This window comes from Sander vitreus, chromosome 9 (genome assembly GCF_031162955.1).
Source record: "Sander vitreus isolate 19-12246 chromosome 9, sanVit1, whole genome shotgun sequence".
In the NCBI taxonomy this organism is placed as follows: Eukaryota; Metazoa; Chordata; class Actinopteri; order Perciformes; family Percidae; genus Sander; species Sander vitreus.
Window position 1 is genome coordinate 32,400,459 of NC_135863.1, and position 144,179 is coordinate 32,544,637.

The 144,179-nt window shown below is 41.4% G+C and overlaps 5 protein-coding genes across 12 annotated transcripts in view; 4 read left to right on the forward strand and 1 right to left on the reverse strand.

Annotated features, from left to right (window-relative positions):
- Nucleotides 1-1,824: 1,824 nt before the first annotated feature.
- On the forward strand, nt 1,825-34,070 carry reps2 (RALBP1 associated Eps domain containing 2). Of its 2 annotated transcripts, XM_078259778.1 has the most exons (19): nt 1,825-2,250; nt 6,922-7,045; nt 7,559-7,734; nt 10,442-10,550; nt 11,238-11,344; nt 11,439-11,580; nt 11,708-11,771; nt 13,230-13,398; nt 13,518-13,571; nt 14,132-14,209; nt 14,388-14,463; nt 14,919-14,967; nt 15,550-15,686; nt 16,562-16,623; nt 16,789-16,878; nt 24,164-24,250; nt 24,340-24,473; nt 27,937-28,042; nt 32,811-34,070. In XM_078259778.1, exons 1-19 carry the CDS (start codon nt 2,062-2,064, stop codon nt 32,877-32,879), a joined length of 2,022 nt encoding a protein of 673 aa, XP_078115904.1. In that variant the 5' UTR covers nt 1,825-2,061; the 3' UTR covers nt 32,880-34,070. The 2 variants fall into 2 exon arrangements, with proteins under 2 accessions (XP_078115904.1, XP_078115905.1); XM_078259779.1 differs by lacking the exon at nt 13,518-13,571.
- Nucleotides 34,071-39,566: 5,496 nt separating this feature from the next.
- Nucleotides 39,567-100,161, forward strand: nhsa (Nance-Horan syndrome a (congenital cataracts and dental anomalies)). 2 transcript variants are annotated; one of them, XM_078259780.1, is made up of 9 exons: nt 39,567-40,055; nt 85,716-85,868; nt 87,694-87,809; nt 88,598-88,660; nt 90,621-90,813; nt 92,472-92,603; nt 93,138-95,996; nt 96,844-96,967; nt 97,046-100,161. In XM_078259780.1, exons 1-9 carry the CDS (start codon nt 39,776-39,778, stop codon nt 97,677-97,679), a joined length of 4,554 nt encoding a protein of 1,517 aa, XP_078115906.1. In that variant the 5' UTR covers nt 39,567-39,775; the 3' UTR covers nt 97,680-100,161. The 2 variants fall into 2 exon arrangements, with proteins under 2 accessions (XP_078115906.1, XP_078115907.1); XM_078259781.1 differs by lacking the exon at nt 39,567-40,055 and adding an exon at nt 40,137-40,365.
- Nucleotides 100,162-103,891: 3,730 nt separating this feature from the next.
- Nucleotides 103,892-114,301, forward strand: rai2 (retinoic acid induced 2). Of its 3 annotated transcripts, none has more exons than XM_078259783.1 (2): nt 103,892-104,021; nt 112,342-114,301. In XM_078259783.1, the coding sequence occupies exon 2, from the start codon at nt 112,408-112,410 to the stop codon at nt 114,043-114,045; it is 1,638 nt and encodes a 545-aa protein (XP_078115909.1). In that variant the 5' UTR covers nt 103,892-104,021; nt 112,342-112,407; the 3' UTR covers nt 114,046-114,301. The 3 variants fall into 3 exon arrangements, with proteins under 3 accessions (XP_078115909.1, XP_078115911.1, XP_078115910.1); XM_078259785.1 differs by having other exon boundaries at nt 103,892-104,017; XM_078259784.1 differs by having other exon boundaries at nt 104,010-104,098.
- Nucleotides 114,302-118,072: 3,771 nt separating this feature from the next.
- LOC144523857 (sex comb on midleg-like protein 2) lies at nt 118,073-131,207 on the reverse strand. Of its 3 annotated transcripts, none has more exons than XM_078259788.1 (15): nt 131,100-131,207; nt 129,169-129,259; nt 127,598-127,672; nt 126,975-127,045; nt 126,470-126,704; nt 125,767-125,855; nt 124,680-124,923; nt 121,701-121,966; nt 121,505-121,598; nt 121,199-121,402; nt 120,896-121,057; nt 120,639-120,767; nt 120,102-120,314; nt 119,848-120,011; nt 118,073-119,745 (listed from the first exon to the last, which is right to left on the reverse strand). In XM_078259788.1, exons 2-15 carry the CDS (start codon nt 129,188-129,190, stop codon nt 119,620-119,622), a joined length of 2,094 nt encoding a protein of 697 aa, XP_078115914.1. In that variant the 5' UTR covers nt 129,191-129,259; nt 131,100-131,207; the 3' UTR covers nt 118,073-119,619. The 3 variants fall into 3 exon arrangements, with proteins under 3 accessions (XP_078115914.1, XP_078115913.1, XP_078115912.1); XM_078259787.1 differs by having other exon boundaries at nt 119,848-120,008; nt 120,102-120,317; XM_078259786.1 differs by having other exon boundaries at nt 120,102-120,317.
- A 2,745-nt stretch (nt 131,208-133,952) lies between these two features.
- LOC144523858 (cyclin-dependent kinase-like 5) overlaps nt 133,953-144,179 on the forward strand; it is a 40,097-nt gene continuing 29,870 nt past the window's right edge. Inside the window, exons 1-3 of one of the 2 annotated variants that reach the window (XM_078259789.1) lie at nt 133,953-134,048; nt 137,426-137,640; nt 140,376-140,410. In XM_078259789.1, the coding sequence (XP_078115915.1) occupies nt 137,577-137,640; nt 140,376-140,410 (99 nt within the window). In that variant the 5' untranslated portion in view covers nt 133,953-134,048; nt 137,426-137,576. The other variant, XM_078259790.1, reaches the window with a different exon arrangement.

The following is a 144,179-nucleotide window of genomic DNA, read 5'->3' on the forward strand; positions in this document are numbered from 1 at the left end:
AGGACTTGGCCTTAAGAAAGCTAGAATGAATTCTGCCTATTTACTCTAATGATGAGTGACATTCATTATGTTTCTTTCTTTAAAACATCTAACACATGACTAGGAGTAAATTTCTACGTCACTATATTTTAGAGGGAAATATTGTTCTTTTTACTCAACTACATTTGTATGACAGCTGTACTACTAGTTAGGGTTTTTCTTTTCAGATTAAGACTTTTTATTTTTTTTAAAAACACCCTAGGGGGGCCTGGGGAGCTCACCTGGTAGAGCGCGCGCCCATATGCAGAGGCTCATATCCTCGCTGCAGTGGCTGCTGGTTCGGTTCTGACCTGCATCCCTTTGCTGCATGTCACTTCCCCTCCTCGCCCCCTTCGTGTCTAACATGTCATCTCTAATACATGCCAACAAAAAAAAAAATCTTTAAAAACATAACAAACAAAAAACACCCTATACATTACAACATATTGTCAGAGATTAAACCAGTGGTTCCCAACCTTTTTGGCTTATGACGCCTTACAAGAAAGCAGTGTCTGGTTGGGGTCCCTCGACACATTATATACTGTATGTTTAGGAGTTTTTAGCAGTTCTACCTAGGAGTGATTTCCCCTCTGGACTTATCACACAGTTTGAAGCCCAAAAAGGTAAACTATCCAATATTTCCAAGATTATTATAGTATTTGTATAAAGATGTATGTGGAATTTATGCAGCAAAAATCTGTTTTTTCTTCTTCCCTGCCTCATTAATCATCTTATGAACCCTCAGATTTATTTTGTGACCCTTTGGCCTGACCCCTAATTTGGGAAGCACTGGACCAGGGGCCCCGATCTTTGAGGGTTTTCAAAATAACTTCAACTTTGTGTCATTTACTCTCAGTCTCTCTGACTGGACCGGCAAATAAATGGAGCAAAGGTGAGCATCTGTATCTAAAGTGGTTAGAGCAACAACAATAAAATGCTGCTTACACATTGATCGCATCAGTATTAACAATCTAATAATGTAATATCATATAATAATATATCAGTCACAGGGGACATTTTACTGCAGAACGAGGCCTTGACTTTGTTACTTAATGTGGGCTACATTGTGCTGATCATACTTCTGTATCAATATAGGGTTTTGAATGTAGGGCTTTTACCTCCAATGGAGTATTTTTACTTTAACATATTGTTACTTTTTATTTAAATAAAAGAACTGAATACGTCTTCCACCAATGCAGACAAGTGTAAATGAATACAGTGACTTCCAAAACGGGTTCCTGGGCTTCCCTTGGGTCATTCACATATTTAAGGGGTTCCAGCCCAACATCGATTTTTAATTATCTGAATTTGTATTCAATTTACATCATAAAAAAAGAACACAATCACTTAGGCATACACGTTTCAAAATAACTTGTCAGACACACAGGTCCATATCCGTATAAAAACACAACAACACAATCATAAATTGAAGTTGAGATCAAAGTGATTAAAAAACAGACAGACATTTGTTCCAGTGTTTCCAAAAGCAAGAAGTGTACCTTGTGTCACTCTGTTTGGGGTCAGTTAAAGCCATTATAATTACATTTTTTGAATAAGTTAAGCAACACATACATTTGTACATAACATTTCTCAACACAGCATGAAAGGTCTGAACATTACTAGTCACAAAGATATGAGTCATATATTTGTGACTACATCTTGGCAGTTTGAAAAAGATTCTGAATGCATCATTAAATGCCACCTAAGGCTTTCTCATTATTGCCTTACACTATGCGATGGCAGCTTCTTGTTTCTCAGACAATGCCTGCCTCTTCTTCCTGTGCTCTACCGCCGCCCGCAGGCTCAGGCCGGTACTGCTACAACCAGAACCAGCCATGATAGGCAGTAGTGGATGAGCCTGAACCGACGGACCGAGTAGGCACTTTTGTCTGCACAAGGAACGCTCTTCTCGGAGGTGTTACCGCCTTCCTGCGGCCAAACCCCCGCTTCCGACTTGAAACCGGAGCAGAATGTATCGACCTGTTTGGTTGTAGTGCTTCTCCAGCTCCAGCGGATTCTTCATGCGTCAGCCCCCCCGGGGGAATGGATCCGGAATCCGGTGTGGCGTCTGCGGGTGCGGGAGGGAGTTTCATCTCCCTGAACGAACCTGAGCAGAGGTATTACTCAGGTCTCCACAGCCTGTGCCAAGCTGACGCCTCGGGAACCCTGTCGTCCAGCAAAGTGGCAGAGCTGTTCAAGGCTTCTCAGCTGCCCCCCGAATCCCTGCATAAAGTGAGTGTGTGTTCGGTTCTGCGCCCTTGCTTGCTCATCACATGTTAGCGAGTGTGTAGGGGCTGGGGGCTGGGGGCTGGGAGCTGGGAGCTGGGAGCTGCGGCTGCTCATCAGTCAACCTCAGTGGTCTGCAGGAGACACCGAGCAGGCTCTATGGTCTCCGAGGTCTGATAATGAGCCATTATATTTTGCTTTGTGGAGTGTATTTCTGTGTGTGTGTGTGTGTGTGTGTGTGTGTGTGTGTGTGTGTGTGTGTCAGAGAGAGGTTTTACACACCTCTTTTCTTTCCCCTCTCTGTCACACTGAGAGCAGTCCCTTCACTTACTGCATTAGCCTAGCTGTACATTTCTCTGAATGTCTCCTCACTGTATTTGTTGATGCACAAAAAAGAAAAGAAATGTTTCATAGTGAGGTTCAGGATTACAGGCTTTTCATTGTAAGAGTTAAATTAGAGATAGTATCCATTCAATATCCACACAGGTGTCCTGTAGATGTGTGTACTAGTTGTCCACATTATAAATCATTCTTTACTCCGTTCAAACCATATGATGAGCTTGTTTACTACTATGGGCTGCAAGTTGGTGTTGGTGTTGTATTTGCCTACCAGTAAGAGTTAAGGTCTGCTAAATCTCCTATTCAAAGGACCCTACCAGTGGTTTTGCATTTTTAGACCATTGAATGCACAACATGATTAATTCTCGATTAAACGTATTTCCTCAATGAATCCAGTGATCATTTTGTCAATAAAATATTGGAAAATAATGGAAAAAGTCATAGTTCATAATCCTAGTTTCCCAGAGCCCAATGTGACATATTCAGATTGTTTTTGTCTGACCAACAGTCCAAACAGTCTAAGAAATAGGGCTGGGAATCACCAGAGGCCTCACAATACCATGTCATCACAATACCTATGTCACGATACCATATTGCGATTTTAAACAAATTGCAATATTCTGTGATATATTGCAATTTATGCAACCTTTTTTTCCCCAACTTCAAATTTTTCCCAATTTGAAATGATGTCCCCAAAAAGAAACTTTGTCAACATCTGTTTTATCTAAAAAGATACATTTCTCTGTCTGTTCATCTCACTTCAATTGTATTGCTGCAAAATGGTATTGTCCAGCAGACAAACTGACCAACACATATATAATAATAGATCGATACTTGGCGTCTGTGTATTGATACAGTATTGCCACGGAAAATATCCCCCCCACCCATACTAAGAAATGGAATTTACAGTTATTAAAGGTCCAGTGTGTAACGTGTTTAGTTGTTCATTATCAAAATCTGTGTTGCCCGTTCACAAACTTGTCCTTTTTCATGAATATTTACCACCACCATCAATTCCAAGTATTCCTTTTGGCTTGAAATTTTACATTTGCATTCTCATGAACTGGGGTAGACACTCCATATTCATGCTCCATCTTGAAATACGTTAGCCGGTAAGGGACATACAGGACATACTGCTCCGCCTTTCACGTTTTCTCTGTCACATGATAAACTCACAGGTGCTGCTAATGCTGCTAATGGGTGTTGTAGCTTCCTGGCCCCGGCAAGTTTGAAGAAGGAAACATCAAGGACTACACGTGTTCAAAATCCAAATTTCAGGAACAGGAGTCTTCTTCTTCTTCTCCCAGAAAAAGAAAAAGGAGATTGAAAAGAGCAAGAGACCGGCTTTTTGAAGCGTGAAGGCTCCCGTAGCTGTAATACGTACTTTGAACTGCGTGGCGCGAGAGAGTTGATTGTGATATATGATCTCAACGCTAGATGGGAGAAATTCCCACACATTGGACCTTTAAAGCGAGACTATGTAACTTTTGAAGGAAGACATAACACAGTCTAACGGTACAGATCCGTTTGACCGTGCGAGGCTTCTGTTGCGTCGCGCTCCACTCTATTCCTATGGGTGACGTCAAGCGACTTCAACGTGCACGCAAAGCATTCCGGGATGGCGGTGCTGCATTTGAAAAAATGCTGCGCGTCAAAAAGCTGGCCGATGGCCATCTTTATGCAAATGAATCCGTTGAACGCGACGCGACTATCCAGTAGAAGTAGACGAAAATCTTTCAAACTGACCTTTGTCGATCTGAAATGAAGACAGATTCAGTAACTGCACGGCCTTTTTCTCACTTAAAATGTTTTCAGAAACACGTTTCGGTGAACTATTTTCGTAAAATACTAGATCGTATTCTCAACGAGCCGCCATGACAGTCTGTTGAAATTCTCGAGAAGCCAAACCCACGTCAGGCGTTTGTCCAATCAGCTGCCGGTCAAGGGCGTGGAGCATCAACCATGGCTGTATGACGTCGCGACACCACGCTTCAGTCGTGTCGGACAAATGGATCTGTACCGTTACTCTTACCAAAGATAAGTTAAATTCATAAGCAATAAAATTCACCTGTGCTCAGTTCAGTACACTCGGAGGGTTTGGGCTCCAGCCTCACTTGGTCTGGTATGACTAGGCCTTTATGTCGGCTAATGATAGCAAATTTTACAAATATATTCATATACATATATACATATAAAGGACATTATTGAGTGAGTTTTTTGACTTTCTGACTTTTCTCCACTTGTGCTACTTTTACACTACATTTCAGCCTTTGTCATTATTCTGTAATACTGTCGCTTGTGGCCACACTGGCTGCTGTTAAACAAAAGTTACAGTTAGAGTCCCTTAAGTCTGCATTCATTTCTGTCAAAGTTACATTGTTGGTATGAGGTAATACTGTGCAGACTTTTCCAAACTTTTTAAACTGCATTACCTCACAACTATAATGTGACTATGACAAAAATGAGTACAGACTTGATGTTCACTGTGATGGATTACACAACTCATGCAATTGTCAAAAGTGAATTGATTTTCATATAGCACAAAAATGAATGGAAGACAATGGCCTCTAGAAGGAGAAAACATACAACTAAAATATCTAATACTATACTGCATTTGAAAGAAAAATCAACAAAAATGTGTATTATACATGATTTGTAGTTAATGAACTAAAACTTGCAAAAGCACTGGCCCTGGCACTGTTTTTTATTGGCCTCGAGAACTACTGAGTCACAGTCATTTTGCTGACCCATCACAGGCACATAAACATATTTTTCCAGCTCAGATGAACACAGCAGGTTGCAGCCTCCATTCACGCCTCCCACAGTCCCGTGGGGTCAGCTCCCGGTGATCACAGCCCATTGTGTCTCTGCGTGGGTGTCAGGAAGTATGGCATTGAGCTCCGCTTCCTTCCTGTCCAGCCCTGGATCACCGCCACCACCACACGGGGGTGATTGACACACAGCTTTCTGAGCTGTGTTGGGCCCTGCTGCAGGATGCCTGCAGGATCACTCTTGCACTCAGTGCTGACTTCTGGGTCATTGTGTCAAACAGTATCAGAGAATCGTTAATGGTGTGTTTCCTCCGGGATACATGATGACATAGAAGTTGTGTTGTGATTTGAGTTGGTTTTCACAGCTATATGTAATATACTCTCTGCTATTTGTCAAAACAAGTGGAATTTTCCATCATTTTGTCTAGTCATTATTCCACTGGACTGACCAGATTTACAGAGGAAGGATCTGTATGTCTAGCCTGTGTTTACAGCAGATAAGTAGCAAAAGCATGACACTTCTTCTTGCTCAGCTGTCTCATTGCTGTGTGTGTGTGTGTGTGAAGCCGGTAGTCTCTTCTACCTCGAGAAAGGCTCACATTACTCTGCAATGATTTCGTAGACTTAGAGTACAGCAAATGTTTCCCATAACGTTTAATCATCAACATAACAACCCGAGTAGCCATTCAGAGTACATAATGGAAAAGTAAATGTGTAGTTGGATGCCTCCCCTGTGTAAGCAACTCATTACATGTCATTTTAATATAGACTTAAAGTTGTGTGAATTACCCATTAATGTCTCTTCTTGAGTTTGGTTAAAGATGAAGTCTCTGATATGTGTTTGAGTATAGTGACATGTTGAGTTACAAGTAATGCTGTGTTGACAGACATGGCTGTGGAACCTGTCTGGCTGAACAAGGTGTGGCCTTGTTCCAGATATAACTTGAGCTTAGCTGGTTATATCATATCCAGGATATGTACAATACACTAGATCTGAAACTAACCATGCAAATTCTCCAAACGTAGGACATACAGTAAACCGTGTGTGTGTGTGTGTGTGTGTGTGTGTGTGTGTGTGTGTGTGTCTGTTATCAAGGTTGCTTTGTTTCAGTACTGTATTTAAAAGACACATGTACACAGTTAAACTCAGTTATAAACATTCTTACTTTCTAAGAACTTCTCTCTTTTTTCAAAAGAGTTGTATTATGGGGAATTTTTCCTCGATTGTCCTACATAATCCTAATCTATTTTGCTCTCCCAAAGCAGTCATTGTACCTCTAATCAGAAGAGCACTGGAAAAACAGATCCCACTGTGCTGCTGATCCCTTAAATACTGTTTCTTCTAGCTTTATTCTGTTAGTAGTGCCTATAACTTTGCACCACACATTCTTGACCATAGTGTAAAATAATCACATGCTTAAGCTTACTCTGGTCCTGGCTGGATTAGGTTTCTAAAAAGAGTAACACACCGAAGGCAGTATGAAAGATGAGATTAGATGTAATATAATGTTAAAGCCTGTCCATGGTTGTTCTTTAAAAAAGATTTTAAACTTTCCGTCTTTTTCAGGTGACCGAGTTGTGTGGAGCGAAGCGTCTGGGCTACTTTGGTACGCCTCAGTTCTTTGTGGCGCTGAAGCTGCTGGCGGCCGCCCAGTCTGGTCTGCCCATCCACCTGGAGAGTGTAACTGGCAGTAAGTCTGCAGCTCAGAGAGGAGGCGTCTTATGAGAGCAAAAGGGGATCATGAGATTATCTTAACATGGCAGGATTTGGTCTAATCTGGATGAAAGGGGAGTCGCGTGGAAAGGGCTAAATGGGTTTGCCCTTATTACAAGAGTGCACAATCAGTCACACCCCAACCCGAGAGAATGTTTTCCACATAGCTTGATGGATTATTAGAGAAAAGTATGTTTCATATTTGCCGTGGTGTGGTTCAGTAGTAGCTCACCTCATAAGATACTTAAATACGCTCATCCTGATTAATTCCCTCAGTCTAATTCTAGATGTATCAAAGGTCATCATACAGGAAGCTCCCGATCAGAAAAAAGACCGAAAACATTTCTTTATACATTATATACTTTTGCTTTTGACTTATTTCAAAGGAAAAGAAAAAAAGGAAGGGCTGTGTAATACAGAAAGAAAGAAATCTATCTTGTCTAACATGAAATCAAAGAGAATTGAAAATAAGCCTCCTGTCTCCTTTTAGATCTACCTCTGCCCAGATTTGTTGGGCTGAAGAATGAACCAGAGATGCGATACTCAGCCGTCCCTCCAAGCATAGACGGTCAGGGGGCTCAGTGTGTGAGCGCGCCTGGCTCCGTGTGCAGGACTCCAGCAGACAGGAGCACCTTCAGACACCTGGAGGCCAAAGTGGAGAAGAAGGTAAGATGAAGGAAATTTCTGATGTGTGGACTTCTAGTTCACTAAAACATACATTTCTGACAAGTTATTCTGAATAATTGATTAAAAAAGTAAATTTTCAGTTTGGATCAAAACATGGACTAACATGTTTAAGAGCAACATCGAGTGGGTGCTGTACTGAGGAAATGTTTAGAGTTGAGACCAGGAATGGTGGACTGAGCAAAGACATTCCAGCCAGCTATAATCATCAGAGCATAAAGGCCTTGTTATTGAGAGATTAGAGGGACAAGCCTCCTTCAAGGTTCTAGACCGGCCACAAGTATGCAGACACTTAACTGTATATGCAGAGTAGAACACAAGCTTAATGAAATCTTAATGAGGATTCTACAGAGCAGGTTAAACAGACCATGCACATTTACACTGGTTTAGCTAAGAACAAGAAGCTAGAGTGGGCACATGATCACCAAAATTGGAAGACTGAAGCGTGATTTATGGTTCTGAGGAGGCTCCACGCAGAGCTTTCACCGCAGCCTACGTAAGTGGCCTGAAGTTTATACTCGTGCGTTGGTGTGTGCGTCAATCTCTTTAGGAGAATAGCACGGCCCGTGTGTGTGTGTGTGTGTGTGTGTGTGTGTGTGGGGAGTGTGTGGTAGAGTGAGTGAGAGAGTGACAGCGATTAGCTTCGGAGCGAGTAGCGACTCTAGAGTCATAGTGAGAGAAACAAAGTGTCTCTCCTGTTCTTTCTGACCACGGTGAGATCTGGAGCAGGAGAAGTTAACCCTCTCCTTGATGTCATGTTGTTGATGGAGAAGTAGAACCAGGAAATGAGTCGGGGGAAATGCAACCCTACCAAGCCACGGCCAAGCGACGTGCGTCGCCGTGACGTGTAGTTAAATTTTTCGAGAGGTGACGTCATGCTACGGCGTAGTGTCTGGTGTAGGGTCCGTGCCTCCATGTACCTACGTACGTAGCCACGGCGTAGATTTAACGCAGAAGCATAAATCACGCTTGAAGAGTCAACAGTATACTGCTAACAATTTGTTAAGAACTTGCTGATGGCAGCAGGGTCACAATTTGGCAGTAATGGCATTAATTTAGGTTCTTAGTTGCAGTCTAGCACTATTTTAATGCTGCATTATACTTAAAAGATAGGTTCACAATTTTTCAAAATGCTCAATCCACTGAAAAATGCACACAGCCCATATTTTGAAACTGTGCCTTTAAACAAGCCGTCGGGACTTTTGTACATTTGTGATGTTACAACGATACTACATATAGTTAGAAGGTGGCGTTACGGTCAGTCCCCGTCTGCATTGATGATGCAACTGACCAATCAGAGCAGACTGGGTTGTTTTTTTTATGTAGTAGGGCTTAAACGGAGCATTTAAGACAGAGGGTGACACAGGTATATTCAGATGGACAGTATGTGAAAAATAACGTCTTTTTGAACATTAAAGCATGTGAATATGTTCTAATAGAAACCCAACATACGTACGTATAAGTATGAACCTAAAAATGAGTGTAATATGGGACCTTTAAGCAATAGACAGGTATCTTCAGATTAATTTAGAACACAGGAGGAGGACTGTGGATGTTGACCCCTTCTCTCTCCCCTTCCTGTAATCTCTCTACTGTACATCTCTCCATGTAATTAAGGCATTAAATCCCCCTAAAAAATAATACGTTTAAAAAAACATTGTTTTTGAATTAGGATTAAGATGTCTGTATAATTTATCGTAATCCCCTCAAAACTGAAACATGGCGGCATCCTGGTGGCCTCAGTGGTTAAGATGCAAAGGAAGCCACAGAATCGCCCCAATAGTGCATTGTCTTATGAAAGATTGCCTCGTCAAAGATAGTTTATAACAGTGACTTTAGTTTAGTTACATTTGCCTCCAGCCTCACCAGACCGCAATGCAATATAGCCAATGTTAACATGAACTAGTTCAAAGTTCAGTTCACACATTTTAAAATGAACTAGTTCAGTTCATAGTTCATACTTCAAAATTTTGAACTAAGTTCACAGTTCCTTGCTTCCATGTTGCTTCAGTTCAGTGTGCCGTTTCAGGTTTGCTGTGGATGTGATTGAAGCCCGGATTTTCTTTTTGAAAACCGACGGGAAAAGTTTTTTCCCATCCTCACCGACCTTGTCATAAAACTCGTTTAAATGATCATACGACGCCTCCTTGATACTTTGTCGTCTACATGCTGCTGTCGCCTCCATGCTGCTTTTTGTTTTGATGACGCATGCGGCGGTGAGACACTGGTGGCAGGTGTTGCCAGATTGGGTGTTTTTTCCACTACATACTAAGGCCTGTTTATGGTGTGTTTTAGCCAGGATTTCGCCTGGATGGGTCTATAGAAATCTGGCACCCTACTGAACGAAGTTAAAACTTTAAAGTTTAAACTGAGAGAGCGTGCCGTTCACAGACACCAGAATGAACGAGTTCACAGTAACGTTCATCAGGCAGTAATACAGTACGTTCAGTTCACGTTCGCCCAAAATATGGGAATAACACTGAATATAGCACATTTTGGCATGAGTTGGAACTGGCTGTTCATAACATTAATGTGCCACTGGAAATACGTATAACCCAGTCACACTGTCACGTCAGTGGGAGAGTTTCCAGCAACTTGTCAAATCTGTTCTAGGAGTAATAAGCAGTACATGCATAGAGGCTACTTATAGTTCAGTTTATGTGAAATAACAAATATTCTGTCTCTGAAGGAACCTTGGTCCCCGCCGCGATCACCGAGCAGTTCACCGCCTCACTCCCCACTGATCTACCGCGGCTACCCGTACACCAAGAAGAGAAATGGGGCCAACTCACAGATCGGTAAAACAACTTTTAGTCCTATAGCAATTCAATTCAATTTTATTTATAGTGTCAAATCATAACAGGAATTATCTCAGGACACTTTACAGATAGAGTAGGTCTAGACCACACTCTATAATTTACCATAGCAGTGATACACTCTGCAGATCTGATCCGCATCTGTTTGTTTTACTGGTCAGCCCAGAGGATTTCTATTACATCAGGTTTTTTTGTTTTTATTTCAGTTTTCAAGCTTCCACTGTTTGTAGAAACAACTCACCCTTCGCATCTGTTGTTATCACCAGGAAATGTCATTTTTTGTAGCAAAGTGAATAAACTGTAATGCAACATGTTTGGAACATTTTCAGAACATCACACTTGCTTGTAGTCTTCTTTGATGTGGTGCCTTCCCTGTTGATTGCTTCTGTAGGTAACTGAAATGCAGCAGTGGTCTGAAAACTGCAAGAAGTACATGTCTCGCTCTAGTCGTGTGTTATAAATAAGAAATGAATAGAAATGTAAAAGATGAGGTTTTACTGGATCTCTGGCACATGTTCCTGATTTCTCTCGCCTCGCTTTACCCTCTCCTGGTCCCTTTGATCTGTAAATCTCTCATTCTCTCTGATCACATTTTGGAGGGGTGTAATCGTTATGTTAGTCTCAGGTTTCTCCTCCACCAAAGCCATGTTTTTCTCTCCTATCCTTCAGCCTACGAAAGCAAACATTCCTCACGGCCGATCGTTCTGCTAGAGCAGCACTCCTCGCCCAGTAACTACGGGACCAAAGCCTCCGCGGAGCATCTTGCTATGGCTCGGGTAAAGCCAGATTTTGTATAGCTTTATGATCATGTTAATAATTCTTCATTGTTCTTTATGTCTATATTGTGATTTTTATGTATATGTTTCCCAGGCTTCCTCATCAGAAAGGCTGGACCAGCAGGGTGCAGTTGACTATTCTGACGATGACCCCTGGAGGATCACAGAGGAACAGCTCGAGTATTACACTAACCAGTTCAAAACCCTGCAGCCTGACCTGGGGGGTCTCATCCTGGGTATGGACCCCCCTTCACACACACACACACACACACACACACACACACACACACACACACACACACCTATTTATACATCTAAAAATGACATTCAAACTATTTTACCACTTTCTAACTCTTTCTCTAGGAACCATTGCAAAGAACTTCTTCACAAAATCCAAGCTCCCAATACCAGAACTTTCCCACATTTGGTAAGTGCTGACTCATAGTGTTGTCTGTCCTTGTTCTGTATAAGGGTCAGTTGGCTGTTTATCAGCCAAGCGCCTCAGCATGCCCGCTGAGTCACACAGAGGCCTCCTTTTCTTCACTGTCTTCTCATCCTCAAACAAACAAGGATATAGTTTCACCTGCTTTATCATGTAATAGAACAAAGAGGGTGGCTAAAAAAGGAATATGTAATTGGAAAATATAACATTGTGGTCTGTATTGAAATATAAATGAGTTAATAAGATTATACTTACAATCTTAAGGTTATAGTTTGACATGCAGAGAAATAATTAGCTTTCTTTCCAAGAGTTATACCGTATGAGATACCACTCCTATGTCTGTATGGGAAATATGAAGCTACAGCCAAGAGACAGTTAACGTTAGCTTAACACAAAGACTTGAAACAGGGAGGAACAGCTAGCATGTGCAAAGGCAACAAAACCCGACAAGCACAATGTGTCGTTTTACACTTGAATTTCTGTATTTTGTATATATCTATGGACAGAGCCTGGCTAGCTGTTACCCCATGTTTCCAGTCGTTGGGTTAAGCTAACCAACTGCTACTGGTTAGTGTAGCTAACACCAATATCGAACTAGCTTATCCTTTAAATGTAAGTTAGTTAGTTAGTTAGTTAGTTAACTAACATGCTATACATAGTTTGTTAAATCCATCTGAAAACCAAGGTGTAAAAGTGACACACTGGTTTTATGGGGAGGTGCTGCTAGGTGGATTTTTATTACCTTTGGTCAGAGCTAGGCTAGCTGTTTCCCCTGTTTCCAGTCTTTATGCTAAGCTAATTGAGAATGGTATCGATCAGCAAGAAAGTGAATACGCATATTTTTTTCAACACATCGAACTATTCCTTAATGTTGACAACATTGTATTTACTATATCAAAAGTTTTCATGATGTTTCTATGCTATACAATAATACGGTATCATGTTTAAGAGGCTAAAAGTAGTGATAACACTTTATTGTACTGGTTTATGATTTCAGAATAATTTGCTACTCTTCTATAAGGTTTCTGGAAAGAATGTGATTTGGCACAAATTATAGGGAAAATACAAACTGTGTTCAATTCTAATTTTCCAATTTCAAATAATTAATCAACTAGCAATACTTTGCAAGCGTAACTATAGAGTTTTGGTCAGTGCACAGCAGACCAGCTGGACATGGCATCTATAAATTATGAATTAATATTTACTCTTCTCTTCTAATATTTACTCTTCTCATTTTTTTAAAGATGCCCATTTTTTCCTAAGAATTAATACCAAATGAAACAGATTGTTACAAATTGTTAGGAAATTATTCCGTAATTATGGAAAAATAAACCATGACCAAAATTGTTTCTTACACCATCATTACTGATAACTTAAATTGAATAATCAGCTCCACTCATGGGTTTTCCAGATATTTTAAATTTTCTCAATTCATTTTTTAAGGGAGTTGAGTGATGTGGACAGAGATGGAGCTCTCACGTTCCCTGAGTTCTGCACAGCCTTTCACTTGATTGTGGCACGCAAGAACGGTTATCCTCTCCCAGAGAGCCTTCCCCCAACCCTGCAGCCAGGGGTCATGCAGCAGGAAGAGGACATACCGGATACTCCCGAAGTAAGGGAAACAGCCGTGAATGTCTTATCTGGAACACTCATAAACCTTTGAGTCTTTGCTTTAGTTCGCTGGCTACTCTGACTTCCGAATCCAACTCTTTACGCTGTGTTTTTTTGCAGAGTGCAGAGCCTCTTATTGTCTTTGAGGATGCCGAACCAAGGCCTAGTCAGATGGTAAACTAGATACTTTTGTGCCAGTTAAAGCCTCGGAACACCTACACAGGTGATTTCAGTTATTCTGGCTGATTGGATCTGCTCAGGTTGAAGGTGGGCTGGAGCTTAGATTGGAATTTATTAGGTCACAAATCTTTTCTACCAATAAGAATGATAAAGCTGTCATTTGTCCTTCCCTAACAGGGGCAACAAAGCTAACAGGAGACTCAGGAAGATGTCAATCAATTAATATATACACATCCACGCAGTCCTGGGAAGAGGTCCAATCAGCCAGATTAACTGAAAACACCTGTGTGGGTGTTCCGGGCCTTTAAAAAAAAAAAAGAAAAAAAGAAAAAAAAAAGAAAAAGAAGCTTCATGTGGAGTCCCTGTTTGGTGCCTGTAGGAGGCACTAACACGCTGAGCATGAGGCTGCTCCATTGGTCCAAGAGCATTCCCATCAACATGTTACGCTAAGAGCATAGTGCATTTGTACTGCATGTGTAGTGCATGTTAGGACGTATCTTTGCAGGCAGTGATGTGTTGTCCTAATCATATAGCAGATTTATATACAGCATTAGGATCGTAGCATTATAGAGAGGCTCCAGCCAAGCCTGGCCGCAACAAAACAAGATTTGAAAGAGGAATCATGTAAACAAGGTAAAATGAGATTTGTTTGTTTGTTTGAGCAGGTAATCCAAAACATATTATAATTTAAAATCAGATGCACATGCATCTTTTCTACCTTATTTTTAATTTTGAAATCAGAATATGTCAGGCAAGCTACATCTTCATGTAGCCAGTCCTACTGTTGATGTCGGTATCACTGTGTCTGCCGATGTAGGTGTGAAGAGGAGGACAACATCTCAAGAGAAACGGTCTCTGCAACTTGGGGCTTTTCCTGAGAGGCCAGGTGATAACTAAAAGTCCTTTCATTGTGGTGACATTAAAGTGAATACTTTGTTCCTGTACACACACACATATCATGTGTCACAGCTTTGACATGTAGCCCACTACCATCAGTGCTTTTACTGTGTTGGGAATCTTGTCACATTTGGTGAAAATATGTGGTTAGTTCAAAAGTGAATTAGTTTACGGACTTTTCAGCAATTGAAATACACAGATTTCTGTAAGCCCACCGCAGTGTTCAGGTATGTCAGAATGTTTCGATATATTTTGGTAATTTGGTAATCTTAAAAAAAACAAAAACATCTAAATGATGTGTAGTGTTGATTAGGCTTCTTTACTCACATGCAATCACAGTTTGTCACAGTCTACAGGGAAGTAGTTGCTTCTCATATACTACAATTCAGACATGACCAAAAGTTTTGACGTGCCTTTGTTCATTTAACTTGTCCCTCCTCACAGAGGCGCCTCAGGACCTGGACCCACACATGAGGACAAAAACCAGACCGAGGTAAAAAATCACTCCATGAATTACAAGTGTTCTGAACTCCTGCATGGCTCTTTAATGATACTGTTTTTATACTGTATCAGAGATCTTCAACCGAGGGTCTGTGACCCCTAGGGGGTCCTCAGAGTTACTACAGGGGAGCTGCCAAATTATTGTTTGATAGATATTATTTGAAAGGGTTTTTTTTTTTTTTCCAAAAATTAAAATGTCTGAAAATATACATTACCATGAATCCAGCATAGTATAAGCAAAGATGAATTCGTACCAAAAAAGCACATTTAATTTACACAACATTGGTGATACGCTTACTAAGTAAGGTAGCCACTATATACAGTATGCTAGCCAGCCACAGATACAGTTTACCTTAACGCTTAAGGACTCACATTGCCTTCCACATGTACCGTATGTTTAACATTCAAACATGATGTATAAATAATATATGAATGTCCATCCATCCGGCCCAGTTTAATATGCAACTACATTCGTACACGATATATGTAGTTGGGGGTCTCTGCTCTGTCTCTCTTGGCCAAAAAAATCAGTGAAGACCCCTGCTCTATAATACTTTTGTGACCTCACATCCAGGTCCCACTCCAGCACTTCTTTTGAAGATGTGATGAAGAAAGCAGAAGAGCCCCCCACCCCTCCACCTCGCCCCCAGAAAACCCACTCCCGAGCCTCCTCGCTGGACCTCAACAAGCTCTTCCAGCAGGGCGCTCCGGGTACAGCCCTGTCTTCACTCAGCTCTTCTCACAATATGAAGGACTCCTGCACACTGCCTGCAGATTAGAGCGTGCACACTGCCTGCGTGACACGCACGTCTCAGAAAATGCGTGCATGCTAGAAATAGGACCAACGCCTATTTTTCACGCAAGCGTGTTGGAAGCGTTTCCAGGCAAAATAGAATACGAAAAGATGTTTATATGTCATTTTGACACGAATACATTTAATAAATGACATTTTGATGTTTGAAAGTGTCTCGGTTTTGACATAAATGCAGATCTAAATGTAATTTTAAAAAGTAATAATAAATAATATTTGATTTTCAAATATTGCACCTGTCAATACAAAACGAAATATTCTGTAGCCTATTTTGCCGTCAATACTGCCGACGTTGTCTTTGCTGTAATCAGATCAGTATATATTTATGTTTAACATGGTATTTCATTTTATCAATGGGAAACATACATGTGTACAGACAAGGCTAGCAGCAGCAGCAGCGCCACGTCAGACACGTTTCTGGTGTGTAAAGACATAGAAAACGCCACACAGCCGCCACGCAACAGAAACGCCACGCTCACGTCACGCAGGCAGTGTGCAGGAGGCCTAAGTTTTCTAACACGCAGGCTCAGAGCACGAACCGCCCACAGTTATTGTGTTTGTTCTGTTTGTGACAGTTCTCCTTTCATGGGGAATCAAAAGGGGAAATGGAGCTGGGTGGGGTTTAGTGAGGCTCATAACAGTGCGAGTCAGTGTCTGTTTATGAAAATGTGGGTGGTTTATTTGTGTTTTAAAGAGTAAAATGTAACTCCTGAGAGGGCAATGGAAGGTAAGTCACTGTAGTTAAAAGCTCAGTGATATTTTGTTTGGATTTTAGGAATAAAAAGTGGATGGTTTCCGCCTCCTCCAGCCCTCCCTCCTAGACCATTGACTTCACAGGTAAGCCTGGTTTGATTATGGCAGCAATCCATACCAATGTGCTCTTATGTCAAGAGAACAAAGCCTTTGGTGTGCCTCTGAACTCAGACTGTACTTACATCTCATGAATTAATGATGAAAGAAAGCTTTGTTTCATCAGTATTTATCATCATCTCTCTTTGTCAGGTTTCTCATTTTATCAACGTTTCAGAGAAAACTCCACAGAACAAAGTGCAGCAGCCAAACTTTGCTGACTTCAGTCACTTTAGAGAAGAGGTGAGCATGAAGTCTGATTTTCCTTCATTGCTTTGTCTTGTTTGCAAATGTAGCGAGTCGCAACCCACAAAAAAGAGACAAAATGTCTCTGCGAAAGCGGAGGCAAACTCAATTCCTTCCCACAATGTCAGCGTTTTCCCCTCCCCGATTTTCCGCCTTCCATCTCACATGTTGCATCTTAAACGTAAACGTGTCTCTACGGTCATGTCTGTCAAATATACGGGCCCCTATTTCAAGACACAAACTACTCTCAAGGTTATGACGGCGGCGGACATCAAACTCCGCTCTGCTGTGGACTGCAAGCAGACATATCAAGGATTTGTTTATGGCTGACGTGACATGACGCTCATTTAGTCTCTCCATCATTCTCTCTGTCCTTCCTTCTTCCCTGACACTTTTTATGATTTCATTTCAGTATATCCTCGTATCCTGTTACACAACACGACAATTGAGTGCATGTTTAATATTCAACCTCAGTCCATTGCTTGCTTCTGAAACTGTACTGACACATTGTGGTATGCGTTTGTGTCTCCTTCACTCTCAGTTTATAAAGTAAGTTAGTTTTATTTTATTTCTGTGTCGTGCCCAACATTTGGCCCATCCCATATGGGATTACAAGACACCACTATTCAACAGACATCTTCCGGTCTTGCATATACAAATCATGTGGAGAAATACATGAATAGCAGAAAACAAAAAGAAATGAAAAAAATCTAAAATAAAAAAACAAAACGATACACACATATCTACAAATCATCACGTTAAAGAGCTTTTTTTTTCCTTCTCTTGGGCTTTCTCAAGATAACTGGCTACTTTATATGTGAACGGCCATTTCAGTCTTTCAGCATCATCCATATCAACAAAATCAATTTGTGTTTATTAACAAGGCATCACGCTGTTCACTGTGTGAAAAGGTAGAAAAACAAACTGGAACTCCTTTTCTATATCATTCAAACAACACATTGGATACATCTGCTTTTCTTCTACATTAACATATCGTTCTTGGTTTATGGTGCGTTCCATTTAGCTCGAAACTCGGAAGCCAGAGCTGGGAATGACGTCACACCCGAGTTGAATGCATTCCATTTAAACAAGTCAGATTTTCATTTGTGGGGTTAGCTCTAGCCAGGTTAGCCATTGTTAGCAGACCTGCCAACATGTACGCATTTTTCGTACTCGGCACGCATTTTGACCCTTAAGTGCGATGTACGATTCGCTGCTCTCTAGGTACGCATTTTTTTGCATCTTTCATTTCGCCGGTTTCAGTTTCTATGCAATATATATGACGTTGATTCTGCCGCTGAGCCACAGCGTGTAAGTGGAGTGAAAAGCTTTCGGCCAATCAGAGCGCTGCATTTTAACCCTCCGCCCACCTGCCCCTCCTAGCCAAATGCTTCGCACGTTTAATTCAATTCAGTGCCTCAAGCAAGCCAGGCTGGCCGGATAACTGTAGGCTTGTATGCCATGGCTGAACCGCCTCAAAAAAAGGTTCGGAAACCATAGCAATTTCTTGACAGCTGTCGGGAGAGATGGCCTTGCCTCCACATGTCCAGGCTACCTCATCACGCGTTCTGCACCGTGTGCAAGAAGGACATCGATATCAGTCACGAAGGGACAACAGGTAACGAAAACAGCCCCACATTCAAATACTGAGTCGGGTATGGCTGCAGCCTGGAGACCTCCCGTCTCTTGCCTCCCATGCCCGCGAACTTAACCGTGACTTCATTTAGAAAATAATTCACGATTTCGTAGGCTATTCTGAATATCTGAATTTACCGTCGTATTCTGGACATCTGAGTTTACCGTTGGACATGCCCAGGCATGAGACGGGAGGAGCATGAGGCAGGAGGTCTCCAGGCTGCAGCCATACACTCTTGCAAATACTCTCCGCCCACACACCTACCTACCTACACCTACAGCCATTCATCCACTCCATTCCTCTACACGGTAATAATAATTTATTGTAATCTAGGAGGTAGTGATGAGCCAAACAATGTATTGAATATAAATTACATATATCTAGTTTTCCTTTGAAGTGTGTGTGTGTAAGTCATAATATTTGTAACAATATGCAGGAATATGACCTACTCATAGTAGCCTATCATAATCTACCCCCTCTTCACCTACATTTTCAGATTGCAGACGCCATGTGTCTATTATGTATTATGCTGTTAGGTATCTCATAGGTTTCTCACTGGTGGGTGGGCAACCGTGGAGCGTACATTGGCGGCGGGCTGTCGGGCTCACGCGCAGGAGGGGTGGGGGGGTTGTACTCATAAAATGTCTTCAAGGTTAGCAGGTCTGTGTTAGGAATACCAGTTGATAACAACGCATTATGCTGTTTTTTTGCGTAACATGTCCACTGATAGAAGTTGGACAGGACTGTGTATATGACAGTAGACAGAAGTGCTTCTAACTGTATGTTACTACAGCTTTCACTACTGTTGATGCACAGAGCATCCATCCAGTACAAATGGAACGCACTTTGAGTTCCTCTTTACGAATGTTCCATATCAAATCAATCCGTTTAAAAGCTGTGTTTATAAAGCTCTTATTTGTATTTATTTGACCATCCCCCTGTGTTTTCTGTGTTGATGACATCCACCCATCTGACTCCTATTTGACAAATCAGATGTAGTTTTAAAGTCAAAGGGCGCTGCATCTCCCTGACTGGCCTAATGTTTCCTTTCTTATCTTGGCTGTCATATAATCCTCCATGACTGAGTTTGACTTCATTATGCTGTCTTTTTAGTCACTCATGGTCTGTCTTTATTGAATCCAGCAGACATGCCCTCTCACTACTCTTTCTGCTCATATGTCTTGAACTTCTCTCCATTATTGTTGCCTGTGCAGCATCACCATTCCTCAGTCGTCCCACAGGATGTTTTACTTAGTCTTAATTAAAACCAAAAACACTGGGCCATCCCAAAGGTGCCTGTCGCCTGGATGTATATATTTTCCACTTAGTAAGACAAACTGAAACTCATACCAGCCCAAACCCCTCAGAGAGACATGAGTGAACTATAGGCATAGTTAAAAATAGCTTCCCTGACATAAAACATGTCAATCTGAAGTTAGGGGTGAGTATTTGATACCAGCATTTGCAGGGAACCCTCGGGAGCAGTTCAATTTTCAGTTATGGTGAATGGAAAAACAGCTTGCAGACATATATATTTATAAATATACTTTTCATTCTATGTTCATTTCATTCTATTTCTGAAAGAAAACGACCAAGAAGTACATTTTTTTATGTGACTTCTTATTAAGTTAAACTAACTTCACTTGACTTCACTTAACCTAACTTTGTTTGCTTTACTTGGCTTTATGTCACTTTACTTCACTTTCTTAAACTTTAATTTTCCACACTACTGACATTTACTTTACTTACTCTGTACTTTACTCCATTTTAATTTATCTTCAACTCACTTTACTTCATGTCTCTTTGGTTCACGGTCACTTAACTTCTCTTCGCCTCACTTCACTAACCTTCCTTTTTCTTCACTTATCTTCACTTGACTTAAAGTTTCGATGACATGCTGCTTTTTGGATGCTTTTATATAGGCCTTAGTGGTCCCCTAATACTGTATCTGAAGTCTCTTTTATATAGACCTTAGTGGTCCCCTAATACTGTATCTGAAGTCTCTTTTATATAGGCCTTAGTGGTCCCCTAATACTGTATCTGAAGTCTCTTTTATATAGACCTTAGTGGTCCCTAATACTGTATCTGAAGTCTCTTTTATATAGGCCTTAGTGGTCCCCTAATACTGTATCTGAAGTCTCTTTTATATAGGCCTTAGTGGTCCCCTAATACTGTATCTGAAGTCTCTTTTATATAGGCCTTAGTGGTCCCCTAATACTGTATCTGAAGTCTCTTTTATATAGGCCTTAGTGGTCCCCTAATACTGTATCTGAAGTCTCTTTTATATAGACCTTAGTGGTCCCCTAATACTGTCTCTGAAGTCTCTTTTAAATAGACCTTAGTGGTCCCCTAATACTGTATCTGAAGTCTCTTTTATATAGGCCTTAGTTGTCCCCTAATACTGTATCTGAAGTCTCTTTCCCGAAATTCAGCCTTGGTGCAGAATTACAGCCACTAGAGCCAGTCCCACAATGAGCTTTCCTTAGGATGTGCCATTTCTGTGTCTGTAGCTTTAAATGCTATTGAGGAGGAGAGAGGGGGGGCAAGGTGGAGGGTGGGGGTGTGGCCTTGACCAACTGCCATCCTTCGCATGATGTGTCTCTCTCTCTCTCTCTCTCTCTCTCTCTCTCTCTCTCTCTCTCTCTCTCTCATGGGTGAGCCAAATTCTCTGGGCTGGCAAAGCAGAGAATTGGAACTAACTTTGCAAAGGTGTGCCATATTTTTCTCGCAAGCCAATAAAAGCAGACTGGGCTTTATGGGAGGGGGGCTTAAAGAGACAGGCGCTAAAACGGAGCGTTTCAGACAGAGGGTAAATACAGGTATATTCAGACAGACAGTATGAGAAAAATAATATCTTTTTTGAACATTAAAGCATGTAAACATGTTCTAGAAGAACCTCAAAATACAAGTATGAACCTGAACATGAGCATGATATGTCTCCTTTAACTTCGCTTCACTTTGCTACACTTAGTTTTACTTGACTTGGCTTTATTCCACTTCACCTCACTTTTCCAAATTACAAACTTTTCCAGTGACCACAGCAGGCCAGTTGCTGAGACACCGGGTCGACAGCCAGTAACGATGCTACTGCAGTCATGACCTAAATGCCAAATCTTTGGGGGGGGTTTTTCCCAAAGCGCAGCAGAGCTGAATGCACATTACAGTATCTGTCAGTCCACCTACCATCCACGCTCACCAAGGCCCACCGTCTCCTCCAGAGAATGGAGACATTAACAAGTAAACACACTCAGACAGAGACTCAGGCTGTCAAAGTCATCACTCCGCTCTTCCCCCTGTTGTGTTCGCTGGCTACACTCGTTGTGCCACAGGGAGCTTTAGTAACGTATCTATAACTTTATTTCACCTGGTTTGGTTTGCTTTTATTTTCCTCAGTTAAATGAGGCCAGGTGTGTTCATCCGCAGCGCTGGGGAGGAAGGTCTGGCTAGTCCACACAACAGTCCTGGATGGGAGAAAAATGTGCTTATGGTTAATTGGCATTTCTTTAAACCAATCACAACCGGCTTGGACAGCGCTAAGCACTGGACGGAGCCACAGTGCCTCTGCAAAATAGCCTCGGAAAGGAACTTGTTTTGGTGGAACGTGTATGTTTAAAAGTTGTTTAGTTGTTTAACAGAAAACTCTGATTGGACAGATAGCATGTTTTACAGTAACCGCAGCCCAGCTGGTGCGCACATATGTGTCGTCATGAAATCGCTGTGACTATTTATACCCGCGCTGGTGGTCGCAACACTAGTTGCAGTCTTCTCCTGAACAGAGGTGGCGCTAATGAGGAAAGGCTACCGACTTTGCTCTTTTTACGGACTAGAAGATGAAGAAAAAGATAAATAACGGCAGAACTGGCAGCAGCATTGACGTCTATGCTTGGATTTGATTGGATGACCAAGCCTTTCATTCACCATAAAATAACTCATCTTAACCCAGTAAGTTTACAAGAGAGACTTGCAGTCACTCTGAGAGTCCTGGCCTCACGTTGCCCAGAAGCTCGTTCATGCTCTTTGTCACGCGCTGCTGGAAAAAAAAAGAGTGGTGCGCGACCTTGGCTCATGCGCTATAAATCCGCACGCGCCAGCAAGATCTACGTCATTTTGACGTCACGATGGCGTGCGCCAGGTTGAGAACGGCCGGTATAATTCACCTCTTACCCTGCAGAGATCTGAGGAGCAGTTAACCATAGTCCTCAGAAATCCACCAGCGTCTTAGAACGCCAACACAAAGAAAGAGGAAGGTGACGGATATCTGGCCAAAAATGAGGGGCATCCGGCGGAATTTCCGGCGGCACCGCAGCAATCCCATAAATGAAAAAACATTGTTGATATCGACTAGGCCATGTTTGAAGATGGTCTGTGTGACCGTGACAGTATTTCTTCAGCCCTCACATTGCTGGAGTGAAACAGCCGTGACCTGTGGCTGATGTGACCACACACACTGCTGCTGGAGCTCCTGTGGTTTATTGCTGTTGTAATAACTACTACACTACCTTTTTTTTAAATGTTTCCATGCTGTGGTTGTGTTTCCCATCCAGTGGTGCAGTGAATCTCAGGGTCATTATTTCTGTCTGCTTGCATGTCAGTTGCATTGCTCAGCAAAAGGGATTTTTAGCTTTCTTGGGTGCAGTTTAGAGCAGAAGCATTAGCCTGTTTAAACCATCAGGAAAGCCCAGGCATTTCAACTGCCACCGCAGTGGAGACAGCAACCCATAGAAATTAGTGGATCAAATTCACTAAATCCAACATTAACAGATGGGAAATGACATAGTGCAGAAAAGGTACAGAGGGTGCTGCCTAGTAAGAAATGCCTTCCACTTTAGGGCTGCTCGATTGTGGAAAAAATCACAATTATTTTGGTCTTTACTGAAATCACGATTATTTAACACAATAGCTCATTGACTTTTGGAAAGATGCTGCATTTATTGAACTTAAATCAACAGTGAAAACTTTGAACTGTGAAACTACCCTTAATACTTTTCCCGTTGAACTTTTTGAATTCTCCTTAAAATAAAAAATATAAAACATATTTTCAAATGTTGGCTGAGTGAGTTTGGCCTTCAGGAGGTGCAAAAGTCAATCAGAACACAAGACAAAGTAAGAGTTTACTTGCAAACTGTAGTGTGCAAAATAATCGTTTTTCTCGATTACAGTGTTTTTGTGATCCTTAGGAGCCGAAATCACGATAAAAATGTGATTAATCGCACAGGCCTATTAACAATTGATCTTGCTGTGAGCTAAAATGAAGAAATGAACCTTCATGTGTAGGGCCTGTCTTCGCACTCTTGCACTGTTGACCTCTCTGCTGAATTAAAGCAGGTGGGGATACTTTATACATTAAGTCTAGAAGAGAATAATGGCTGAAATGCAGCAAGAAGATGCAATAAAAGCACGTTAATCCATCATGGCTGACCCAGAGCAGGCAGAAAAAAGGCGCGGCAGGAGAGCGCTAGGTCACGGTCCCTGCAGGGAAGGTGCTGATTTATCCCAGGTCAGGGACGACACATTTCATCCTTCCCTCCTATTATTTCACCTCATCCTGACATCAAATATATTTTATCGTAACCGCTTATGGGGTCCATGTCCTTGCAAATCTTTTTGTGCTGTTTAATGTTACTCATGCTTTTTTCTGTGTTGCAGGAGGAGAGCAGTGTGAAGCCTGAGGAACAGGGTCCACGCTCCAGATTTGGTCCAAGTACCGAAGACTTGGCAAATGCATCAAAACAGGTCCCAACTGCTTTCCATAGTCCTGTAAGAGTGTCTGTGTCTCTGTCGGGGTGAGAAGGTTACCTTTTATGTCTGAAACTTTCCTTCAGGACGGGATTGGAGTTTGTCACAGTCAGGCACCGCAGAAGCCGCTCCGCAGGAAATACCACCCAGAGAACCAGAACCTGGAGACGGTACCCCCACCTGCCAAGCCGTTCCCTACCCCCACCAAACCTGCTCACAAGTCAGTTAAACATTCGACTCTGTTATCCTAAAATACACACGTATTTACTTTTTAACTAAATCTGATGGAATTAGATTTTTATTGAGTAGAATTGTCCAAAAAGTAAAAGGTATGTGAGTCAAGAGAGAAAACTGCTCTAATCTATATTTTTTATTATTAAGAATTATAGTCATATCGGCGGCGAACTCCAGCAACCGGCCCTTTGCTGCATGTCATCCCCTCTCTCTCCCCCCTTTCCTGTCTGTCTATACTGTCTTTTTTTATTCATTCAACTATTTATACTCAAGATCATTGAGGGGCGGCCTCATGTACAATGACATTGAGTCAGCCACAAAGACAAGGAAAGGCAAAGCAAAAACTAGAATAAACCAAAAACAACACAGACATAAGAACATAGAAGGACAATAAAACTTTCCGAATTGGAAAAACTGCGTCATAAACACATCAGGACAACCAGGATGTAAACGATATACAATTATGTAAAGCATAGTAATAGCAAATAGCAAAGTTTGGAAGTCCAAAAAAAAAAAGATGTCCAAAAGGCGTTGAAGTGAGTTGAATTTAAGATAGTGTTTGTGTCTAATGGAAGAGTGTGTGTGATCTAATAAAAAGGAAAAGCCCCCCAAAAATTTTTTTTTAAAATAATTCTAGCCATATCAACTTTATAAGGTGAGAATGTGTCAGTGTTGTGTTCACAGCTTTTGCTGCCTCCTAGTGGCTAACAAAAATCAGTTACTGCAGGTTTAAGAACTTTTTCAAAGGTGATTGTTAACCCCTGTAACTCATCCAGGAAGAGCAATTCAGCAGACTTTAAGGAACACTCTAACTCACCGTAATGACTCTAACAGACGTGCTCCTGTCTCCTCATTGACCAGACGGCTCATTGAACATGTCTGTCAGTGCAGTAAAGGTGACCATTAATAACAGAGGGGACTGCTAGCTGTTGGAACGGCTGGTTGATTGATGTTAAACCCCTTTTGATCAGATTTTTTTTGGTGTCCTTTGAGTGCAGCAACCCATTGTTTCGTTCACTTTAACTTAAAGTGCTCATATTATGCTCATTTTCAGGTTCATAATTGTATTTAAAGGTTATATCAGAACAGTTTTACATGGTTTAATTCATCAAAAAACACCATATATTTGTTGTACTGCTCATTGCTGCAGCTCCTCTTTTCACCCTGTGTGTTGAGCTCTCTGTTTTAGCTACAGAGTGAGACCTCTCACTTCTGATCCATCTTTGTTGGGAGTCGCACATGCTCAGTAGCTAGGTAAGGACTACTAGCCAGTCAGAAGCAGAGTATAAGGGCGTGCCCTGACAGTACCTAGGTAAGGACTACTAGCCAGTCAGAAGCAGAGTATGAGGGCGTGCCCTGACAGTACCTAGGTAAGGACTACTAGCCAGTCAGAAGCAGAGTATGAGGGCGTGCCATGACACTACCTAGGTAAGGACTACTAGCCAGTCAGAAGCAGAGTATGAGGGCGTGCCCTGACAGTAGCTAGGTAAGGACTACTAGCCAGTCAGAAGCAGAGTATGAGGGCGTGCCCTGACAGTACCTAGGTAGGACTACTAGCCAGTCAGAAGCAGAGTATGAGGGCGTGCCCTGACAGTAGCTAGGTAAGGACTACTAGCCAGTCAGAAGCAGAGTATGAGGGCGTGCCCTGACAGTAGCTAGGTAAGGACTACTAGCCAGTCAGAAGCAGAGTATGAGGGCGTGCCATGACAGTAGCTAGGTAAGGACTACTAGCCAGTCAGAAGCAGAGTATGAGGGCGTGCCCTGACAGTAGCTAGGTAAGGACTACTAGCCAGTCAGAAGCAGAGTATGAGGGCGTGCCCTGACAGTACCTAGGTCAGGACTACTAGCCAGTCAGAAGCAGAGTATGAGGGCGTGCCCTGACAGTATCTAGATAAGGACTACTAGCCAGTCAGAAGCAGAGTATGAGGGCGTGCTCTGACAGTATCTAGGTAAGGACTACTAGCCAGTCAGAAGCAGCGTATGAGGGCGTGCCCTGACAGTATCTAGATAAGGACTACTAGCCAGTCAGAAGCAGAGTATGAGGGCGTGCCCTGACAGTATCTAGGTAAGGACTACTAGCCAGTCAGAAGCAGAGTATGAGGGCGTGCCCTGACAGTATCTAGATAAGGACTACTAGCCAGTCAGAAGCAGAGTATGAGGGCGTGCCCTGACAGTACCTAGGTAAGGACTACTAGCCAGTCAGAAGCAGAGTATGAGGGCGTGCTCTGACAGTATCTAGGTAAGGACTACTAGCCAGTCAGAAGCAGAGTATGAGGGCGTGCCATGCTAGCAGCTAGGCGAGCATTATAACGTGTGTTCCAAAGTGACCACGTTTGTCTCTGAAGTAAAGGCTGGACTACAATAGAGCTGTTTGGAGCAGTTTGTGAATAGTGTTTTCTGTTGGAGATGGTAAGTCCCTTTGGGGGGGGGGACTTTGGGCTTTTTCACTTTGTAAACCTATAACATGCACAAAAAAGATATATAACACAATAAAGGGTAAGTGGAAAAGCCAAAAAGCATAATATGAGCACTTTAAGGCTGAGATCATCAACAGGGGGTCCCGGACCCCTAGGGTGTCCTCAGAGCTACTGTAGGGGGGCTGCCATATTGTTTTTACAAAATGTATAATGTCTTAACATGAATCCAACATATTATTAGCAAATATAAATGAGCCTATTTGGGGGGGGGCACATTAATGACAAGGTATGTATAAAGGGTTTAGGCCGCCCTACACATTATTGTAGGCCCAGTTTAATATGCAACTTAATTTTATACAACATATATAGTAGGGGGTCCCTGCTCCATCTCTCTTTCAGTTAAGGGGCCCTTGGGCTAAAACACATTGAAGACCCCTGATTTAAGGCATTTAATCCCATCTCCAAACACTGTGTTTAGAGCCAATTAACATGATAGCTCAGGAATTTAGTATACGTTTATTCATGCGTTTCCTGAAGTTGGGCTCTGAACAAAGTCAACTGTGTTATACTACTTTTAGTTATCTAGGAAAACAAAGTTAAACCCTGATAAAGGTAGGGCTGGGTATCGTTCAATATACCAAAACCAGGACTTTGATACCGGTTCCTGAACGATAGTTCTTTCGATACCAATTTTATTAAATCCATTTTAACAAAAATAAATTACAACATTACAGCACAAATCTTTTTATTTATTTCTCAGCTCCTACTACGTGAGCCCCGTCTCTGTGTAACGTAAAGTTTTTTCTGCCTGTCTCTACGACGTGTAACGTTAGACAGCCAATCACAAGCATTGTTAGATCTTGGTTGAAGCATGCTGCATGCTGCATGCTTATTGGCTCACTGACGCTGATGAGATTTACTCCTTAGGTATTGAAATAATACTCGATACTAAGGAGGCCATTCGGTTAGTGCCTAAAAAGTATTGCATTGGGTACCCAGCCCTAGATAAAAGTGGATACATTTCTCTTTCAGGCTGCTGTCCAAACAGAAGAGGGAGATCCAGATGGCGATCCGTAAAAACAAGGAAACCAACGCGGTGTTGACACGCCTCAATAGCGAGCTCCAACAGCAACTCAAGGTCAGCCCTTCTTCTGTTTACTTTAAGTACAACACACTTACATATGCAGCCATACAAGTGTGTGTACAGTATTCTGCTGAGGGAGGTGTGCTTGTCTATGTGAACGGGTGTGGCCACATTAGTGGCTGGCCACGGTGACTTTCTGACATTCCCTGCCATCTGCCTCCCAGTGGTGGAATGTAACTAAGTACATTTACTCAAGTACTGTACTTAAGTACAAATGTAAAGCTACTTGTACTTTACTTGAGTCTTTTCTTTTCATGCCACTTTCTACTGCTACATTTCAGAGAGAAATATTGTACTTTTTACTCCACTACATTCATCTGTTACAGCTTTAGTTACTAGTTACGTTACACATTAGGATTGTTGCACACAAAACATATGTTTATAAAATCTGATGTTTTATCATAAATGAAACTACCCAACAATACAACCGCCTACAAGTCCAGCTGAAATAAACACTTAGTTGATGCACAGAACTGTTTTGGGCATTTCCAGTTTCTAAAATGTGAGGATTTTTCTGCATTAAGTACTTTTACTTCTAATACAGTACATTTTCCTGATTATACTTACATACATTTACTTAAGCAACATTTTCAATGCAAGACTTTTACTTGTAACAGAGTATTTTTTACAGTGTGGTATCACTACTTTTACTAAAGTATGGGATCTGAATACTTCTTCCACCGCTATCGCCTCCTCTGGGACACAAAAAAGGGCTAAATCATAAAGGACAAAAAAAATAAAAGGACTTACACTCTACATTTTCACCACAAGCACGAGAGGACGGTAGCGTTCGTGTTTCTATAGATTTCGATTGTGTGTCAGGAGTTGAATTCTACGCATTCTCAAATGAGTGCGACAAAACAAAATGCTCCCGCTGGTCCGACGTGATGAAAAGCTCTGAGCTCAACAGTCCGCTCCCCCCTACCCATCAGTTATAGCTGAACTAATGGCACTGACTGAGCTGTTTGCATTGGAGATTTGCCTGTGGCACACGCACTCACATTTGGAACACATGCTGCATGCCTGTCATTCTCCTCGTAAATGATCCAGTAGTGAAACCCACACGCTCCCATGCAGCGCTTTCTATAGCCTTAATACAACCGAGACTAAAGAATAAATTAGGCATTTTGTAAGCTTTTATAATGATATTCGTCTTCTATTAGTACTTGGTAATCTAGGATGTCATTTATTCTCTCTAATTCTGCTAGCTCCTCAAAAATCTGCGGAATGTTGCAGAGAAAGGCATATGTGTCTTTATATAGACTCTAGCCTTGTTGAAATCCCAAACAGCCATTGGCATTCACAACTGTCTTCTTGAAAATAGAGCCTGGGCTGCTCAGGCATCCAACTACAACAGGGTGTGTGAGGAAAGAAAGGAGGCCAGATGGAAAGGAGCAGCTCTTCCTTGACTTTTTCTCTAAAGTTGAAGTGACGGCTGAAATAAAGACACAGTTCAAAAAAGATCTTAATGAAAGCACCACGGATCAAAAGCTGTCTTTTTTGCCCTTTAATCCAACCTTGGTTAACTACTTTCGCTTCTAAAGAAGAGCGTTTACTAAACACTTTTCATTTTAGACATTCCACTCTTTGGTAACACTTTACTTGAAGGTATCTACATAAGAGTGACATGACACTGTCATGAACACATGACACTGTCATGAACACATGAACCCTAACTCTTACCCTAACTTGTCATGACAAAAACCTGAATGACACTTACTGACCGAAGCGTTATGTCATAAACGTTTATGACTTGTTTATAATGTTTATGACACGTTCATGACAGTGTCATGTCACTCTTATGTAGATACCTTCAAGTAAAGTGTAACCCACTCTTTTTAGGCTGCCTTCATGCCAAAATGTCATATTATCATGTAAGATACATCCTGATGTAATGATCGATTGCCAGGAATTTTGCTAAACTCTATTGATTAGTGACCTTATGATGTTTTGTTGTATTCCAGTGTTTCCCAATCTGGGGGTTGTGACCCCCAAGGGGTCCCAAAATAAATCGAAGGGGTCACAAGATTATTAAAGAGGGCTTGTTTATAAAATTACAATACCAGTACCCAGTAAAGTGATACCGATACTGACAATACCTTCTTTTTTTCCTCTTTCATTGCATACCCATGATGTCACTGGAAGCGTTCAGCTGTGTTAAATGCCACCACCTCCTTCCCATCCAAATGATTTTTACACATATTCATTTTTGAAAGTGTTTTGAAAGTGCTCTCCTTCACCACACCACAGACTGTATGGGTTGTAGCTGCTGCGGTAGTGGGCCAATCACACGTCGTATTTAAATCGAAACTCTTGCAGTGATTGGCTGTGAGCAAAACTCTACAAATAGACATTGTTTTCTAGATCTGGGTTAAAAAAAATAGAATGCAGTTTCTTTCGTTTGACTGGAGAAGTTTCGATACTACTTCGGTTGATACCGTAAAGGTATTAAGAACCGATACCCAGCCCTACTTTCACCCCCTCAGACCTCCAAAACTCATAGGAAACTATCTACGAAAAACCACAATCAGACAAAAATCACATTTAGCTAAATCCAATACCACGCTCTTCAATTCATGAAGGCTGGGAACCACTGAGGATAGAATCATTTTTCTGTGCTGTTTTGGCGTGTAATGAACATTAGGGAACTTTTCAGGGGATTCATCTTATCGACCATAGTTATCATGGCAAGCATAACAAATAATGAAACAAAGCTTGTGAGCTAGTGAAGGCAGTCAACTTGAGTCTGCTGCTGCACTCACATTTCCATTTTGATGCGGCGTTTTCAAACAAAAATGATCTCCTTTCACACAAATATATAGCTCCGTAGAAGAACTAATCTCCGTCAATTTAAACAGGTCCGACGACGCATGTCACATGACCATTCGCATACACTGGGCATGCGCATGGTGTGAACAGGAAGCAGATTGTCTGACTTTATTCTGTAGTTGAAAATCATGGATGTATACGTTGAAAATACTTTGGAGAAAGAACAAATGGCTTAAAGTAAGACCAGGGATTTATTTGTTTGGACCGACGACGAGGTGGAACTGTTACTGAAAGGTATGTAATCCTACCTAACCGATAAGACTGACTGGGGTGCATCATCGTTTCCAAAGGTCTCCGTTTCTGTCCGTCCAGACTACAAAGCAACCCCGGAATTTTTACATCAAAACAGGGTCAACAGTGTTTCCACATGTCTCTGTTTTAGTGGCTGGGAAACGTCGGAGTAGTCTGGAAGAGTGGCATAAGCGTTTCAGAAGATGTTCATTTTTAAACAACATTGTAGTAGTGTGGATGTAGCCTGAGTCTACAAGGGGTAGGGGGGAGTTAGTAGTTCCATTCCCCACTCCCTGCTGTGCATATCTTGGTGCTTTCTTTGGGGGAGTGACAGGGTCAGAACCAGCAAATATTAACGCTGTACATATTCTGCATTCTCACAATAATCCATTCCATGTGAGTTGACTGATTGAATTGACCTGGTGGACCTCAGTTAGCCCTCCCACTGGTAGAACCCCAGAAGGTCTTGTGCGCCGTTCATTCTGTCCTACACTTTCATATTTTGGGGTGAACATTATGGACCACGTTAGGGGGATTAATCTTGGTGTTGACAGTTGTTACCATGGCAAACAGGCCGCCAATCTTGAGTCTGTCGTTACACTCACATGGCAGACTCTTCCCACTGAGTGTTCGTTCCCCAAGGGATGACGTTATTATAGTCACTCCCTGCTGTGCTGTGCTCTCTTGTGGGGAGTGACGAGTTCAAAACAGATGCCAAATATCAACACTGCACATAGTCTACATTCACATGAGTTGGCTGACTGAATTGACCAGGGCTGTCCTCGACTAAAGACATTCTCAAGTCGACTAACACTCATGCGATTTGGTCAACTAATCAATTAGTTGTTTTAATCGACAGATCTGTCAAACTGAGTTTCTCCAAAAAGATTCATGTAAAGGCACCACTTTAAACAACTTTAAATTTAAAAAAGAATGACTGATCGACTCAAGAAATCTTAGTCAACTAAGACCAAATCAAGCGATTAGCCGATTAATTGACTAAGAGGGGGCAGCCCTAAAATTGACTTTGTCTTTTTTTCCTCTAGTGCCACCCTCAGGACAATTTCTTTACATTTTTATAGCTATTTTTTATTCATTTTTAACTCCTTTTAACTAACTTTTTTTAAATAGGGGGATCTTTGTATGTCCATTCAACAGTTTCATATTTGGAGGTGTAATAAACATTAGGGCCCACTTTAGGGTATTCAACTTGTTCTGGACCAGGGGTCGGCAACCTTTTTATTTATATGAAGTTCCATTTTAAAATGTTTTTGTTAATCAGCGTGTCATATCAACATTAAGCCTGCCATCATCTACTAAGCCCACCGCATCCTGTGAAGAAGGCAACGAGTACTAGCCAATCAGAGACAGAGTAGGGCGGGTCTTCGCGGAATGCGGATGGGAAAAAAGTCAATCAAACTACCGCAAATAACAGACCGTGCTCCTGCCAATGGCTGTAAAAGAGGTCATTTGGCATGCAGATTGGAACATTTCCAAAAAAAACTCTCTTGCACATTTATTGCTAGTGTGCCATTGGTTCAGCTACCGGGTGCCAATGGTGGCACGTGTGCCTAAGGTTGCTCACCCTCTGTTCTAGACCATCATTACCATGGCAAACAAAAGCAATAATGTAATTACTGCCTGAGGTATCTTGTTCAGAGTGCCGTGATCAAAGGTCATGTTTGTCTTTGGTTGGCTGCAGGTGGTTCACCAGGAGAGGGTCACTCTGGAGTCCCAGCTGGAGCTCCTGCGGCCCCTGGCCCCGACGTGACTGATCCTGGAGTCTGGTTAAAGTCACGTTACGTGTGTGTGTGTGTGTGTGTGTGTGTGTGTGTGTGTGACAGAAATACAATAGCGTCTCTATGAAATATGAATGTTTGAGCTGATATGAATACAAAATACAGTTGAAGGGTTGACAATGGGGACAACTCTTGGATTTCTTTTGATGAACAGCTCCAGTCCCACATGCAAATGTTACTCTTACTTTTAATGACGTCTTCGAGGATTAAACCATTTTTTTTATCACTGTATGATATGCACATGACGTTCTAACTTATTTTTTCTCGCTTTTGATTTACTGTCAGGTCTCTCCCATGAATCTTACTTTGCTTACAATACAGCTAACAGTTTGTGCACGTATTTCCGTGCCTCGGATACATGTTTCCTGTATGTTACATGCTCTGTGTTAATGACGGGAACTAAAGTGCCCTCTGTTTTTCTCAGTCTATGTATACAGTGCATTTCATGTGTATCCCCATGTGGTCTAAAGCAAGTAGTGGTGCTACAGATTAGTTTCTGAATCATTACTTTTTCCACTTAAAGTTTAAACAAAAAAAAGCACATTTGCAAGGTTGTACCTTATGTTAGATATGGGTTTTTTATTTACAGATTTCCAGCCTTCTCACAAGATTTGATGGTCTGTTGTCACACTGTAGCACTGGCACACAGGGCCATAAGGACACTGAAGAATGTTGACACTGGATGTGTATGAAATATGGATCATCTACTTGAATATTTGCTCATCATTAATGCAAGCGCTGTCTGACTGTTCATTTTTCTTTAACCCCCTTATGTTTAGTATCATATGAAGAGTTATTTCTGCATTGCAAGTTTGGAAAAATTTGATTTCCAAGACCATAAAAACAAAAACTGGTGTTATCAGTCCAGAAATGAAAAGAGCACAATATTTCGCCAGATAGATTTCAAAACAGCTAATGTTAAAATGTGGTTTTGATTTTATCTATGCAAAGATGTGGTGCTGCTTACACTTGCTTTAGACCATTTACCATCAAGGAGAATAAGGATATTTGGGGAAAAAATGATGTGGTTGAAATACACGATGGCATGCTTGATAATGCATGTTATGCTAAAAATGATGTGAGCATTGGACTGTGAACTGACCTTAAATCATGCACAACTACTGAGCTCTGGGCTGAAGACAATGATCCAACTAATCAATAAAGTTGTCTATTTTTATTGCTTGTGATTATTTTATTACATGTATTGTACAAGAGAAGTTTGCCCTTTTTGTCAATAACTAAAAGAAAAATTGTTTTACTAGTGTGTTAAGCCATAACTTAGGGTTGCTCAGAGCAGAGCCGGCCCTAACCAGTTTGGTGCCCTAGACAAGATTTCAGCTGTTTCTGGCGTTTTTTCTGGCGTTTTTGTCATTTTCAACGTTTTTGTAGGATATTTTTCTATGTTGTTGTTGCTTGTTCCGATTTATTTTTTGGCATTTTCGTGGACCTTTTTTTGAGGGGGGTTGGGGGGGGTTCTTACCCTTTTGGCGCTTTTTTTCAACTTTTTCCATGCTTGTTCGACATTTTTGCCGGGTTTTTTTAAATCACTTTTGCCGTTATTGTGGAATATCTTCAACTGCGCCTTATTCATTTGGACTGCCGGCGCCCCTAGCATTTGCCTATGCTGCCTATGCCACAGGCCGGCCCTGGCTCTGAGCAGCATGAATGTGGAAAACCTGCAAAACTTCTTAATACATTTCTCATATTATGTGTTTCCCGAGAGCAACAACAGAAAACAGCATTGAAATACCAAAATAATTGACTTCTTTTCACTTCTAAGACTCAAAAGAAAGTGACATTGAGGTTGGGATACATTATCAGTGGTATGAGAGCAAAAAGAGATCAAACAGACTGCAGTCATAACCCTCTGGTTCTCACAAAGCAGCTGGGCTTTCTCCGACCCAGACATAACAACCATGGGTCAAGCAGATCGCCACTGATGGCTGTATTCCCAGACCCTCCGCCATGCACTGCTGTCCAAAAATATCCGCTGACACACTTGGCTCCCATTTAGACACCTCACACACTTGATAGGCCTAGTTCTCTGCCAATCACGTTGCGTTCGAAATCCACACTCACTCCATGTCATCCAGAGAGCTGCTTTGATTGCGATTAAGGACTTTGATATTGGTCCAGACATTTTTCCAACTCAGTAACATGTTATATCAACAACCTGCTAACAGCATGGCTCTAGGGATGGCAATGTTGGTCTGTCGATGAGTCTGTCCACCACTTCTTCTTTTTTTATAGTTGAGAAATATCTCAACAACTGAATTTTGTACAGACATTTGTGGTCCCCAGACGATAAATCCTAATGACTTTGGTGATCCACTGACTTTTACACCATGAGGTTGACGTTTGTGTTTTTGAGTGAAATTTCTTGACAACTCAACTCCATGGATTGTTAGGAAGTGTGACACATGCATTCATGTTCCCCCAAAATGAATAGTAATAACTTCAGCAATCCCCTTACTATTTATCTAGCACCATCATCAGGTCAAAATATTAATTTGTTCAATACTTTGGTTAATGACCAAAAACCTACCAAACTAATGACATTACCATCAGCCCCAGAAGTACTTTGTATTGTGTTAATGACCTCACCTTTGGTCTGTCAGCAGGACAGTGGTGGAAGGGTGTAGCAAGGGCCAAGGAAGATCCCATTACATTTTGGATTGAATCCAAATCATACGCGGGTTTTTTTTTACTTTCATTGACATTGTAAGATAGGGCATGGCCTTTCCGATAGTACTACGCTCTCCGAGTGCACTTCTAATTAGCTAATGTTAACATGCTAATTGCTCATTAATAAACATTACTCTATGCTTAGCATTACCATGGTCATGGTGAGCATCTTAGAATGCTAATGTGATCATTTAGTTTAAAGCACTGCTTTGCTTAAGAACAGCCTCACAGATCACACAGTCACAGTTTGCTTGGTTGATATATTTTGCCTCTCATTTTTCCTGGAAATAGCAGCATATAACTCATTTTCAGGATGTGAAATAAGACTCGATTGAGCCGAGCAGAGGACCAAAGACACGTGAATGAGTCTTTGTGGGTGATTGAAATTGACTTTTTTTTTTTTTGACTGAACAAAATGAAAAAGCTGAGCGGTGTTTAAGCCTATCCTAGGGCACTTGGAATAATGCATCGCTCCCACATCTGAAAAAATGAATGAGCTGGAGTGAATGAGTTCAATGTGGGAGACAGACACAGGATGCCAGACGACAACAGGGCGCTCGTAGCTCCACTGTGCCATAACCAATATTTGGCACAGCCCGGCATGTTGGTACCTGCTGCATCGAGGATGTCCTCCTATACTGTAGGTTTTATTTCATCTTATCCATCAGAAGAGGCATGTGTTTATTCATTCAATCAGACAGCTCAACAGGGAGACATTCTCACTGAACTATAAATACCACTTAGAAGTGTTTGGCTTGCATTTCAAGATGACAGCTGCACGTGATGAGGAAACTATATGTGTCAGCCATGTGTTGCCTCTAAGTATATGCTTGTTTGATATAATTGCCATCTAGTTATCTCACAAAGTCAGCAACAGGATTATTATTATCTATGCATGTGGTTATTACTATTGATTTGTCTAGCCGGAGACACAGTGACATTTAGTGATCTCAGACACAAATATACCAAATCCTCAGTGCATAGGCGGAATTTACAGGGTGGATGGGGGCTTACAACTCACCCTAATAATCAAAACTGGCCAGTGCAACCCACCCCAAAAACCTATTTGAATTTCCTTTACATAAATAAAGACATTTGCGTCCTAACTTGATGCAGAAAAGGCACAAATTGTTGCAGAAAAATTCACCAGAATGCAGAAAATGAAGTGTTTGATGACCAAAATTTCAATTTTGCTCAAAAGTGGAGATCTCAACCCCCCTAATGTTGAACCCAAAGTTACACCCTTGCCTCAGTGACAGAATTGAGCCTCTGTAGATGTCACAGAAAGTACATCGTAATGACCAAAAGTTTATTGGAATAAAGCCTAAAGTAAATCAAATGAACTGACAAAGACACGTAGAGTTCTTTTTCAAGTTCAGTGTAAAAACACTGTAAATGTGCGATGGCTTCTTAATAACTTGTATCACCCCCGGCTGGCTTAAAAGTTCAAGCTGACCCGTCTCACAACAAAGATTAGCAGCTTTTGTCTGTTCAAGTTAGCCCCTTTGTTGCAGCACCATTACTCAAAGATGACGGCATACACCGTTTCTCTCGTCTCTCCTTTGTCCTGGGTGTGGGCTTTGCAAAGGTTGCACTTCTGGTGTGTACACGAGTTAGGCCACAGGAAGGGCTTTTAGCCTGTCACCTCTGGCGATTCTGGCCCTGTCAGCTGGTGGGATTTAGTTTAACACTCATTCAGCAAATGTGAATAAAGCTCGACCCAGGCTGTCAGGCCTGCATACGGAGGTGAAAGCAAAGATGAACCTAGACAGGGGAATTATAGAGTATCCTCACAGTTTCATCACAAATTAAGAATGAATGGAGAAAATATTATGTCCTACAAGTTGCAAAAATGGATGTATTTAAAAATCATGTAAACGCTAGCACTTCATAATTATTTTAATCCTACTTAAAGCTTTGTGAAAACACATATTGTGCTGCAGTTTTTGAGGAGAATTCCTAGCCAGACACCCTGCCTGCTTTTGTCTGAGCCACTTGACCTCCCCCTGCTTGGTGTTGAGGGAATGTTGTACACAAAATAATCCTTGTGTGTTTTCTCATGTGAGGCAAAAAGAGGCTGACCTGAGAAGCTGTCCACCCCCTCAATTTTTCAACTGCAATGCCCCCCATAGTACAGCCGAACCACCGCAGTGTAAATGACAGAAGCCTGTCCAGGATGCATTACATAAGCTCTGTGTCATTATTTTACAATTTCTATAAATCTGCCCTTTTTGTTTTTAAAAATCAATGAATCATTTGGTCTGTAAAACGTCAGAAAATAGTTGAAAATGTCCATCACACTTACCCAGAGCCTATGATTATGTATTGAAATGTCTCGTTTTGTGTGACCAACAGTCCAAAACCCAAATACATTCAGTTCATATTATAGAAGACTAGGAAAATCAGCAACTATTTACATTTGTCTGGCATAATAAACTGGCTTACCAGACTGGAGGCAGTGATTTTGCGTGTTTTGCTTCAAAAATGACAAACAATTAATCAGTTATCGAAATTATTACTGATTAATTTACTGTTGCTTTCTTTAATCAGTTCATCAACTAATCATTTCAGTTAAAGTTAGAAGCGACAATATGAAAATACACTGACATGTCCAATAAACAGTCACTACTAGGAGGGTCAGTAATGGATATCCATTATGTAAGATGAACTATTTTTGATGAATTATACTTCATACACAGACCAAGAGGTGCATTCATAGTTAAAACATATTTAAAAAGCAATCAGGTTTTTACACTGTGATTCTGTTCATATAATAATAAGATAATATGAATCTGTTCTTCATAATGTTTTCCATTATGGAAAAAAACGGAACTGAACTCACTTTGTATTTTCCATTCTCCCATTATATGACTTATTCCTTGTCTTGTCTGTCTGTTATGGTTGTGCATGTTCTGTTTCCTGTTTTTCTGTCTTGTCTTGTTTTACTTCCTGTCTTTTGGTTTTCCCACCTTTGTGATTGTTTGCTCCGCCCTGATGTCTTTCACCTGTTCCCTAGCCCTTGTGTCACCTGCCCCTTGTTAACCCTCGTTTACTTGTGTATTTAATCTCTGTGTAATCTGTTGTCTGTGTCAGATCATTGTTTCTGCTCCGTGTATCTCACTTGCTTCTGTCAGTGGGTTGCTTGCCACTGTTTCTCTGTTTTGCCTCTTCCTGTGTTTTGGGATTCTGCCTGTTCCTGCTTTTCTATGTTTGCCTGCTGTTCCAGGACTCCTTTTGTTTGTTTGGACTTTCATTAAAGTAATCCTCGAGCTTACTCGTGTGTCTGCCATCTCTGCATTTGGGTCCGATATTTCCCTTTTCTACGTGACGTGAACTTGTTGAAAACTTGTTTGCTGCTTTTCTCAACTTTCTCACTTATTTTCAATTGATGGTCAATAAACTTAATTTATGACGTTATACCTAATTTTTGAGTTAAAAAAAGCAAAAAGTATGAATTATTCTGACTAATAGTTGAGATCAGAGGATGTTGAGTGAATCACAGAACGTATATGTCAAAGTTTAGACAGGATACTGTATTAAAACTGTATTCATTTTTCTCAAATACTATCAAATTAAATAAAACACCCAAAATTCAATGGAAGTAATCATTAATTTTACCTGGGAAGAATGATACATGGGTTCCATACACAAACGTGCATGCATCTAAGTTACTTTGGGCAATTTGGTTGTAAGAAACCCATATTTCTGATTTAAAAAAAACTTTGAAAACGGGTCACATTTGACCCGAGGACAACACAAGTGTTATAACATGCCCAGAAGACATTTGTTGTGATGTGTATGCAACGTCCCTCCTGTCCTGGAGATTTTTCAGGACCATCATCTTTATTTTTCCTGGGGCCGTGAAGCCAACACGGCAACTTCAACAGCGACAGCTAGGGTGTCCGGATCCAGTCCAGCCTGGAACTCCGCTCCATGTTTCACTGCCGCCATTTTTAAAAACCACCTCTACTTCGGAGCAGTGAAAAACACTCTAGCATTAGGGGCAGCAGATGACCCGGCGAAGCAGCCAGGAGCACAACAGTCCTCTCTAACAAATGAAAGGATGGGGGGCATCAGCAGCAGCTGAATTCGGAGAAACTGGACCAGGGGCCGAGGGGAGAGAACTACTTTCTGCTCACTCTTGGGTCACTTTTATTGGATTTATTCCTCGGTCCACACCAACATGCCATTTGCCAAACGAGTCGTGGAACCTCAGTTACTGTGCAGGCATCAAATCCCAAACGAGGACGCTCTGCTTTTCGAGGACCTGGTCTCCATCAGTAATGTGGCTCTATCTCGGACCTTGCGGCAGCTGTCGGACCTGGCCAAACATGCCTGCTCCATATTCCAGGAGCTGGAAAACGACCTCTCATCCACCAACCTGCGGGTCAGGGGGCTACAGAGTAAGATTAACAAACTCCAGCAGACCTGCTCCGAGCTGGACCCCAAACAGGAGGCAGTGCGTGAGTACTCTCTGTTATTATCTGTTTTATATAGAAGCTACGTGCGCATGTCCCGCGCGCGGCTCTGAAAGAAAACGGCACGGGGAAAACACACGCGATCGAGGAGCAGGCATCTTTTCCACTTTTCACCGTTGACTTCGGACTAAATTTCTACAAGCAAATAATGACGTAGATAAAAAATGTTTAGCTTAGTTTACCACAAGTTGCATAATATTAAGTCGCTACAGAAATGATACCATACTAGTTTAAAAACTCCTTGAAAGTACGAGAAAGTCGCAGTAAAATCATTGTTGACCATCACCAGCGCACGGTAAGCCAGTTCATTAAGCCAGGCAACTATAATTTCTTTACCATTTTTAGTTAATTTTAGTTAGCTTAGTTGTTTTTGTAGACATTCAGTTAGCTTATTAGTTCATATTGGGAGACACGCGCTGCTGTTTTCATCTCTTCCCACGATAAGGGGCGTGTGTCAGCCTGTCTGTACCGAGCTCATGCTACTCTAGCAACGTTAGCCACTTAGCTATTACATTGCTATAGACAGGATTTCTCTCATGGAGTAACTTTACAGTATGCTGGTTATGGCTTTATATAACTAGACTTACAGTTACAGGTAACTTTGTCAATGACGCACATTGGTCCAAGTGGGAAGCAGTTAACCTGTGTGAGTGTTTTTTGCTGTGATTGCGTCACAACGTCGATATTTTTAGATTTAAAAACACCACTGAGTGTCAGTGGCAGTTGATACAGATATAAGCATAAGTTCTGCTGGCCTCTGATATATGTTGAGCCAAAGTGTTTCAAGTTAATGAAACTCCTCACGGTTGTCCTGCTTGTGTGTTGAACTTTGCTTGACCACCAGTGAGAATTCATTACCCTGATAACACAGCATGTGTCCATTGCCTGCCTTTTTTTCTGTGTCCCCCCTGAGTGACTGGGGGGAGGGGGTGTGTGTGTGTGTGTGTGTGTGTGTGTGTGTGTGTGTGTGTGTGTGTGTGTGTGTGTGTTTATGTATAAACCCACTCTCCAGGAAGCACATAGGAAACCTGTGCGCCCCTCTCTATCCCCAGAACAGGTCCTCCAGCTTGGACATATCCCAGTGCATTTACACTGCTTTAGTTTAGAGTTCAGCAAGTCCTTGCATGTTCCCCAGACCATGCTTCCTGTGGTCTGTGAATGGATTAGTTTGCCTGCAGGTATTTATCTGCTGCCTGCTAAACTCAAAACACATACATGACCCCTCTTAAACCTGATTTTAAATTGGGAGACGTCTGCAGAGATTATTTTTGCCAGCGCTTGTAGCTCCTGTTTGAGGCAACATTTGCAGGCTAGTTTTCCTGGCCCTTTGCTGTTTGGTCTTGAAGAGAGCTTGAGCCTGATCTAAAGAGGCTCCATCAGTTCATATTTGCAAGTAGGCTCCTCTCTGAGCTGGGTGGAAGCACATTGTTTTAATGGAGGATTATAAGTGACACAGAATCTAGTTCATTACGAGTTTATCATAGTTTTCTTTTGACTCCAGCTCTCTGTATCTAACCAGACTCCATGTCAATTAATCTGGGAAGCTACTTTGATAAAGGCAACTCTGAGAATCAGTGATAAAAAAGTTATTACAGCAGTGTTGTAATGAGAGCAATATTTTATAAATAAAGTGCTCATGCTGTGATTAAGCTGCAGTTTAAAGATGACACCCAACGGCAACATTTAAGTCAAATGATTTACTGTGTGATTCATCCCACGTCTACAGGGTGGAGTGAAGATGTTGGGATGAAATGATCAAATCCTTCCATGCTGCATGGATCTTGCGTGCTAGGTTACCAGATAACCCTCTTTTGCCTGCAAACGCCTAATTACTCTTAATTGTGCTTTTCATATTAATGTGTGTCAGGGCCAGCCTTAAACAACAGAACCCTCCCTCATCTGAATGACAATTAGTGTAAATGGAGCAGTTCAAGGCACTGGGAGCTTGGAAGAGGGGGGGGGCTGCTTTCATGATGTGGCTGTGACTTGTCTCTGAAGGACACAGCTGCAGATTCATTTGCCACTTTGGATTATGCACAATCAGATATTGACCCATTGGTAAAGGATCACAAGTGCTGTCCCGTGTGAGCCAACATGCTGTTTAGAAGAAGTATTTTTTTTCTGGTGGTGCATCAGACACACATCATTTGTGTGTAGTATTGTAGCTGTTGTCCAGTTCCCTCTGTGGTAATGTTTGAATGCAGGTATATTTTTTGCAGTGTTTTTTTCTTCACTTTTGGTCCATCTCATAGTGAGCTTTTTATTATCTATCAACAACACCAGCTGTACTAAGTAGCCAGCACGTCCATATATAGAAGCTTAGGTGATGCTTCTACTGTCTGTGATTGATCACCATGGCTATTTATACAATGGAATCCAACAATATAATACCAGATATGCTTTTAGACAAACAGTACACACTTTAAATGTTTATGTAAAAATGAAAAATAAGAAGTGGTCTCTGTTTGGTAATCTATTTATCCAAATCCATGGATAAATAGAAATGTTTTTGCTTTCTCTTTCTCTGACTCTTATCCACTGCCTCGCACACACTTCAGCAGACGTTTACGTACCAGGAGCCTGGCATGTATCCCTCAGCCCTGTGTTTGGACAGCTTTCCTGTGACACCCCATCAATGTCTGTGTTTGACTACCATCACAGCTCCTCTGCCAGACTGGACTCTGTAGCACTACAGAGTCCCATGTTAGAGCACTCTGCTGGGTTTTAAGTTACACTAGGCTCAATGTGGAGGGGGAGCTGTAATTCTTGTGGCGGCAAGTGGCCCTCTGGTTTTTTTGGTCCAGGAGCACATGGCTGGCAGTTGACCACATTCCTTGTACAGGCCGCTCCAGAGACTGTCTCACAACACCAAATAGAGAAAAGCATTAGTCTCACTGATCCACTCAGTAAAACTCAGAAAAAACTTTAAGCACAGCAGCACACAAGATGCCTCACATTTCTGTGTCATCGTTCTCTTTCTGCTCATTATGGATAGAAGAAGTCCATCATGCATTAGTGTTGCGAAACGGTGTGCATAGTCTTACATGATAATCTTGTGACTTTAAAGTATTAAGTTGAAAGCGATAATGTTATTGGTTGTAGAATTAGAACATAACCCTTCAGTACAACTGTAGTTCACTGGCAAAATTGCTTTGAACAAAACAAAAAGGTTTTATTTCACACATGTATAATTAGTTATGTGAATACAAATTGAATTCGAAGAAATGCTAAAAAATGTTTGGAAATGTTCCCACATAAAAAAACAGCCAGGAGTAATATCTTATCTTTTAGATAAGTGTTTATATTACTCCTAGTAGAAATACATTTGACTAAGTGTGCAGAATTCACAGTTCCCGCATATGTTTGGAGATTTTACTCTGAAGTTATACATCATTTACTAACCAGCTTACTAATTTAGTTTGTTTTAAAACTCTAGTAGAACATTTGTAACTGTCAAGTTCATTGAGCTTAAATGTCTGAACTCAAAGAAATCAGCTTGACACATACTAGTCTACATGTTATTTATTTTACATTTAAGAAAAGACAAGGGCCTGCAGCAGGGAACATTTCTCACGACTTTGCTTTAGGTGCTTTAGGCTTTCCACTGTGCTACTTTTCCGCTTGCTAAAACCAACCCTTGAGTAAGATTGAGCACCATGTATTTATGCTCTGCAGTTGCCATCCTCTCTGTTTCTTGATTTCACTCCAGAGCCGGCCTTCCACTTCAGCACTGTGACGTTCATGCAGCTCTGTGAGAGCCTTGTTGCCTGGAATGAAAGCTTCTGTGGACGGCAGTAGCACATCATCTATGCGACTGTAAACTCCACAAGAGCGGCTTAGACCAGGAAACCACATTAGCCTGCTGACAGTCCTTCCCTTCTGCATTTCATTGACCCAGTCCCGCTATTACTGGGACTTTGATTTACTAAGTGAGGCTGCAACAGCGAGTCAATGCACACTCCATCCAAGGTCAATAGCAATCAATGTTAGCATACTCGATAGAGCTTCAGATAACACAGGAATGAAAATATATCACAGTGAGTGAAATCAACATTTCTTCAGTAGTGTCCTCTCTAGTGGTTCTGTTTTTTTAATTTATCAAGTAACTGAGTTCAATATATGTGGTGATATGGGGTGGGAACAGATGTGGAATGAACTTTATGCCACCAGCCTCAATCTCTTTCCATAAAGGGAACAAAGACTTTAAATCATTCACACAAAGAGAAGAATTACATCAGTGAAACTTGGATCACACTTTAGAACGGGATCCAGAGCCTCTCCTCCGCTTTTCTCTTTCATTGTCAAAACTGTAAGCATATTTCTGCAGGTCCAGACAACCTGCCGTTGATATTGTACCCTTGCTAATTATAGAGCACATTTCAAAGACTTGCTCATTTATTCCTGCACCTCCCCCCTCTTCCCAGACAGACACTGAGAGTGCCGAGACAGCCCTGATGCTATGCCTTGTTGTTTTAATTCAACTGTCATGTCATCCATTCTATATGCACTCTTTGTGTCTTATATTCAGCACTCTAACTTTGAATTTTTGGGACCAGAGTATGAAAAAAAGTACTAAACTATGAACAAACCAATGGCTTTGTTCAGTATTCTACATTGTAACTTGATAATATGGTATAAACACGTTATTGTCAGCAAATTATTTTTATACCAGAGTGTTTGACATTGAAATGAGAAATGCAGTCTTTGTACCAAGTTGAAGTGAAGGTTTCCCCTTCACTCCATTAACTGTGTGTGCGTCTCGGCACCTCGGCCCCCGGTGGATTGCTCGGCCTGTGATTGAAGTGGTTTCTGCTGAGCCGTTCTGTCAAGTCAAGCATTCCAAGAAGCCAGTGACCAGGAAACCACAATGCTCGCTTGCACTTCTGGGACCTTGCACCCGACACATGCTCCCTAAATTGCCCTGGATGGCTGGTGTGATTAGGGGAGATGGGAAGAAACTGGAGTTAGGGGTTGAAGCTGTTTGCTTATGAAAGGAGACGTTTTGTTAAAATTAAGGTTTTTCATTGCTTTTCTTGAGGGAAATGTGTGAGTGATTACACCTTACATTCCTGCGGTGGGACCCTCCACGAGAGCAAGTGCTTCTGAGTGTGGCCGTCTATACACTTACCTAAAATCCCTCTGCTGGTCTTCTGTATATTTTCAGGCATGTAGGCATTTGTATTAAGTGTGTTTAGGGCCTCTCTGCTGGAATGTATACATGCAAGATTCCTGTTTTTGTAACGTCAGGTTCCTCCAGAGGAAGTTAAGCTCTAGTTTGTTGTTGGTTAGAGTGGATTGTTTTTTTTACTCAATAGGGGGCCATGATAAGTTATCTCCTTGCCCTGAGGTGTGTATGTGTCTCTCTCACACACACACACACACACACACACACACACACACACACACACACACACACACACACACACACACACACACTTATTAAATAACACTCCCCAGCAGTCATTACTCTTTATAGAGTTCTGAGTGTAGGGCTTAGGCATCAGCAGTACAATTCAAGCCTGTCCTGAAGAGGAGATGGGGGGCAAAGTCATTTACCCCCTGACCTCAAAAGCCTGCTGACCTCAAACCCCCCCCCCCTTACACACCCCTTCAAATCACAAAAGAGCAAACACAGCCGCCTCCATCTTGTTTATCACTCGGCCTCTAAAGACTTGACTGGCCAATTAGAGTGGATTTTACGTTTGACATGATACTGAATAGCCACAGGTCAGCGGGCTGACAAAAAACAGTCCAGAGCTAGGCATGATTAACCTGTCAAAGTCAACGCAATAACTTAAACAAAGTCCTCAGCCCAGGCTGTCACTCATGGCTGGAAAAGAACTGAGCCATGACCAGCTCCATGAAACGTTTTGTATGCTCTTTATCCTTTGCTTCCTCCAATGGTTTTGAACCACACATTAAGCTGCAGCAACATTTGACTTTTCAGCATTGAACAACACATAAACTACTTTGAGTCAGGTCAGTTGGGTCAGTAATAATGACCTGTGGTACCAAAAGCAATTACAAGCACCGCCTATAATTTCAGAATAAAGATCTGTCTGACCTCAGCTCTATTTATTCAGGAGAGATCTTTCCTCTTCTTGGCGCTACAACATCTGCTCAGCCATCTGTCTGAGCCCACATGTAGCTGTTATTCTTAATACTGTAGCTGAGACTAGATTTTGCCCAAAGATCAAATAAATACACATCAGACTTCAAGTTAAACTAAGTTTACTGTAGCATGCCGTTTACAACACCTCACCACATTCTTTTCCATGGCAACCTGGAGAAATATTGACAGCTCACAGGGCTATAAAACTTTTGTCGGCTGCCCTTTGTCTTGCCGCCGCCATAGCCGGAAGCATTTCAGGCCACCTGTGTGGATTTCCTCTCCCAACTCAGAATGTCTTTAAATGATATGATCTTCCGCTCCTCTGCAGTCCCTCCCCCCAGACCACCCCCGTCACAAAGACAGACTTAAATATTACGCAATGGAATTATTCTTACAGAAATGTTAAGACACATCTTGGGATCTTTGCAGGAGGAGAAGATAAAAGTAAAAGTAAAATATTATATGAGTCTCCACTCCTTACTCACTTATCTGGTGAGAGAGATTAGTAGGAAGTGAGAGATAAAGGATCAGAGACACTGAGAATGAATCAGCTGTATAAAAATGACCTTATATTAAGTAAATCCTCCCATGCTCTTCTGCCAATAGGAAGTTTTATGTCGCAGTGTATTGTTAACCTGATACATGTATGCTAATCTACATTTTACAATGGACACTTTCAAAAGCTATTCTCATCTAGCGTTAACACAAACCTAACGTGTAAAAGCTGTGGGTGGTGGGGAAAATGTGAGTTAAAACTGACTAGGTATTTTAACAGGAAGGAAACGTGAAGTTGTAGTCTTTGCCATGCAGGTGTTTAGACTGGGATTTGACTGGAATGTGAACTCCCCTTCCCTCGCCGCTGTATACGAGCCAGTGGATCAGCCAGGTTGAGTCTTTAATGTTGAAAGAGCCTTTTCATCAATCATCCTACCATCAACAAGTGATGCAAAAAAGAAAGCACCTGTGGATATGAGGGTGTGTAAACGGTGGGCTCATCGGTTTAGGCTAAGACTATTCTCTTCACAAGAAACATTTCTGGTGTCAGGTTTTATTTTCAGTTCGGTGGGACAGTTGGAGTAATCTCATCCAAGCACAGAGATATAACAGAATATTTAAAGCAAACCAACCACCACTACTACTACGAGTTTAGAGTTTAGATAATGTTATTTTAAGGAAGAGTTTGGCATTTTTGGAAATACCCTTATGAGCTTTCTTGTTGAGAGTTAGATGAGAAGAACAATAGTTTTGTCTGTTACAGTATGAAGCTTCAGCTGGGGAACAGTTACTTTAGCTTAGCATAAAGACTGGAAACAAAGGGGAAACAGCTAGCCTGGCTCTGTCCAAAGGAAGTCACTGGTGAGATTAATAGGTGCTGGTTGGTGGACTTTTTTAACGTTCTGACAGAATCAGGCTAGATGCTTCCCCTATTTCCAGTCTTTATAGATATAGGCCGCTAGCTTCCCGTAGCTTCATATCTAATGGACATCTCAGTCTTTGCAAGACAACAAATATTTATAAGAGTATTATTAGAGTAACTATTATTTTAAAGATTTGATTTTGATGTCATCTCTCTTGTTGCCTTTTGACTGGAATAGTAATACATTATAAGAATACAATACAATATATTACAATACATTCAACAAGAACCAGAAACTAAACTTCCCCTCGAACAGACTCTACTATCGATGAAGCTTCAGTCAGAAAGTATCTTCTGCCATTTCATATTTTCTGTCTTGTTTGTGACTGTCTGATGTAATGAGCAATCCTCAGGCCAGACTCCCTCGTCATGGTCTTATCTGCTTCCTGCTGTCTTTGTACCGTCCTGTGGGCCCTCACTTGTCACACTGACTTACAAATTTAGTGCAAGTGGTGGCGGGCACCCTGTAGCACGCTGATGGAGTGTTTGTGAACAAGCGTCACTGACCTGGACACAGAGGTTTTCGGTGCTCTGCTTCCCATCACTTCAACACCTTTCCACCAATGAACAGTTTCGAAGCAGTTTTGTTTCTTTTTCTAATTTTTAAAGGGAAAATGCCCAATCCCACCTGGTATAAATAATTTATTAGCAGATAGGGAATTCTACTTAGTCCACTCCTTCATTGTGCTATGATGCACGCGCAAGTTCACCCTCCTGCACCGGCTTTTGTTCCTCCCTCCTTTATACGCTCCTCCTCTGGGATATTTCCTCGCCACCCGGATTCATCTTTTATTCTTGCCAGTCATTTCTGTGCCTCCCCGCTCCCTCAGGCATTTTGTATACTTTGTTCTTCTCTTCTGACTGCTTTCTCTGAGCTTCTGGGTCTCTCCCTCTCTCCCGCTCTCACTCGTCTCTGTATCCCAGTTTCTTATTTTGAGATTCAGCCAATCCCGCTCCTAGCAGCCCCACTGGGGAGAGACCAGCCTGCTATAGCAGCAAAAAAAGGGCTTATGCCAGAAAAATGGATGACCTGCTCTCCATTATGTTCTGCTTATTAGTTAGCGATTCTCTGAATTAAACATTTACTGAGCACCAATCAACATATAATTGATGCCTGGTACTCTGGGTAAATTTGCATGGGTTCATATTTGAGTTTCTGAGTACTTATGTATAATTCACTGTACAGTAGGTTTTTGTAAATGAGAGGACTGAGCTCACTGTACTCTGGGTTTGCAGAACTTCCCTGCAGTCAAATGAGTAATCAAATGTCCCTTGGCTCAATCTGAAAGTGAAACCGGGGCCATTTGATTTCCAAGTAAATCCTTTTGGTTTTTATTATGCCCAGTGTGTCTCATGACACATCCAACTTCCACACAGCTCTTACCAATATACATTTAATTATGAGAAAACAGGACATCCTATCCCACACGTTTCCAAGGACTGGATTCTCACCCTGAATAAAGATCCAGTTACCAATCTAAAAGTTGCACTCTCAAAGCTCACTGGGGAGTTCTGACTTGGGAGGGAACTTCCACTGACATCTGAGTACTGAAAACATGTATTGAATGAGACGTTGTATTGTTGCTTTTCCACAGTGAAGGTACAGAATTAAATCTTCTGACTCCACCTGTCTCTCCAAAACGGTCTGGAGCTTTCTTGCTGTGAAACAGTTGTGTCATTCTACCTTAACAACCATGTTTACTGTACACTTGAGAAGCAAAGAAAAAGTACAGTTCATCATGTGGAGAGATAACATCTGTGTGTCTTAGTGATGCTGACTAGTCTATAGCGTTAGTGTGATCAGTACGTTTGTACTCAACACTGAACTGGTTGGGAGTTGGAGACTGGAAGAAAGAAATGAAATACTATTTGGGACAAACCTAGTTTTATATCCTCATCATAGCTGCTGTTGGGCTTTTGTGATGATTTGCCCAGTCTGTCTTGGCAACCTCTCTACATCAGGCAGCGAGCCACCACAGAGCAATTTACTGTTAGAGTTTGTGCTTCATTTTTAGTCATACAATGTTAGATGAATCAAATTAGCTTTTACTTCTGGTTTTCCGCTCTTGCTAAAAGAGCAGCAGTAATATCAAGCAAATTACTGGCATGTTTTTTAAAATGTTTTGTACTGAAGGGATTGCACTTCAGTGCAAAGTGATAAATAGAATCTGAAAACAGTATGTGACGGGAAGAAAAATTGCAGTTATTTTGGTAAAGTTATGAATGCTGTAGGCGACGAATTCAAAGTCTAAAAAGCAGCTAAAAAAGAACCAAGGTGACTTCAAACAGGAAACAGTATTGAAATAATCCTTTGATGCCACCGCGCAAGGTGTGTAACAATAATGCCATAGGTCATTACAGCTGGCAAAGCTTTGAGTTGGTTTTCATATGAAACATGACCTTGTGGAAAGCCGGTTTGCTAAATTCGCTTTAGCAGTCTAGTTTACCTACGTATGTGTCATTAGGTGTACACACATTAATACCATTTTAATTTGGTTTAAACAAGGCATACGGTTTTAGTGACTACACTTGTGATTTTGGCTTGTTTTCACTGACCGTCCCGGGAGAAATAGTTCCTGGAAATAGCTTTTGTGATGCGTTATTTATGGGAAATGCGAGGGCTGTTGGCCACTGTTGCATCACAGAACTAATGGATGGTCAGCCTGCTGTGGATTGTTCACATCAGTTTATCTGAAGAGCGTATTCCCTCCCTCAGGTTCAGTCTGAAATGGTAGCTGGACATGGCGCATGGGGGGGAAAGTACCTGAAGGTGCTGCTGTGTTGTTGCCAGCTGATAAGCCCCATCTGTTGGCCGCCAGCCCGGGAGCCCATAGCCCTATGGAAAGTGTGTTTCATTAGAAGCATGGACTTTCATTTAGACTCTCTCCCGGGAATACTGCTAAACTGTAACCAGACATCAGGATTTGTTTGTGTGTAACTTTTTCCTTGTGTGGGAGGCTAAGATATTTAGTGAAATGTTTTTCATGTCCAACTCTAGGCCAAACATTCCCAAATAATTCCATACAGTGTGAGGCTTGTGTTTTACAAGACTCATTTTATACACTTATCTTATAATAAAAATAATGTGGCAAATCCTGCGTACCGACTAAAAACACTGCTGGGGTTTAATGAAACCCAACGTAAATCTGAGGAGCTCAGCAGTTAAAGTTTGAGCCTGATTGTCACTGGTGTTTGTAGTTTGTATTTCTACTTCACAGAACATATGATCAAATAGTTCAACAACCAGTTAGTCCACGGACATGATGTGTATCAGTCTCTCTGTCTGCATAATGAAGATAGGCACATTATGTAACAGGAGGGGTGGATTGGGACTATTTGATATTTTGGCTCCGGTATGAGCTCAAAACCTTTTCTGAACTTTGGAACAGGCAAATCATGCACATCCATCTGTGTTTGACAGGTTTGTTCTGCTATTTATACACTACAAATTGGACTATATAGTCTATCAACTGAGTCAGGGATGCATTTGCATTCAAAGTTTGTGACATACGGTATGTGGTCAAATGTATCTCTGACTACCTCATGTGACTTGACCAGTAGCATCCCAGTGTGTCCACAGTACACTCACAGTTGTGTTTAGAGCTGTCCACTTGTAATTCAAACACCCAAGGTTGGTTTTAGGTCTAAGCATGAACAGGACCGGCTAAATCAAAAGTCCATCCCACTCCCCAGAGTCTCCACCAGCCAGTAAATGGGAACAAAGTGGAGGTGAGTCAGACGATCCATCTAGAAACTAACTGAGATCCAGACATAAAGGCACTCGTTTAAATAAAATGGAAAGCAGGGCTTGAATGGCTGCCATGCTGAAACAGACCAGCGTTGGAGCGAAGGCCTACCCTAGCAGATCTCTTTGTGCAGGCGAGCTGCATGCCAGCTGGCTGGCTGCTGGGAAGGTTTGTGTGACTCATTACCTCTCCATTGAGGGACACAAAGCCAGACCACGCTCGCCCGTCAGAGCTCAGAGTCTCCTAGCCTCCCGTCTTCACCTTAACGTTAGGTCAAGTTCACAGCCTCCATGCTGGGATAGCGCTCGGCAGCTTCATCCAGCAGCCAATCAGTGACAGAGATCTCGGTCACGAGACGTGTTTGAATGAGGCTCTCGGTAGGAAGTCTCTCCATTCACTTAAAGTTTGGACAGTTACCTCGGCAGCACTTTGTCTAAAGGAAGAAATGTCCCGGTTGAACCCATTTGGCAGGACACATTGATGCCCATTGATTTGAATTCTTTCACTGCATGTGTCCTTAAAGTCTCATTCCCTGTTTTATTGCCCCTCTGTTTGTTCACTCTGACACTAAATGCCACGGTGGCACCAGCTTGTGACAAAAACGCCTCATTTATCACCTTGAGGATGTCTGTTCATTCCTGTCATAAAGGCGTCGTTTTTTTGGTTTACCCAATGAACCTTCTTGTTAGTTTGGACAGGGTGTACTCTGAGGCGGGGAGAGCTGTGCTAAGCAGTGTTTTATTTTTTTGAATGTGTGTTTTTAGAGGTGCAGTGCTGCAGGGAGTGCATAGAGGTGGATCAAAGACTGCTTTATTCTGACGGATGACAATAACACAATGTAATCTAAAGCATATGCAGCATGCTTTAGGAGATCCAGGTTGTAGCGCTGTGATGTAGGTGTAGATACGGTGTGAAAAATAGCTGCTGTATTATCCTGGACTTGAAAACATAATAAACTGCATACCAAGGGAGATTATAATGACTTATCAAAAGCAGCAAACGCTTCTCCGCTTTTCTTTGCTCAGTGTGTGTGTGTGTGTGTGTGTGTGTGTGTGTGTGTGTTTGGATTTTTCATCTTAGTAAACCAGCTCATATCAGGTTAACCCTCTATCTAAATGTGGGAACCTGTGTGAGACATTGCCGGGACCATCTGTGACTCTGCAGATGGCCCTGCTTGTTAAAGTGGGCCATGGAAGGACCCTGTCGTCTACCCAGGACGGGACAATGGAGATTACGGATGTCTGATCTCTTGGTTTAAACACAGTCTGCAGGACTGCAGGACACGGGGAGGGGCAGACTGCCCTGATCTTTGCATCGCACCACTGTTGTTTCATCCACATCAAGGAATGCTAAGACGCAGAGGCTTTGCCAGGCCTGGACCAAGTCATTTAGCCCGTCACTGAGAGTGATTAAGATGTATTTACAGAACACAAGTTATTAGGTTATTAGATGACGTCCTCAAATGTCTTGTTTTGTCCACAACTCAAACATATTCAGTTTACTGTCACAGAGGAGTGAAAAACTATAAAATATTCACATTTAACAAGCTGGAATTTGACAATTTATACTTTTTTTAATATAAAAATGACTTAAACCGAATAATTGATTCTCAAAATAGTTGGCGATAAGTTAAATAGTTGACAATTAATCGATTAATCTTTGCAGCTCTACAAGTTATCATGCTTATGAGGCTGGAGAGTCTCAGTTTTAGCTCTGTAGGCCTTTCTTGTATGCAGGCCATTTGTCCTTCAATGGCACTCGTGCTGCCTTTTGTTGTGCCTTTTTATGGTGGCTTTTTGTTGTAAGTCAGGCTTAAGAAGAGGGTATTCAAAAAAGTGGAAATCATTTACAGAGGTCCAGAAATTTTGGTTTTTAAATTTTTTCCATTTGGTCAAGCACTCCATTTGTCCATATGAAGCACACATTCCCACGCCCTATTTGGTATTCCTTGTTTCTTGATTGTTGTTGACGTTGGTGCTCTGCCAAAGAAAGATCTGTATGCTCAACCTGTAGGGCTGAAACGTGGTATTCAGGCAGCTGGGAGAGGCTGCAGAAGATACAGTACTCTATCGGCAGGGGAAGGAAGGAATTAACTTCTTGTTAACATTAATGATGTGGTTTTTGTGGAACATTCACACCTAGAACAACATATTATGCCTTGCTCTGTGGGCTATGCAATGAACAAGTGCATCATGAAAGAAGATATTGGGGGTGTCTTACTTTGTAAGTGGTTCAGGGATTTAAACCAAATATTTTTTTATGACATACGGTATGTGCATGTGTAGGCTGTGTTCTTACTCCCCGGGGGGTCTACAAGTTAAAGGAGCACTGATCCTGATCTTATTAAGGAAGTGTCGGCCAGCTAGTGAGAGTATAAAGTCACAGGAAGGGTGCACAGCTGATGTGCTGGGCGTCGTCTTTGGTTATTTATCAGGACGGGAAGGAAACATAAGACTGTGAGATGAATGTCTTCATCAGTGTGATCATGGAGGAGATGCTGTTTTGTAAGTGTGTGTTTTAGCATTAGGTTGAATACTGAGTTGTTGCACAATAATCACTTGACTGGTTCCTCTTCCCACAGCTTTTGTTTGCATGACCTCTGCCACGAGAATACTTAAGAAATTGGAGATGTTGGGAATGATCCAAGGCTAAGGTATCCAGGAGTGATTTACCTCTTTCTTTCTCATCCGTGAAACACCTTTTAATTTATGACCTGGTGTAAGGGAGTGGAACAGTCTCAGAAAATCTCTCAAGGTGACTTTTGAAGCTAAATGATAGAGGCTGCATCATAATTACAAAGCTCAAATGTAAGCCATATATTCAGACATATATCTTAAGTTATTATTATAGCATTCCACTGTAATATTGTATGGACGTGAATCACTGATTCATTCCATTGTCATTCCGGATTTATGTTTTTGTCCGTAGAACAAGATATTCATAATAACAGTCAATGAACTTAAGGTTTAACCGTAATATACGGTCGGATAAAATGTCTTCAAGATGTTTTGAGCTACCCTAAACTCTCAACCATAGCTTTCAATGCCTTTTGATCATATCATATTGCACCACACGCAAATCCAAATCCGATTTCATGCTGAACAGTTGTGACAATCAAAGACCGCTCTAACATAATTCAGAGCCATTAACATTTCAGAGTTTCATCCATTCATTCCACTCAGACCATCTCAGTGCTTCTATTATGTTAAACGCTTAAGGCATCACACTCTCCACAGACAACAATGTATGTCTAATAGCAGTACACAGGGATACATGGCTGTCCGATGAAGTCATGTGCCGAGCTTCTTCTTTGAAAGGCACTGGGCAGCTGCTTCCCCGTTCTCCATCTGTGAAATGTATACGTTCAACACGGGCCTTTGTTGCTCAGCAGCGATGGCACCGACCCAAGGTCAGCGGTTTGAATCCCACTGTGGCTACCCATTGTGAAAATATACACACTCATTTGATTTTTGTCCCAGTTTAATTTGGACCAGGTGTCATCCCAAAAGCTTTATAAAAGAAACGGTGATGTCAAAAGTCATACAAGGGGAAATGGAGGTTGCTATGCAGAAGAAGATAAGAAGTGACATCACAAAAACCATCTGTTAGTGGTGTGCGATACTGCAAAATTAAATACAGTAAATACAGGGCCAGTATCGCCGATACTGATACAATACTGATACGATACCGATACGATACCGATACTTTTTAATAGTTAAGGTGGATTCATCATCAAATTGCTAAATTGAATGAATTTTCATGACCTTTAAGTGTTTTTGTGATTTTTCCTTTGGATTATTAATATGTTAAAACCCAGGACAAAATTTCCATATGCTTACAAATTTGTTGTGTGAACACTGTATCTTACAGTCTTTTTACAAATTATACATCTTGCCGTTGTTTCATTTTTGGCTTGAAAATATAGCCACACAACACATCTCTTCCTCTCTGCCATTCTTCTGCTCCGTCTTTGTCCTGCTTGTGTGTGTAGTGCTGGCCGCTGCCGGGCCAGGCTGCTTGCTTGCTTGTTTGCCTGGTGCCGCTGAGTCACGTGACGGTACAACATCAAATCACAAGAGGGGGAAGAGGAGCGTGCCAGCTCTGCGCTGTGACAGGAGCGGCACTTTAAAGCAGCGGCACTTACACAGACACAGACAGCCAGGTCGCCTCTTTGATGAAACGGCAGCGGTGCATACTGGGAAGAAACTAAAACTAAAGTATCGATCTCTTTACACTGGTATTGATCAATATCAATACCAACGTTGGTATCGGTATTATCGATATTTGGATCGATCCGCCCACCACTACCATCTGTCTGTTTTGAGTGTGGGCAGAGGGAGTGCAAGGCGATCTGTGTTTTCATACTGCCTAGAGTTCTCAGTTGTGTGAAGCAGAATATGGTTATTTGCTTTGAAAAAGTTACTTTTGACTCCCGCAGAAAGTTTTTGCCTAAGCACACCAAAGCCGGTTGAGCATGTTTCGAAAACCATTTGTAACACTCTAGTTTACAGTTGAAACAACACTTAGGTCGCAAGTCACGACTGCAAAATAAAAATAGATATGGTCTACCAATTTGTTGGTTATGAAGAAGATCACAAAAAACCACCAGGTCAAATGATTTGTAAAGATTGTAAAGGCAAAGAAAGTTGATCTCTACTCATCAGTTTGTCTTCGTAAATGTTTATGATGTGCTTTCAAGTGCAGTATTTCCTTCTACTTTTACACATGGGTTTGAAAGCAGAGGTCGACCGGAGGAGTCTTGGCTTGGTATGGCTGTTACCATGGCAGCAGTAAACTCAAACTTGGATGCTTTGATTACATGGATCCATTGGTTATCCTGGCTCACACAAAATCGCCCAAGCCCTGTTTTATGGGGGCACTGAATATATATTGCTTTCTGGCTGACTGTGTGATGGTAATGGGTTTACAGCAAGTTTTATAGCCTCATTTGCTGCATCACAATGTGGAGAAATACACCCTGTTTTTACGATTGCATAAAAATTGGTCTGTTTGGCAGCTGCAGCATGATTCATGCAGTCAAAGTTAACTTTTGTTTTCGTTTATTGACTCACATTTGCCGACATCTGTTGATGGCCGCGTACTTGTAGAAAACTGAACAAGACTTACAGTAATTAATAATGTTGCATTAGCTGTGGTGTTTTAGTGGATTGAATTGGCAAGTGGTGACAGTCAATGTGGATGGTTGGTGGCTGGTGTTGTAATCGTGTTGCTTATGTTGACACGGAAGGATGTCTGTGGGAGGGGCGCTGATCACTGACACAAAGAACCTTTTCACCAGACCTTCAGAAGAGACTGAATCTTTTATGATAAGATGTCAAAGAGGAGGTCAGTGCTCAGTCATTGGAATTTCACGTAGAACTTAGGAAAATGTGCGGATGCTCCAATGTCTGTACAGTGTGAATCCTCAGTTTTTTAAGGATTTGTTTTAGGTAGCGGTAGAGCTACTGGGTAACAAATGAGTCACTGCCATAAATTTGCATATTCTCCTGATCCCCTGGATTATGATGTTGTATTTAATCTGTCTTTTGTGACACCATGGGATTCATCCAAATAAGTAGCTTGAGGCCTGTTTTATGGGTTTGTGTCATCCTCGTCAGTGTTTTTCTTCTTCTAATCTCAGTCAAAGTTGTTGTTTTTGTCGCTCAAAGGCCTACGTTGCTCCTGTCGCACCACATGGCTTGTGTTGGTCACGCTCATCACTGCAACACTAGAAAATCAGAATGGCTAGCTGAGGGAAAGAGGAGAATAACCTTACAGTCCTGACATTCTCAAAGCCCTCAGGGCGAAGGAATATAGGGGAGTGACCAGATGTGACCTGTCCATCTGGACTTTTACTCTCTGCCATGCCACAGAGCTGACAGAGGAAACTGGAGGTGTGATTTTGGTCATTTTGCTCATGTTTCTTGTCAGATATCACACCACAAATACAGTGTTTTCACACCAAAGAGAGCGAAAAGCCCAAACCACAATCCACTGAGACCTCATTTCCCTCCATAAACAAACTGTAGAGGGCCTCCAGAGGGACCTGTCTAGATCACGATTACTCATTGTGCATTAATGCACTTGAAGTTCAGCATGCAAACATACACACATAGAGTACACACACACACACACACACACACACACACACACACACACACACACACACACACACACACACACACACACACACACACTTACGTCAGATGAGGGCTAGTTGAAGTCCTTCTGTCAGGAGTTACGCAAGGTAAACCAGTGTAGCAAACCTTACTATGACCCTAGCCTAGTTGTTTGATGACAAAATGTCAGAAAATGGTGAAAATTGTGGATCAGTGTTTCCCAAAGCCCAAGATGACATCCTCAAATGTCTTTTTGTTTTGTCCACAACTCAAAGATATTCAGCTTACTGTCATAGAAGAGTGAATAAACTACAAAATATTCACATTTAAGAAGCTGGAATCAGAGAATGTTGCTTTATTTTCCCATAAAATAAAGTTAACCAATTAGGCTAATCAATTATCGAAATAGTTGGCAATTTATTTAATAGTTGACAACTAATTGATTAATCTCAGCAGCTCTAGAACCAATGCTACAATAACCAAATACTGTATCTTTTCTGTGCTCTCAGACATTATCTCCACATTGTTGTCGTTTCTGAACAGGTTGGATCCTGCTATGTGGCAGTTCAGTCACAACAGTGTGATTGCCTGCACCTAATGTGTTATGTAATGCTTTTTATCAAAAGCATACCGTTAGGAAAAGAAAGGTTAATACAGTATTTCACCTTTCACCACCCTTTTTTTGGTTTGGAATAAACATTGAATGTGACCATTGGTGAAACAGATGAGAGCAGTAGCATACTGCATATTGGCTTGAGGCAGCGTCTTGCCAGCAACATCTGCAGCCCTACATTTAACCTCCGCCTCACAGCTACCTGATGCTCCGTACATCACTTTCATCCATCCTGTTGCTCATCAGGATTTTGGGCTCAGGGCCAGAGGCATTTCGGCTTACAGGAGGTGTTGACCTGTGATTCAGTCGCAGTGTCTCATCACTAGTGCTCACCACTTTTTACTCGGGGATTTGTTGTCTTTAAACGTTAGATTTATTCAAACCTGTGCTTATAGCTCAAAACCAGCTCGTATACTTACTGTAGCAGCTTGCGGAATTAGATTTTTGGATTGTGTGATAATAACAATTGGGTTATTCTTAATAGGTTCATGTATATGATATTATTTTTCAATGTTATTATAGATATTTATATTAAATAGTATGCAGGATACATGTTCTTGTGTATACATTTAGAGGCACATGAAAGACAAAAAGGATTTGAACTCTCTCCTAATTTGTGTCTTGCTGTTTTACCCTCCTGGAGTGAGACACAGTGTGTCCATCACTAAACGGCTGCAACATTTTCACATACAATAGGCTGTTTCTATGAATTTTAATAAAACTAAATCATAAGGGTATTTACCTGACCTCAGACAGATCTCTTTAATCTGGGACACTGGTTGCCCCTAATCTCTTGGTTAAAGGGGATCCCGTGTTAGGTGACACACTTCTGTGCCTGTGAAGTTTGCTGTCACTGCTGGTGACCCTTATTGGGACAAAGACAAAGCATGTGGAAAAGCCCTCTTTCTTCTCATTAATATTCAATCACAAGCTCCTCCCAAACAGGCGCGGGTGACATCTGGTGTGCTGCGGGCCGATGTAGCTGACCCAAGCCACCTTTTAATCACATATTTTATTCAAATATCTGCCAACTTGTACTCAGACACAGGCCTGTTTGTACCTTGATTCATTTCAAATACTTATGGCTCATTTGAATACTTTATCCACCTTAAAAGTTGTGCATTCTAGTTTAATGAAAGCATGATCATCATACAGCTGAGTAGCTTTTAGCAGTCTTTTAAATAAGCAGACAACCTTAAAGGACATTCCGCGACCCGACCCCGGATAAGCGGATGAAGAAGATGGAAGATGGATGGACCTTAAAGGACATTACATGAGAAGATTGTTACCACTCTTACGTCTGTACAGTTAATATGAAGCTACATCCCGTGGCCGGAAAGCTTAGCTTAGCAGAAAAAACTGGCTACTCTAGCCTGGCTCTGTCCAAATGTAACTAAATACGCCTACCAACCTCTATTGAGCTCAATTGCTAATACGTTATATCTCAGAACTTCCTGGAGTCTCTGCTGGTTGCTCGGCAACCTCACAGTGTGACTACCAAACTTCAGAAAGTTACTGTGTCCGCCCAGGACATAGTCCCACTCATAATCCCCAATAAAACCACAATGTGTTGTTTTAACACTTGAGGTTTTTGTACAAATTAAATAAATTAGATATAATGTGTTGATTAGTGATCTTAAGAGATGCTGGTGGAGGACTTTGTTTAATTTAAACAGAGCCAGGCCAGCTGTTTCCCTCTGTTTCCAGTCTTTGTGCTAAGCTAAACTAAACGCTCTATTTTTAGCATTCAGACATGACAGTGGTATCTTCTCAACTCGGAGAAAGAAAGCGAATAAGTGTATTTCCCAACTATTTAACTATTCCTTTAATATAAAAGGAGATTATTCATCAAGTGTTTGAACATACTATTTGATTTTAAGCCTGACTTACTGTAGGGATAACTTTAATTCTTAATAACTGGGATGCAGTCTGCAGTGATGTTATGATCTGTTACCAGTAAGTGGGCTGCTGTTTAACGCCTTCAGCATATTTCTTCATATCTCCCAATCCTCTTGTTCATGATTAGAGGGTCTGTAGAGCTGCAGTGAAGCTTTGGACCCACAGACTGGATGGTTGGAATGAGTTTTCCATTGGGGCCCGCCAGGATGGGATAAACTTGCAGCTCGCAGTGATGTAACTCTGCCTCAGATACAACTGTGATGTGATTACCAGCCTAGAAATCACTGTCAGACTGTGGAGACCAAATTACCATGCGTGTTCCCTCGGCTTCTCTCTCTCTCTCTCTCTCTCTCTCTCTGCATCTTCCTCGTCTCTCTGTGAGTGTTCCTGTTGAGCCAGGTTCACCCTGCTGTGATATCATGCCCAGTGGAGCCAGACTAATCACAGTCACTTCCCAGGATCATTCCCACACTGTGTAAGCCATTCATTCTCTAGACATGGGATTGCCTCTACTGCTTAGTCAGAAAAGTAGAAAAAATATATGGCATTTCTTGCTGAACGTCAAAGTTAAGTTAGGTTATTTTCCTTCAGTGCAGTCCATCTTTTCTTTTTCTGTTTTTCCTCTCACGAGGGACAGCCTTGTGAAGTGACTGCGCCAATTAAAGTCCCTTATCATATTGTGCCTCTTCTTCAAAGGGAGCTTTTTCTGCACACAGGGAACCACAGGCACTATACAAGTGCCTTGTGTACAAGGTTTAGGTGGCTCTAAAAGCATTGTTGGCTTTCCTCTCCACTCGCATTCTTGCAGCTCTCTCGAGCAGCCTCTGACCACACAAGAAGGATAACCCAGAACAGTCGAGGAGAGACGGAGGAGGTTGCCAGTTATCAAATATTTACTGTTTGCACTGTAATTCTTGTGTTTGCGTGTTGGCAGTGTGTGAAGATCCGGGACATCAGGAAGCAGATTAATGAACGTCTGACAATGTTTTGGTTGTCGGAAGCCGAGGAATTAGAGTTTAATTTACAGTTACTGATTAGTGAAGTTAAGAGCTCATAGATATTGTTTAAGACGAAACCAACCACACAAACAAACAAACCAATGACTGCTTTCACAAGATAAAAGCTGGTTTAATGGGAGGGGTTGGTGGTCACGCATTACTGAGTGGCGGCTGCTGAGTCTGGGGTCTTTCACATGTGTAGAAAGGACACCTTCCCCCCCAATTCCCCATCCCCACCCCCACACACACATACTCACACTATATACACATTTCTCCCTCTACTACTTCTGAAAGAAGCCTAATGCTTGGGTTTGGTAGATCCTTTCTTAAATCTCCCTTTCCCCAGAGTCTGCAGTGTGCACTGTAGCTGTCACTGCTTTAAACCAAGACTGCAGTTACACATTGAATGGAAAGGTTGAAGTCACTTGGCCTCATTCTGCACACACAAAACCATGTTGAGGCACAAAGAAAGGTGTTTATATATATACCATGATGCCCAATTTTCTTAATGAAGACCACAGTTTGAATATAAATCCTAAATTACCTAGAGAGTGTATCAACATTCACAGGAGTTTGAAGTATTTACAATATATTACATCTCTGCAGAATAAATGGAGGAGTTGGCTCAATTCTTGCAACTACATCAATTCTTTTCTGGAATAATTAAGAATTGTTTGGACTATAAAATGACAGAAAATGGTAAAAATGTCCGTCACAGTTTACAAGTCAATCACATTTCCTGGATGGATTGAGATGTTCCTGTTGCATCTGTATCAGTATATCTTGCATTTGACAAAAAAATTGGTGACAAAATATGTTTCAGAGAGTACAATTTGAATTGAAGGGCGTGGAACACATTGCAGAGAAACAAAAGTGTAACATGATACACCCAAATGAGTTTAAACACTAAATATTTACAGGGAATAAACACACAATAGTAACTTAGCAGAAGTTAGCAATCATATCGAGCTGGAAGGTCAGTCAAAATTACAGCTGTCCGTTAAAAACACTCATTTTGAAAAGAAGGTGGGTGTAATTGTTCCCAGATTGCCTTAGCTGCTACTTTACAGAACCTGCCTTTAGTTTAGTCTGTAAGGTTGCTCTCTCACACAAGTTGCAGGAGGATGCAATGAGGGAGGGGAGAGAAGGAAACTCCGGTCAGGTTCCTTGTGATATGTGGACCGGAGCAAGCAAATCCTCTGAGCTGTGTTGCCAGGCAAGTTGAGCTAAAGCTGCCTGCTTGTATTTCTACTGGCCCAGTATTTGTGCTGAGAGAGACAGATAATGATTCTGTAACTACAGATAGACTGAAACATGAACACTGATACTAGTCTTTGCAGAATGGATTGCTTTGGAATGAGAGGAAAAGGTTTACTGAGAGATATGAGCAAAATGTGCTGATTTAAGATAACTGTGTATTTTGCTCAATGTGTGTGTGTGTGTGTGTGTGTGTGTGTGTGTGTGTGTGTGTGTGTGTGTGTGTCCTTCAGTTCAATTCAATACAAAAAAGCAAGTATGTTCATCTAATTTCTAGTCAAAATGTCCAATAACACTTATCACCTAACAAGTGATGTTTTTAGACGATGCTTAAATATCTTCAGTGATAGTTTTGAAAAGATCTTGTTTTGAGTCATATCTCAGATAAAAAGATATTTTTTTGACATCGCATAAGGTTTTTAAGCTGCTGATATTTGTAATAGATAGATTGTCTCGTTTAAAGAGCATATCTTATTTCAAGAAATCTGTGGCCTTTTTCCAGTGAAGGGAGTCACTTTAGTAGTGAAAGTGCTCGTGTGACGTGCTACTGTAGAAGCTGTTTACTTAAGAAATTATGCCCCTAAATGGGTAAGGTGAATGAAAAGAGAAGACAATGAAATCATCGTGCTTGGTTGGCGTCAGTATTGAGGTCGGCTCTGTTCACACACACACACACACACACACACACACACACACACACACACACACACACACCACAGCAGAGGGACGAGGAGAACTAACACACACACACACACAGTAACAATGCAAAGCAACGCCATTGGCTAACAGACCAAGCACTTCTGGCCAATAGCATGCAGAGATGATACTGTATTTGTACCCCAGGGAGCGTGATTACCTATTCAGAGTGTTTTATCTGAACTTGTGTAAAGCAGGAGACATTGCAGCCTTTTTTTTTTTTTAAGTCTACAACTGGGAATGTGTGGAGCTGCAGTTTCGGTTTTGCTGGTTTAAATATAATCAATGTGGTCCTGTTAAAACAACCAATCTAGTCTTTTTGGGTTTCCCTCTCTGTAAAATGGGCTTTTAAGTGCAGGAAACCTAATCTTAGTCCAATAATCTGTTGTAGGCGATCAATCAGCTGATAATGAACTGCCAGCTTGTTGTTGATAACTTGCTGACATTTCACAGTGAGATCAGAAGAAGAGCTGAGTGTTGTTTGGATGTTTAAACGCTGGTGTGCATCTGGAGCTGATGTCATGTGAGTTTTACTCCGGCTTTTGGTTACATAATGTGAGCATGTCAGGCAGGGCAGGGCCTGCGATGACTTCATAGTCTCTTGGCAGAGCGTGTCCACTTCTGAGGTATTTTCTGGGAAGTTATATATGTGTATTTGAAACATGAGAGCTGCTGAGAATGGCCAGCATGAGCTCGTTAAGAAAATATGTCCTAATTGATGGACATAATCCTAATCCGTTTCTTTAGTAACCTCCTAGTGTTGAAGATGTCACATAATCTTTTACAACCTAGAAATAGAGCGAGGAGGTGCAGTCCCTAAAAGCAGAGCAGAATTTACTTTAGCCTGAGGGGAATTCAAATGTGGGAACTTTTCCATGTGAAGCTCCAAAGTTCAAGTTGAAGTGATCAAATGCTGGCCATGGCAATGTTCTGCCCTTTTCAGAGGCAGCCAGATAGGATTTTTATCAGGTGAAGTATGTTACATCCAGGGCTCAAAATGAACTTTTTCGTCCACCAGCCTAATGAATTTTTATCAGGCACTCAATACATTACCATTGTTTTTTGGCTGGTGAGTGAAGGAACTCTACCAACCACATGCTTATTTTACCAGCATTTGGCTGGTGGATGGTGCTAATTTTGAACCCTGGTTATATCAGATGGGGTCAGTGTATAGTCTGGTTCACCAACAGCTGTAATGTTTTCCATGTACTATATTGGGCGATCATCTGGCCTCGATGTCGACTTAAATGCCACTCTGTACTCTGATTTGGAGATGGAGCCTCCATCTTGCATGTTTAATAAACCCACTTGCTAAACTGCCTGCATGTTTTTTTATTTGTTTTTACTACTCTATATTAATAATATCACTTGCTCAGCACAAAACTAGACAATATTTTACCACACAGAAGGACTTTAAACTGCCATTTTACAAACCTGGAGATGAAAAGTTGATCCGTGATAACAGCCTATTCAGTACTGACAGCACTCAATTCCCATCATCCGCCTGCACAAACAATATACATACCATTTCTATAATATGAAAATATAGTGGATTGCATCATCTGTCTGTGTGCATAAACAGCTGGCCACAGCTTTCCTTCCCTCCCATCAATCCATAAGGACCTATTTTCATGGATCTTGTTCACTGCTTTGTGTAGCTCTTTCACCCAAATACAACTCAACAGAGGTACTACACCATGAAGCAGCTTATACTTTAGTGAGGGAATTATTAAAGGATGTTTCAGACCTTTAACAACTGTTTTCCTATGTGGTTGTCGCCAGACCTTAAACAGCTCTAATCTGTCATTCTTCATTGACATGTGGATTTGTTTTAAAAGGACATAGTGCAACAGTACACACTGATTGTGTAATTGTTTTCCTGGCCGCAGCACTGTCCCAATGTTTTCTCTGTTCCGCTAACAACTGGAATAGTCTGTGATCAAAGGGATCAATGGGCAGAGGTCAGATCTTTGTTTCCCTCGCCGGACATGGACCAGCGTGGATAAAACAAAAAACATCTGGGAAAAATCTTACATCAACACGGTCCCAATTGAACCCGGACCCACTTGGAGGGTACACGTTGCTCATCCCTGCCCCAGAGACAGAAACCATTTGCTGCTTTGGGGTCTCTGGTATTGTTTATAAAACTGCCTGTCTCTGAAGGCTTTCAGAGCTGAACATCTTGAACGATGTCGAAAGTAGGAATAGCTCAGTATTGTGACATGGCTTCTAGCAGCCTTGTGGCCTCCTTTTCAGTCATGTACTGCAGAAACCTGCGGTCAGACTGCCACTGAGCGGTGCAAGCTCTTCCCAGTCGGAAAGGAATTCATTATAACGAATGTGTGTGTTTTACAAGAACTCCGCTGTTTGTCAACTAAATATGGTATGGTCGAGAGATGTAAATTTATAGTGGCCTAAGTGATGGTTTACATGCCTGAGTTGATGTGCGAACGGTACACAAAGCCACCACGCATTCAGCCACCAAAAGTTAGAGGTCAGACTTTCTTTGAGCACAAAGATAATGCAGAGCAGAGCTTAAGAAGTTGGAGAAAGTAATGAAGAAATTCCACTCTCCCTGCTGATCCCTCCAGTTCTCTGCCTTTTGTAGATGCCCTCCTCCTTTCAGTGGCCCCCTGTGCCTAGTTTATCCTAATGCCCGTGTTATGGGAAGGGACAGGCAGGTCTCCTGGGAGCGTCCTCCAAGCCTCGGCTCATGTGAAGGCGTGCTCTGAGTGGACCGGAGGGTTTTCTATATAAGGTTAAGATCATAGAGTAAGAGAGGGAGCAACTGATCGGCAGATAAAAGAAAAATGAAACATAAAGACGAGTCCTGATGCCCACCTTTGATGTGCACATCCACAGATCCTCTCCTGCCCGCTGCCTTTTCTGTGCGTGAAGGATCATCCTCTGCTGACCTCCGGAGAGGAATCATTATAAAACCCTTTCTCACTAAAGGCAGCTTCCATTTTTTAATAAAAACCCCTCTTATACACAGCTACAGACACCCGACCACTCAAACATACACACATATAATTCACACACACACACACACACACACACACACACACACACACACACACACACACACACACACACACACACACACACACAAAGAAACCCACACCATCTCTCTTCTTTATTGGTCCCTTTCAAATCTGGCTGTCCAATGAGATGTGGCTGAATGAGTCCACTCTCAGCTAACAACAGTCATCTCCATGGTGATGTGTTCACTTGTTAAGGCAAACTGTCTTTTTCTTTCCTTTTGACTTCCGATTAGTCACACTACAATACTGTAGTGTGTAGTCATCAATTAACAAACTTGCTTATTTCCAGGTTTCTCTCTCTAGCTGGATAATTAGCTTTAAATGACCGTCTGGCTTTAAAGCTGCTATAATCAATATTTTTATATTAACAATTGATCACATGACCATGTGTATGTAAAATGTGACGAACCCACAAAAGATTTCTACGCAACTTCTCACTCTCACCGCTCTCATCAGCATAATTGCCAGACGCAGCCTGCAGCTGCCCAGCACCAAACGGCACACAGACAACGTTAGCGACTAGCTGGTGAACAGGAAGGAGCATTTAGTCATTTAGTACAAGTATTTTCCCCAGGAGTTACTGGAGATCAAAACAGAGCTAAAAGGAGAATCAGTATTGGACTTAGATTAGTGGGTGTGGCCACAAACACAACTTGAATGCTAATGTTGCTCAGTTTCTGCTAAATGTATGAATAGGCAACAGTTTGCTAACATGTTAGCCATGATGATAATATGTCAGCGTTTTGTTTACAGGTTGTTCTTTTGCTGTTAAGTGGCCAAAAAAAATCATTCTGTCCTTTAAATCAGCTAATGGCTTTACTTGAACACCAGCTAAACACCAATCATGGTGTTAATTTGAGGGTAATGGGGCGTAACGAGGACGGATAGAGTCTGTAAGTGGGTGAAAGGACTTTCCACTGCAACTGAAGGATTTAGAATTTGATGCTGCCTGTCATTGAGCTTGTTTGGCCTACACTGTGATCAGTACATGGTGAAAGAAATGTCCTTCCTAATATGTGAGGCAGGCGTGTCCATCAAACATACATTTGATTAGATGGATCTCAGCTTGTCAGAACCGCAGAGAAAGACACATAAACATCTAACTCCAAAGGAAACCCGACCTCTATGGGAATAAACACCTCTGGAAACGCGATATGCTCTCTCTATAAAGTACAATGCAGCTGCTCGGATAAGGTTCACTGCTTCGGGAGGACTTGAATCTCAGGCTTCCGGGTGACCTGTGATATTTAGGCGGGTAAGGCAGAAATGCCAGGGGCCATGTTAAAAAGAAACCCAGTTGTTTGTGTGGAGATTCAGTTTCCCTGTATGACAGAGGAGACTGACTGTGTCACTCTCACACACCGTAGGCCTTAATCGATCCAAAGTTGCTGCCTCAGCAGCTTGGTGGAAATGCCTATGGCTGAAACATGTAATTGCAGTAGAGTGTTGGGTGCGTAGTAACGGGAGCTTCCCGTCTGATATGATTTGCAGATTTGATGACAGTCGAATGTGTAGCATGTATGGCTTCTGATACATATGAGAAGTATTTTCCACAGCATGGAGCTGGCAGGTGGCCCATCACATGTTCCTCGAGGGTGGACATGTACATGTCATTCACCTTTTCATTTGAGTGTAACCTTACCATCAGCCATTAATAAATGTGACCCAAGTGGTATCCATGTTATTGAAAAACATACAATAGTTTCAGTTCTTTCTGATTATAACTCTCTTAATATTTGGCAGAGTGTGCATCATTAAGCTTGGCCAAATACGTGTATGTTGTTTATGTTTAAAGGACAGAAGTCTGGTGGTATTCAAATATTTCTCCTATTGTCAATGAATCCCATGAAAACCAAAACCAAGAAGAAATTGATTCTACTAACAAGTACTGTCTGTGTATTCAAAGTATGATATATTATCTTATTCCTCTGTATCGTATTATTCAAATTAATAACTTAAAAACTATTAAAATCACACCAATGAGCCACACTGCTGCACCAGGATGACATGCTCCTCCACTATATGCTGCAAGAGCTGTTCGTTCAGCTGGAGAGGAGATCCTCCTTTTCTTTCAGTGGAGGAGTAGAGAAGTGAAATTCCGAAGTTTTAACAGAAAGCTCTCCGGGGTCTGGGGCACCAATGGCAACAACACACAGCAAACAGATGTTGTATTTTTCAGCCCTGATTTGCTATATAGAGTTGGGACCTCGGGAGCGATGCAGAGCAGATTTAAGGGCTTGTGTGTTTTTATTACTTGGCTGAAGCTCCCACAGGTGCTTTGGGGGAATGAGCCCAACTTGCTTGTTATTATTATGGCCCTACTCTTCCTGAAAAGGAGCCTGTTTTTATTTTTTGGTCAAACTATGACCCTGCGTAAAATTACAGGAAATATACCGAAGGGTTTGCACTGTGAGCCCTGAGAGACTCCAGAATCAGTGATAACAGCTCGGCCTCACTCAGGGTCATTTAGTATCTTTACTACACACTCCTCTTCACAGCTTGCTTTAAGTTTGAATTTTTGTGTCCTTGCTGGAAAATGTAATTGTGCAGCTCAGCATTCATGGTGACCTCGCAGAGCTGTGAGTAGATCTGAAGTAGATATGAGCTGTGTTTGTTCTCAGTCTGATTTTAGGATTTGTAAAGGTGGTTTTAGCCTCGGTCTGACTTGTCCTGTGGTCTGCTTCTGACTGCAATCTGCTGAGAAAAGCCATCTGGTGGAATTTGGACACCATTAGAAACAGCTTGACTGGATGAAGATAACTGTTCCCTTTACCACCTCTGCTGTGCGCCGGTGGTCTCATGCATGCAGCCACCCAAACTGACTGAAGAGCACACACCCAAAACTCTGAACAGGGAAGGAAAATGGTCTTGAATCCACATCTTATATCGTAAATTAAGACACAACCGTTTACTTTGTCAAGTTAATTTATGGTTATATCAGGTTTTTAAAGATTGGTTAAAACATGGTGGTAGTTATAGCACCAAAAACAATCTTTGTAAAGTGTTTAGTGTAGTAAATTACAACTTCAGAGTCATTTGCCATTGGCATGAGGGCCGATGATTGATGTGTGTGTACATAGGATGTATTTAATTTTCTCTGGTGATGTTGTCAGGTTTTATAAAGTGCTTTTAAATTATGTTTGCCTGTTTCTTCATGTTTGCTTTGGTAAGCGGTCTGTTTTCTTATGTCACTCAAATTGACTTTTACACTGATCTGTAGGTATTTTCATTTACATCAATCTTTCAGACCCAGTTAAAACAGTTAAAACACTGCTGTATATTTCCCCTGTTTGTCCACTGTCCAATGTATGTTAAATCCTCTGGAATGTGTATTTGTGGGACGGGGGGGCCGAAGAGGAACATGGCTATAAGTGCCCCAAACAGCAATTGTCCAATCATAGTTTAGCAACTGGAACTAGGCACTAGGGGTGCACGATTCAGAAAATGTCACGAGTCGAAATTCTTGATTAAAAAAAAAAATAAAATAAAAAATGTAGTTACTTTTCCCATGTGATTGCAGTAGACATACAATTTGAAAAAAAAAAGTTTTCTTTAATTTTTTTATTTTTTTTAATAAAAAATATGAATTGATTTTTGGAATTCTATGAATTGATTTTGAATCGGTAGAGCTTGAATCGTTTTTTTTGCACACCAACAAAAATCAAAATCAACAGTCAGCAGGAATGATACGCCTGTATTTGTCTACCACTGTCTGAAATGAAGGAGCCACCGTTTCAAAAATTACCAAGAATTTGAGTCATCTGTCACTGTTATCGATGTATTTGGCATATGTGACGTTTGAGAATACACGACAGCTGTAGCTTTCTTCTTATTCGCTCTTAAATCAGTCTCCTCAAATACAACGTACTTGATTCAGCACTTGTATTGACCTTTCTGATCAGTAAAGTACTTGTCTTTAAGCATTCAGTGCATTTTGAGATATTTGGTGGGACTGCATAGTTGTTTTTTTACTCTGTCTTGTATTTGCTGGAGATGTCCTTCTGTGTCAGACAAAGAGAGAGGAGATTGGTCTACATTCCCGTGGGCTTAGACTTGCGTAAAACTGTCACCACATACCAAACCGAGTGTGTCGTGGATGCCATGTCGTTGGCTGCACCCACTAATTTTACATCATGACATAACAACAGGACCCATCATTACCAAAAGGCTGCTACTGCAATTTAGTGGTGGGTACAGTTGGGCATAAAGTCTGGACATAAGAGGGCAAAGAGACATGAAGAAAAGACAGGAAACAGCGTAAGAGTTGATTTTAGAGAAAAGAGGGGGAAAAAGCCATGTCAGAATAGCAAATCTAGAGGTCATAGCTGCTTTAGCTACAGCTTCATAGCCACAAAGAATATTTGCTCTTTCAGTGGGACGGCGCCTGTCCCTCGTAGCGTAATAACCAGCAGCCGCCATGATTTCAATGTTTATTGGCATCCAGTCCTCAGGCCGGCCATTCATGAAGCACTTACACTAGAGAGCCCTCCAGGGGCAGAGGGCTATTCAGGAGTCAAGCCTACTTTCTTTCCCTAGCCTTTACCCGGGACCACGTCTTTATTTTTCCCAGCGAATCTCCCTCGGCATAGAGCCGCATTCAGAGCGAGCTACCGACACGTGAGCTGTGTCCCGTCAGAGGCCTGAGTCTTTTGTCTGTAAAGTCGTGTCAATGAGAAACACTCTGGGGAACACGCATGCAGAGATTAGACTGAGGTGAAGATGTTTGGTTCCTGTTGGAGACAGTCTCACAACAACATATGGTGGATGATAAGATTTTCTCTGAGGAGCAGTAAAGCAAAATTGTTCCTAATGTAATGAAAAACAACCCTCCTACTTTCCAGCTAGTGTACTCTCTAGAGATTCATGTGAGCATAAAACAAACACAGTAATAAATTATCTATTAGCAATCAACTAATAATGTGTCTGCTTTCTTTTTTTTTCATGTCCCCCCCTGACTCCCTGCTGATTTCTGCTGATGATCAATAGGTAAGTACCAATTAGATGTATATTTGCAGTACATCTGGAACCAATCCATGGCTGTAAAATAACTGCATTTCTTTTATTTTTGTACATTTGGTTAGTTTTCTCAGTGTTGTTAAGACACACATCTGCAGGGGACTCATGGGTCACTGCTGGGCTGTACTTGAGTTTTCTTTCCACAGCTGAGGTATGATGAACTGTGAAAGTGCACACGTCTCCATGCATATGTGCCCATTTCCATGGTTTAAAATGATACAGACAATGGCGTCCTTTTTGTCATTAGCTGGCGTGAGTTGCTATGAGGCATCCGCACGGTGCTAACAGCCCAGCTGTGATTCGCTCGGCTTATACATTCAAGCTTATTGATGCTTTCTACACTGCTGTGCTAACAAGTAAACACACACACCTCCCTGTTTCGGGCTCATTCAGTGGACTGACTCGTTCACATGCACACACTGGCAGTGACACAGCAGGTCACCACTTTAGCAGAATCATCTCCAACAGTGTATGATTGAATATTTGTATTACAGCTTTGTGCTGACTCAGAGAGGCTAACAATAGAAAGGTACGTGTGGCACACTCCTGGTGTGTCCTGGAAGAAAGAGCAGCAGCTGTTTCCTGGTTTGTTCCTGTCCCCATGGTGACATATATGTATAGTCTTCCCACACCAATTGAATGTCATTTTCTTTTGGTGGTATTTTCTCCTCTCATTTCGGTGTGTTGGTGGAAACTACCAGGAACTGGTTTGGTTTGATCCTTTCCATTGTTTCCACTCAAACGGGCTGCTGGGTTCGCTCCCTGCATATCCATCCTTCCTGCCAGCTTTTGGTTTGTGTTGAAGCAGCCAGGCCTTCAGTTTATTCTCTCTCTGAGCCGAATCCCATCAGGCGGAGATGTGTGAGGGAGGGCCAAAGCTCAGCTCAGCTCGGCCCTGCCAGCTCAGCCTAATGCCACTCCCTCCTAGCAACTTTCCCACAGACAAACACAGGTCACCGGCCTGCGAATCTGACCTCAGTCCGACCGTGTTTGTCAGTTTCCATTGCAATCGTCCGGCGCAAATTCTGCCCTCGTTGTCTCTTTCCAAAACCACACTTCCCCCGTGTCTGCTTTCTTGGTTTCCTTTTTCCCCTCGTTGAGTTTCTCTCCCTTCACAGTCTCTGTTCTGCTTATTGTGCTCCATGTGAGCGCTGAGTGATGCCAGTAAACTGCTGAAACCAGAGTCTGGGGCTCACACAGCCCAGTGTATACACAGGAAACTGTGGGGAGAAAACCTTCTGCGATTAAGCTGCTCAGACACTTATATAACAGTCTGCATATTCTTGTGTACCTTGAGCCAGGTTACGGAGCCATTGTCCAAATGTGTGAGGTTCCTCCTCACTGTGCACATACACCTGCATACCCGCATTTACACACATGTACACATGTATGTGCACGGGTAGGTTGATTGGTTCTCTGTTTCCACAACCTCTGTGGCTCCGTTTGTGACTCAAGACTAGAATGCCATACAGACTTCTGCCCTCTGACCCCTCAGCCTGTCACACACTGAATTACAAGTTGATGAATGAGCAGCTGCACAAAACACTGGACGTGCTTCTGTGGTTGAGTTGGTTGTGTGTAAGAGCAAAGCTGTGGTCCCCAAACTGAAGCATGTTTACTGCATACATCAGGTCCCTCAGTCAGTCAGCAATGCTTTCAATTACCTTTTATTGATGTCTTTTTGATTTTAGGATCTGTAAAGGCAGTTCTACCCTCAGTCTGCCTTGCCCTGTGGTCTGCTTCTGACCTTCTTCTGTTTAATGGTAAATTGCAGCCGGGCCGAGCTTTACCGCCACCTATTGTTGCCTGACAAAATATATACCGGCTTGTTTTTTTACTATCTGACTACGGCACAGTGGTCCTTTTTGGAAAAAAAGACACATGTATAAATTACATTTGTATAGTTTGGTTTTTGCCGTTTCAAACGCAACCGCTGCAGCTTGCTCACCCGCCATAGTCACAAGTTTGAAAATGGTGGTCCCTTAGCTTCCGTTCCGTAGAAAAGATGACGACCGCTGAGGGCGAGTAGCGTCCAGCGTTCCACACTTAACGCTTTGGCCACGTTGAGTGCAGCATCTGGGTACTCACAATAACAATAGTCTAAGTAAAGGAGTGTGCGATTTGAGACACAGCATTTGTCTTCTTGGGTGTGAATCACGTCTGTTTGTATTGCATCTTTTGTATCAAGGTGCTGTAAAAACAAACGTACTCACATTGACATACTTCTTTTTATTACAAGTGATTTTTATCTATAACGAATGAGTGTTCCTTACCTTTCCCATTGTATTCTTAAATTTAGGGTGGCACAGTGGTGTAGGCTTTCACAGCTAGAAGGTGGTGGTTTCAAACTGCTCTGGTTTTCTCTCACAGTCCATTTGGTGTCTATTTGGACACTATGGTTGCCTAACATTTGTCAACCCTGTGGTACTTGAGATTTGTGCAGGTTGAACCTTGCCTCTTGCCCAGTGTAAACTGGAATAGGCTCCAGCTTTATACCTGCTTATCCTGAATTTATGTCAACAAAAACGCATAAATGAAAACATCTCAACATGTCTTAATGTTGCAGTGTCATGCACATGGTATTGTTTTGAAATGACGTAACGTCTACAGTATAGAGGCAGCAAGATGCACACTTTATTTATTATTACAGGTGGCATGCAGGAACAAAACGCAGAGGGTTGTTTTGGCAGAGAAACAGGCTGATGAAAGATCTATCTCCATTGCTATTCTTTTCTTGTTTTTCTTGGCTTTGTACGCATGGAAAGGTAAATTCACTCCTGGGCTGCTCATCCTGTCTGGCCACAGAGAAAACACTTTTGTTTCACCTTTTTAAATGCAGCCATATTCCCGTAAGCACTCGGGTCATGTTGACAGAGCTGACCGTGCAGATGCTGCTCACATTACTCTTTCCCTTGTTCTGACTTAAAGCTTTTTCATTATTCTCCACCTTGTGGTTAACACTCCCCTTACTTCCAGTAAAGCCAGGAACTCTTCTCTTCTATTTTTTTACTCCTGCCAACAGTTTCTTTCTTCTTTCTTGAGGTGCCTGCGAGACAGGAGCGCCAACTGAACAAAAGCAGGAGGTCAAAGGGCGCACATTTTCATTTGTGAGACTAATAGGCCAGGTGTACCTGGAGGGTACGGAAACCCAGAGAGCTTTTTGAGCAGGGACCAGCCCAGACACACCCCTTCCTCCTCTGCTGAGACTGGGCGTGATGTGTGTGAGTACTTCAAAGGTCTAGTGAAAGCAGGGACCTGGGCCGAGCTCAGCGGGAGAGCCATTACAGCCCAATAGGAGTCAGCTGTGACCTCAAAGACCGTTAAATGATGTGATATGAGAGGGTGTGCTGCAGCCAGAGGCCTCCACAGCGAATCAGGAGGACAAAGCTGTAAAATGAACTCCGTGCTGATTTAAGGGGTAAAGGAATTTTAAGTGTACTTCGGAGGATAGGCCATTTCTTTTTCTTTTTTTCTTGTTACAGTTATTTGTTCTGTTCTTCCTAACAGCCCTAAAGAACTGCCCTCGCTAATGTCAGGAAGGACTTTCAAGTCCATAGTAGGGCTGCACGGTATGAGGAAAATATGCAATAACATTGTTGAATATAGTGATAACAACATTACTTGCGATAAATACAGATATTAAAATGTACTCAGTTCTGCCTCTGTGCTGCTTTCAGTATTCTTCTGAAATACAACACATTGCTTGTTGAATTTAAAACAAATTGAACATTAAATTAAACACTAAAGGCACCACTAAAACAAGAATGGCAGATTTCACACAGTTTTCTACTGATATTTCATCTATCGTGATATGTCGCAGCCTTTCGCAATGTGTATATTGGGCCAGTTGATATTGCAATGACGATAAAAAAACGATGTATTGTGCAGCCCTAGTACATTTTCTCAAAGCAGTATTTGTAAAAAAAACAGACAGCTATTATTGCTAAAAATCAATGTTAGAAACGAGAGGATGGGTTGTTTTTATGCTTAAGCTTAGCATTCACCAAGAGGAAGCCAAGTGGTGTGAATGAGCCAATAAGCTGGTGATTTACTTGAGTGTTTGCTGATGTGGGCTGACCTCCCAGTCTGTGTGCGGACCTAATAATGAGGTGTCTAGGGGGCAATAGGTAAAAGGTTGCTGAATGCGGGCCCTGACCCCCGCTGACCCTGCTGAGTGTGCACGTAAAGGACGGAAAAATGAATGTCTCTTAGCTTGGAGTTGCTCTCATTCACAGTTTTTGTCATGCTGTGGCTTTCCTTTTCACTACTCAGTGCTGGTAAACAAGAGGTCAGGTTGCGTTGAGTGGACAGGGCAAAAAATATTTGCAGCACAAGCAGAGAGTTTATTCAGAAGTAAAGTAGGTATGAATGCCATTTTTATCTTTCCAAGATTTTAAATTAGGGCCGATCTGCTTACAGTGAATTCCAGATGATTTAGTCAATGTTTTCACTCGTTTAAAGTTCACATCAAGATTTAATTTTAATAAACTGGGAATTACAGGACTGGGAAGTACAATTACTCCCACCATTCCTGTTTGAGCTGTCCAGCATGACTTGATTAATGATTAATTACATTGCATAACTTCAACTAAGAACCCAATTCTCCCTGAATGCGGGGAGGCTGATCCTGCCTGCTGCAGGTCTTTAACAACACCCTGCTGTGAGAGCTCAAACCATTAATCAATTAGTTGATCGACAGAAAATTGATCAGCAACTATATTGATAACCAATGAATCATTTCAGTTTTTCAAAATGCCAAACAATTTCTGTTTAACAGAAACAGAAGCCCATATTTCTTTGACATTTTGCACATTGAATGATTGAATGATTGATCTATTGATCGATCGATCGATTGATATATATATTTTTACCTTATATTGATAATATAAGGTAAAAATATACCTATATAAAATATAGGTAATAATTAATTGGTGGTGTAACCTCAAACAGCTCTCGGTATAAAAGTATTATTACAGTAAAAGCTAACTTTCAGAACTGTAGTTAGGTTGTTTTTTTTTTGGGGGGAGGGGGCATTTCTGCCTTTATTGGATAGGAAAGCAGAGAGATATGAAAGGGGAGAGAGAGAGGGGGGAATACATGCACCCTGGACCTTCTGCGTCGAGGAATAAACCTCTGCATATGTGCGCCCCCTCTACCAACTGAGCTAAGCGGCCACACAGAACTGCAGTTAGCTTTGCTAACTGTGGGTTTTTCATTTCCCACACTCAGCTGACTCGTTATGAGAGTCCACACCGCCGGGCTCGCAGTCAACCTGCGCATTACTAGTCTATACACATAATGTTGCAAATATTTTCTTGTAAAAACTGTTTTTGTGCAAATGCTAAAGGTCGCTGTAAACACATGACACATATTACACTATTATAAAGTTGTTTTGTTAACCCTTGTGTTGTCTTCCCATCAACCATGAAAAAAACACTTATGTTGTCCCTATCTCAATGTTTCAGTCACTTTTTTCAAAGTTTTGTATTTTACATTTTAGTGTTTTTTTACCATTGTTTTGGTCACTCTTTCCCCATATTTTCTGATATAAAAAAACTTTGAAAACGGGTCAAATTTCACTCGAGGACAACATGCATTGAAGATGATTGCGAGCCGTAAAAAACAAACAATGAGCTGAAAGATGTGGGTTCATCACTACAAATGACCCCATTCACATGATAAGTAGTTATTTGATGATTAGTACAGCAGCTTTAAATATGCTGTGGATCCGGTGCCAGTAGATTTATGTTCTTAAGCCGTTACTATCAAAATCTGATTTCACTTTTTGTTCCTCCAGATCAGCCTTTTTGCCCAGTCCTTATATAATTATATATATTATATTATTATGATATGTACAAACTCTTGTTCTTTGCTCAGAAACATGGCCAACGTTAATGCTTATGTCACATAAATATGTTATGACTCGCTAACAAAATTCCCTCCTCATTACCGTGCTGTAAAACACACCGAACAATCTTATGAACATTCCATGTGTGGTTAGATCTTTACAAAGGAAATGTTTCCGAGCATGTCGGACATTCTAACCATCACTTAACACATCCTTCGTCTTCCCTTAACCTCCAGCATCTGCACGCTCTCTTGTCAGAGTGAGAGATCGTCTCGTTGGCATCGTGCCTACCTGGCAATGTGTACCACTCTGAAGCTTTTAAAATGGAAAGTATTTCAAAGTCACCGCAGCCTGCTGTTGGACTTTATAGTGGTAATTTGAAGCAGCTGAGAAAATAGGACTCGTCGTACACCGCTCCTCTTCTACAGCTTTGGGTGATCTTCGGGAGGATTTCAGTGTCAGGAAATGTCCCGTGTGCAGCAGCATGGTTTCTGATATTTTCGAACAATAGTTCTTAGAGTTGTTTAGGAAATGGATAAACATTAGAAATGTTATAGCTCTGTTTGGGAGTGGGTCACAAGAGGGAAGCTTTGAGGTTCAAGTCGTAAGTGATGTGGGTTTGAGTTGTTGAAATGTTTTTTTTGTCTAGCCAAGCTATTTGTATGGAGGCCCATGTGTTGGTACATTACCATGTTAGGGTTCAGATACAAGTAGCCAATCTATCACATTATTTGCCATTATTTTGTAATAATCATAATAATGGAAACTGTGATATCAGATGGGGTTCCCCCACTCCTTCCTCAGTTCCACCCTTACTGTTCTTCCCTGCACACAAGCAGACAGACAGATTGGCGGTCCAGGCGCTGATCCAAAATCTGAGTCTCCCAAAGCACAAGTATGATTTAATTCCACCACCAGACGGGTTCTCGTGTGTGGGCTTGCGGCACTGCCAGCGCGTGCTGGCGTTGTGACCTCAAGTCAGGAAACACGAGCAGACTTTAGAGCGCTGCAATTAAACAAGAACAATTTCACACATCTACATTACCGTTTCTGCTGCAGTGATGTCATCTTCTCACATACGTTTTACTGTGTTGCCTTTAAGAATAGATTCAGATTCAGAACAGACGGGAAATGTCAGACTATAAATACAATCAACTGTCATAATGGGGGGGGCTATTTTTCATTTCTCAACCAGGTAATTAAATGAATGATGTTGGGGAACAGTAAAGCACTTCAGGAAGCCAACCAGTGGTTTGATTACAGCGTAGCAGCCCTTTGCTTTGGTACCTGCAGGCAGCTGAGAGCATCAGGCTGCAACAATGGCTCATTTAGCCCCCCCCCCCCCCATAGAGATCCTGGTTCCCAGCATCACATTCCAAGCAGAGGTCACAGGGCCCACCTGCTATCCCACATCAAAGCTCCAGGTGAGGTAAGGGAGAGCCCATTTCAAAAGGTGTGGTGGCATAGACAAGTTTACAGGAAGAGAAAGAAGGAAGGAGTTTGAGTCTCCTGCACTAATTTGAGCCTTGTCTATAATTAGCATTTGCATGCTAAATAGTGCAGTTGTGCTTAAGGGCAAGTGTCCAGTTTTAACACTTTAACACAGTTTTTTATATGAGGCTAAATATCGTCTTGAATTTCCAATATTGTAATATAAGTGTTGTCTTTTCCTGGTTTTAAGGCCAAATTACAGTAAAGTGATGTCATTTTCCAGGCTACTCTAGCTGTTCTACTATTTGCCTTTACCCACTTAGTCATTATATCCACATTATTGGATTGATTATTTATTACAAATCTCATTGTGTAAATATTTTGTGAAAGCACCAATAGTCAACCTTTCAGTATGAAGGTAGTTATATCATGATTTTCTCCTTATCGCCCAGCACTACAATAGCGTGTCGTTCTCTACCGCGCCTGTTTGTAACGTTAATCGGTATGCTACCGACAACGTTTCAACTGATGTAGCAGTTTAGATAACACACTCGACTGTCCTGCTGTCACAGAGGTGAACTAACCACAGACAGTTGCCTCGTTCATGGACTCCCAGCGATGTGTCGCTGCAGAATGAAAATAGGAGAAACCTAATGGATGTTTGGCAGTATTTTTGGCATTAAGAAAACAATTTCTTACTTCTTACTCATGTTCCTGCTCATCCTTCCCAGTTATCATTTCAACAACTCACATTACAAACAAAGTTGTTGCAGTTGTTCCACTCAGAGTCTCCTTCAGTGGAGCTTCTCAGCAGGTCTGCGTGCTTTAGCCACGTCTCTTTCCTGAATGAAAACAATCTAGTGCCCCCACCTGCTGCAGCGGGTCAGCAGCAGCGACATCACCCTCATCAGCTGGGAGGATGTGGGCTCAGGGCGGATTACCGGGGAGACGGGTATTATTCTGTGCCTCCTGGCATGGGGAATCGACTCTTTGTGTTTTACTGATCAGACCTCAGAGGGGACTTTCACCAGCAGCTGACTGCCAACGCGCATCGGAACAGCACCATTGTTTTTGTGAAAGCGAGCAGATTTCAATTTTCTGATTTTTGGAAACAGGAAAGATGTGGATTATTCTCTCAGCTATTTGATGATTATCTGTTTACATGTTGTTTCTTGGCCGATTCAGGTTAGTAGCATTTATTCTCTCATTTTGTTCCGTTGCACTGTAGTGTCTACAGCAATGCATCTAGATGTTAATGTGAAATGACGCTTTTACATTTATTGTGAATGTGAATGATTGAATGAGTATTTTGTTTACTAGCTCTTAGATCTTCTTCATTATACAGCACAATACTGGATTGGAATTGTTCAGAGTATTTCAGTGATTTATCCAAAAATTTAATGACAATAACACACTGGTACTTGATATTTGATACTCAATACTTGAGTTATGGATTCAAGTATCGACTGTCTTGCGCATCCTTTGGCATTCCTCTGCACCCCCCCATGATCCTCCATTGTGGGTTAAGCGGTCAGTGTTGTTTCAGCATTTGGATTAACAATCCTACTCTCCTGTAGCAGACCATCAACAGATTAGTGGTAGCCCAAGTCAGGGCCTGGCCGGACCATCTGTACCCAGCGCTGGGTGGGGAAGGGGACATGGGGGAGGAGTGTGAGCAGATGTGCCAGTGGAGCTGTAGGTCAGTGTGGTAGCAGAGCTGCAAAGACATGAGGGACACAGGGTTTCTGTTGAGGTGACTGAGGGAGAGACACTGACTGATTTAATGTCTCACTGATGCTCAGAGTTTAACACACAGCTCTGTCATGGCTCTAGGATGCTGCCTTGCTCTCGCATCCCTTCAAGGTACTGTATAATTTGCTGCGACTTTGATGAAGCTGCATTTACCTCCCATTGCTTTTTGCTCTGCATGCACAACTTGCAACTTGGAACCACAGTGGTTAGACAAACATGCCTGCACTTTGAGCGTTGTCACAAGATGTAAAAGACGACAAGATGAAAGTGCTCGTCTCCTCAGCTAGTGTTGGAGGCATTTGCTCGGTTGTTTTGCTTGGTTAGTATAACCTGTGTGACAAAGTGTGAACGCAACCCAACTGCGGGGAAGCCCTACAGGCTGTGACACCAAATTGTTGCTGCATTGTTTGTTCAGAAGGAAAGTTCTGCGCTCACTGAAAAAGCCTTTCACGGCCAAAACCTCAGATTTTTGTGCCTTCTATCTGAAACAAATCATATTTTTTTGCGTTAGTGTGCACGAAATCCCATGTAATTTCTTGAATAAGTCTTCAATTTAACATACTAACTCACATCAAGTAACAGAGCTGACTGAGCGCAGTCCATGCTCACCTTTTTCTTATCTAAGTGTGATCTCATGACTGACATCTGCGGCTGTGTTTTCCCAGGCCGCTGGCAAATTGTAGGTGTGTGAGTGATGGTGTGAGGGGTTTGGTTTGGATCCTGTCTGGGCCAGTGCTGGGTAAATTACAAGGCAGAGGGAGTCTGAGGGTGCAGGCTTTCATCCCCCCTTCTCCTGGCCTGCAGGCCTGCTGGCAAGGCTGATAGCGTTGAGGTTATTGGGGGATGATCGTGCCGCAGAAGAAGAGGAGGAGAAGAGATTGATAGGCTGTGTCAGGGTGCGGATAATATAGTTCTTGATCTCACTTTCCCGGGAACGTTGACAGGATGATTCTCAGTGAAAATAAGTAAGGAAGATGAAGAATAAAGACTCAAAGAGGGAAGTTTTATAGCATAGAGACACAATCAAGTAAAGTGTCAAACTCGCTTTTTATCGTTAAAAGTTTTGTTTTTCTTCTCACCTGAGGCCATGTGGCTCAGTTGGCTCAGTGTGGCCGTGTTGAAGATCACTCACATTAGATGTGAAATACAGAGAAAGCTGCCAAGAGGTGAATAAAATGACTGAAGGCTGATGTGTTTTCTTCGGCCTTATTTAGGGTAACAGCTGACCACGGCTCTCCCATATTAAACGGTTTCCCCATATGGACTTGTGACTCCATGAAAACCTCTTGGCAGCACTCATGCTTTGCTTTATATGTACAGCCTCACTGAACTGAAAGTGGCAGATTTCATTGAGCTGTGTGAAAGGAAGTACTGATGTGTTTTTAAGCCGAGGGAAGACAAAAACAGGGAAAGTGAAATGGAGTAGAGCACAGTCGGTGTCCTAGTTGTTGTTATTGTTGTCAGATGGGTTTTTAGTTTGGGGGTGACACAGCAGGACCAACAGTTCATATCTCAGCAGGGAAGCAAGGAGGGGACAGGCTGACAAACAGTGTCCCAACACATCACTGCTTACTCACTTATCTCACCACAGGTCACAGCAGAAACGCATCGTAGTTTCAAGTTTGAAATATTCAGTTGCATAGTTTATTGCCACACATATATTGTATTCACATACAGATGGGTGACAAATCAAAGGAAACAATCAAATGAATGAAATTAAAGACGGATGGTTGTGAACATTTTGGTGTCTGGGAGCTAATTACCGTATGTAGCTAGAGCCAGGAGATGGTTAGCTAATTTTAGCTTAGCTTAACTTATTTTAAGGAATAACAGGCATAGTTCTAAACTTTGGACAGAGCCAGGCTAGCTGTTTCCCCCTGCTTCAAGTCTTTATGCTAAGCTAAGTTTAGCTAACATATCTTGGCTCTAGCTACATAATTAGCTAAGACTGATCTCAATATTTTCATCTAAATCTCGACAAAAAAAATCAAATAAGCATTCTTTCCAATATGTTGAACTATTCTCCCAATAAGAATGCTTTTCCTAACTCAACTTGTTTATTTAGCTGTTAATTACAATTTGCTTTTAAACAGTTAGCTTAGCTTAGCATAAAGACTGGAAACAGGTAGCCTGGCTCTGTCCACATGAGAGTGATATCAATCTACTTATCTAACTCTTGGCAAGAATGCAAATAAGTGTTTCCCAAAATATCAAACTAGTCCTTTATCTTTTTCCTAACTCAACTAATTTTGTTAGCTTTAATTATCTGAAACCATTTATAGCATTAAAATGTAACATGATATGATCGCATATCACAAAATGATTTCACTGAAAATTAACAAGCATTAACATTGAATTGTTGCCCAGCATTATTCACAGCACACAAGCAAAGTATAACATGGCATATAGTAAAACATTTTGATTATGAAGCAGCAAGTAAATCTACTTTCTGATGAGTTGACCTCCAGCATCTACAGCTGAGCAGGAGACACAGCACAGAGCTTGTTCTCAGGTCAGCCGGTCACCACAGAGGGCTTTCAAATCACTCTGGGGTGTTTCATGGAAAACGTCTTGTTGTCTCTGGGTGACAGATAAACACACTGGCTCCCCTGGGGGCTGCATGCATGGCATTCTTTAAAACTACTTAATATGAAGCAGTTTGATCAGCAGCAGGCTGAGCTTCACTTAGGTCTTCCTAGGGCTGGGTGTCATTCAAAAATATTTGATACCGGTACCAATACCAATGCCGTGACTTTGCATGATACTACCAAATTTATAAAACAAAAAGAAATTACAACATTACACATTACGGCACAAATCTTTTTAGTTATTTTTCAGTACGTGAGTTTGTCTCTGTGTAACATAGAGTCAATAGACAGCCAATCACAAGCATTGTTAGATCTTGGTAAAAGCATGCTGCATGCTTATTGGCTCACTGACGCTGATGAGATTTACTCCTTAGGTATTGATATTTGGTATTGAATGACGAGGCATTTTTCTACACTCGTACTTTAAGAGGCAATTTGCTCGATGCCTAAAAAGTAATGAATACGGTACCCAGCCCTAGGTTTTTCTAACCTTTAGTAGCTGCGCTCAGCAGTTGAACTATATCTTTTTTGATTGAAACAGACTAAAGTTAGCTTCTGGCTGCACTACAAAGCAAACTTGGGGTCTGCCTTCTAGCAGACATGTGGGTCAGACAGAGTTTGTTTCAGTAAAGCTGGCAGGTCAAGGACAAGCCCAGAAATGTCCTCCAGGTAGGGGAAGACTGACAGATGTGTTTGTCTGCCAAAGCAAAGACATAGCAGTGTTAATCCTCTAAATTTTCCTTGGATTCTCCTACGGATGATGTGTAAGATGTTATCTCATGCCACTTCCTGACTGAGTCTTACTTTATGTGGTTATTATCTGACTATACTGTTATTTTTATGACGTCATTTCTTATTCTAAAAGCTGGTGTGTGTGTGTGTGTGTGTCACAGAAATACAATAGCATCTCTATAAAACATGAATGTTGAGCTGATATGAATACAAAATACAGTTGAAGGGTTGACGATGGGGACAAACAGGGATCAGACTCTTGGATTTCTTTTGATGAACAGCTCCAGTCCCACAAGCAAATGTTACTCTTACTTTTAATGACGTCTTCGAGGATTAAACCATGTTTTTGTTATTTTATCACTGTATGATATGCACATGACGTTCTAACTTATTTTTTCTCGCTTTTGATTTACTGTCAGGTCTCTCCCATGAATCTTACTTTGCTTACAATACACCTAACATATTGTCGTGCCTCGGATACGTGTGTGTGTGTGTGTGTGTGTGTGTGTGTGTGTGTGTGTGTGTGTGTGTGTGTGTGTGTGTGTGTGAGAGAGAGAGAGAGAGTGAGGGAGAGAGAGACTAAAGGAAGAGAGATTTTCTTTGTTTTTTGGAAGGGGGAGGTGTATAATTTCTCAACTTGCACGTGATTATCGATCATTCTTTACTCCTGCGTTTATCTTATTTGTTGCACATACATAGCAGTTACTGTATGAATCTGAAATAAAACGTATTACATGTATAAGCCCTTTACACTGAAACGTTTCCCCCTTGTCCATGTAAGATGTGTAATTTGAGAGCAGAGTGTCTCCCTCTGTGTAACCTGAGGAGGTGTGAAGGGGAGCAGTGAGATTAGTCCAGTTACTGGTCAATGTTTGGAGGATGAAAGTCATAGTATCAGGTTGCATATATACCTATTGTTTGGCTGCAGGTAATAGCAGTGCATTAGTAAACAGGCTATTGTGCTGCTAACACTGGGTCTGGTTATTTTGCCATCTGGTTATCTTCTCAGGCTTCGGCTCTAATATGAAACTGGTGCTTCAAATCTGCCTTATATCCCAAAACATTTTTTTAACCCTCAGCTGCTCTCATGGCACCACATTATTGCTGTAATGGAAAGCTTATTGGTCATTTGTCTGAACCTTAATGATGGTAACCAGTGTATCACCAGTGGAAATGTAAAAGTCTCCTCAGCAGTCCCCGTGGAGCTCAGCAGGCTGTCCCTTGTGATGGAAGCAAGTTGCTTTTCCATTCCATCTGTTAGCATGCACAGTAGTGCAGGGGATCCAGTGACACATGCTGTACCTCATTTATCAAGAAAGACGTTAAGAGTTTGTGACTATTTCCCCTTCTGAACACGAGCTGGGTGATTATATTGGCAACAAGCTTCAAGTCATCAAACATCTATCTGAGGAGGACTGTGTGTTAAATATGAATATTTTAACAGTTGTCACTGAGAACCTAGAAAATAATTAAAGCTTCCTTGTTGGTCAGGTTTTCTTGTTGTCCAGTAACTTATCCATTTCAGTTTCATTGAAACGATCTAACGTGAATTACTAAAGGAGATACAGTATAAAACAAAAGTGAATTTAAACTACACTTTCTCAGTGTTTTGGTAAGCCCGCCCCTGAAGCTACCTCAGAAACTACAGGAAATGAGCAGGATGAGGCTGATGCTTTACGTGGTAATGTAAAATAAAACATATGGGGTTGTCGCTCTGCATAGGCGTCGATTTCGGTGGGGACGGTGGGTACGCGTACCGTATCAGATTTCCTCATGAGTCATTTTTTGAAAACCTCAAGCTCAATTTAGTTAAAAAAATAAAGTTCATAACACATATAATTCTTGAGCGACATATGCCAAAAAATCCACAACAATCTCTATCCCCACAGGGCAGGCACAAACACAGCCGCTCTGCTGCTGCGCTGGCTGCACACTTCTCTGTTCACTACACTGCCTGTCTAATGCTTTTTGAAAACGTAAGGTTTCTTCTTCATAAAACGTGTGTCGGACATCATCACATTTTTGTATATATTTTTATTCATTTACATTAATAAGCTACAGGACAGCGTCTTTCAAAACATGACCTGCGCGAAAGAGAAGAAAAGAAAATGAATGCGTCGCTCTGGGACGCGTTGCTCTGGGACGGGCGAGTATGAAGCTGGGAGGGAAAAATCACAGTATACTCACTACAAAAAACTGAATTACACCACTGTATGTATGTGTATGTATATTGATTTGTATGTGCTTTTGTTTCTTCTGTCAAAGCACTTTGTACTACAACTATTGTTTTTAAAGGTGCTTACAAGTCAAAGTTTATTGATATTATATTTGCACATGCTTTAGTTGTTGTCTGACCTGGTCCGTCTCTCTTTGACAGCGGTGTCTAACCTGGATGTGGAGAGTAAGCTGACAGCACATTACCAAGCTCCCTGGCACCAGCAGAGGAACATTTTCCACCCCTCCACACGGCCAGCATGTGTTGTAGACCTCCACAGGCAAGCCAACGTCAGCTTGTGGGCCCTCGACCGAGGTGAGTCCCCCCCCCCCCCGACACTCCGTCTGACCACAACACACAAGCAAAGCCCAACAGCTGCTCCAAAGTGCTCTCTCTCTCTCTGTCCTTCCCAATTAATCCACTCTCCATTTTTTATTTGACATGTCATTTAAAAACATATTCTTTTTCTTCTTCTTGTTTTTGTTACTTTATTTTAAAAGGGTCACCCCTGGGAAACATGCTTCCCACCATAAAGGTCTGCTTCTTGTTGTTAGTACCGTGTTATTCTGGTGTTGTTCTGCCCTCCAGTGGACATATTTTGCAACTGCATCCTGGTTGTAGGAGCTGTAGAGGACATGAGTATGACATAATCTGAAATTTTTTTTTATCCAATACAACTGCAATCAGTCATTTTTGTGAAGCTTAGAATGGTTTTATTTGAGATTCTGCATCACACAGGAGTTCATTTCTGTAATCTCTGGTAATTATTTAGGTAATAGTTTGTGTGGTTGTTGTTGATTGCTTTGAATGGAAATGTGGACTTTTAAAAGTTATTTTGTTGGACGAACTAACAGGAACACTCCAATATCACACTGCAAATAACCCACCTTTCTGACCCAATACCTGATCATTATTGGCTTCACAAAGGCAGTATTTATTCAGGCCTATTGTGTGTATTGTACTGTGTCCACCGGGTTGCCTTGGTTCTTCAATCCGTGTTTAAAGCATAAATTCACAAATTAGTTTATGTCAATCTATAAATCAAAGATTCTCACACGCCCATAATCAAGATACAAGATGAACTTTATTATCACACATCATTGTTTATAGGTGCCGTAGGTAGGATTGTGAAAAAATTTGAACATCGACAACTTCTCAGTCCCTCCCCCCTTTCCGCTAGAGCTGGCCTCCTAAGCCCCGCCCCCCACAAGGGAGAATGAATGCGTGTGCATGAGCAGTGATTGACACGCAGCTAGACACCCCCCCTGGCCCTGATTGGTGCATCTGAACAGGGAGCGGTGGATTTTTGCAAATCTCACTACAGGCTGTAGGTGGAGCCAGAGGAGCCAGATTATTTTTTAATGACCTGCTTCATGTAGTTCTACTGGAACATAGGGTCAGTTTCAGCAAATATGACAGAAAGGTAGTTTTATAAGACTTACCTACTGCACCTTTAACCCATGCTGCAGCCATAGTAAAACAAACAAACACAGACAGCATGTACAAACAACAGATACTGTACAATACCATACAACAGACCGTACTATGGTCCTGATGGTGTATAAAACCCAACATGGTGTCATGCAATGCATTACTTAATGTGTGCATTGAAAGAGTTATTGGTCACTGTAATTGTTTCTCCTGTCCATGTGGATATTGTTTTGTGTAGACCCATCCTTTAAGTAGGGCTGGGTTCTGTATTCAATACTTTTTAGGCACTGACCAAATTGCCTCTATAGTGTCGAGTATTGAAAAATGCCTCATCATTCAATACTAAATTTCAATACCTAAAGAGTAAATCTCGTCAGCGTCAGTGAGCCAATAAGCATGCAGCGTGTTTTACCAAGCTCTAACAATGCTTGTGATTGGCTGTCTAACGTTACACGTCATAGAGGCAGGCAGGTACATAGTAGGAGCTGAGAAATAAATAAAAAGATTTGTGCCGTAATGTGTAATGTTGTAATTTCTTTTTGTTTTATAAAATTAGTACCGAAAAAAAAATATCCTTCAGGAACCGGTATCGAAGTCACAGTATTGGTATCGGTACCGGTATCGAATTAATTTGAATGATACCCAGCCCTACCTTTAAGTACTGTAGATGTTGGAAACGTTTCAGAGTTTTACACAATTGTTGTTGCAGATCAGCAGAGGAGAAGATCAGGCAGCAGGGAGCGGAGAGTAACCATCTCGATGCCCATGTACCCCTCCCCACACATCGCCCAGAGGCAAGAACACAGGGGCACAAATGTGACAACGGTGAGACGACTGACAATATACTCTCTTTGGATCAGCTTTTCTTCAACATGTTGTATGTTTTATTGTGACATTTAGGAAATCAGGGCACCAGGCAGTACATTGAAAAGGTCGACAGGCATTTTGGTTCATCACTTACCAAATTGAATCAGACAGTTCATTAGTAATGTCAATAAACCAATTTGTGACAATATTAAATTGTGGGTTTCATTTATCAAATTGTCATAACGTTTTACACAGTTTTCCTCCCCTAGAATATGTCTTTATTTTGCTTATCAAAAATGTACTTGAATTCTTTGTTGTTGGTATGAATGCATATTTGTTTTTCAAGTGTTGATTTCCTTTCTTTGTTAGTTTTAATTTGATTAAGATGACTTACGTAGTTGCTCTGCCCAGATTTTTGATGTTGTTTTAAAGTGAAATGCACATTTTTTCCCTTTCGTGCAGCCAGAAAAGCTTGTTAGAGATGCAGCAACACAGTTAGCACAAACACAGGTAATTAAGAGGGAAGTGGAACGTGTTCGTAATGTGTTCGATGTGGTCTGTGCAGAGCATGGTTGTTTACATTTCATTTGACAGCCCTGGATTTATATTTATTTTATCACCTCCAGAATAAATCATCTCATCAACATGCCTCGATTCAAATATATTTCACAGTCACATGTTCCTCCTCTCCAAGTTTACCCCAGTATTGTTGTATTTTTTTGTCCATGTTTATGTTTATGTTGAATAGCTCCATGTTCATTCTTGTCATATGGTTTTGTTGTCCTTTTGTTTTTGCCCTGTCCCAGTTTGAGTCCAACCGCTCCTCCTCCCCTACCGAATGTTGCCGCTTCTCTCCCTGGAGCAGAAAGGTAGAGGTCCCTCCCTCCCTCCCTCTCTCCCTCCCTCCCTCTCTCCCTCCCTCCCTCTCTCTCTCCCTCCTGGCTCCTCTGTGCTCCTTTTAACACTTATATTTCACAACTCCTTGCCTGTTTGACTCCTAATTTACATAATGAGTCTTTTTTTTAAATGCATGCCCACTTACTGTAATGCTGCATTCTCTCAGCAGCGGTTAGCATCCTGCTCCAACCAGTTAGAAACATGAGGTTAAGGTGAAACTGAATGAGAGCCTAACATTAGTTTCATCCACTCTGACACGTCACACATGTACGTACTCACACAGTTGTTGGAGTTCATGTGAAGGGCCGGGCTCTGAGCATACAGTATGTGAGGAATGTGTGTGTGTGTGTGTGTGTGTGTGTGTGTGTGTGTGTGTGTGTGTGTGTGTGTGTGTGTGTGTGTGTGTGTGTGTGTGTGTGCGTGCGTGTGTGTGTGTGTCACAGTCACGGCCGCCCAGAAGCCACAGTTTCTCTAATGATGGGGTCGACTTCTCAAACTTGCGCCTGTGATTACCCATGATCCCTCTGTGCTGCGGTTTCCTCACTGCAGCCATCCCTGAGAGAGCTGACATCCTCATGTTTCTGTGCAGTTTTTTTCACCAAATATATCCTGCTTGATGCCCACTGAGAGAGAGAAATGAGCCAAACACTGCCACTCCTTTTTTCCCCTGTCATCCTGTGAGTCGTGTCCACTCTCCTTCTTTTCTTTCCTTCACAGTCTCTTTCTTTTACTCTTTCATCTCGCTCATCCTTCCTCTCTTAAAACCGCCTTTCTGTTCTTGAAACAAATCAGCTATAAATGCATTTTTATTTTCTACTACTTGGGAGAAGTTTCCAAGGAAACGGGTTTCTTTTGTGGCCAGGGTTTTTTTGTCAGGGTCTCATTGGTCTGCTGGGAACAGAGAGCACAAAGGCTTGAGAGCTGGCTTTAAATGGGGGTGGGAGGTTGTCGGGTTATGGAGGTGGGAACCAGTTCAGCCTGAGAATCACTCCCAGTTTCACATGTGCCTCTCTGTAGGAATCTCAAGGTAAGAACTTCAGAGCCTAAATTGATTTATCATGGAGGTATAGGGGATCTACAGTATTTTAGTTTGAAAGTCTGAGTAGGTCCTTGGAAAAAGGATCTGGAGTCAGAGGGGAGAACTGTGCAGTGATAGATGCTGAAACTGCTGTTCAGAAAGAATGCTGCCGTATAGTATTTCCTCAATATTTACGGAGACTTGTTATTATGCACGAGTCACTTCAGATGCCACAGATTGTCAAAGCATGAGCTAAGAGTTCCCAAAACCAGCATGTTGTGACTGGAAGTGAATGTGTGTCACATTTCTGTCCTGTGCAGTAGCTGTTGAGTGAAAAGCTTTTTTGTTTCTCAAAGCAGATTTAGTATTTATCACGACATGTGCCATACAGTGTGTGCCAAACCTTTTATTATTGGTCTGACATGTTTGCATACAGTCATTAACGTTTCTGCAGGTATAACAATGTTTCATGATTTTAACATGTTTGAAATTCAAACTTTTATCTTTGTGCGCTTTGTTTTTTTGCATGAAACCTACTGAGTAGATTCTTTGAATCTTCCTTGTGCTTTTCCATTTTCTGTCTCTCTCTAAAGCATGCTTTTTATTTCCATGACGTAATGAATCCAACATGGAACTCAGCTCCTGGAAGGGCATGTGTATTGATTTGCCTCCTCTCTGACATTAAGCAGTCTTTGCAGCAGATTAATAAGACACTAATCTCTACTCTAGCCTTCAGCTCTTTCCCAGATAAACACTTTGACAATGCCAGTGTAATCCCTGACTTTAATCACTGTACTCCACACATTCCCCCTTTCTGAAGCTGAGTATGTTCATTTTTCACTCTGCCGTACAATTTCTCACTTAATGCCACCTAACCATAACAACCTAACCATGCAAATATCCATCTGTTGCAGGCTGCGCCCTTTGACCCCGACACTGACGGGGTGGCTCTAGGTCACCGGCCCAAGTTTCCCATCCCTAACACCCCCTCCACCCTGGACAAGCAGACTAACTGGTCTAAAGCCCTGCCGCTGCCCACCCCAGAGGAAAGAATGAAAAACAATTCCCAAGTCATCACCTCATTTGTCATCCCCATTAATGTGACTGGTAAATTGAAAGCATTATGTTTTATATCTGAGTGTGTTTATTGTGACAGGATTGAGTGGAGTGACTGGAGTGTAGATTTCTCAAACGTCTCTGTTTTTTTGCTAGTTTCTTTAGATTTTCTTGAAGGAATAGTCTTAGACATTTCGGGAAATACTTATTTGCTGTCTTGCTTAGAGTTACAGTAAATGAGAAGATTAATAGCACTCTCATGTCCATCTGTTAAATGTAAGACTACACGCCAGGAGACGGTTAGCTTAGCTTAGCATTTAAAAATAAATGACATATAACTAGTATAATTAGTGAGCTGTAGAGGTGCTGTTAGTTGCATTCGTGAAAATTTGATAGAGCCATGCTAGCTTTTCCTCTGCTATCAATCTTTATGCTAAGCTAAGTCGAGCTAATCGTCTCCTTGCTATAGCTAGATATTTAGCACACAGGCATGACAGTGGTCTCAATCTTGTCATCTAACACTTGGCAAGAAAACAAATAAGCATATTTCCCAAAATGTCCACATATACTGTACCTATAAAATTGTGATACTGATCTCAACCATATTGCCCAGCCCTGTGACTACCACAACAGTTATAACGTGTTATTAATGAACTGTAGAGGAGCTAGTATTATTTGTGAACATTTGACAGAACCAGGCTATCTGTGTCCCTCTGTTTCTCTGTTGTTGTCTTTAAGCTAAGCTAAGCCAACCATCATCTGGCCATAGCTTCATACTTAGCAGGTGATATTGATCTTCTCAGCTAAGTCTAGGCAAGAAAGCGAATAAGCATATTTCCCAAAACGTCAAACTGATCTCCTCGCTGCTGAGATTTGGCTCTCCTCTTTAACACTGTACAAGTGTCGAGTCTACTTTCCTCGACAAAAGAAATTAAATATCTGCAAGAAATTTAAAAATGATTCAACTAAGTATAAAACCTCATTGTTCATTATCAAAGGCATCAATGTTGCCACAGAGAACCACGCTCGATGTGCAAGTCATGCTTTGTGCCCCTTTAACTTTCTTTCTCATGCTTTGGCGCTTTGTGCCTGTGATTGCGAGGCGAGATGCTGTGACATGAATGCCAATTAGTTCTGTCCAAATTGTTGAAAAGGCCTGGTAATTTACTCTCTCTCACATTGACTCAAAAGAAGAGTTGTACGCCAACACTGGCTGAGTCAGACACAGTTGAGGGGAAAAATGCACATTGTAAGCAAAGTCCAGCGACTGCTATGGTGCTGAAAGGCCTGACCTGCTATCACATGATAGTCACAGCGTATGGTGAGGGAGGAAAACAAGGAGGAAACACAACAAAACTGAAGCAGAAAGCAGGATTTGTCCTTTGGTCAGTAACCCCATCAACATGCTGACTTTGTTTTTGCATGTTTTGGCTACAAATACTCGTTACAATTTTTTTTTATTCCTTTACTTACATTTCATAATCCGTCTGTTTAGACATAACATCAAGAAGTAAATAACTCCACATTTGTCTTACTGTGGCAGTTCCTTTAGAATGCTGACCTCTTCTGACTGCTATTTTTGAACATCTCATTTAGCTCAGCCAAATGTTACAGATGTGTTTTTTTACGAGACAGCGTGAGAGTTAAAGAAGTAATCGCTGCCGTTGCCGCTAATCAAAGATTCCTCAGATGTCCCATCTCTGTTGCAGGCGTTGGCTTTGACAGAGATGCTAGTGTGCGCTGCTCGCTCGTTCACTCGCAGTCTGTGCTTCAGAGGAGGAGGAAGCTGAGGAGACGGAGGACTGTCGCCGGCGTTCCCCGACAGGTGCAGCAAGATTTAGGTATGTAACTCCATCTCAGACTCTCCCTGTCAGTCACAAAGATGTGAAAATTGAATTTAAACTGCTGCTGTTAAAGTAAAATAATAGTAATCTTTATGTTGTTTGCTGTAATGTTTTACACATGATGCCAGGTTTAGTGTTCAGGGTCTAAATCACATATTTGTATTTTGTCATTGTAGAGACAATAGTAATACAAAGCAGTGCATTATGTGTTATATTGTGTTGAAATCCTATCCACATCAGTACACTATAGAAGAAACAAGAGTATGTCATCATAAATATGAGAGACATCAACTAGTCAGGCGTTTGTCGTTGTTTTTTATAGATATTTTCATGCTTTTATTACCGAGACGACAGTAGAAAGATGACAGGAAATAAGGGGAGAGAGATAGGGAATGACATGCAACGAACGTTCCCAGCCGGACTTGAGCTGGGAATGTCGTAGACACTGAAATACAGAAATATAAGTTTAAAGAGCAATAAAGTGTGCTCAACTCAGTTTTAATCTATATCTATATTCCTTTCTTCTCCCAGACTCTGATGACTCTCCTGGTTCCAGAGAGCGGACAGTGATAGTTCATGCCAGTCCCAATATCACTCCCTCCAACGAGGAGCTGGCCAGCCATCACAGCACCAGGGACTCCGGTTGCCAGACAGAAGACTATTTGATCTCAGGAGCGCCGTCTCGGCGGAGGATCAGGGCCCAGAGAGGCCAGGGAGTCTCCCTCTCCCACTCAGCAGGCAACATCTTGTCCCTGTCGGACAGCGCTGACGCCATGTTCTCCGCCTCCGTGGGTGCACGCCTGCGCTCCCGGAGTCTGCCCAGAGACGCGAGCCGGCTGATAGACAGCGGGCACAATGACAGCGACGATGAGGAGGAGCTTTCCCCCTTCGACACCGAGGACTTCCTGCCTGGACCAGGGGAGTTGATTCTGAAGGATGAAGAAGAGAGCATGGATGAGCAGGTCATGTCTGAACACCAGCTGAGCCTGAAGTACAAGCAGCTCTCCGAGAGGCCGGAGCGCAGCTGGATGGAGAGGACCAGATCTCAACTGCCCAGGAAGGCCGACATGGGCAGCTGTGAGATCTCATCCAGTTCAGACACCTTCAGCAGCCCGGTGCATTCTGTCTCCGCTGCAGGGGTGCTGGGAGGCCAGATGGACCATAAGGACGACCACCAGTCCTCAAGTGGTAACTGGAGCGGGAGCAGCTCCACCTGCCCCTCACAGACCTCCGAAACCATCCTCCCAGCAGCCTCTCCGCCGCTGACGGGCTCCTCGCACTGTGACTCTGAGCTCTCCCTAAACGCCGCCACTCACGGCAACGAAGACCACACCAGCTTCATGCTGGACCACTACCAGGGTCTCAGGACCCAGCGGGCCGGCTCCTTCTCCTCCACAGCTATGGATATATTAGAGGAAGCAGGGTCCAGCACTCCTATTGAGGGGGAGTGGAGTTACCCCCACACAGAGCCTCCACGCTCGCAGGACTTCAGCCCCGAGCCCAGCAGAGAGGCTGAGAGCAGCCTGGGCTGCCCCAGCTTCACCAGCATGGCCACCTGTGAGAGCAGCTTCTCTGACAAACCGCTGTCGGAGAAAGCCGACACCGTGTCCCACTACTCCGTAGACACTGAAGGCTACTACACCTCAATGCACTTTGACTGCGGTATAAAAGGTAGCCAAAGCTTCACTTATAACTATGCAGCCCCCGGCTCTGATTGCGGCCTGTCTGACTTCAGTGGTCACACGACTCTGGGGAGGCGCTGCCTCTCTTTAAGAAAACCAAAGGCGAAGCCATGTCCGCCTAAGAGGAGTTCATCCTTAAGAAAAATATGCAGTGAGGGACACATCCCTGACGATAAAGAACCAAAGATTACTTGCGGGCAGCAGCTTCCGCTGTCCTCCAAGGAGAGGAAGCTGCAGCTGGCTTTGTCTGGCTCTGCTGGTCGTATAGACAACTCTTCACTTGTCAGAGAGCCCCTTGGAATCTGGGGGGTTGAGGGCTCAGCTGATCTACCTGACTTAGGCATGTTTAGCTCCACAGATGCACATTCATTTAAGGACGAGGGGGTTGTACAGTCCGACTATGCAGATCTGTGGCTCCTGAATGATTTAAAATCCAGCGATCCTTACCGGTCTTTGTCAAATTCTAGCACAGCGACGGGTACAACTGTTATCGAATGCATCAAGTCACAGGAAAGCTCTGAGTCTCAGACATCCCAGTCTGGCTCCAGAGCCACCACCCCCTCACTTCCATCAGTGGAGGGAGACTTCAAGCTAACGTCTCCAGAGAAGCTGGCAGGCCTGGCCAGCCCATCCAGCGGTTACTCCAGTCAGTCAGAAACCCCCACCTCCTCTTTCCCCTCCGCCTTCTTTCCCGGACCGCTGTCACCATCCAGTGGCAAGAGGAAGCCCAAAGTCCCGGAGAGGAAGTCGTCTCTTTCGTCGCTGTCACTGCAGTCGCTCTCCTGCAGGGATGGAGTCACCTCGAAGAGAGACCTGGAGCTGCCAATAATCCCTCCATCCCACCTCGACTTAAGTGCCCTTCATAGTGTCGCCAACAAGGCTCCAGCTTACAGGACCCAGATTCAAATCCTTCAGCATAGCAAACAAAAAGCTCCAGTGTCAGCCAAACCTGTAGCGCCACCTAACGCCCATCCCATGTCCATAACGCCCACAGTGCTGCACTCAGTACAGCTCCGGTCCATCAGTAAGGAAAATGAAGGAAGCCATGAGGACAAAACGACTTCCAGACTCAAATGTCCCACTGTGAACTTAACTGGCACACTTTCCTGTAGCAAATCTGTGGAGCTCAAGAGTCCCCTCTTATATAACCCACATCAACATCACCCACCCTCGAAGGGCTCATGTGAATCCGTGTTTACCTCAAACGAAGAGCTTGCCAACGGAGAGGCAGCATGTCAGAGTGAGGCGAGGATCAAGCAGGACATAGAGGCTCCATTAGAGAGTAGGACAGCATTCAGACTGCAGGCCGAGTCATCATTAGACGTCCCCGAGAGGACCACTAGTCATGAAGGAGAGACGTGCGGAGAGTCGGTAGAAACACCTGTCTGCCCTGGAGACAGCAGCTCACGGTCCGAGCTTTTACACCAGCAAAGAGCTGAGCCGTCTGAGGAAGAAGAACCGTGTCAGATTAAACCAGGTCCTCCTCTCCCTGTTCAGCCCAGTTCACCCGAGAAATCCAACCTTTTATCAAACGGCCTTGATAAAGTGCCCGCTACTGACGGCCAATCAAGGACGTCGCAGGGGAGTTCAAACAGCGATGAAGGTAGCAAAGAAGGGGAAAATGAGTTATCAGGTGCTTCAGCGGAAAATGGCTCCCAGGACGACAGGCAGGAGTCCACAGCAGAGACCAACGACTGCTTCAGTAAAGGTAGATTGTAACTGTCTGCATGTTATGTTTGTTATGAATCTTGACATTTGTGCTCATGTTCAGCAGAGGCTACGGACCAATCAGATCACTCAGTCTCAGAGCATTTGCTAGTTTTCTTTGTTTGTTCAGTTTGTTTCATTGCCCTCTTTTTTCTCTTGCTGTTTGCTCTCTCTCTCTCTCTCTCTCTCTCTCTCTCTCTCTCTCTCTCTCTCTCTCTCTTTCACTTATGTCTATTTCTAACTCAGTATCAAGGCTTATTTGTGAGCCAACCAGCCAACCAGTCTGCAATGAAATTGTCAATATAAAAATTGTTAAAGCCCCTGAAAACTTGTTCTGCCTCAATCTTAAGTATTTCTCTATACCGGTAAATGTTCATGACTAAATAAGCAACAATCAATGTAAAAAAACCAACATCTTTTGGTATTATTTATTGAGAGTTTAACACTATAAAACAGCTGATCTGCTTCATCAGGACTACTGTATGTAGGTGTGGTTGAACCAGATTTGATTGACAGTAAACAAACAACCCACCAACTGTCATGTTTCTAAATCCTGATAAATCCTGATGTATAGTGTCAAATCATAACAGAAGTTATCTCAGGACACTTTACAGAGTCTAGACCACACTCTTTAATTCACAGGGACCCAACAATTCCCCCCAAAAGCAAGCATTTAGTGTGACAGTGGCAAGGAAAAACTTCCGTTTATCAGGCAGAAACCACAGACAAACCCATGATGCATGGAAGTATGTGACATCACATTTTTCCACTTCAAACTACAGAGCAAAAACTGTTGTAGAATACAGTGTATGGAGTATGTTCAAGTGTTGACTGATTTCTGTTAACAGACTCTACACCCAGTGATAAGCCAGTGTCTCCTCTGAGCGATGAGTCAAGGCCAGAGGACAACAGTGTGTTTCTGTCACCCACCAAGGCTCGGACCACTGAGGATCTGTTTGCTATGATACACAGGTAAGCAGTTCGGATAGCAGAGTCTTTGTCGTCGCTCAAAGTTCACAGACAGTCTCAATTGGATTTCTTCATTTTCAGGTCCAAAAGGAAAGTGTTGGGCAGGAAGGATTCCGCTGAGTTGAATGTGAGGAACCGTCTCGGTGCTGCATTGGGGAGCACCCCAACCAGCAGCACTGTGAGCTCCCCAGTCCCGCTGGTGTCACCCTGCCCCGCTGTGACACCACCGGGCCTGCACAGAGTCTCCGGGCCCATCTATAGGAACGCAAAGAGGTCCAGCACCTCCAACGAGGAGTTCAAACTGCTGCTGCTCAAAAAGGGCAGTCGCTCAGAATCCAGTTACCGCATGTCAGCGGCGGAGATCCTCAAGAGCCCCGTCACTCCTAAATCTCCCGGAGATTTCCTGATGGAGTCCCCCAGACAGCCCGAAGAGCCCGCCTCTCCCCTGCAGCAGCAACAACAGCATCAGTCAGGACCAGATCAGCCCTCCAGCCCTTACCCCAAAGCCAACACAGAGGGCTTCTCCCCGAAATCCTTCCTCACATCTGCTGCTTCCAGGCAGGGCCGCTCCAGAATCCCCCCGCCTGCCAACAGCAGCCGCTACAGCATGCGCAGCAGACTGTACCCCGTGCCCATGCAGGCCATTTCTGAGGGCGAGACGGAGAACTCAGACGGAAGTCCTCATGACGACCGCTCATCACAGGGCTCCACGTAGAAAACAGAGTACAAGTGTCAGAAGGTATGAAATTATTTTGTTAGTTTACAGTAAAAACAAATGGACCAGAATGAGTTCTAATATATATGAGGTGTAGTGAGGGCAGGAGCATTGAGGAGGTTATTGTTAATGTATACAGAACATTAGAGATAATCCATTTTTTTTAAAGAAATAATCATACATTTACTGTTGGCTGAGTTTTATAGATGTTTCCTTTTGGTTATTCTGTGAATACTTTAAACAAATGTACCTGTCTTCAGAAATATTATACACACACATGATATGAACACTTAGCATTAGAAACAGGGAACCAGATCATTTAGCATCTGCAGCAAAACATTATTCTAAAGAAAACAAAAAAAGGCATACATGGTTCTAAAAAATAATTATTTGGTTTGTTTATGGCCAAAGCCATGTACAACACCAACCCTTCCCTCAGCCCTACCATAGTATATCCATGTTCAGTCTTAGCTGTTCTGCTGTCAGATTTCTCCAAAATTTAAAACGATTCTCACAGTTGGATATTTTTATCTAGTAAAAATGGAAAAAATATATTGGATGAACTGTATGTATTCTGTGAATACCTATGCAAGTAGACACCATTTTTACATTTCTTCATGCCAGTTATACAAATAATTTTGATACTCCCCAACTGATCATCAGGACTAACACTGTGTGAGAAACAGCAGTGTGTACAAAAAAATGTGAATCCTCAATGCATCTATTCCTATTGATGTGTTTGTATATTTTACTCAGTCCTTTTCAAAGCGTATTGTAAATTATATCAAAGATAGCTCACTTTAACAATATTTTCAAATTCTCATGCAATAAGACGAGTAATTCGAGGTGACACAGGACATGTCAGAGCCAAGCTCTAACTTGACAATCTTAGGAGACAAGAAGGGAGCAGGTGTGAACATGGGAGAAGAAAAAGTGATCAAAAAGTCAGAGGTGGTGAACTAGGAGAGCTGTAAAGAATAAGGAGGTTGTGTGTTGTTTTTTTTAAACGTGATAAGGGTCATTTCTGGTTTGCTGACTCAGTGTGTTTACGAATTGTTGGAAGAGGCAAGTGGAAAGTGTTCAGGAGGATCAAAAATGCCTTATTTACTCTCAACAAGAGACAGTAAGTGACAAAGCAGCTTGGGCCTCAGCAAGTGGAGTGATTTTATATGAGATTTTTGATGGAGGATGTAGGGTTAAATATGGAGCCAGGTTATCATCTATCTATGATGAAAAGACGACGTTCTGGATTTAGGGGTCTAGCATTTGCTGCTATTTTGTACCAAATGCTCGTCTATTTAATTTCCCATCAAAATATAACCTGCCGTAGTTTCATATTTTTTGTGTCACAACAATCTAAATATATTTATTTTTATAACTGGCACAGAAATTCTTTGTACGCTCCCTGATTTGGTTTACACCTTTCGATAACCTAAAACTGAAATCCTTAGATGCAATGAATTGCTGGTATAATTAATAACATATTTTATTCAGATAGTTATTTTGTGTATAAGAGACAAATTTTAAATCTTATTTCAGACACTGGTTGCAGAGACAAATAGGAAAGCTACTCATTAATTAACAGTCATAAGCTACAAGTGAGGTTTTAGTTGTAACTCTGGCACTCTGAGGCTTTTTATTTGTCCCACATATTCACAATCATTTTATAAGTAGATGATGTTTAATGCAGTGATGGTACTCAACCATTATGCAAAAATGACAGAGTCTATGTAGCCATATTGCCCTATGGAAGACTGTTCTTCCCTATAGGTACACTGTAAATATCAACTTAATGTTGGCCTTAATGATACTCCATACTAATGCAGTGTCATATAACAGGGTACACAGTGGGTTATGTCTATGTACCTTCATTCCAACTTTTTTTCCTTTCTTTTTTTTGCACTGATAAAGTGATGTTTGTGAAGTTTCATCTGTCTCTTGCTGTACCTGGAGATATTTATAGACCTTTACATGCAGCTGTTTGACTTTCCTTGAATAATATCCACACTCTGAGTACACTTTCGGAGTGGAGTAGATGCTTCTGCCAAAGGCTAGAACGTGCACGTTAGTGGCATCAAAAACTGTTTTTCTCTTCTCGTTTACTTGACTGAAACAAAACCGAAACTAAAGAAGAATTACAGCGTAACTTATGGTACTAGATGCATTTTGGACTTCAGATGGACCGCTGTAGGTATCAGCTTTGTATTTTTTTTGTACAAACTTGTAAATACAATAACTTTTGGAATTGTCACAAAGGTTGTTGAATTGTTTCTTATGTAAAAACAAAAATGTTTTCAAAGTTTACATTGATTTCAAACCTTTGTATATTTTTGAGCTGTGGAACACTTTGTCTTGTATTTATTTTTTAGTAAGCATTGTGGAAATCCCATAGTAAATCCTATCAAAGCCAAGTGCTAGCACCACAGGCTGCTTAGCAAATGTGTATAAGAAGACAAATAAATGTGACTGCCTTGAAAATGAACCTTTGGCTCAGGTGTGATGTTAATTGTTCTTATTTTAAAGGTGTTATACTATATTTTACATAACCAGTAAATGAGGACAATATGTCATGATTTACTGTAACATAAGATACTACATTTAGCTACGAGTGGTGTAATGTTACTAAGTACATTTACTTGAGTGTTTCATTTCATGCCACAAAACATATCAGCACTTTATAGAATGTGATGCATTCATTCATTAAACTACCCAACTTGACCAGTTACAACAGTAAAATGCTACCTACACCCTGCTAATAATCTAATAATATACTCACGGGGGCCATTTCTTTACATGGAGTACTATTACTTTTGGTACATTTGCAGATAATACTTGCATATTTAAGGAGAAAAAATTTATTTTGTTGCTTAAATTAAATACAGGCTTCCTATGGCTTTTTGTCTTGTTACGATGTCACGTCTTGTCCTCACATCTGGTTTCCATTCTGTCACAAAAACAAACCCTTTTTCACTGATGTACTGATGTTCTCTACTGGACTGCAGTGTCAGCGTTGTCGTCACAAGATGGCGCCATATCTTACAACAAAAAGAGACTATAGAAGGCTTTGGTTTCACGTGATGGTAGAATTAGAAAATGACCATATACAGTAAATCAAGTGGATAAAACATTCTGTGAATGAAGAATTGGAGAAGTGGTCAAAAAGCACTATAACACGGTCCCATACTGTAGATTCATATCCAGACCATATTTTTCTTTTGCATCATGTATTTTCACAATACATGACTTTCTTAACCAGACTGTGGCAAGATTTAAACACCTGGAGTTTTTTATATATTATTCTAAATCACAAAAAAATGCCACAGTAGCCACTAATTTTGAAAAAACACTAGAGGGTGTTCGTCAGACGAATCCACAGGAGAATGCTGGGTAATTTGATGCAAATTGAGTGTAAATTAAAATTAGGCCTCTTTGTGTCCTGGCCAGAGAAATAACACAGCTGAGATTTTTTTTTTTAAACATCTTAACAAGTCTGAACTGGTTCCTCTCCACATAACAGACTCAAGGCTTAGCTGTAGTTATTAACATGTCATTTGTGCATGTGTTGTGTCACTTTCATGGTCATGCTCCAGCGCCAAAGTCCGTGTGAATTCTCTTTGTTGCTCTGGCTAATGTCAAATGGACAAAAACGCCTTGTTCTAAGTCAGTGCATGTCAACTGAGCTGAGTTTTAAAGTGAAGACAAGAAAAAAAAGGTAAACAAAGCCCTGGACTGTTTGGCATCCCAAGTTGGTACCCATCAAGGGGCACGTCGACTGTGTACCCTGACCTTGATTAACATTGGAGACAGGATGGCTTGGCATGTTTCACAATAGTAACGTGTAATGTGCCTCAGATGGAGAATAAAATGGAAATATGCTTATTTCAGGTGACCTCGACAGCCCCTAACCGTGAAGAATTGTCCTACAGTACATGCTTTGATGGTGGTTGACTACAGAGATGTCTTTCTTTCAGTGTTTGTCTTTGTGTTGTACAGCAGGCTTTGTGTCATTATTTTCCCGCTGGCTCTAAAGACAGTACAGCAGATATTGTATAGGCCTTAAAAGCAAACGTGAGACCAACATGACATTTATCATCGTCTGATTATGATGAACATGAACAAAGGCGAGTAAAGATCTTCAAAAGAACACACAGCTTCTCAGCGCTTACTCGCTGCAGATGTTAGGGACTGTATGAAAATTCTTAGATGGGTGGGGGAGTGGGAGTCAGAAAAGAGTAGGGAGGGAGGGAAGTGTAATTTGTATCTTGCTGAAGGGAGGGTCTAATGTTTTGGAGAAGAGCAGGAGAGAGTTGCTGTTTTTTAACTCACATAATAGCCCCCATGTCATAAATGTGTTTGACCATTTGCATATGAAACAAATCTTCATGTCAATTCTGAGCAATTTGTGTCAAATTGTGTCTTTCCATTGACTTTGTATGCAATCACTCCACCTCTAGAATTTGCTTCTCATTTTGTGTGAACACACATTAACGGGGCTTTATCACAGTCAAACAAGTATCTAATGTCTGTATCGAGAAACACAATACACGTGGAGCTAATTAGTGATAACAGATCAAACCCTATCTCAAAAAGTGCTTCATTTCTCACTTGCCTAAACGTCATTCCTTTATGCAGCATCATAACAGGAAGCATAACTGCTCTGAAGCTATATGTTTTCATATAAACTTAGTTTAGGATATAATCCACGTTCAGCATCAAATTCATGTTTGTATTATTTAGAATATGGGGTGTGGTGACTTTTTATTTAAGTCAAGTGGAGGGTCCAAAAAAAATAAAAAAAATAGTGATAACGCTGGGGAGGGTCTTGCTTTTTTATAAAATGACATAGGAGATTCAGCCCCCGTCCCCCACCCCAGTCATTTTCATGCTGTCCCTAAATGCATAGATCAATCAAAGGACCTGCAGAGGAAGCCATTATGGATGTAGCTGCCTGCTGTGTCCAATCCATGTGAAGGAACTAGTGGGTAACATTTAGGATCATTCAGCCTCCGTTTTTGGATTTATGTCTAGTGACACATTTGAACAGCATGTGTAGCATAAATGTGCCAGAAACAGTCTGGAGCTGTAAACAACATCCCATCATACCAATATATTATCTAGATGAGCGCAACTGGAGGTGGCAAACTGTCTGACACTCGTGGTACTACCTCTGGTTAAGAAGTCGTGGTACAGCACATTCAGCCCTGATCTGCTGTATTTCCACATGTGAGTAATACTGGCTGTAGACAGGGTGGGGGGAGGAACACCGAGGAGGTAACCACACCAAAGTCCCCACCAGGCCACCAGGGTATATTGTGAGGCTCATTATAGTGCATTAAACAGCCTCCCTGCGGAACAATGAGAGGCCCCGGGGCCCCGAGGCAGAGCCCGAGGCTGGCAGGGACTGATATGGAGACCCGGGGGATTCTGCTCACCCGGGCCTGTCACTACCAGACTTTCATCCGCAGCTGCCAAACTCCATTCTCCTCTGCCTGTGTCATCAGCCACTCACCAGGCTAACACTGCCTAAAGTACTGTTTAAAATGAAAGAATGAGTTTGAAAGAGTGTGAAAAGCCTCTCTGGCACTCCGAAAAAGATATACTATTCCTGTATTACTGGATTTTTCATGATCCTACTTTTTTTTTTTTTTTTCATCTCTGTAGATTTATACAACCTTGCCTTTAGACAAATCAATGTTCACTTTCCTGAGTTTGAAATGCCCAAAATAATCCAATAATTAACACGGAAAAATAGAAAGATTTAAGGAAGTCTGGAAAAAAAAAGCTTTATTTCCTGCTTTCCTATCCTGTTAATAATCTCACAATTTACACAAGCCTTAACTGGCGACCCCTTGTGGATTTAATTACCGGGAAATGTACCAATTAAATATAGTCTCTGTCACCTATAAGTACCATACTTTCTGTCAGGAAACTGCATGGAATTCTCTGCGGAAAAAGCAGACCTGTAAAATAAAGCGACTACTGGCATATTTTTAGACTGACGTGACATGAACCATATTTCTTCTCGGCAGCTATATGGATGGATTTTCTACGTTTGAGTTTGTGTATAGATTTTCACCTTTTGTAGCCTACATAGCCTACTGTTATTGCTAATATTCTGTATCTACTTTTGTCTTTTTTGTGTCCCTGTCATAGACTGTAGAGGAGGAGGGAGGACCCGCTGACGATGCTGCGTGCGCAGCTTCAGTCTGGAGTCGAGACCGCAATGAAGAGATAAATAGAAGCCTTATCGTTTTATTTTAGAGTATCTCGGCTCCCATTCATTGATAATTGAGAGAGGGCAGCTGTCTTGGAAAGCTGCTAACGCGTCCGTCTGCTCGGTAGGTGAGTGGATGTTGGTGTTTGTAGCAGAACTGGAATATTATGGAAGAATGACATTAAAGGACAGGAGATGAAACAGGGTGAGCCAAGGCTTTTCTCAATTCTGCGTCGCGTACACGCTGAAACATGAATTCGTTTTAACATTAGCATGTGGGAAGCGACCGCTAGTGGCACGGTCTAGGTTTAAACACGTAGCCTTTTAAAGCCTTTATTTATTTATTTCAAATTTAGAGGTAATTTGCGCAGCTAGTTTGTCAACGTGAGCTCGTTTTAAAAAAAATACACGCCAGATGAACGGGAACTTTAGAAATAACATGTTATGATTTAGCACAAGGACCCATCTCTATGTGCCATATATATATATATATGTGTGTGTGTGTGTGTGTGTGTGTGTGTGTGTGTGTGTGTGTGTGTGTTCTAATGGCAGCTAGGAGCGTCACGCGCCCCCAGCCCTTCACGTTCTAGCCGTGTGATGCGTGGAGATGTGCGCATACATGGCGCACAGCCTCCCTGCTTTTCATGGCGAACCGTCGGCTTGCTGAGGGACCAGACACATCAGTAACCGGGCTCATAATACAAAGATCTGTCCGGGAGCACGGTACCGCGGTCTGTAGGGATAGACAGATGTCACTAGTGAAGAAATAAGGACACTCTCCTCAGATGAACCCGGCGGTGTCACACTCAGGGCCTGTTACACCAGCCTTGGCTTCAGTAGTCTGTGTATCTGCTTATATTGGTGTCCTAATGTGCTATGACACAACTAGTGTAGAAATTGCGAATTTAAGCAATGGTATGAATACCCCTAAGCTTCTGCAGAAGCTATCATATGTAACTCAATGATGGGCTTATTTACATAGCAGGAAGTCATGACACACATTTTAATTTCTAATGTTTCTAATCTAATTTTTAATTTCTAATGTTCATTAAAGGGAAATTGTGGGCTTTTCTCTAAACATTTACTCTCAGTGTGTCTTGTCCAGCCACCTATTTGCTATTGAGTGCATTCAGCGGTGTAAGCCCTCACTATAAATGCATTTTAATGTTTTTATGGTTGAATATTCTCACCTTTACCCCATTTGAACAGGACTTATCAATAGTAAACTGGGCAAAAGAGTGACATGTTGTTCCACACTGGTCACAATGATGACTATTCCAATTGTATTCATTAGAAATGTTGAATTATTCATCAGATGTGACTGTTGCTGTGGCGTTTAGGCAATCAGCTGGAGGACAACTGGCTGAATAAAAGGGAATGTGCCTGGGTGTGGGAGCAGCCTGCATCAGTCGGAGGATGTGAAGCTCACCATGAGGTTCCATGTGTCTCTCTAATGAGATGTAATTGGCTATCGGAGCGGAGGGGTGTTGAGGGCGATGACCTTTAGATTATCAGCCATGCTCCATCCATCCCATGGTGCTTTGTTCCTGCTGCTCTGAACTCCAAATCAAACCCACAACGAGGACTCTTGCACGAGCAGAGAAAGAGAGTAGTAGTTCTTGTAATGTACTGTGGACTGCAGTGCAGTTTAATGCAATTGAAGAGTTAAGGCGTTGTTTTCTCCCTGCTGTTGACTTACTATGGCGTACATTCCATCAATGAGGCAAGGAAGGAGAAAAAAAGCAAATGTGGAAATCATTATGGGACAGAGGAGGGGTTTCATTTGGCTCTCTGTTAGGTCTCTTCTTGCCTATTTACTCAATTAGCTGTTACTGGCTATAATGAACACAAAGCTCTTACAGATGATGTGGGAGCTGTAAACGGCATTAGATGTGTTGCTGGTCCTATCTGTCTTTAAAAAACAACATTGTTTGTGTTGCAGTGGCTCATATTGAATGAAAACTGCATTACACTGGTGCTTTTTTCACAAGCTAATCTACAAACTGTATCATCGTATGGAAATGGTAAACTCTAACTCTGTTAAGATGGATTTAGGAAAATTAATACATCTAACCTTTAGGCTACTATATGTATGGAAACAAGGTTGTGTTTAATTCTCTGACAAATCTCAGACTCTACAGTATATTCTGAATTTGTGCCTGAGTACAGCGTATCACTGGCTTCACAGGCCTGTTTAAAAGGTGTTTGATTTAGCTTGAGGCGATGGCAGCAGTTTATATTTGACCACAAGGATGTGGGTGATTGAAGTGGACTTTAACTGAGGAGGTACAATACAGAGGGTACAGATGTAGATGTAGCTGACTTGTGGCACATGAGCAAGAACCAAAGAGTTGTTTGCGTATGTGACATCTTCCTCTGACCTTCCCTGTCTGTGATAACACAGAGACAAAGCAAAGTCACAGAGTCAGATAATGTAACCGGGTGTGGGGGGGATAGCAAAGATGAACGTGGTCTTTGTGTACTTTGGCTCGCTGTAGACTTTGCTGGTTAAACTTCCTTCTTGTGCTGCTGCTTGTCTGCAGAGTTTGACATTGTACTCACATGACTCCAGAGAGGAGAGGTTGGAGCAGTGAGCTGTGTGAACTGCTGCGGGGGGGGGAAGAGGCCTACAACATGTCACCCTGGTGGTGATTACTGATTAGCATCAGGTCACCTGATCTGCAGGCTCAAAGTAACACTCACCAACACTATTTTTATTTCTTCTCATAAAACAGAAAGCTGCTGAAGCATAAAGCATTATTTCACTCTGACTGCTAAGTTTAGAGCGATAATTAGATTGAGTTTATTATCTGGGGTGTTATTATCCACACTTTGTGCACAATCTGTCTGTGTGACAGTAGCGACGTTTTAAATAAGAAAGACTTCTTTTGGGCGCCTGGGAAGCTCACCTGGTAGAGCGCGCGCCCATATACAGAGGCTCAGTCCTCGATGCAGTGGCCACAGGTTCCCTTTGCTGCATGTCTCTCCCCTTTCATGTCTAAGCTGTCCTATCCAATAAAGGCCCAAAATGCCACAACATTTTTTTTAAAGAAAGACTTCTTTCATATTGGTCAGCGCGGCTTCATCGTGTCACAGACCACATGATTCATGTTATCAAGCAGGAAATGTCTCAAACTTCCTGGAAGGCAAGCATTAGAAAAGCTGGGAAAATAGCATAGATCCGAATTTCCTAATCAAGTTCTTAACTAAGAGCATCAGATCTGAGCTAATATTCCATATGTGTTCTTGTAGAAAGAGGAAGGAGTGAGATACTAAGGAAACTGAGAGGAGAATCTATTGGAAACATCTTGCTCATGCAGTATGTCTGTGTTTTCACTGGGTTTGTGGAAGACTTGGGTGCACGTATGTGGCGTGGGGTTTAGGGGTTCTCCCTCGAGAAAATGTTAGGGTTTTCAACAAATAAATACAAATAAATGCAATTTCACATAATTTTGGACCATTATTATTGCCATATCTGTGTCTAAAACGACGGGTCTGGGGGGTATGGGAAACAGCAGATAATACATTAATATTACTCAAAAAACTTAAAGACAAAACTTGCTTAAGAAGTCCACTGGGGACCAACTACAACCATTAGATCTGAGAAAGGCATGTAGTTAGTTTTGATGGTCACACTGATTTTACATTCATTAAGGGCTGCAACTAAGGAGTTCTTTCATTTTCGATTAATCTGTTGATTATTTTCTGGATTAGTTGATTAGTTGTTTGGTCTATAAAATCTAAGAAAGTTGTGAAAACTGTCAATCAGTACCCAAAGCCCAAGATGACGTCCTCAAATGTCTCAAAGATATTCAGTTTACTGTCACAGAGGAGAGAAGACACTAGATCCAATTCAATCAATCAATCACGTTTATTTATATAGCACTTTACAGCAACCAGCAGATATCCAAAGTGATTTACATAAAGTAGCAACAGCAAACATTAAATAACATACAGTACAATCAGAAAAAGAATACATGAAAGCAGAAAAACGGAAAATGTCACAACGCTACTATGTATTAGAAGCCATACTAAATAAATACGTTTTAAGATTGGATTTAAACGAGCTGCGTCTGTTATAGTGCGGATGTCAGGAGGGAACTTGTTTCAAAGTCTTGGTGCCGCAACTGCAAAAGTGACCTCAGGACTTCTACAACCAGTTGATGGGATGACAGCAATGACCGGTTGTTTTTACCAGCAGTTAACATCTGGGACAGATACGCTGGAGCCAGGCCATTAATGGCCTTAAAAACAAAATTCACATTTAAAGCAACACCAAAGAACTTTTCCTCTTCAGCCCCCCTACAGGTTGGAAGGAGAATTGTCCATTACCGCTGTCGTATGTCTCATTGGAACTACAGATCCACTACCCGATCTGGCAAACTTGCCTAATGCAGTTATAGAGGGCTGCAAAGTGAATTCAGACGTTCACCCTGTTACGAGTTGATGAACCACTGAAACGATTTTGGAAACATTATTTTAAGGTACAAAAGAATCTTTGGTGTTGCTTTAAGAAGCTGGAATCTGAGAATTTTTACTCTTTTTTTCATAAAAAAATAACTCAAACCAATTAACTGATTATCAAAATAGTTGGCAATTTAATCAGCTCATTCAGCTTAGGTGGTGCCCAAAACGGCTCAGGTGCTGTACCTAAGCCTTCTAATGGTAGAGGAAAGCCTGCATCTGTGTGAGACAGATGTTGTTTGCTTGGATTCTTGTGTCAACAGTTTGTCCAAATCCTTTGTCTGGCCTGTGATCCCATGACTTGCAGAGTGAGTCTTCCCTAGGAGGACAAAGCAGCATGTGTGCTACACAAGTCTATCTATACGTGCATATAGACAACCATGCCCCGCTGACCCATCAAGAGACCCAATGCCTTCCTCTTTGAACCCTTACATGCTCACCATCACCAACTCTAGACTGTGTTGGGAACGAACACAGAAGCCTGAAGCTATACATGCACAAAAGCTTTTATTGGGTTCCCCTCCTGTTGTCCTCGGGTCCAATTTGACCCGTTAACAAAGTTTCTATATCAGACATTTGGGTTTCTTTCGACCAAATTGCCACAAAATAACGCTCTTCACAAGTGAAATTAAGGGATCAGATCTTTACTTTCATTGAATTTTGGGTGTTTTATTCAATTTTATAGCCTTATCCTGACTAAACTTGGACATATCCGTGATTATCCATTACCTTCATTCCTCTGATCTTAACTTTTAGTTAAAATCATTCATAATTTCTGTTTTTTTCTAACACAAAAATTAGATAATGTCATATAAATGAGGTTTATTGGCCAGGAACTCCGTAAATAAGTATAAAACTAGTTATAATAAGTTTCTAGGTTAAGGTTCTAGTGGTAAAAATACTGGTGGTAAAGGGGGAAAAAAGAGCCACAAATGTTGAAATAAGTGTCAAAAGAAACCTGTTAATTTTGACCCGGGAAGACAACACAAGGGTTAAAGGGTGTGTTTAAGCGTGTGTCTGTATTCCCGAGGTGCACACACTTCCCAGACTTTTCCCATGTGTGGAACAGCAACAAGGTTATCGGCCGACCGTCTGGCTGCAGAATCCTCCGTGTAATCCATCAGAGCCATATTACAAAGTCTCATCTATGCCTCAGAACAATATACAGTACAACCAGCCCGGGGGGGAAGAGCGCTCCTCCCCCTAGCTGCTCAGTGAGGCAACCCAACACCACATGAAGGCTGTTCGGGAGGAAAAAAGTGTCACGCTTTTGCTAGAAAATTGGAAGTGCATGTGTACATTTAATTGAGTTTTTCATTTAAAAAGCACAGGATACTTTGTTGTTGCATTTTTTAGGTTGTTTAAAGCGTCCCCCTTCCCAAGACCTGAACATGTTGGTGCTCCCATCACCATCAGTATGAATAATTGACCTGGCTGACATCGGATGCATCGTATCTCCAGGCACCCAGGGGATGTTTGATCGCTACAGATGGATGAGGGTTGACAGCCAGTGCAGGCTGGACATGTGTTGTATGTGGAAGTGTCATGTAGTAGAGGAAAGCCAACACACAGTGGGCTTCTAAAAGCATGATAACAACTGGGACACTGCCCAGGGGTGATAGATAGATAGATACATAGATGGATGGATCTGGTACTTTTTTCACAGTAAAACCTTTTCTGTGTAGATATAGTATCTTGGGGGGAGTGTGGGGGTGGGGGTTGTCCTTGGTCTTGCTAAGGAAAAGCTTCTGTCTCTTCAGCTGCATATGGCTGATTCCCCGAGGCTTCACCTCTTCAACTGGAGACCTAAACTAAGAGAGACGAGTGGAGGAGATGGAGGGGAAGAATGGAAAGATGGGCAAATAAAAAAAATGTAAAGCCCTTTACAGTATGTCTGTAATCAGGTAAACACAAGCAGCATAATGGAGTAAGGAATGTGTGTGCAAGGTCCACGTGTCCAACATTTCAGAAAATATAGTTCAAAATGTCCGTCACGTATTCCCAGAGCCCAAGGTGACGTCTTCAAATGACTCGGAGAAAGAAAGATATTCAGTGGGAGTGTCTCGTATGAGAAGCTTGGAACAGAAATTGTGTGGCACTTTTGCCTGACAACTTGCTTAGATAATTACTAAAACATCAAAACAGTTGGCAATTCTTTGTCTTTTCGACTGACTAATGGGTTAATCGACTGATCGCTTCAGTTCCATTTTGATTTTAGTGACTAGTGTCTTTCACTCAAATCAAGTTTTCTCTCTGTTTTTAGGTGATTCAACTTCATATCCTGCTTGATAATTTCTACCAATATTGTCTCAGAAAAAGGATACATACATACATAGATAGATAGATAGATAGATAGATAGATAGATAGATAGATAGATAGATAGATAGATAGATAGATAGATAGATAGATACTTTATTGATCCCCAAGGGGAAATTCAAGGTCCCAGTAGCTTACAGACATCACACACAACATACACATACATCATAAACAGGATGATTAAATAACAAATCCACATGAATAATATGGACAATAAAAGAAAAGATACTAAATAAAAAATCCACATGAATGTACCAAAGGATGTATAAGCATGAGACGCTTGCAGTGACAGGGCAGGGACTGACCCTGGGATTGTGGGTGTCATGGTGGTAGGGCAAATAAGTCCAATAGTGCAAGGATAAAGTCTAGAGACCAGCATTAAATATGGACAATATAGGAGAATAATGTAGACATAGTAATATAAAAGCTATAGTAGTGCAAGGATAACGTATAAAAAAAGAGAGCATTAAATATGGGCATTATGAGGGAATAAAGTAGACAGTAGGATAGACACAAATCAACAATATTAGGCGTACAAAATTCTGAGGCAATGCAAGTTTATTTCTGTAGCACCTGAACGAGAAAATTGAAAGGGCTTCACATAAGACAAGCAAACTGTGATTATCTTGTGTTAGACTAGTCTCTGTTTACATTTAACGTGTGATTACAGTAACAGCCGGGGAGAATTGGGCTCTGACTGGAACATACTGTCCAACAGACAGCCACAGTCATGTTCCCAATCTTAATTTCCTGTGTTCTATTCCAATGGCCCTGCTCCTACTCGCTTCCTTGGGATGATTCATGATGATAATTGTTTGTGGGATGGGTTGCCCAATTATCTTCTCAGCCTGTACACACTAGTGTATAATCTCCTATGTCGCTCTGGTGGAGCTTTTTCAAGCCTGAGAAGATGACCTCGATGATGTCATCGTCATGTCATCAGGGTTATCTCAGATTAGGTTTGGAGATTACACATTTTATTTAACAGAAAGCCTGTGTTACAAACATGAGGTGTGGAATTTGTGCGGGTGTTTTTGAGGCAGAGAGGGTTGCATTATGGGAAATGTAGGAAGCAGTGTTTTGTTTTTATTTTTTATTTTTTTATTACAGGACTCTCATAGCACGTCCATCCATCATTTTCCGATTTTGGATGGAAAAGAATAAAATAAACCAAAAGATAAATAAGTGATTGAAAAAACAGGAATAAAAAATGAAAATAGAAAATAAATTAGCCAATGAATAAGTAAACACTGACAGCAAGTAAATAAACTACTAAGAAAATAAAAACTACATGAATTCATAAAGGAAGCAGTGTTTTTTGGAGCTAAACAAAAGACTAAAATTCAGGATATCTCAGTCTTTGCTACTTCGAAGTGCAATACTGAACCACCGGAGAGCCCTTTTTGTATTTTATCTCAATCAAAATTGTATTTATTAAAACTCATAAAAGCCATTTATAATGCTAAAATTAAACAATACCTAACAGTACCTAACAGTAGTCCTTTGTGAGCTCTAATAGACACAACATAGAGCTAGTGTCCTTCAAATAGCATTGCTCGGAGGACAAATTCCAGAGAATTCTACAGCACTGTGTACAGTTCTGGGTTATTATAACAAATGTCAGAAACTACTACGCATCATTAAACATTGCGTTTCTTGTGTTTCAGGGCATAATGGATGAGACCTGTCACTAGCACTTGATGAAGATTCCGATTGACTCCTGAAACTGAACCATGGAGGGTAGTGATAATGTGTCTGTAACCATGACACAGTCCCAGACAGACGTGTGCAGCACTGACGTGGGAGGGGGGGAAATCCCCAGTAAAGTGGAGGATGGAGAAAACCCGCTCAGCCCTGCTGAGTCCTGCGGCGGCGGCGGTGCGACAGGACTGAGCAAAGGCGGGCTCTCTAACCGGATGGAGCCTCCTCCACCGCCAGTTGTGAGCCCCACTGCTGAATCTCCGGGAGGCGTGGCGCTTAAAGTCGCCACGACCATGCTGCACCCGGTGTGCCTGGGAGACAGCCCACTGATGCTGCCCATTCACCTCCAGATGGCCGGAGCAGCCGGAGCGCAGCTCGGCCAAATGGGGGCAGCACCGTACTTGATAACAAGCCAGAGCCCTGTTTCACTTCCCCTGGTCCTGGATCAGCAGGTCCTCCAGCACATGGGCCCCTCTGTGATTCCTCAGAGCACTAACTGCCCTCAGCTGCCGCTCCAGAACAACGTCCTGTGTCCGAATCTGTTTGGTTTGTCTCCAGCGATGGACCAGAAGTCAGTAGGACAGACGCAGGATGCTAACCTTCTCTCTCTCCTGCAGAATCCAGCTTTTGCGGCCATCCTGCAGGATCTCTTCCCGTCCCAGGCCGGTTCATCAACCTGTCAGTCACCGGGCTCCACCTTCTTCCCGCTTCCTCCCCTCACAGCTCCCTACAGCTCCCCTCTGGCCCCGTTAGTCCCTCCTGCCACACTGCTAGTCCCCTACCCTGTCATCATCCCCCTGCCGGTGCCTCTGCCCGTCCCTCTTCCCATCCCCATCCCTGTCCCTCAGGCTGAGGACTCAAAGGGGAACATGCCTAAACCGGTTTGCACTGTGAGTAAAAGCACTCAGACGTCTCCAAAAGATACTACCTCTCCTTCGCTGTCTTCACGCAAATGCATGCCGTCATTCCAGCCGCAAAATGTGTCCCCGTCCTCGCTTCCTGTAGATGACGGACAGGCTCTGGACCTTTCTGTCAGAGCGTGTCCAGTTGAACTAAAACAGGAGTACCCCAGTCCTCAGCAGGACAGCGTGCTCGACTTGTCAGTGCCCGCTGTGAGGAAAAAGTGCGTTCAGTCCAACAGAGAAGCAGCGTTGCATTCTGGCCAAGATGCTAGTGGCACTTCTTTGTCTCTGGGTGTTGAATGTACTCAGAGTTTAGATTCCAAACTCCTGGGCAGTCTGGCTTCACTGGAGTTCAGCCGGCAGCACAAGTGGGTGGTTGACAGCAGTGCCGGTGGGTCGAGTTCTCTGAGTCAGCAGGCATCTCTGAGTGGAGCTGGCAACCTAGAGATAGTCAGCACCTCGCAGACGGCCAAAGTCATCGTCTCGGTGAAGGACGCCATCCCCGCCATCCTGTGCGGAAAGATCAAAGGCCTGTCGGGAGTCTCCACCAAGAACTTTTCCATCAAACGGGACGGCAGCCAGGGGCCGTCTCTGCAGCAGCTCTACGGCGTGCCGTCTGCGTCCCACGGCGAGCAGCACGACCCCAACAACCCGCATAAGAAGCTCCCTAAGAGCAGAGCAATCAAACTGAAGAAGGTCAGCTCGCAAGAGATCCATTTCCTGCCCATGAAGAAGCAGAGACTTGCAGCGCTGCTCCCTAGGAAGTGAGAGTGGTCGGCCCAGGAGGATTAATACTTGGACCGCTCTCTGGTAATCCCTCCACAGCGTGTAACATAAAACACATTTCTGTGATCAAACTCATACACTCCAAATGTTGCATAAGCTGAGGCTCATGAGTGTCTAACAGTGTGACAGTAGTTACAGAAATGCGTTCCGTTGGGAGTTTTCAGACTTGTTTTTTATGTAATGCACTTCTCTACAGTGTTATACTCCAGCAGGAATGTTTTTGCGTATGGCAGCGTAGTGTGCCTTCGGAGATGGTCTTCATAAATCGGAGATGTTGAGGGAAAGTTTTTTGACTTTATAATTACAGCAAAGACACATGGGTTCCATTTTTCCATTTGGCATCATGGTTTGTTTCCATATGTAACTTTTATTGAAGTGCACTGAAGACCTAAAACCAATCCTGATAGTTGAGGTTCTCACTGATCAGAGCAGAGCAGTATGTACTGGCAGGACGTGGCCGAGACTGTTTAAACATGTCCCATGGTCGGAATTTCCCATAGTCATCAGTCGCTCACTGAAGCGATTCATTCTCCGATAGGGGTTTAGCATGACAGGCTAATAATGACTTGGCAAGGCCAGAGCCACGATTTCATAAAGAAATAGCCTACATGTTGGCAACAGCCATCAGTCGTGACTAAATACATTCTTATTTTGTTTAAGCGCAGGGAGAAAAAAGGGACGTCTTAATTGTCTTCACATTTAAACAGAACTTTGTACAGGTCTGTCCAAATATAAGGAAAGTATTTCTGGAAAAGAGCTATTTTAGTTGCTGGCTGAATTAGCTGTTTTTGATTAGCTGGCAGTGCTTCAAAATACAAGCCAACGTGGAGAAAACCCCTCACAGCAAGTGCATGAAACACTAGAGCCCCCTGCTGTTTCCATTAACAGACTAATGAAGAGAATCTAGGTGCAAGTTTTAATATTGTTTTCACCAGTTAAATCAACTTAGAATGTGAAGAGGAGATGACGTTGAAGTGAACAGCCAGATTAAAGAAGAAATAATGAGATTTTTGGGATCAGTGAGAGAAAATACTGTATAATTGTGAAGTGTGATATTAGTCTGTTGTTAGAATCAGTACTAGTAAGATTCCCCCCCGTCCCATTGTTATGATCAGAGTTGTGAATGTGAGAGTATTGTTGTGTGTCAGTTTATTTATCCTCTCGAGTGCACTTTGTCATAGTTTAGTTGAAGACATTACAGGGTTTCCCACCTATTATGCTAAAACTGGGCTGCCCTTTTGTGATTATAGCATTTATGGAATTTGTGAATTATAGCAGACATATGCAAACTGTCTGGATGAACAAAGGAGGGATGGAAAATACCTAGAAGCTGACCTGTTCTTTATTTATATTGATGTACTTTAGGGATGATCCATGATCATCTTACTTTAACTCATGTCTGCGCTCCTTTCAACAGAGGGCTCTTTGGTTTAGTAGTTTGAACTGATCACTCTGGTTGTACAGGATTTCACCCTAATTTATTCTTTGTACAACTTTTATTTATAGTCTGTATATATGCTGGATGGTCAGGAGACACAGTGTGACTGGATATACAAAATAAACCTGCTTCCTTTGTACCTGTCTCTTCTTATTTGCATTAAGATGTCAGTGAAGAAACACAGTTAAATGTTTGCTTACTGTACAGTATGTGTGCTTTTTATATGGAAGTGAACTAAACTCTCTGAGGTCTGACTTGGTGTCTCTGCCTTTTTTTCTTGACGACAGTCCATTTTTTATCTCAAATATGTCCGTTTTTGTTGATGAAACTGGTTTGAAATCAGAGCAACAATCAGGCAACACTTTTGCCAACGTTTTGTCACTTTTTTAGACATTTTCGGCATCCCATATTTCTGATCCAAAAATGTTTGTGTTAACGGGTCAAATTTGACCCGAGGACAACATGAGGGTTAAACCCTATCAAATCACCCAACATTAAGTTCATTACATTAGTTCCTGAACTAAAGACAGGTCAGGGAATGAAAAGCCTCCACAGGCTGCTGAAAGGTAAACGGCTTCGCTCCCTCAAGTGTGTAAGCAAATGCTCTGCAGTTTAGACTAAAATACTCTGAGTGTCGTGTTAAAGTGATTTATAATAAATTCAGTGTGCGCGCACACCCCCCCACACACTGCATGGACTGTGAATGACGTAACCATGGTACAAGACAGGTTTTAGCATAAAAGGTAATGATGTGGAAATGACTTGCATGCAGCATCACATTTTTTCTGCAGTTGAGATTTTAAGATTTAAAACCCGTAACTGCAGATCCAGTCTGAGAACAACAGTCCTTCTTGGTACAATGTATGTTTTGTGCAGTTGTCCAACAGTTGTTGGGTTTTAGATGTACTTCCTGGTTCCAGAATCATTTTTTAAAGTCCCCAACATGTTTTCAAATTGTTTTGTCATATATATCACGCAGCAGGCATTGCTTTTTTTTTGTTAGGTAACATTTCAAAACAAACATCAGAGAGTTTAATGATTCTGTGAGAATCCTGTTCTATGTCCTCTACATTAGTAGTTCTTACTGTGCAAAACTCTTTTATATGACAACTGAATACATTTTCTAAATCAGCCAATCCATTACATGTTTTCGTAGGTTATACTATATATCTTCCCCTTTGTGAAAATGTCAGTAACAACACTGTTTAACTTGTATATAAATAATGTATGGGAGGTGTAAAAAAAAATTGAAAACCATTTTATTTGCAGATTTAATCTGTTCTGGGGAAAGTTTAGAACAACTCTTGGATACAGTGGAAAATGAATTAAAAAAGATGAAAAGTTGGTTTGATGCAAATAAACTAACACTGAACTTAAGTAAAACAAAATTTATAATTTTTGGTAATTGTGCAATAACTTTACACAAAAAACTTATGATAAATGACATTGAAATAGAAAAAGTAAAAGAAGTTAAATTTCTGGGAGTAATAATCGATGAAAAATGATGTTGGAAGCCACATATACATTATATTAAGGCTAAAATATCCAAATCAATTGCTGTACTGTATAAAATCAATTACTTATTAAATCAACGCTCATTGTATACATTGTATTGTTCCTTCATACTGCCATACATTACTTACTGTTTGGAAGTGTGGGGAAACACTTACAAAACGAACATTGAACCTATTTTTAGTCTTCAAGAGAGAGCCTTAAGACTTGTAAATAAAACCACTTATAGAGCATCAACTAATCCACTTTTTATTAAATTAAAAGCACTAAAATTCAGAGATATTGTTGACTTTAAAACTGCACAAATTATGTACAAAGTAAATAATCAACAGCTATCGAACACTATCCAAGAGTTGTTTCAAATGAGAGCAAGCATAACTTAAGAGGAACGTCTGTATTTCAAAAGAAACATATAAGAACAAATGCCAAATATCACTGCATCACAACCAAAGGAGTAATGTATGGAACAGCTGCAGTGAAGAGATGAAATCACATACAACGATGAGCAATTTCAAGAGACTATTTAAAATGAATATATTGAATGGATATGAAAAGGACTCGAGGTGATAGTATTGTATACTGACTGTATGGTTCCTGGACCCATATACTAAGTCTAGTATGGATGGGTTATTATTTGATTTACTATAGATAGACGGAAAGGAAGAACATAGATGGAAAATAAAGAAAGGAAAAAAAAAAAAAGTGTGTGTATGTATGTATGCCTGTGTATGCATGGGTATATGTGAGCTGAAGGTAGATATACGGTGTACGTGTATGTAAAGAAGTTGTTGAGTTGTTGTGTATTTAACTAAAGGATAAAAATAGAGAAAGAGGGTGGGACTAGAAAAGTTTGTTAATGAACTTCTTCCTACTCCTTTTTGAACATCGAAGTTTCTTATTTGAATTACTTATAATAATTTTGGTAGATTGTGCTGAGATGTACATGCCCTTATTTATCTGTCATTTTAATTTTATATGTATATATATATATATATATATATTTTTTTTTTACATGTTCAAATAAATTACTAAAAAAAACAACAAAAACACACACACCTATTTTTGTTTTTTGGTAGATTTATAAAAAGGAAATACACAACATCATAAACACATACTGTTTATCTGGTGTGACATAATGGACAAGTGACTTTTTTGCAACACATTTTTCAAGTAGTTTGAAGAAGATAAGAGAAGGAAATCAACAGCACTTCGATCCTGTGTTGAGTATCATATGGCACAAGTCTTTGTAAGTCGAGGAAGGAAATAACAGGAGAATTCTGTTAAGTATATTATAAACAGTATGCTACAAAAGCTTGTACTAACAAAGACCACATAAACCTGAGAAATGTCATAGGTAAAGCAAGGCAGAGTCTATTACTGGGAGTATTTGAACTAAAAGCGTTGTGTTAAGTATTAAAAAGCAGAATGGAATCTACTGTGAAATATTCACCACATCCCCATCCCCTTCATCTTCACATTTCTAACCTATGTATATGATTTCCTTAAAATATTACGTTTCTACAAAATGTACATTCTGTCGCTGATATTCATGGTTAAACCCATAAAACTGTACACATCTGTTTTCATTGCTAACAGTGATTGTAACGGTCAAAAGTGACAACACGGACCAACGGGCTTACATGATTATGACTGATAAAAAATATTACATCAAAACCAAACAAGAAGAAAAAAAGCCCTTAGAAATGTCTTCCTTAACAATCTGTCAATTGAAGTTAATAAACCCATAACTTCTAAGTTGGCTCAGAGTTCGGGACACAAACGGTTCGACTTTGATAAGAACTGCATGGCGACCAGTGAGAGGCAACGTAGGGCTCGCTAAGACACAATAATACATCATGCCACACAGCAGGTGATCCTGAACGACACTAGTGGAAAAGGTGAGGTTCGATTAAAACTGTCTGAATGACATGATCCCTACATGACACTGACAATGCTCAAGCAAATGAAAACGGCTGTCTAGCATTGTGTGAACGAAATGGAATGCGTTGACATTAGCATCCTTTGGGCAGGCGGATATATACCCATACTTGAGGCATACGTGTGAAGAGTGAGAACGGCTATACAACAGCACAGACCAGAGTGCTTTTAAATTCTCTTGAAGAGCATGGGGAAGAACATCTGATGGATTTTTTTTCAGTATACCAACCCCTCCTTATTAAGTGGAAATTCATCAAGAATAAAAACATTATATAAGAAGAAACATTCTCCATCTTTGGGGATCCAAAACCAGGATCAAAAGATTTCATAAAAAAACGTGTCCTCATGTGCTCATGTGCTATGCAATGTAAACACTACAGGGACTCTTTTCCTTTGGGATTTCAATAAAAGTCAAATTGCCGTCTGTTAGACTTGAACAGCTTTTCGTTCACTGATGAGGGGATGAGGTAACGTGTCAGCAACGCACGGCACACTTTCTCCACTCTGGAAGTTGGGATGAAGTTGTGTAACATCTATTCAGTCCCCTGAGGTGGAGTCAAGAGTAACATGTCGCCCCCTGCATGCCCCATGAGTCAGTGTCCGAACGCTGGCTCCTTCAGGGCTTATTGCTCATGGGTCTGGCAGGGACAGGGCTGCCCCGGCTCCTCTTACAGTTTGCCTTGTTTCAGCCTCTCTATGTGATGGCATAACTTCAGTGCAGGCCCCAGTTTCAGACCCATGTACTTCATGATCATGTCGCTCCGTAGCAGCATCAAAGCTTTTCCATCAATCTCCTGAGGAAACAAAGATGGGACTCAATTTATTTTATATCCTTTTTTAGCTTAATACGAAGAGCAAGGGCTCCAAATGTAAGCACTCATGAACTGTTAACTTACATGTTTTCTGAATAGTTCAGCATGTGGGGCTAACGCTGTGGGGTCAGCACCCCTCACAAACTGCATCACCTCTTCAATGGACCAGGAGGAGGGGTTTTTACTGGGCAGCGACACACTCTCCCGCTCAGACACCAGCGCCTCAGGGCCTGTGGTGGAGCTGGCTGCTACCAAAGCAGAACACACACATTGAGCAAGGGAGGCAGAAGAAAGCACTTGTATACATGCACTGTTACTTCCACAGATTCTGACGGTACCTTCGACCCGTCTGAGAGGCTGTGTGGAGCTGAGCTCTGCTGGGTTGGAGGAGAGGCGGCGCATGGCTGTGCCCAGGTGGTACAGGCTGCTGGCCTGAGCGTGGTACTCTGAGGAGCTGCGCACTGTTTGGGGCCGAGGGGTCATGGAGTTGGAGGCTGAGTCCATGTAGCGCTGCTCCTTTATTAGGTTGTTCTCTTCATGGGGCAGGGTCTCTGCTGGAGAGAGAAAAACACAACGGACATTCAAATGTCATTTTTTCAAAGCTTCTATAATACACTTTCATCCGCCTCTGAGACAACGGTCAAATATATACATGCGATGTGAAAGTGCTCATGAACAGAAATTTGATTTATAAACAGCATTCAAGCAATAAAAAAATGTATATTATTATGGGATTTAGTGGTGTTTTGTGCTGCTTTGCTTTCATGTGTAGGAAACATACATACAGTGTAATCGATATAGTCATGAAGGTCTGCTAGGTAACAATTTCAGTCAGTATAAAGAGTATTGCAAGTATAAAACAGCTGCAGCTGTACCTTCTGAAGGGTGAGCTTCGGTACGTAAATGTTTAGGTGACAGAGGGGCTGCATACGTTGGGGAGACTCCAGAGAGACTCCGTTTACTCCCCCGAGCCAGAGATGGAGCGTCCAACGCCTCTTCTTTCACTGAAACACAGGAACAAGGATGGGCTGTATAACCATTGACAATGTTACGTCCTAGTTTTTGTCTCAGCGTTAGTTTACTATAACATCCGACAGATGGAGCACTGGTGTTTCCTGAACGCAGGGTTTACCTGACTTGGTCCTGTCATAAGCCGTGTAGTGGCTGAACGGCTGGCTGCTGAACAGGTTGTCACATTGCAGGTGACGACACATAGTCTCCAAGAACCGCAGCACAAAGGAAGCACTGGAGGCTGATGGGAGTTTGACCATGCAAACTCCACCATCTGTTCTCACTGTGATGAAAGACAACATGTTTTATTGGTCTGTCGCACAAAAAAGGCTTGGCTACTTGTCCAGTCCAATAACACAACTTATATGATAACTGGTATCGTCTGTGTGTGTGTGTGTGTGTGTGTGTGTGTGTGTGTGTCTACCTCGGACAATCTCTCCTCCTCCTGAATGAGTCTGCAGAGCACTGAGCAGGACTTTAGGCTGGTATGCGCAGTCTATACATGACTGGACCACCTGCTGGAGCACAGCATTCACTGGCCCCGGGCCAAAGTGGTCAGGCAGATGCTGCATCTGCTTCCTGTCCAGGTGGGGACCACAGTTTCCGTGCTTATTCACATACACACACACTGAAACCACACAAGACACACAGGGAGCAAATGAGATATTCTAACGATAGCTTTAATTGAGTAATGGCTAATTATAGGAAGCAGACGATCATTAATCCTTACCTGTTGAAACCACGGAGTTGAGGCTGGGGGGGCTTTCTTGTGGAACCTGGATGCTGGGCAGCTGCGCTGGGCTTTGGAGAAGCTTGGGCTTCCGCTGAAAAAGACACATTCATTTGCAGTTGCACTTTAAACATGAGAAATGTTCTTAAATGTGTTAAAATATCTCAGAGTTTGGCTTTGTTCAGCAGGGTCTCACCTTGCTTCCAGGCTTGGGGCCTCTCTTCTTATGGGGCCGGGGTACGAGCTGTGTGTTCTCAGGAACAGTTCCGTTTTGGGCAGCGGCTGCTTCGGCCACAGCTTTGAGTAGAGCGATGGTCTCGCTCTTGGGCCGACGGCCTCTTACCCCCTTCCTGACAGGCAAAGGGGGCAGAGGGTTGGGGAGTCTGTAGGGGGACTGCATGGAACGCCTGCTGGGCTTGGAGGGTGACGCCGGGAGGATCTGCAGGTTCTTTGGCAGGGTAACTGCAATAACAGCATAAAATAGCACAATTGGTATGGAGGGAGTTGATATAAAAATAAATAAATAACTGAGCTACCACACTAGAAGCTCCTAAGAAAACCCAAGAAAGAAAATCTCTTCATGGAACCAATGGATTCTGCTGTAGCTATAAACGGCTAATTGAGAGGCCACATGAGTAGAAATTCCAGTTCTACAGTGTTCAAGGAAACTTGGTAGAGAGAAATACAAGTAAATGAACATGGTTCCTTAAATATGCAAAACCTGAATATGACAGGTTTGAGTATACTTCCAAGGATCTTTAATGGCCCACTATACAAAAACACATACATGGATATAAAAAGAGAAAGAAACGTGCACAGCATTAATGATGGCCGGTTGGCTCCGTTTAGACTATGAAGGCATGTCCAAAAGAAGAATGATTTGCAACCTGCCCCATCACTGCCTCTCCTGGCTAATTAGAGAGACAAACCACGTGTCATTATGTCTCGACCCAGTGACCACCACAGTGCGCTGTGCTGCTGTTGGTGGCTGGGATTAAAGTCAAAGTAAAGAGACGCTCTGGTGCCAATCTTGGTTTGGTTTGGACAGGGGCATCTCATTACTGGAAATAGCAGGGGAAGTGCTCCAATTTATGGCATACAGTTCCAATTACTTGTTTCCTGACTTATTCTGGCATGGCTGTGAATTTAGCCGATTATAAATAACTTCAACAACAGCAGCAACACAATGCATTTTTCTGCTAGCTAATTAACGTATTCTGGAAACCTATTCTGAACATTGTAGAAACTCGCAGGTGGGCAAGTGAAAAATGCATGAGCGTTATAATGGGCGTTACCCATTCATACATATAATATATACATATAATTCCAAAGATAAAAGTAATAGACATCTGCAGCAAAGAAATATTAAAACTAAAAGATATCATACACAATAATACCTAACTCTTGGATGCAGAGAATCCAAGCACATAGTCTATGACGTCTCCAACCTTCAAAAGGAGGAATCACCATCTTTATTAATGTAAATGTGTGTATTGTGAATGCTGGTTCTCTCTACAAATAACAAAAATGCCTATCGCCAAGACCAGAAACAGAGTAAATGTGTAACTCACATCGTGCTGAAAGGGAAAACCTATTGGTAAACATTTGCGCCAACACATAAAGCAACCCCTATTTACTCAGCAAGTAAATATTTTTCAGTTTTTGTATGTAATGAAGATTCCCTAAAAATACCCACGCACAGAAAGCCAAATAATTCATCTTCCTCCAAAATGCAAAACAAAACCCACGCGGCCAGTGGAGTCGGAGACGACAGACTGATCAGTATTAGATGGCGGGGGAGTAGAGATACAGGGTGGTAGGGAAAGCGAGTTTGTGTGCTTTTCATAATCCCTCCCATACATGATCAAGTACATTTAAAAAGCAACAGCTGGGGCGCCTGGGTAGCTCAACTGGTAGAGCGGGCGCCCATATATAGAGGTTTACTCCTCGACGCAGCGGCTGCGGGTTTGACTCCGAACTGTGGCCCTTTGCTGCATGTCATACCCCCCTCTCTCTCCTCTTTCAAGTCTAAACTGTCCTATACAAATGAAGGCCTAAAATCATCTTTAAAAGAAAAGAAAAAAAAGCAACAGCTGTTTGGACGTTTTTCATGTGTTTTGTAGTTGATAACCTCTGAGACGCTTTTATACTAACATATTTTTTCTATGTAAACAGGTACGATGTGAAGAACATAAATCCTCCTCCATCATCCCTCCCCTCCAACTTGTTACTCTGCTCTGCCCCCCCCTCCCAACACAGGCACACAAACACTGACAGAACTCTGTAGTGTCTGCAGAGTTTCACATGCAATACACACTATGTCTCTTACGACTGTTGGCTCAGTGCTAATGGCTCTCCTGTTTTTTGATGTAGACCCAGTTTATCAAGAGGACCTTGTTTAAACCACCACGTTAAACTTGGTACTAAGCAACCAAACTTTCTTTAAAGTTCAGCCACTGTCGGGACTCAGGAGCATTGTAGAAAAGAAATCCTTATTTATCCAGAGCGACCATGTTGTGTGTGAAAATACACAACATGGAAGAGAGCTTTAAAAGTTTTACTTAACCAGGAAAATAACAATATCTAAAGATTAAAGTGAACAGCTGAGCTCTACTGATTTTTCCTCATTTGAAGACAATTATTTTTTTCCATACAGTATATTTTATAAAGTTTCCTGAGAGTTTAGTGAAAATGCTTTCACAACCACTGTACCAAAACCAACACCACCAACCCAGCTGCAGAAGCATCACAACCCCTTTTACAAACTCTGAAACCACAACTATAACAGCATTCATTCATTCGAACTGCATTCAGACGTCCTCTGGGATATGTGTTAATATGGTGTGATTAGATAATACATACTGTAGATCAAGAGGCACAATTCATGCTTTCTTTTACTGTGTGTCCAGCACCTGCTACAGATTAGACTGTGTACATTTTACTCCGCCAGAATAAGCATTAAAACCAGATGATTAACGATAACGGTGTTTATGTTATTCTAGCTGTGGGTGCAGTTTCCCAACTGTGTGTGTGTGTGTGTGTGTGTGTGTGTGTGTGTGGAGGGGGGGTAACTGCAACTAAATGCATATGAAGGAAACATTGATTACAAACAACATCTGCCTCATTTCTCATTGTATGCGCAGACTTGTGCTGCCACCTGGAGGGGGACACTTACCACTGTTGCCTGGCGGCTGGAGGCTGTGCTTTGTGAGTGAGCACCAGCCCACAGGGAAGATGTCCCGGGAGTCATACTTGCACCAGTAATCAAAGGCACCCCGCCACCCATCGAACATGATAAAGACCTCATCGCCCTTCACTTCCCCAATGGTGGCAGGGCAGATGAGGTATGGGTTCTTCTTGTCCACGGCCTCCAGCTTCATGCCAGACTTGAAGTTGTTCTGGGAGGGCCTTAGAGGTTCCTGTAAATGAGTGCAATATCCTCGTTACAACTACTTTCAAATGCATGCACTGTCAATATGATGCCGCCATACTGTTTGTATAACAGATGTTTTCTTTTCTTTTTTATTGTATCTTTATTTTTACATATTTTCTCTTTTGTTATATGATTTGCAGGTTCCTGATACAAAGAATAAGAAAGGGAAAGAAAAAAATAATGATAGAAAAGAAGACCATAAGGATTTTCCATCTGTGCCCATAGTTATCCTCATATCAATATCAGTTTTCTTCCCAGGCCCAAAAGTTTTTTTGTTTGTTTTTTTACATTTTGGTATATCAACAGTAGGATCAGCTAGAACATATGGCGGAGTTTCACTACACTTCTCTGAAAGAAAAGAAAGTATATTATATATATATCTATCTATCTATCTATCTATCTATCCATCTTCATCCGCTTATCCGGGGTCGGGTCGCGGGGGTAGCAGCTCCAGCAGGGGACCCCAAACTTCCCTTTCTATCATGAACCAATTCTAATCATTCTCCTATTGTAGGAGAGTCTTGTTTTAACCACCTTCTTGAGATTATTTTTTTGCTTGCATCCAGAAGTATAAGTAACTTTTTATCTCTGTAATCCCATGTGTCAAATGAAATGTTTCCTAAATATAAAGTGTCAAACCTACATGGGATGTTTACTTTGAAGGTCGCTTCCAGGTGGAAGTGTATTTCTCGCCAGTATGCAGTTAGTACTGGGCAATCCCAGAAGACATGAAAGTGATTGCCTCATTTGCTCCACAGGCCCTGCAGCAGGCTGTGCTAGGTATTTGTGTATAACAGATGTCTTCAAAGCTTTTTGAAGCAACACTTACCTTTTTAAAGGCGAGTGCTGGCGCCATCTCGGCTCCATTTAAGGTTCTCAACAGAAACATGGGCCATGAGGAGGCATTCATCCGAAATCCTTGGGGAGAAAATGTAATAACATTAAAACAAAAGTAAGATAAGCTAATTCAGAACACAAAAATTCTAAGTTATTAACCAACACTGTGTGCTTTCGTGGGTAATTTCCAGTGTTGCTCCTTTTATTTCCTTGACCCAGTGACCACTATTTTGTCATTTTTCAGATTTTTATTAACTCAACCAAAGTCAAATGGAAAGAATTTAAACGTCGGGACATATTTTTGTGTACATCTATTTTTCACACATCTATGTGTGCCACTTTATTATCTTGCCCTTCTAATCATTCAAGCTGTATTACAACAACATAAACCAAACATTCCTGCCAACCTTCTGTTACCTTCAGGTTCTTTCAAAGAATACAAGTAAATATGATAATAATGATAATTTATGCCTGTCGGGAAACTTTCGCAACATTTTCTACAGCATGGTCCAACAACTATTTTCGTTTCAATTTTATCAGTCTACCATTTCTGCTTTCCTTATTGCACACGTTTTATAACTGGCAGTTTAGCAGACAAATGCAAAGATACAAAGATTAAGATATTTCCTTTATTGTCTTAAAATGATTATAATTGATAACAATGTGCTTCCATCCCATCTCCCCTGATTTCTTACCCAGCGGTGGCTGCAGCATGTCTCCGTTCTTCTCACAGGTGCCAATAGGCTGAATATCAGAGGAGTCTACCAGTCTCCAGAAGTCATTACTGTTGTCACTTCCATCCAGTCGGAGACGCAGACGAACCCCAGTTAAACCCATCACGGTTGCAATACAAACTGAGGTGGAATTGCGCGGGTCATGGGCTTCAATCTTCATTCCCACCTTGAAGTCATTGGAGGGCGGGACTCTAGCCTGCACATTTTAGGATAATATAAGTATCATAAGGGATACTGATACTGTAAGCAATGCTCAAATACACAGCACACAAATCATTATTTAATCAACCCATTGCTCCAGCCAGGTTTAGACCAACAGGGGTTCTAATCAGGCTGAGGAAACATGTTCAGTTCAAGATCAACTTCTGCAAATTAAAATGTACTTACATTTAAGTCTAACACTAGGTCTATCTTCATGTGACTGGCCCCTGGTATATTAAACAACTTAAAAACCAGGAGGACATACCTGACGAAAACAGCCTGGTGGAGCAGGTAAAGAAGACGTTTCTTTTAGATATTCTTCCCAGCTGAAAGCATCTAAACAAAAATTACAAAAAAGTAAATGTTTTGACTGCAACAATTGCTGTTAAATGCAACCTATTAAATATTTTGCTTATAAAAAGGTTACACAGAATCTAGGAAATGCTTGAGCAGAATGTCACAATATCACTGGCTAACTGAAACTTAAATTTTGAGGTTAGACTATTAAGTATGGTGAGCCAAAGTCTAGTCCCTTTCCAAGCCCTTTTGTGGCCCACTATCCTTAACTAGGCAATAGATTCTCTCATAGCTTAGAATACGCACAGAAAATCTCACTATTTTGTTTGATCTTTTCAGAAAGACCGAAAATCTATGACAAAGTCTGTTGTAGTTAGTTAAAGTCTGCTAGTAGTATGTAGAGTCTACCAATGTCATGTAATTTCAAATGTTCATGTAACAGCGAATAATGACTATAGGGCTCTTCTGATAATGCAAATGCTTCATATAGCTCTTCTTGTGTTCAACCAAAGTAATCTAAGGGAATAAAAATAAAAAATAAATCACAAATCAAGGCAAACACCATCACAAAATACCAAATAAAAAGTTCACCTTTAGTTGTTGCAGGGGTTGTACCTGATAGTGGAACCATTCTTCCTGGTTTCTCTTTTTTAATGTCTTTCTGATCTAAAATGATAAAGATGAAAAAATATATATATTTTATAAATGTATGCAAATACAAAAGTTGTTTTAACAAATCTTAAAATACAGCTTTAATGGATTTATCTGTGCAATTTCCTCTTCACAAACATCTTGTCATGTCTGGCAGGTCAAGCCCCTATTTCCAACTTTGTCCAACAACTTTTTCATACATTATAATTACCTTGTAATAACTTTTCTCATTTGCATACTTTAAACCTGTTATAGGATCACTGTACCGTGGACGGCACACTTTGTCACTGTGGCGTCCACTCAAACGTTTTTATAACTTTAAAGCATTAAATCTTCAAAATATACGGCCATGCGACACAACAATTGAAAGCTTAGCCTCTCATGATTCAATTAAGCCCACACACAAAGCATAAGATGATTAATAGCAGTTATACAACTGTCATAAAGTTAAGAAAATAAAGAAATACAGACGTAAACTGCGCATCTGGTGTCTAGAGTCGAGAGTGCATCCATACTTTTTCTTTGTCTCTTTATCAACAGCGGTGATATTTTTCCAAAAACATTTTTTTCATACCTCGCTAACAATCCAAGGAAATGGAATATCCAAGCCATTTTATCCAAAACGAGCTGTTCGCCTCACAATCTTGAAGTCTTGAAGCCGAATCACAACGGAAAAACAGTTAACAGTTTTTCATTTCCGCACTTGTATCACGGCTCGCTTCTCACCCGAGGATTCTACCAACTCGATGTGGGTGTATCTGTACTTTCTGAGGTCTAAGGTTTCCATAGATACCTTGTATGAGCCAATCCGTTCAGTTTAACCTGCGATAGCCCTATGGGAAGCCGATGATCCCTCTGACGCGATGTCAGGCCCACATGCGGCTGATCGACATTTGCTCGGACCAATTAGACTCCCATCTTACAAGACCCTCATATCTTTATAGCCAATAAGCAGACGATTCAATAGACACCACACTTGACACTGAAATTTTAACCCTGTGATGGCTGTAAACAGGGCCTCCTATAAGCATATCGCACCCTGACCAATTTATAATTACTTATTTCTATATATTTATGTAAATAGTTATTTTAAGTTTATGTGTGATTGATGTGGGTGTGTTTGTGTATTTGAGAAGTGTTTTATTTTGTACTTTATTGGCTTTTTTCTTTGCACTTTTCAAATTGAAATAAGAAAAATGCACAGACATATCTGTAGAAATAAATTTATATAAAATCCATTTTTGAGTCTTTTGGCTTCTGGATTTTTTCTGTAGTAAGCTGAGACATGTGGCTATGACATTGTGTTGTCTGTATCTCACCAGATGTGTTTACAGCAGATGTATGACTTGGACGGAAATAAAAAATTCTAGCCTCTGTAACTCTGTGTCAGTAAGGCCTAGAATCAGCCTGACACTTGTAACAAAAACTTGAGAGTGTTTCCTTTCCAATGATATCAGGCACACCCCTTTTGATCACTCTTTATCAAGCATAGAAAAATGATGTTGCCTTGCCTTTTAGCTGAGTTTTTCCCATGGTGACGGATGACCAATGGTGACACTTCTATGGTGACCAGGTCTGCTTCTATGCCAGTGTAGTTGTGTTCTAAAAAATACCAAAGGTGAAAATATTTCAACGAAATGCAGCACACACACAAAATAGTTCCAAAGAGATACATTAGTTCATTCATATAAGGCACAGTCAAAATTACAATGTGAATCAATTACAATACAAAATACAAGGGCTTTGATGTTCAATGCATGTTATTTTTGGGGAATTGAGTAGAAATGAGTAATTATGTATATGAATAGGCCTATAGGTTGTTAACATACAGTACATACATACCGATCTCGATATCGCAACAATATTGTAGTGTTGACTATTGGTGCTTTCACAAAATATTTACATAATGAGATTTTTGATAAATAATCATCAGTAATGTGGATATAATGACCAGGTGGGTAAATGCAAATAATAGAACAGCTAGAACAGTCTGGTAAGTTCAGAAGATTACATCACTTTAGTGTAATGCAGCCTTTAAAACCAGAAAAAGACAACACTTATGCCATATTATGATATTACAATATCCAAAATCTAAGACAGTTATCTAGTCTCATATCACAATATCGATATAATATTGACATATTGCCCAGCTCTAGCCATAACTATTGATTTTTTTCATTATCAATTCATCTCTTAGAGAGCTTTAGATGATGTCTTCAAGTTGCTTGTTTAGTCTGACCAAAACCCAACAAAAGTGATACTGAATGAATCTATCTACAATTTGAAGCAAAAAGAGAAGTATCACTGAAAATAACCTGCTGCAGGGAACTGCATAGAAAATGAGGAAAGGTGATATGGTCCTGCTGTTAGCAAGGGGGAAACAAGACTCTTTTTCGTAAAATAAAAATATATCAAAACTTCTTTCATGTACTGAAGTGTGGTATTCCAGTTATGGACACTCCCACCTAGATAGGAAGCCTGGAACAGGGTGGGTTTTTCAGGTTTAACACTAACGACAGGCTTGTGGTGTCCTGGGACACTGTATTTAACTTTGTGTAGGGAATGTGTATCAGCATTTCCAAATTTCAGTGAAATACTTATGTTATCTACGAACTTCATGACCCCCAAAGACACTAGTTAATTAGTGTTACTGAGTTAGTTACGTTAGGTGAGTAAATAAAAAACAGCCGTCCTACATACTGAGGTGAACAATTAAGAAAACAGGACTGCGTGTCCTCAAAGTCAAGTGACCGATAACAGTAAACAAAATTTAAAAAATAAATAAACTGCCTAACTCATTAAAATGAACGGTGAAATGAACGCCTTTGGACTACTATTATAATGACGCTACTGTTACCTTCAGCCAAATTAACGTTAACATTATATTTATGGATTTGGTTATTACCTGGCGTTATAATATCGAGCTAACTTAACGGTAGACAATTATCTGCACACGTTCCCATGTTTTTCTCACCTAAGTTACTCTAGGTAACGTTAACCCTAGCTACGTTAACTGTTAGCTGGCTGGTTATATGTCAACTCAGCCTTCAAATGTTAACTTAGCTGATAACAGCTAGCTAAATTCCGAGATAGGTAACGTTAGCGTTATAACGCTAATTTACTTTACATAATAACACTTAAAACAGTAATCATTTTAACTATTGCATCTTTGCTCTCGGGCGCCGTTTATATGATGTGTAACAGTAACGTTATACAGTTCTAGGGAATAGTCTGGGCCCAATGTTGACAACTGGGACTGCTTGATTTGCTAGCTACCACTGCTGGCTAATAACTAGGTTGGGCTAACCTTAGCGTCAACGTTAACCCTCTGAGAGCAGTTTCTTCCATATTATCAAGGAGAATTACACATAACCAGGGTCGTGTAGCTTTATCTGACATTCTCCCGAAACTCTATATTATTAAGTATGAAGAAAAAACTTACAAGTGTCGTGTTTTTTTCGAGTGAAGATCCTCACACTTCTCTGTAATCGCCAGCTGCCATTTTTTTCACAAATGTAGTGTATGCTTACACGCATGTAATTTATGCCAAAGATAGTATGGAACGACGAGCACAGACAAGCAAAAACAACGACATGGGCTCAGTGTGCATAGCAGTAGGCCAATTGATTCTCATGATACTCCTACTTACAGCCAATCGGACAAAGGTTTACTTGTTTTAACCAATCAGCGTCTGTACTTGTACTCGGTCTGTCATTTTGGATTCCAGAGAGTTACACTAGTTATCCATCTTCACTTTCTCTCTTCTCTACAAGGTATTTCCGATGCGTCCCCTTCCGTAGCTCAAAACAGAAAAATGATGTTATAGCCACTAAAACTCTGACCACGTTGTCAAAGGCTGCTATTTTAAATAAGTAATGTGAAGAAGAAAATGAAATGAAATAAGTAAACAAATTGTATTGAATAGAATAACATTTTTTAAGAGAAGATCGAATAATTATCGACATTTCAATTAGTCTATAAAATAGAATAATACAACACAGACAATGTGGATATTAAATACCAAAACTTATTTTAATATTTTATGAATTAGGGTCAAATAATTGAAAAATTAGGACCCCCCCCAAAAGAAAAGAAAAAGAAAAACAACAACCAAAAAGCCCAAACTAAATTAAAACACAGTGAATTTCTATAAAGGTTTGTGACATTTGTATGTCTAGCTATACCAGGAAAGGGGATTACAGCGCTCAGTTAAAATAACGGGAGTAGTCACCACATTAGCCAAATAGCAGAACATATGACTCATAGTAAACTCGGCTTTTCCCCGCCTACAAATGTATTATATCAAACAGTTAGGCTGAATCCCATTTCTCTGTCTTTTGATGTCATTTGATGTATTGACAGGGGGGCATGTTCCTGCATTTTGTACTTTTACTTTGATAATTTAAATACATTTATACATTATAATACATAGCTTATTATAATTCCTTGCTTTTAATTAACATTTTGAATGCAGTACTTTTATTTGAAAGGGAGATTTTTTTATTATTATTATTGTATTGCTATTTTTATACTTAAGTAAAGGATGTGAATACTTCCTCCACCTTACTGAGGTTGTAGTTTGATTGTAATTTCCCTTGTGGGATTAATAAAGTATAAATTATTATTATTATTAGTTGTTCATTAGTGGCTGTGCAGTCCTTCATTTATTCTCCAGTAGGTTACAGGAAGCCAGCGGTTGTAGCTGCCTCACACAGTGGTATATATTTAGGAATACCAGTGATTTAAAAAAAAAAAAATCATATTTCAGAATTTAGGTTGAGTGACATAGAAATTAATGATATGTAATACATTAATTAGCTGAACAGACAATTTGGCATTTAAGTTATGTTTTGGACAGAAAGCTGCTGAAAAATGTAGATTTATATTTGTAATATACAAACCATGGGACCATGCTTGTATTCGTGCATGAGATAGCAACTTAGTTGAGAACAAAGGCTTTGACCTTAACCAATCTTCTTCTGGCTTTCTTATGATGGATGCCCTGCATGCAGGGTGAGGTATGATGGAAGCATCACCTGTTTCAGGTGTTTCTCATGTGGAAATGGATCAAAATCCTCATCATTGCTCTGTAATAAAACTATAACATCCTCCCAGAGAGTATACTCTACCCCATGCTGACACACTAATGAATGTTTGAACAGCAATGACTTCTCTGGGATACTTTATCTCATTCATTATCATTGTGTGAAGACATATCATTAAGGTGATGGCTCTATGATGATTGTGATCAGAGTTATTATTGTGTTAGTAATATTATGATTGCTGAAAAGTGCAACGTTACATTTAACAACACATGCCTGTATATATAAGCAATCGAGAGACAATTAATTAAATACAGAAATAAGCTTCAGTACCATTTTGGGGGTCAACTACACATCACAGACTCTTTAGATAAACAAGGTTTTAGGTTGATCCTGTGGGTGGCAGCATGGTTTCATGTGATAGCATAACATGGAAGCTGTATAGATCCTACAGATTTGTCAACAGCTCAGATTTGTTGGGGTCATGGATAAAGACACACACACACACACACACACACACACACACACACACACACACACACCCCACACACACTATCAGCAGTTTTCTTTTTGCTTTGTACTCCTCAAAATGTATCCAACGTGTGGTATAGGCTATAGCTTTTAATTTTTCTATCAATGTTGATTGGGAAAACATATGATCACTATTCCCCAGAAAACATATACTATAATCACAGCCTTTTGTCATTTACTTCGCTGGACTTTGATGTAATTGATATGCCTAAAAGAAGACAGAAAAAAAGAAAAACACTTTATAGCCTATTTATGCACGTTTTCCTCAGAGAGAGAGTGCAAAATCGCAATGTTTGCCCTAAACGGAGTAAGAAAATGACATAAAACCATAAACTCCTCACCCATAAACCTGCAGTGGTGAGGTGTTAAATGATACAACTTTTACATTTTTGCGATCTGTTTATGAATGTTGTTGCTTTAAATAGTCCTTATAATGCTAGATGTACTGTTATGTCATTTACATAGATTATGTTATCATACCGAAAGCAGAGCATGATCTTGTCAATTATGTAATTGTGAAAATTAGAACAATAATATCCCACCTCATACGAAACACCCTCAGACCGCAACACAGTTTCTCCCCTTGTTGCCGTTTTGCTCTCTCATTGGTCCAAATGAAGGGGGCGTTGGAATAAACAAGTGTTTAAACCGTTTTCATTGGTCGCTGTCTCGCCACTCAAACTGTTGCCTGGTGATTTGCTTTCAGCTTGTCAACTGCACGATCTAGTTACTGTAGCCGCCTGCTGCAATGAAAATATCTCCGTTGGTGGGTGGATATATGGGCCCAATTCCATCATTTTTTCCCAAACAGTGACTGAGTGAGTAGTTTATTTGATCTTATATAGATACGAATTGTACGCTCCAAGTATAAGGTATTATCTTCAGTGCAAGCTCACGAGAAAGGCTTCGTTACCAGCTTGAGGTTTGTTTTGCAGCTAATTTGCGGTTTTCTATGTTTTGTGAATCAGGCAGAGCACCAAAGGCAAAACAACATAACGTTAACGTTAGCTTATTTATCACGAAACTAGCCAGAGTCCAGGCTAGAAAGCTGTCAGTGTCAGGCAATTTGTACTAAGTTGGCTTTCAGTGGAGCCAAATGTTTGACTTGTTGGATTTATTGCTGCTCTGCATTAAAAATGTTGGAGCTACATTTATTCTGTGGGCAGTCGTAGCTAACACACATACACATCCACACACACACACACACACACACACACACACACACACACACACACACACACACACACACATACTTGAATGTACAGTGCAGCCGAGCCAAAGTCCCTGTTAAAAACAATCATTTGACAGCCACATTTTGCCTTGCTATGTGTGTTTGCTCCTGCTGTTAAGGATGTGAGAGATTTGTAACGAAAAGCAACAGGACAAGCTTATGACAGATATTTACAGGAATTATTAATAATGCAATAATTTACCATAAATGTAAATGTAAAATGCTGTTTGTTGCTGTTCTAATTTTGTGTACATCCGAAAAATGTGATGTCCAATTACCTCAAATGGCAGTGATGTTGTAAGCTGGATGCCTTGTTTTTTCTTTGCAAAATTATTAACCCCTATGTCTAATTTTAATAACCATATACCCAAATCAGGTATAGATAATAGTATGATGATAATAATAATAGTTATAATAGTGCATTGATCATATGAGGAGGTTTAAGGGTCCTGTATTCTGAATTCCACAGACTCAGTCCATTACCACGCATGAGTCATTCTGTTGATGGAGACAAAATATACGATCCACAGCAATGCCCAGTGCATTCCTGATCATATTAGTCCTCTAGGTCTGGGCCTGGAGAGTAGTTGGCTAAAATCTGCTCTGGAAAACAATAGGCTGCATGCCACTGTGTGTAGGTTGTGAAATGAGGAGAAGGAGAAAGCACAGTCATTTAAAAAGAAGGCATTTTCTCTGTAGCCATTATAGTATTTATGTTTAGTCTTGTATCATCCTCCTTTAAGTTTACCTACAGTTGTTATCGGTTTCCTTGTGTTGGTGTTCGGCTGAGTAAGATAAGGGAGTAATAGACCACACAGTGGCGTTTAGTCTTCTGGGAGACAGAGTTTATTTTGGTGCTGGGGTTTTGCATACTGATGAGCAGCTCCTGTGCCCACAGCACTGTAGGAGACCGGCAGTGTGAGTAGGCTAAGCAAGTCCTTGAGCTTTCCAGCAAGGAGAAGATGAATTGCAGAAAGTGGTATCTAGAGTCTTATCTGATTTAATAAGAGTAAAGAGTGTGTGGATACCAGAGGAGATGCTTTGATCACATTAGGAGATTGTGTGGTACTGATTCACCCTCCGAAAAAAAGGTAGGAATACAGCGAGGAACTTTGGAGCATTAATTAATGGTATATATTTCATTATTTTCATAAGGTATAGCAAATTATTGATGTATAAGGCATGACATATGACACCTTACTATTTACTTAATTTATATCAAAGGGGCACTCCACTGATTTTACACATAAAGGTCAGTTTACTCATCAGTCAGTGAGAGTACTCAGCTCACCCCAGTCACTTTTTTTTTAACTGTATATGCAATTACATTTAACACATTTATCACAGGAGTTAAAATGATCTGCTGTCCTGTCTAACAAAGACACCCTGAGCTGCAGAAATTAAAGATAGAAGAAGATAAGAAAGCCACTTCATTACGGTTTTGAGTTGTATAATGTCTTCTGGGCCTCTAAAGGGACCTTTCTGAAGACTGACAAGATAACCCTGATGACATCATTGGGGTTATCTCAGGGTTATCTTGAGTTTGGCTTGAGACTTCAAATATTTTACATAAAACCTGTGTTATATAGACCCAATAATAATGTTTGTTTTACAATAACTTCCAGGTAGAAAACTCCTGCTTCCCGTACATACAGTTTAACAGCTCTGAGAAAACAGCTGGATATACTCTCATCTCATTCATCTAAAATGCATGTTTGATGCTTTCATACGTCAACACTAACGTAAGGTTGGAGACCTAATTTACCTGTTGGACCACAGACTAAAGAAAATGACATCACCCAAACTAGCTGTTACTGTTCTTAACACTAGATTTGGTTTATCAAAGACGCTAGCAAAGCTACACAGGACAGACAAAAACCCACAGCAGAAACATAAACTAGGTCAGACCACCATGTTATATATCTTTAAACGTTACAGCTGAAAATGACAACACAAATAAACAAGTTTGTTGATTTCACATTTCTCCACAATTCAAAGCAACTCCCAGTTGTCTACGCGGATGTGACTTTTGTGTACGAGCGACGTCACGGTGATTGGGTCTATACTCGGTAGAATGAAGTTTGACAGATGAGGGCATTTAACAGGCAGGGGAGGTGTGATTAAAGATGCTTTTTAAATTTCATTCTGGGATCCAGTGTTTTTGAAGCATGACCCGTACCAGGGACTTAAAGTCAGGATATTTCAGCCTCTTGCAAGTCGCCAAGTAAATGGAAGTGCAATACTGAATCACTGAAGTGCCCCTTTTACTCAAGGAGGTTGAGCTGAGTGTCAGTTTTGTGTCATTGAAGTACAACTGGTCTCCTCCACAAAACAAGCTTGAAAAATTCCCTTTCTGGAGATTTTTTGTAGCCTGGTTGACACCAGACCCTTCTCAGTTGTAGCTGAGAGTGGGTCTGGGGAAGGTTCATTCACAGCCCACGGACGCCGCTCAAATGCCTCTGGACGCAATTGGATAGTCCTTCAACCAATCAGACCAACGATCCAGGTGACGTAGCAGCGACAGCGGCATCAACGGGTTGCTGCGCTTCGGTGGCCGTCATGTTGAATGTAAACAAGAAGCTGCTCGCCGTCGCTGCGCTATTGTCATCGTGTAAAACCCGCCTCAACGGTTGTGATTGGTGTAAAGCCCGCCTCAACGGTTGTGATTGGTGCCTCGATTTGGAAAAATTGGAAATGGGCTTGAATGGGCTCTTGGTCAGACGGACTTGCAGAGCTAATCTCAAATTTGCCGGAAGTTCGTCAGGGTTTTCCCAGGATAGATTTTTTGAGGAATGTTTTTCAAAATGTATAAACAATCACTTTGACGTATTGTGAATTAATTTCACGTCTGGTTTTAGAAGTTAACCGATGCACTTGTAAAGGTAGCTAAGAAATATGTGTAAATAAACAGTATGTGCATATATACTATGTGTTTAATTTGGTACGTTTTTGTGCATGTAATAGCAAGCCACTGAAGAAGGCATGTGGCGGATATTATGGCTCACAGCCGGCATACGCCCCTCGGGAGCCAACAGCTGGCCGCCTCATGCCATCCTGTAGCCGGACCCCCTCTGCCTGAGCTCCACGCACCTCGCGCAACATACCTTTTGACTTCATGAAGATCCCTGACTCCGGTGATGTAATGAATAAATTTGAAGTCCTTGGGATTGTGGGTGAAGGTAAGAGTTCTCATTCTGATGCCACTGGAAAATGTAAAAGTAAAGTGAAATATAAAAGCATATTCTGTCACTTTCTATTCTGCAAAAGTGACTACTGGTCCAGTCCAGTCTTCAGCCACAGCTTTTATTTTTTTGTGATTAACAATTTTTTAATTGTTAATTTATTTTTTTAACCACATACAAAACATACAATTCGCAACATGAACACAAATATCAAGAAAAGATGACAGTACAATGTTCAAGACCATTTGACAAAATAGTAACGAAATAGACAATACACCCATAAACCAAATAAACATATGTATAAATGACAACACCATAAGCCCATCATACACGTCTCTCTCCAGCAGAAAGCTTCTTAGGAGCCTCCAGAGAGCTCAGCTACTTTCTCCATTTTCTAGTCTAGACATCCAATCTGGCAAACCATTTATATGATATTTTTTCAAACGTCGCCACCCTAGCCCTCTCACAAGCCCACTGCTGGATTGACGGCAGCCCTTCATTCCTCCATCCTCTTAACATAATCTGTCTGGCTATCATTAAACTAGTCTGGACCCAGCTTCTTATGGGCTTATCCATCCCACTTAGGATGGACCCATCTCCCAGAACCAATCATCTTGGGCTGAATGGAACCTGGGTCCCTGCAGTCTGACATAGGTTATCATGTATCCTGGTCCAAAATTCCTAGACCTCATCACAAGACCATAGGACATGTCATTGGTCGTCCTCTTTCTTACATTTCCAACAATTTGGTGTTTCTCTCAGACCAATTCTAAACCATCTGGAGGGAGTCCAATAGGCGCGATGCATCATCTTGAACTGAATGAGACGGACCCTCGCATCGCGTGACATAGTTTTAACAGCCACAGCTTTTCATGTGAGGTGGTACACTCACACATTTGTTGTAGGGCATTTCAGTGAGCAAATCATTTGATTATTTTTTTATTCAATTTGTCTGCAGAACAAAGCTGTTAAAAGCCCAATCTGTTATTCATGATTGTACAACTCAATAAGGTCGAGGACAATGTTTTTTTTAGGAAGAATTTTAACATGGAAACATTGAAGCTGAATTGAAGGTACTGTGACCTGAATTCAGACTCTTGTGTTGTAGAACTGAAGAGATAGATTGTGGGATTCTGTTTTATTGTAAATATCAACGACACAGAGTGACTTGATAGTTCAATTCCCCCCAAAAATGCTTCACATGGCTTTTCTTTTTCCTCAAGCCACATGGTTGATATAAAGTGGCAGAGGCCCTGAGGTAACGCCACCCACTTGTCCCAGTTTTTACTCCCCTACTCTCACATCCTAGAAGTTTTATAATGTGTGTATAATGTGACGCTAGAAGACACAGGGACACTTTGAGCTGGATTTTGAAGGCTGACTGCCTGTCCAAAGATGAGTCTGTCTGGAATGTAGTCAGCACTTTCAGTGCCACATTAAACTGTAAAGTTGTGGAAGTTTTTCCAACCAGCTCTACTTTCTGCCATTGCAGTGCGCTCCACTTGATCCAGCTTCATAGATTTTTCCTCACTGATCTTTAGGTCAGTCAATTTTGTTAATCATTTAGGACTGAGTACAGCATGTAGGCTCACACCAGTAATTGAAATATACAGAATCTGCAATTATATCCAGTTCCTTATCTAAAGGGGAAAACCAATGGGATGAATACTTCTGGTGGTTTTGTTCTTTGTAGCACATAATCTACAAATTTATATTTATTTTTCTTTCATGTTATGTTATCATCTCGTAATATATTTGTCTCAAAGGAAACAATTCCTTTTCTGGTCAGCGTAAGCTGACAAATAGCATATATATTTAAGGCTGTCCAGTTTGCTTGTTGTTTGTCTTTAGGTTTCCTTTTTCTGTTAAGTTAGCTCATGAATTGAATGCTTTTCAGCAGCCAGTTCTTCATTTTCCTATGATATAGACTCCATGAACTAGGCAGCATTTTCAAACAGTCCATGCTGTTTTCTCTCAATTTTAGTCTTTTAGGTATCAACTATGTAAGAAAGAATGTAAGTCTATTAGAGCAGCCTCCTGAAGAGAGTAGATGACTTCTTGTAGCACTTTAGCTTGTAAAGGAGCACGGAGCAGTTCGTCATATGCCTGCTCTGTCCATGAATTCCTCTTGAACCCCCAGGGTGTGTGTGTGTGTGTGTGTGTGTGTGTGTGTGTGTGTGTGTGTGTGTGTGTGTGTGTGTGTGTGTGTGTGTGTGTGTGTGTGTGTGTGTGTGTGTGTGTGTGTGTGTGTGTGTGTGTGTGTGTGTGTGTGTGCCAGGGTCGATAACATCAGAACTACAGTAGCTTGCCAACACTTGTGTCCTACTTTCTGAGCCACCTGTCCTTTTTATAGTGGGGGATGTTTTCATTCCAATTTCCAATTCATGTGAACATATGAGAAGCATTATAAAAAATTAAATAAAAAAAAAAGAGGATTTCAAATGATTTTCACTTTGTAGTGATATCCTGTAGTAGTAATAATAATAATAATAATGGGCTCTAGACTTGTTAGCACTTGTTAGCATTGTTGGCCAACTCAAACATTCTAAAGAAACCTAGTGTTTGTTTATTAATGACTTTATGTCATGCTGGAATTGTTAATCACAAATCAACATTTTAATTTTGCTTCAAAGACAAAAGTATCGTTTGGAATAGATGAAGACTTTGAATGTTCATGAAAAGATTAGCTGTGGTGGAATCTCAGTTAAACATGCGGTTTGCATCTTTTTTAGGTGCCTATGGTGTTGTTTTGAAGTGCCGACACAAGGTAAGATCTTACAGATTTCCATATACTCATTGTGTTACTTATTGGTCCAATCATCAATTGTTTTTCAAAACCTTTGTCTTGTTATATTATGTATTTCATGTAATACATTTTCCACACGAAAACAGTGTTATACCAGAAAGTCAACAAAGCTTTTAAAAGGATAAGTCTGGTGATGTTCTATGTTTTTCTTATTCAGATACCTTGAAAAGACCAAAACTCACAATGACTTGATCCTACTAGCATGTATTGTGTTTGTAGCCTGAAATAGTTTTTTTTCTCTCTTTCCCCCAGCCCTCCATTGTTGTCCAAATCTTTTTAAAACACGTCGGTGAGCCACACCATTACACTTGGTGACAAGTTTTTTCATTAACATGAAACATAGGCATGAGTCAACCCCACATACACCGTCTTGGTGCAGTGAATACTCACTAGAGCACCAAATATGTATTAATCCACAGCTGAAAATAGTCCCCAACAAAAGCCCTATTTACTCCTATTTGAGTAACATTTGATACAAACTACAATGCCCAGATGTTTAAGGAAATTATGTAGCCTTTTTAGTTAATGAAAGTATATATTCATGACCCATTTTGGAAGATTTACATCTTCAGCTGGAACCAGTGAGTTTCGGGCTGAGAACCAGAAACAGGCTGGGGAAGTCAGAGTCAGGCAAAGCCATTGTTGGTTTTGCTCTTTTATGGGATTTGTTGACGATAACAAATATGTAGACTATCACCAGCCTTATCCTTTAAGGATAATGGTGGCAGTGTCCTGTGTTTTTATTTCAAAAGGCTCGTTGACATTAGGTTTATGGCTGTTGGAGGTAATGAAAGGTCTGCAGAAGGCCAGAGAATAATACAACCTTGTGTTTTTTTAAACGAAGTTTGTCAGAAGCTAGTGGTCTTCATGCACCAGAGGTCACATCACTTTAGTTAATTACTGTGATGCCTTAAGTGGCTCCCATGGATTGCTGGATAATTAGCTATAGTCCTTTTGTCTCTGCTCGGCTTCATCAGTGAGAAAGATCTGCTTTAGCACATTTGTCAACTTAAATCCTTCCACTACTCTGCCACTTCATTTGTTTTCATTCATGTAAAAGGGACTTGGAATGGTTGTCCTGAAGCAGTTATTTTTTTAGCAAAAGAAACAGGAAACCAAAACAACAACAACAAACAGCAGGACTTTGAAAAGTTGACGACCCGCATTGCAGTAATAGCCCTGTCGTCTCAGTCCATTTAAAGAAGAGGCTGTGCCAGGAAATGACAGCAATCTAGCACGAATAAGAGAGACAAACTAACTCCTACTGACAGAGATTTGCTGGAAAAAAGACAAAACACTTTCAGAGCCTTCCTCATCGAGATCCTTGATGTTTTTCTTGTTCTGCAATTGCAGTGCATCTGCCTTCATTGCAGGGTTTATTACAGCAATGACCTTACTCAGTGTAGCCATTAGCCAGGTTTCTAATCTAACAGTAGTGTCTCTGTGTGTGCTTATGTGTTGTTGATGCGTTCTAATGTGTGTCACATGCACTTGTACCTGTGTTTACTGTGTATGATACTTGTGTTATGTTTTTCTCATGCCATCAACCTGCCACTTGTCATAATCTGGAATAGTGGTTGTGTCATTTTACTTGTCTATGCCTATGTATTTCTTGTTTTATGTGTATTTGTTGTATTGTTGTAGCGTATCTATTGTTTGAAGCCATTAACCTGCTAGGGACTGCAGATGAAAATGAGCCTGTATGGCTAAATCTGGCACATTTACATGTTGGACTCTGTACTCATGTTGATTAATGTGCCTTTTTAAAATAAAGAAATCTGTGGCCGGGTTAGCTCAGTTGGTATAGCAGGCGCACATATATATAGCGGTGTATGCCTCGATGCAGAAGGTCCAGGGTTCGAGTCTGACCTGAGAAGATTTCCTGCATGTCTTCCACCTCTCTCTCCCCTTTCATATCTATCTGTTCTTTCCATTAAAGGCTGAAATGCCCCCCAAAAATCTTGAAATCTAAATCTAAATAGAACACGTTTGCTCAAGTATGAGAACTGTAAAAGACAACCGCATCAGTCCTGATGTTGAGCCAGCACTCAGAAGTGAGGAAAAAGAAGAAAGGCCTTGCTTTAAGACCAGAATCACAGCCTATAATTACTGGGCTTTATAATTCAGACTGATTGATCCCAGGCATAGGCAGCTGTGTTGGTTTTATACAACAAAACTCGCACCAATAGACCTCACTCAGGTCTGCACAACAGACGCAACAGTTGCCTTGTCTGTAACACTCTCTTTATTTGTGCGAAAATACATCATCATCATCACCATAATCACAAATATTTATCACTCTTGTTCAATGTCTGAACAGATAGCATTTATCAGAACAGATAGCATTAAAGCCAGACTGATATATCAGGTGTTCTGGTTTACATTGGAGGATAAAATAATAATAAAAAATAATTGATAATGGCTGATATTAATCTTTTCTTTTTGTGCATTGATTTTGAAATTTGAAATAATTTGAAATAATCCTGTTTTGACCTAAGGCTCTGGTTTGAATACAGTTTTATTACAGAATGAACACCATATTCTTTACATTTGTAGTGTAAAGGCGTCAGCAACCTTGGGTATCAAAAGAGCCATAAAAAAAATTTAAAAAATATCTGTCTGGAGCCGCACATTTTTTTTTGTCTTATAATAACACAGTAGCACAGTCTATTAAGTCTAAATGAGCATATCCACATTACTACTAGGTCTAAATGAGCATTTATTAATATGGTTTGATGTTACCCTGTCGTTTGACCATTTGATCAATTTACAGTACATTTGCTCTGTTCTGTTTTCTGCAGCAGTTCTGAAATCGTTCTCTCATCCCCAGCCGGATACTTTTCAGCATATGCAGTGTATTTGTTCTTGAAATTTCGTTCAATATCACTTTTTTTGGATTTGTAATCCATAGCTAGTCTATGAAAGCTCAAGACCGACGTTGAGGTTCAGCAAAGTTTACAGGAGAAGGCGCTGGGCCGTAGCCTACGAAGGCTATGACACACATTTAAGTTGACTGAAATGTTATGTAGCCAAAATGGAGAATGTACAAATAACTTCAGGCTTACAGCAATGGTTAATAAAAACTAAAATGTTTAAAAATAACCATTATTCATTTTCATATAACTTTCTGTCAAAGCCACAGGGAGCTAGCCTAGAAATCTAGACCCCCCCTAGCGGCAGCAAATGTAATTTGCAGCCAGGGTCGTCTAGCAACTCTCTGTTGAGCTGGAAAAACCAAACTCTAGTCAGGCCAATCACATCGTGTATAGAGTCGGTGGGCGGGCTTAACATAATGACGGCAGAGTTGCGACGGTTCCGCGTGAATTCCCTGCTACTTGAAAACAAAGAAGATGGCTGCTGCTGCTGGTGAACAGCGGTCTTTGGAATCGGCTTTTCCGCGTCTCTGGAAGACTTGGAGTTCAGCTTTTCTTTGAGAAAAGAACAAAGAACGGCACTGAAGTCATTCTTAAAAAAGGAAGATGTGTTCGGAGTTTAAAGTTGAATCTGTCAACTAGCGTTGCTCTGGTTGGTTGTAGAGCTATCCTATTGCGAGCAGAGGGAATTTGAAAGACAACCGTTTATCCCGCCCCTCGGATTGAGCCCAGCCAATGGGGAGTTCCCAGACCCAGCATCTGGATGTGGGTCTGGCTTGTCAGGCTAACAGGGAGCCACTGGAGAGGAGCTAAAGAGTTGCATGTGGCTCCAGAGCCACAGGTTGCTTACCCCTGCC

Bases quoted from the DNA above. Each gene is read 5' to 3' on its own strand.
- reps2 (XM_078259778.1), top strand. From the start codon at position 2,062: ATGGATCCGGAATCCGGTGTGGCGTCTGCGGGTGCGGGAGGGAGTTTC. The intron at 7,046-7,558 runs GTAAGTCTGCAG...GTCTCCTTTTAG, and splicing joins CCTGGAGAGTGTAACTGGCA to ATCTACCTCTGCCCAGATTT. The intron at 11,345-11,438 runs GTAAAGCCAGAT...TATGTTTCCCAG, and splicing joins AGCATCTTGCTATGGCTCGG to GCTTCCTCATCAGAAAGGCT.
- nhsa (XM_078259780.1), top strand. From the start codon at position 39,776: ATGCCATTTGCCAAACGAGTCGTGGAACCTCAGTTACTGTGCAGGCAT. The intron at 40,056-85,715 runs GTGAGTACTCTC...TCTCTTTGACAG, and splicing joins CCCCAAACAGGAGGCAGTGC to CGGTGTCTAACCTGGATGTG. The intron at 90,814-92,471 runs GTAAATTGAAAG...TCTCTGTTGCAG, and splicing joins CATCCCCATTAATGTGACTG to GCGTTGGCTTTGACAGAGAT.
- rai2 (XM_078259783.1), top strand. From the start codon at position 112,408: ATGGAGGGTAGTGATAATGTGTCTGTAACCATGACACAGTCCCAGACA.
- LOC144523857 (XM_078259786.1), bottom strand. From the start codon at position 129,190: ATGGGAAAAACTCAGCTAAAAG. The intron at 127,673-129,168 runs GCAAGGCAACAT...TTATCATTTTAG, and splicing joins GGGAAAAACTCAGCTAAAAG to ATCAGAAAGACATTAAAAAA. The intron at 127,046-127,597 runs GTGAACTTTTTA...ATTTTTGTTTAG, and splicing joins AACCCCTGCAACAACTAAAG to ATGCTTTCAGCTGGGAAGAA.